General features: G+C 42.6%; 2 protein-coding genes across 3 annotated transcripts; one reads left to right on the top strand and one right to left on the bottom strand.

Annotated features, from left to right (window-relative positions):
* Positions 1–31,643: 31,643 nt before the first annotated feature.
* On the bottom strand, positions 31,644–44,960 carry MGST1 (microsomal glutathione S-transferase 1). 2 transcript variants are annotated; one of them, XM_026678639.2, is made up of 4 exons: positions 44,833–44,960; positions 37,346–37,482; positions 35,247–35,341; positions 31,644–34,036 (listed from the first exon to the last, which is right to left on the bottom strand). In XM_026678639.2, the coding sequence occupies exons 2-4, from the start codon at positions 37,457–37,459 to the stop codon at positions 33,787–33,789; spliced, it is 459 nt and encodes a 152-aa protein (XP_026534424.1). In that variant the 5' UTR covers positions 37,460–37,482; positions 44,833–44,960; the 3' UTR covers positions 31,644–33,786. The 2 variants fall into 2 exon arrangements, with proteins under 2 accessions (XP_026534424.1, XP_026534425.1); XM_026678640.2 differs by having other exon boundaries at positions 44,837–44,960.
* A 34,750-nt stretch (positions 44,961–79,710) lies between these two features.
* On the top strand, positions 79,711–143,804 carry SLC15A5 (solute carrier family 15 member 5). The gene is made up of 9 exons (XM_026678695.2): positions 79,711–80,071; positions 81,793–82,015; positions 104,470–104,639; positions 110,082–110,302; positions 110,499–110,685; positions 120,936–121,124; positions 124,665–124,796; positions 137,373–137,481; positions 143,205–143,804. Exons 1-9 carry the CDS (start codon positions 79,711–79,713, stop codon positions 143,350–143,352), a joined length of 1,740 nt encoding a protein of 579 aa, XP_026534480.2. The 3' UTR covers positions 143,353–143,804.
* The last annotated feature ends 375 nt before the right edge of the window (positions 143,805–144,179 follow it).

Here is a 144,179-nt window from a genome sequence, read left to right as displayed (position 1 = left end):
ATGGTCACATGACAAATTCAGGTGCTTGGAACAACTGACTCATACTTACGACGGTTGCAGTGTCCAGGGGTCATGTGATCAACTTTTGCGACCTACTGGTAAGCAAAGTCATTGGGGAAACCAGTTTCCCTTAACAACCGTGTTACTAATTTACCAACTTCAGTGATTCACTTAACAAGGGTGGCAAGAAAAGTCGTAAAATGGGGGCACTTAACAAAGGTTTCACTTAGCAATAGAAATTTTGGGCTCAATTTAAGTTGAGTAAGTTGAGGGCTACCTGTACAATGATTTATCTGTGTCCATAAGCCTTCTGGGAAAGCCAAGGAAAAATATCAAAACCATAAAAAAGTGAAAATTAGAATATTTCGGACATGGTAATTGAATTGATTGAATTGAATTCTTTATTGTCATTGTACTTATATACTCAGAATATATACAACAATATTCACATAACACCCAGAGACCAGACTCAACATGCACACACACACGACAATCCCCAAACACCTCCCCACCCGCCAAAATTCCCCACCTCCTAAAAACACACAAGCATCCACACAACAGACCAAGTAATACTGTCCAACAGCTGACTGATGATGGTCCTTAAGTTCATTGTTAAGTGAAATTATAGCTCTGGGATAAAAACTATTCAGAAAAACGTGTGGTCCGAGTTTCAATTGTTCTGTATCTTCTGCCAGAAGGCAACAGTTCATAAAGATTGTAAGCAGGATGGGAAGAGTCTCTGAGAATGTTGTGCAACTTCCTCAAACAGTCAGGGCTGGTAGCTGGAGCCCAGTGATATTCTGGGCAGTTTTAATGATTCTCTGTAGAGCTTTTTTGTCTGCTACAGAGCTGCTCCCGTACCATACAAGAATGTGATATGACACCCAGAAAAATATGGCCTACTTCACTTAATCCTCCAGGGAAAGGTTGAAGGCAAACGAGGTCCAGGCAGAAGAAGAACATCATGGCTTCAAAATCTAAGAGACTGGTTTGGACAAAACTCAACAGTGCTTTTACATGCGGCTGTTGATAAAAATAGGATCATCAACATGATCACCAACGTCCAATGACAGATATGGCACAACAAGAAGATATGTTGCATCCAAAAGGTTCCATGTTCACATCTTGATATGTTCACTTAAAAGAACCAACTAGCAAATTTCAAGAGTTTGGCTGATCCCCCAAAGCCAAAATGAGCTTTTGGCTGATCCCCAAAAGCAAACAGGCCTCACAGTTACGGGCAAAATAGGGAAATTGGAAGGAGAAAAGGTTTTGAAAGAAATTGTAGGCAAACCACTTGTGTACTGTTGCCAGTAAGTAAGAAGTAGAAGTAAGATTCCATGAGGCACAAAAAGACAAGTTCATCTGGAGGAAGGCTGTACTGTACATAACTTAGCAGGAGGTAGGCAAGATCTCAGCTTGGGAACCTGGAGGTCGCAGCTGCTGGTCAGTGGAACCAATAGGAGGATACATTAATCCCAAAAAAAAAAAGATGTTGAGACGCTAGACCAGTGGTTCCCAAACTTTTTCAGTCCACTGCCCCTTTGGTGCTACAAACTCATCCTCAGTGCCCCCCACCCAGGGTTGGGATTCAAATTTCTGTGGGCGTGGCCTAATTTAAGGGTGTGGCTTGCTGGTCACGTGACTGGGTAGGTGTGGTCTGGTGGTCATGTGACTGGGTGGGCGTGGCCAGGTGACTGGCAAACCAAATACAAGTGGTCCTCACTTAATGGCCAGTTGTTTAGCAAGTGTTCTAATTTATGACTGGCCTCCCTAGACCTACTTGATTTGTTTTTGGAGTTTTGACAGCCATGCACACACACACACACACACACATTCCCTTCCAACCCTGCTGGATCAGGTCATTGGACTAGAATCGGCAAAGCATCTCTGATTAGATTCTAGAAGTGAATAGAATCTAATCAGAGACGCTTTGCCAATTCTTGTTGATTTTTATTTGTATTTCTTTATTTTATGTTGCTGAATTGCATTGACATGTGTGTCCCTTCTTGTGCACAACCCAGAAGCTTTTGTGATTCTTTGCAGCAAAAATTACCGACCTCTGGCTTTGCTCAACTTTTCAAATGTGCTGCCACTGCCATGTTCTAGGTGCCAGCCCCGCAGGTCCACCCCATTGAGCCTGCTGCATCGGAGGGACCTCCCCAAGCAAGTCCGAGCGGAGCAGTGCACCAAGTCAATGGGGTGAAGTCTGAGAGAGGGAAAGAGAGAGAGAGAGAAAAGAAAGTGAGAGAGAAAGAGAGAAGGAAGAAAAGAAAGAGAAAAGGGAAAGAAAAACGGGACAGACAAAGAAAGGGGGAGATGGAAGGAAGGGACAGAAAGAAAAAGAAATAAAGAAGGAGGGAGGGAGGGAGAGGAAAGATAATGAGATATCTATTCTAGTCCAATCACCTGCTACAGCAGGGTTAGAAGGGCTGTGTGTGTGTGTTCTTGTAATTTACCAGTACATTTTGGTTTTGCCTTCTTCAGAATTGGCACTGTAATACATTGGGGAAAAGTAATTTTTTATGGTGGAGGTCTGGTCCAATGGATCCTGTTTAAAGCCTCAAGAAAATGTGAGAGCTTCCTGATAGTTTTGACCATGTTTCATCCACAAAACCTTTAATAGAAGCGAAAGATGTTTCTATGTGGAAAAGGGCCTCAGTCTAAACTAGGCCTCATTTCAATCTGATACATCAGTGCTCTCGCTCTCTCTCTCTCTCTCCCTCTCTCTCTCTCCCCCTCCCTCCCTCCCTCCCTCCCACCCAGACTGGCTTTGCTCTACTTTCCCGATGTGCCTGCGGGGCCGGTACTTCGAACATGGATGGATGGATGGATGGATGGATGGATGGATGGACGGACGGACGGACGGACGGACGGACAGACAGACAGACAGACAGACAGATAGATAGATAGATAGATAAATAGGTAGGTAGGCAGGCAGGCAGGCAGGCAAGCAGGCAGGAAGACAGACCGACAGACCTTTTCGACGGATGTATGGATAGGTAGGTAGGTAGGTAGGTAGGTAGATAGACAGATCTATATTGGTAGATAGGTAGGTAGGTAGGTAGACAGAAAGACAGGCAGGGAGGGAGGTAGGCAGGCAGGCAGACAGACCTTTTGGATGGATGGATGGATAGACGAACGGACAGACAGAATGTGACAGTGGCGGCACTTTGGGAAAGCAGTGGTGGCAGCTTTTCCCAACGTGCTGCCACATTCGAGGCGCCGGCTTCGGTGTGGTACAACAGTCAATGGGACTGCAGGGCCGGTGCCTCAAACGCCCCCCTGCCGCCTCTTAGCGCCCCTCTACTGGCCCCCTTGGGGATGCTAAGAGGCGGCAGGGGGCCGTGTTGAATGTGGACGCGGCGGCACGTAATGTGCCACCACTGCTGCATTCGAGGTGCTGGCTCCGGAGCGGTGCAATAGCCAGCACCTAGAACACCCCCTGCTGCCTCTTAGTGCCCCCCCCCCGCTGGCCCTCTTGCCTCTTAGTGCCCCCCAAAGGCATCCCACCACCCCCCAGGGGGCGGTACTGCCCACTTTGGGAACCACTGCTCTAGAAAAAGTACAGAGAAGAGCAACCAGGATGATTAGGGGACTGGAGACTAAAACGTATGAAGAACATTTGCAGGAACTGGGCTTGGCTAGTCTAGTAAAGAGAAGGACCAGGGGAGACATGATAGCAGTGTTCCAATATTTTAGGGGCTGCCACAGAGAGGAAGGGGTCAAGCTATTTTCTAAAGCGCCCAAAGGCCAGACAAGCAACAATAGATGGAAACAAGGAGAGATTTAACCTGGAAATAAGGAGAAACTTTTTGACAGTGAGAACAATCAACCAATGGAACAGCTTGCTCTCGAAAGTTGTGGGAGCATCATCACTTGAGACTTTCAAGAAGAGATTGGACTGCCATTTGTCAGAAATGGTGTAGGGTCTGCCGCTTGGGCAGGGCATTGGACTAGATGACCTACAAGGTCCCTTCCAATTCTGTTTATCTGTTATCTGATTATCTGTTACCTATTAACTGTCTTATATAAAACTTCCATGTGGCTGGAATAGTAAATTGTAGCTCTGGAGCAGAATATATATTTTTGTGTACAAACTTTCTGTTAGCATCCAGCTTGAGTATCCAAATAAAAGTCTTCATTTCAACTTGTCACTTTCCACATTAGTACATCACCAAATAAATCAACAAACTTGATAGCTTAATGTTGGTGTCATTAAAATATTAATATTACTAGGTCATATTTGTTGGCAAAGTGGAAATAACCAAAAGATCTAAAATCTGCCAGTTTCAAATGGCAAAATGTCTTGCATGTTTGGTGCCTTCTAGGTGTGTTGCGCTGTAACAGGCTGTGCGAGGACCCTTGGGGGACAGGAAGAAGATATGCAGCTAGGACAATGGTCAGATAAGGGATAACTCAGTCAGTGGTGGGATTCAAAAACTTTTACTACTGGTTCTGTGGGTGTGGCATGGCTTGGTGGGTGTGGCATGGCTTGGTGGGTGTGGCATGGCTTGGTGGGTGTGGCAGGGGAAGGATACTGCAAAATCCCCATTTCCTCCCCACCCCACTAACCTGCTTTCCAGCTCCGTTCTCCTGTGCAGGGCAACAAAAGAAGACTCAGCCAATCAGCTGGGACTCAGGAGGCAGAGAATAGATGGGGGCGGAGCCAGTCAGAGGTTCTCCAAACTACTCAAAATTTCTGCTATCGGTTCTCCAGAATTGGTCAGAACCTGCTGATCTCAGCCCACATTAAATTTAGGGGTGGTGAAACAGTGGTGGAATTCAATTTTTTTACTACCAGTCCTGGTGGCGTGGCTTGGTGGGCATGGCAGGGGAAGGATATGTAAAATCTCCAGCCAGAGGGGGTATTTGTCAGTTCTCTGAACTACTCAAAATTTCCACTATCAGTTCTCCAGAATTGGTCAGAACCTGCTGAATACCACCTCTGATCTCAGCCCACATTAAATTTAGGGGTGGTGAAACAGTGGTGGAATTCAAATTTTTTTACTGCCAGTTCTGTGGGCGTGGCTTGGTGGGCATGGCAGGGGAAGGATATGTAAAATCTCCAGTCAGAGGTGGTATTTGCCGGTTCTCTGAACTACTCAAAATTTCCGCTATCAGTTCTGCAGAACTGGTCAGAACCTGCTGAATACCCACCTCTGTGGTCAAAACCTCTCGGAAAGGACCCTCCCAAATTATCCAGAAAGTAAAGGCAAGCAATGAGAGAGGTACAAGATTCTGTGGCTGTAGCTTTACAATAAAGATAGTATTGCTACTCATGGGGTTGCTGTCCTGTCTGAACTAGCTAAAGCAGGGGTCCCCAACCACCGGTCCGCGGACTGGTACCGGTCCGTGGAACAAGTCCTACCGGGCCGCTGGTTTGCTGGGTGCCGCCATCTTTTTTTGATGAAAAAGTGCTTCCGGTGAGCTTTTCCGGGTAGAAAGCTCACCGGAAGCACTTTTTCATCAAAAAAAGATGGCGGCGCCAGCGCTTCCGGTGAGCTTTTCCGAATAGAAAGCTCACTGGAAGCACTTTTTCATCAAAAAAAGATGGCGGCGCCCAGCTAATGCCGGTACCGGGCCGCGCCATAAAAAAGGTTGGGGATACCGGGCCGCGGCATAAGAAAGGTTGGGGATCACTGAGCTAAAGGATGAACATGAACTAGCTAAGGTCAAAATGCATGCCCAACATAGCTTGGGAACACAGATATGAAAGTCATGCACAGATTGGATTGGAGCAGAGGTGGCAAAATCAAGGCCCATGGACCGGATCCAGCCTGTGGAGTGCTTAGATTTGGCTCCCAGGACTGCCCTGGAAACAGCGAAGGACCGGCCCGTAGTGCCTCTGCCAGCAAAAATGGAGCTCGGGAGGCTCCATTTTTGCTGGCAGAGGGTTACAGGAGGCCGTTGCAGCCAAAAACGGAATTTGGGAGCCCATTTTTGTTGGCAGAGCACTTGGGCCACCACAGGTGCCCCCCTCCAACATGAGTGATGTCAAGCTGGCCATGTCCACCTTGGCCCCCTGAGGTCAAACACAACCCTGATGCAGCCCTCAATGAAATTGAGTTTGATATCCTTGGATTTGAGGATATATGCAGCTCATGAAGGACTAATGATATAAAGCAGTGGTCGCCAACCAGTGAGCCAGGGACCATTGGTGGTCCACAGAGAAATGTCACCCCCAAAGCACCCCCCAAAGCAATTAATCCAGACTGCACGGGAACACAAGGCTTGTGTTGCTTGCATTGTGAACAATACAAGGTAGTGAGGGGAGGAGGAAAGGGCGGGAGGGAACTTGACCTACTCACCCCATGCACCTCCCCTGGCCACCGGGCTGCTTTTTTCCGCTTCTTTCTTCTTCTGCTTTTGGCTACACGCAAGGAAAGCAGCCAAAGTCTTTCTTTCTCTCCCCCAAACTCCACCACAAATGAGTCTTTTCGACCCTGCAAGGCATCCTGCTCCAAGAGGCTGCGCCGGCGTGACAAGTCCCACAAAGACTCATTTCTGGCGGAATTTGGGTGAGAAAAAGAAAGACTTCTGCTGCTTCTGCTGCTTTCCTTGCATGAAGCCAAAAGTCTCTCTCTCTCTCCTCCCCCTCCCTGAGAACGAAGCTGGAAATTGTATCCTGCGATCCCAAATAAAGAATGATCGATCGGTAGGAAAACGGGGTGAGGAATTTTCCTGCAGACTTTTTTTGGGATTTTCCCAGGGTCTCTGGTCCGCGGGATTTAAAATTATGAGTTTGGTGGTCCCTGAGGTCCAAAAGGTTGACGACCCCTGATATAAAGTGACATTCAACAGATCGCTCTGTTTGCCACAGAAGGAAGCTTAGACTTGCTGCTGTAGATAGGTAGACGTACAGGCAGGTCTGTCCAAGTGCTGGACTGTCACTAACTTCAGCTGCACAGGTGGATATTGTTGGATATTCATGGAATCTGTAAATGCAAAATATCTTGAATAAACAAGTACTGTTCTCTAGTATTGAAATTCAGCTGGGATGCATGATCTAGAAGTTTGTTAGGGGAAGTGTCAGGTTGCACAATTTCATGCATCCAATTGGAGAACAATCAGAACTCCTCTTCCAGTTCCCCACTTCCCGTCAGATAATGACCCCGGAAGCCTCAAGACAGCATCTTCATTGAAACCATGGATGAACGTACTAAGCGACCATCTGCAAAATGATATACGAGCAACCAGTTTAGTATTGACTTGCTGAAAAATCACATAAATTGCAGCCTTGGTGCAATCAATGGTCCTGCAGAGGGGAAGGGCAAATGATCCTGAATCATTTCCAAGGTGATATGAGATGCAAACCCCAGTTCCAAGCACTAGGTCCCCCTTTTTTTTTCTTTCAAATCTCACCCTCCCAGAAATGGATCTTGAGCTACCCACCTAGATTTGTAGATCATAATTAGCGAGGAGGAGGAGGAGGAGATGGAGGAGGAGGATGCCTATTTATTAGGCAAACATAAGCAATCCTTTTGCCCTCCACAATGGAGATTCATTGACGAAACAATGAAGTGCACGCAACACCCTTCCTAAATAAAGTTTCACCAATAGTGCTGTATGTTAATGGAGCTATTTCATTGTTAACGTGACTGACTGCTTATCGATTCTTCCAGTAATCCAGCGACGGCTTCAGAGTACAATTTCATTTGGAAGAGCCACAGGCCCAACCTCTCTGCTCAATTACAACTTTCAGAAGGTTGGATCGATAAAATTTAAATTGCTTATGGTAATCACAACTTCAAATCATTGCGATCAGCATAAGCAATCCGCTGACCCCAGCTAAGCTCCTAAATTGAAACGGGTAATGAGTGGTCATTTAGTTTGGATCCATTCATATTATTTGGAAGGCAGGTGATGAACAATTAAAGATTAGCCACTCTTTTGCCAATCCAGCATTTGAGTTTCCAAAGTACTAATACGCATTTACCCAGAGGTATGAGCTTTTGCATTTCCTTAATGTGTATTCTGTATGAATAAGCAATTATATTTTCTATTAAACTATTTCAGTGTAATTGAATTAGCAACTATAATATTGCTAGGGCATGCGGAAACCTTTCCTAGGGAAAAATTAAACAAGATTGGGTAATTCAAATTAAAGGTGAGGGGGGGGAAATGTGACTATTAAGGAGAAATTGCACCCTCACCAAATGACAATTAAGCAGTATATTGCTTTACAATATACATACCCTAATACTTCAGGGAGCTTGGGTGGTTCATAAAGACATTTCCTATTTCATTATCAAATTCTACTCGTACTAATGAAAATTTAATCATTTGTTTTCTTTGACAAAGTAGGTTGCACATTTAAACCGAGATAGCCCGCAGATTTCATTTTATGATACATACTAACCTGGAGATTACATTTTAATAAATCATTGACAATAAATCTTCGTTGATGTTGCACAAGGCTTTACACGAGAAGGGAGAAGGGAGAAAAGACGAGGGAATATATTAAGGCAAATGATCAATGAAAATCTCTTTATGCCAATAAAAGAACAGACTGTCTATCCCAAATGCAAACTTTGTTGCTAAGAAAAAGGGGCACAAAACCTTAATTTAAAGTAGATGGAGGCAAGACAAATATCAATAAAATCGTTAGGCAGAAATGGGATTGAATCACAGTTATTCATATTACCACAAGACCTTTAGCAAACAAGACCTTCTGCAATTTAAAACTCTTGGCTAAATTCAAAAGTCCTCTTTATTCAAGATTAGACCTGGTGGTGAATTGTTAAAAAAACTGATTTTCTGAATATTTTCATTAATAAAAGTGCCAAGTTAGTTTTCTCCTTAGTTTCTATATTGGCTATTCGTGCATATTTGGATTCCTTATGGATGATACATTAAAAGATTCACAAATCCAATTTGAATTATAATCTAAATGCAACCTTTTCTTGTTCAAAAGTCTCAGTATATTTAATGCAATTTCCTCCTGTTTAAAATGTTTCCAGCAAGTAGCAATCAAATATATTTCCACCTGGATATGAACCTTTTTTTTTTTATTCTGCAGCTGTGTTGAATACCATTCTCCTGGCAATATACATTGAATGCCACCTGGATAACATCAAAACAAAATTATCATCCTAATGTCCCAGAATATTAACTTGGTTTGCTTGTTGCTATCATTTGATGAGTCACAGTCCCCAGAGAAACAATCACAGCAAACTAAACTAAATGATTGCTTTTACTGGCAATGTGCAACAGGATGATCAATAGATTCAAGGCAACCTTTGTAGATATACAATAATTTCAAGAGCAATAGCAAATCAAGAATTACTTTTACTACAGTGAAATAGATTCATTAATGGCAAAGTTTTATATTCTAGAAATGGGCACCCACTCAACCATTGACTATTTGATGAACCATGACATTGGTTGTCTTCTTCTTCTTCTTCTTCTTCTTCTTCTTCTTCTTCTTCTTCTTCTTCTTCTTCTTCTTCTTCTTCTTCTTCTTCTTCTTCTTCTTCTTCTTCTTCTTCTTCTTCTTCTTCTTCTTCTTCTTCTTCTTCTTCTTCTTCTTCTTCTTCTCTTCTTCCCCTCCTCCTCCTCCTCCTCCTCCTCCTCCTCCTCCGCATCCTCCTCCTCCTCCTCCTCCTCCTCCGCATCCTTCTTCCCCTTCCCCTCCTCTTCCTCTTTTACCACTTCAGGTGTCAAAGGTGTCATGTTGGTAAACTTTTATAATTAGTAAAAACAAAGGCTTTGGTCCTAAAGCTACCTTCCCTACTATGGGTAGCTCCAGATGTTATTTGCAGTGAATTATCTCACACAATTGGCTGCAGCTATTAAAACTGGAAGGGTCAGCTTTATGATTATCCTCATAAAGTGAATCTAGCTGGCATTAGGTCTCTTTGGAGCTGAAACTTTATCTGGGCAAGACAGTCTTTAGGGTTCCAACTTTTGACTCATTTGATGTGCTAAATTTAAAGAACCAGTAACTTTAAATTTGACTTGGTTGGTTACTGGCTACCACTTCTTAATTCTGGCTTCGGGTTCTCTACAGGGCTCTGACAATTGGCATGTATGGTGTTATTATACTATATTCCTTTGGGGACTGATGGTTCCTGTTTGCTAAGACCAGCAAGGCCTTTAATTTCCTAAGACAAAGATTGCATGCACTCTATACCCCAAGCACCCATAAGAACATAAGAAGTGCCCTGCTGGATCGGACCCCTTGCCTAGGTAGGCAGCAGTCTGTTCTCAGTGACCAACCAACTGCACAAGGTTACCCACTGGTCTTCCAGCAGATGGCCTTCAAAGGCAGCCACGTGGTCTAATACCAGGGGTGTCAAACAGGATCTCTTTGAGGGTTGGATCAGCATTGTAGTTCTCCTCCGTAGGCCAGTGGGAAGGGAGAGGGGACAGACGCCTCATACAGCACCCTGCTGGCCAAAACAGGCCATGGGGGGGACGCATGTGCCCCCCACAGCCCATTTTCAGCCGGTAGAGTGCTGTAGGAGGCTGTGGATCCGGCCCGCGGGCCTTGAGTTTGACACCCCTGGACTAATACATGGAAATGTTTTATTTAATTATTCAGCAGTTTGTTGCCAAAGATATAGTTTGGACCAGAAACTCCATAGCAATGTTCAGAAGAGTATGTTCACCAGGGATGGGATTCAAAAACCCCAGCAACTGGTACACTGCCCAGTTGCTGGGTGGGCGTAGCCATGGTGGGCATGGCCTACTGAAACTTCCGAGAGGGTCATTTTTCATCTTCCCAAGGGTCTGGAGGCTTCCCCCAGGCCTCTAGGAGGGCGAAAACATCCTTCTCCGGGCTCTGGAGGCCCACCGGAAGCCAGAAACAGGCCCGTTTCCAGACTTCAGGAAAGCCTGTTTTCCCCCCTCCCAGAGCCTCCACCCAGACCCTGCACTTACCTGCATTGAAAATGGCCCGTGTGGAGACACCTGGGAGGGGTGGGGTGGGTGGGGCCAGCCGGTCAGCAAACCAGATGAAAACTTAATATCTGGTTTGCCTGAACCTGTGATGACCCGTAGTCTCTCAAAATAACCCAAAACATATATTAAAATCCGGTAATGCCTTCCACTTAACTTTACTGTTTTATTACGCACAGTTTAAAGTCACAAAAGTAAATAATGAGGCAAAAAGAAAACCAAAACAAACCGCATTGACGAGAGTTCTGAAGCAAGCCGAGATAATTAATCATACATTCCAGGAAGATAACCGAGGAGAGTCCATGGGAAGAACGCCAGCAAAGATCAACCTCTTTCAAAGAAAACACTAAACTTTGACTCCAGCAATTCTGACTACGCAGTTACAAACTTATATACATAGCTCCCAGCTGCAAGCCACGAGGAGGATCGTGGTAATCTCCTCCTGAGTAGACCTCGCTTTTTCCTGATCCTCTCCTCCCTGCGTGACCTAGGATGGATAGGGGACGGGCTTGGATCCTCCTCTGATTGCTCAGATGGCCTCTTCCCTTCCCCAGCCTCCTCCACCACCTCTGGAGCCACACTCCCACTCCCTGTTGGCTGTTCCTCCTCTTCCTCAGAGTCGGTCTCCACCAGGGGCATGACAGAACCGGTCCAAACCAGCAGAATCCCACCCCTGATGTTCATCCATCCGTCCATCCATTTAGTTGCCCTCCTTCCCAAACTACATCTTTGTCCATTTATTTTTGCAGATTGAAGTACCGTCCTGCCCAGGCAGCAAGACCTTTTGTCTCAATGGAAAGTATAGTCCACAATATCTGGAAAGAATAAAGTTAAGGATAACTTAGTAAAAGAAGGCAAGTTGGTACACAAAGACAGACCAAAAAACAACAACAACCCTATTACAGGTAGTCCTTGTCTTACAACCACAACTGACACCAAAATTTTTGTTGTAAGTCATTGTGGTCATGAGTCCAGTCATCATGAGGCTGAATTCAAGTTTACAACCATTTTTACAATGGTCATTAATCCCAGTCATTGCAGTCATTAAGCAAATCACATGATCCTTAAGCAAATCATGTGGTCATAAGTTTGAATCCAGCTTGTCCAATGGGTATTTTTTTGCCTGTATTGGTGGCATTTTGTGACCGCTGCAACTGATTGTAAATGCAGGCTGGTTGCCTTAACACCCGAATTGCAGTCATAGTGGTGCCATAGTTGTAACTTTGTGGACAGGTTCTAAGTCACTTTTTTCAAGTCCATCATAACTTCAAGTGATCATTAAGTGACCAGTCCTAAAGCAAGGACTACCTATATACATGAATAACAATGTATAGTTATTTCATCTGCACTTTTTCACAATTAGTCCATCATTAATTATCATTGCCTGTCACATCTACCTGACCCCTTTGGAGCAGAGAGGCAGGGAATGTTGCAGGTCCCATCCCTGAGGGAGATACACTTACCTGGTGGGACCCAGAAGAAGGGCCTTCTCTGTGGTGGTTCCCTCTTTCTGGAATATCATTCCCCCAGAGATTAGAATGGCCCCCACTCTATCACTCTTTTGGAAGGCACTGAAGTTTTGGTTTTGCCAGCAGGCCTGGGGAACCCAGAGTGGGATGGAGCCCATCAAATGGCTTGAGTGATCTGCTGTTGTCAGGGCAAGGGTGGGAGTTGGGGGTTAGGGTTAGGGTTTATTTATTTTTTCCAGATTTTGTTCTATTGTATTTTATTAATTTATTTGATTCTTTTTGTTAGTTTATATTGTTTTTTATTTTTATTTTTTGTTTTAAATATGGTTTTACATTGTGTAAGCCACCTCAAGTCGCCATGGGCAAATAGGCGGCAATATAAATTAAATTAATTAATTAACGAAAACAGGCTAGTTCCTCCCCATTTTAGTTTGGATTATGGATCGGTTTCTTTCTTCTCCAAAGCTTGATCTGCTTGTCCCAGCTTCAGGTGGGCCTCTTTGCATCTGTCATGGCTTGACAAACAATACCTCAGAACCAATAACCTTGCATAAACATGCCTCAGGATAGCTGGCTGGCTTTCAGTTTTACGGAAATTCTCATTTTGTCAACTGCAACTTCTCTATGAGCATAGCAGAAAAAGTTCACACAAATATTTTTATGCCCTAACCTGCACATATCTCTTAGGTATGTCACCTTCCTCTTTATGTCTATTCTTGCATATACTGTTTAGTAATTCATTATTCTATTTATATCCCACATGTTCTCTGAAATGTCAAAGAGGTAATTTACTTACTTACAGGATTTACAGGCTGCTCCAATCTACCAACTCTCAGCAAAGTACAGCTCCCTGAATTCGTAGTTTGGGATTAGCAGCAGATAAATAATCCAAATTAAAATCTATAAAATAAAATAACCATATAAATAACCATATAAAACCAGGAAACAACATTTAATCCACCCCCCAAGTTCTGCTATGCTGACTCTTTATGGTGTGGTGAATAAGTGGAAAACACTAGAAGCGTTAATCAAGATCACTTAATAGCAATAGCACTAGTAATAGCACTTAGACTTATATACCGCTTCACAGTGCTTTACAGCCCTCTCTAAGCGGTTTACAGAGTCAGCAAATTGCCCCCAACAATTTTGGGTCCTCATTTTACCCACCCCAGAAGGATGGAAGGCTAAGTCAACCTTGAGCCTGGTGGGATTTGGACTGCCAAATTGCAGGCAGCCGGCAGTCAGCAGAAGTAGCCTGCAGTACTGCACTCTAACCACTGTGCCACCAGAGGTCATAAAGGTTAATAAAGATAAAGGTTTCCTCTATCCAGTCATGTCTGACTGTAGGGGGCAGTACTCATCTTGGTTACTAAGCCAAGCAAGTCAGCATTGTCCGAAGATGTTTCTGTGGTCATGTGGCCAGAGTGTGTGGTGAAACACGGAACGTTGTTATCTTCCTGTTAGTACCTCTTTATAATGCCTTGGTAAGATCACATTTGGAATAATGCATCCAGTTTTGGTTGCCAGAATATAGAAAAAAGATGTTGAGACTCTAAAAAGAGTGCAGAGAAGAGCAACAAAGATGATTAAGGGACTGAAACATATAAAGAATGGTAGCAGGAATTGGGTATGTCTAGCTTAATGCAAAGAAGAACAGGGGTGACATGATAACAGTGTTCCAATGTTTGAGGGGCTGCCACAAAGAAGAGAGGGTCAACTTAATCTCCATAGCAACTGAAGGCAGAACAAGGAGCAATGGATGGAAACTAATTAAGGAGAGAAGCAAGAACTAAGTAGAAATTTCCTGAGAATTAGAACAATTAGAAGTTGTGGGTGTTGCAACACTGGAGGTTTTTAAGAAGACATTGGATAACCCTTTGTCTGACATGATATAGGGACTCCTGCTTAAGCAATAGTTGGACTAAAAGACCTCAGACAGATTCCAGGCAGATTAACAGAGTTGGAAGGGACCTTGTCGGTCATCTCGTCCAACCCACCGCCCAAGTGGGAGACCCTACACCATTTCTGACAAATGGCAGTCCAATCTCTTCTTAAAAGCTTCCAGTGATGAATCTCCCACAACTTCTGAAGGCAAAGCTGTTCCATTGGTTGATTGTTCTCACTGTCAGAAAATGTTTCCTTATTTCCAGGTTGAATCTCTCCTTGTTCAGTTTCCATCCATTATTCCTTGTCTGGCCTACAGGAAATAGCTTTGGAAAATAGCTTTGGAAAATAGCTTTGGAAAATAGCTTTGGAAAATAGCTTTGGAAAATAGCTTTGGAAAATAGCTTTGGAAAATAGCTTTGGAAATAGCTTGGCCCACTCTAACTTTTGTAATCTGTTAAGAATATATAATCCCAGCAAGTTCAACCAAAATACGAAGAGCATTCCAGCTTCCCTTCTAAAGCAGGTAGGAATCTGTATCAGGCAGCAGTAATGAAGGAAGATGCAGGAGGTTTTGCTAGAGGCTTCATATTATATCTGCAAGAGAAGGAAATGGTGAACCATCTCTTGTATTTTGCCAAGAAAATCACATGGATAATGAAGATGCAAAGATTGATGGTGTAGAACTGGATGATGGATCCCTCAGGTCAGATGGCAATAAACATGTTTTCTAAGGAATAGCTGAAGGTCTTCAGTAATGGTGTTTATGACATGACTAGATTAAAGCTAGATTCTGGCTATTCAGTTGCTGGTATTGTATAGGAAAACAAAATTTGAACCTACAAAGATAGAATTACAACAGGGGGATGAAGAAGTCTGAACAGGGGACAGCTCAACCCAGCAAAAGATGAGATGAATTTTAAGCATTTGTGAATTGAAAGGGATTGAAGTGTGACACTTTTAATCAGACAATCCAAGTTTACTACTCTGAGACAAAAAAAAGTAAAGAAGGAATGGCATTGCTTTCAGAGTCAGAAAAGATGCAGCAAAAATAGTACACTGCAATCATTGACCAAATAACATTAATTAGACATCACGGATAACCCTTAACGTGATGGTTATCTGAGTTTATGCTCCAATCACTGATGCAGAAGAAGAAGAGGTTGACAAGTTTTATGATGAAGACTAATTTGAAACCAACAGAGCATGCAGGCAAGATGTGTTGTTTATGATTGGAGACTGGCGTGTCAGAGTTGGAAATAGTTATGAGAAAAATGTGAGTTGGACTGTACGGTGTAGGATCTGTGAACTCAGAAGGAGAGAGCAACCTGGAACTGATATGCTAAAAAAAAATGGGACAACAATCACTCATTCAAGAACAGTAGAAGCATCAACATCTAAGATACTTTAGAAGATATTCCTATTTATACGTAGTAATAGAAGATGGAATTAAATTTAATCCAATTTTATTAGTTTTACAAATCACTCAAAGTGCTGAGAGCGTATTTAACACACCTTCTTCCTCCTATTTTCTCCCCAAACAATAATCCTATGAGGTGAGTTGGGCTGAGAGAGAATGATTGGTCCAAAGTCACCCAGATGGCTTTCATGTCTAAGGCGGGACTAGAACTCATTGTCTCCTGGTGATTGGCTCAAAGTCACCCAGATGGCTTTCATATCTAAGGTGGGACTAGAACTCATTGTCACCTGGTATTGGCTCAAAGTCACCCAGCTGGCTTTCATATCTAAGGTGGGACTAGAACTCATTGTCACCAGGTAATTTATTTATTTTTTATTTTTGTATTTGGTTTGTCAATTGCTTACAAGATAATAGGTATAAGTAAAAACATAGTTTTGAATACATGGATACATATAAGAAAAATAAAAAAACAATAAAAGAATGGTAGGACGTTGGGCGCTTATGCACGCCCCCTACAGACCTCTTAGGAAAGGGGTGAGGTCAATAGTAGAAAGTTTAAGGTTAAAGTTTTTGGGGTTTGGGGAAGAATTGGTCAAAAGTTACCCAGCTAGCTTTCGTGCTTAAGGTGGGACTAGAATTCATTGTCTCCTGGTGATTGGCTCAAAGTCACACAACTGGCTTTCATGCTTAAGGCAGGACTAGAACGCATTTCTCCTGGTGATTGGCTCAAAGTCACCCAGCTGGCTTTCTTGGTTAAGGTGGAAGTTGAACTCACGGTCTCTTCCTTTCTAGCCCACTGCCTTAACCACTAAACCAAACCGGCTCTTAAAATTGTTAAAAAGCAAGGGACACATTCACATCTGCATAGAATGGTATCCCAGTCAAAGCTTTGCCCCTTCTATGTATACACCCTTGCACAAAAGGCTACCTGGGTGGTTTTTCCCTCCCCAGCCTGTCTTTCATGTGTAATGGAAGGCTGGTGAAGCCTATCAATCTTTCATGCACCCTTCTCCCCTATTCTCCCCCCTCCCATTTACACTGATGCTTTATAGCCATTCTTGCTTTGCAATACAAATGACATAATTACTTGGTTTTGTCTGGAGGCGGTCCAGTTCCTGAGTTCATTTTTTAAATGCAAATATTTTAAGTATTTTATCCTAAAATGGCAAATGCAAAAAGGGTAGCTCGAGACTAAGATGGACAACCTATCGCCCCAAAAATAAATATGGTGCAAGTAATGGAACTTGCAATCCAATAGCATATGGCAAGTTAAATTGATTACTTATTGAAATATGTTAACATAGCATAATGGGGAAGTGCCAGAGTCAGATGGGCAATAATCTTGCATGAATCACTGGAAAGAACCTGACCAGTTTTATTAATAACAAATAATGAAGCAATAAAGTATCTTGTTTCTCGGGAGTTATACAGGAACTAATCTATAGCCACCTAGAAATTTACACACCGTACTTTTAAATGCTCCTGGCCAGATAATTCTTAGAGCCCACACATGCTCTCAACTGGCAAATCTGACTAGATTAGTGAGAGCATCTGGAGAAAAAGAGTGTATTTCCAGTCTTTCTAGTTTAAAGATGGGGCTTTAAACTTCCTAGCATTGGGAAACTTAGAAAAAAGCCACCTGAAATCAGATCTGTGCTACCGCTAACAGACTTTTTTTAAAAAAAAAAATATGATCAATGTTTGAAAAGTTCTTCTGACCACATCTCAACTCCTTTCCTGAGATGTTTTACTGGGGGAGGATGGGAGGTAAGCAAATGAATGGAAACCAGACTTTATCTGTAACTAGAGTGAATTACTTTGGAGAGAAAATTCTAGATCTGTTTTCAGAAGATTCTACAGCGAGCTTCTTGTAGATCCCTATCTACAGACTCAAATCCACCTGGCCACAAAACTTGAATCCACTGAGAGAAAGAAGAGTAGGGTCCAAGGTCGGTCCTTTTAAGCCATCTCCACTCAATCCCTTTAAAAAAATTATTTCTATCTTGCCCAAGATAGCAATAGCACTTAGACTTACATACCGCTCCATAGCATTTTATAGCACTCTCTGAGCAATTTACAAATGTCAGCATATTTCCCCCAACAATCTGGATTGTCATTTTACTGACCTCAGAATGAAGACTTGACCAAGGCAGGATCAAACTCCTGGCTGTGGGCAGACTTAGCCTGAAATACTACATTCTAACCACTGTGCCAGCCTGGCTAGATTTGTTTCTTAACCAAGCATCACAATTCCTGTCCAGTCTCAAATTTGGTGCTCTCTGAGGTTGTTTATTTGCTTGCAGATGTTTCATTACCCAATTAGGCAACATCAACAGTGATCAGTGATAGAACAATGCTTGAAGTTCTTTTCCTTGCCTATTGATCTCTGTGGATTTATAATCTAGGTCCAAAAATCATGACGTTCAGCTGTCATAGTTAACCCAACTTTCTCCCTTTCCATGACCCGCTGAATCCTAAACTTACTATGTGAGCTGGGTTTGTACAACAGACTAGGCTAACACATAGTTGCCCAATGGAGCTTAGGATCAAGTAAACCCAAAGAATAAATAAGGTAGCAGAATACTTATCAGATTCCTTTCATTTCCTCTACACTCATTTAAACAATTCCTCAAAATAGGAATGTTTACTTCAGGGGTGGGGAATCTGTGACCACGCAAATATTACTCAACCATTACTTTCAGTATTCTTCTTCATTACTCATACTGGCCAGGATTTGTGAAACTTTCATATCAGCATCATCTGCAAGTCCACAAATTCCCCAACCCACCTTTAATTTCTTCCAAAAATATTCCTCTAAATTAAATTTAGGCAGAAACGTAAACCTAGTTCACCATCTGGATGCCCCTTACAAGACCTTCAATCACCGAAAGATAAAAACGCCATAGTTATAGCAACCAAAACTAGCGGCCCAGTATTGTGGTTATGATCTTCCTTATTTGCTCTCCTACGGTTAGTCCCTATTTGAATAACAAATGTCTTTGAATATTTCAAATGCTTAAACGATTAGGTGAAGCTACAAATAACTTGTCTCCTCTCACCAAGATAAATATTTATGGCATTTTTGAGTTGAAAAGCAACCTGACAATTTATGGATTTGTGATGTTCTCAAATGAAATCTGCAAAATTGGCCTGACAAATCCCTAATCCATTTATCCATAAAATTCAAACTTTACTTGACTGCTCTTAAAGAACTGTGCATAAGTTATCAGTTGCTTCAGGTGTGATTGAAACGCTGATAGCAGAAGGCAGCCTGAAGAGGGGGGGAAAAAAATCTCAATATTGTTAGGGAACGATCGCAAGACTCACAATGTAACCACGTCTGATTTAACTTAATGCTGCGTTTTGGATCAGAAATTAGGTTTCAATACGGGCATTCATGCAGGTAACTTGGCGATTATAAACCTTGCTAACCTTCAACTGCCCAGTAAGGTAGGGTTGCTAATCGATATGAAGTGGGATGGGGTTGGAACAGCCCGGTCAATGTTTTGGCCTCAGGGCCGCCGGCCTGAATCCTTTGTGAAAAAGCCAGCATTTTTTACTTAGTTCTCAGAATGTGTTAAATTAGAAATAGCAGCATTTTGCTTGAGTCAGGTAACTTACCGACAGGTTACAACTGGGACTTGTTACAAAAACAATACACTGCTTCAGAACATTTCATCAGTATTCAGGCGCTAGCTTGCTGGCCATGCTCAAAGATGCCACTCCATTCTTCTCCACATATTTTCCGCACATCATCCTTCCACAAAAGGCAGCTAACATTACAAAGCTACACAAGGATTCCTCCTTGAAAAATAGAGTGTGCCAGGAGTGTGTAAGATGCTCTTCCAGAGCAGAGGAATTGCAATTAATGGGGAGTGTTAAATCTTCAAAGAGGTAAGCGGTGCCACAAGGTGACTCTTTCCTTATAAGATCTTTTTGAACCAAGAATCACACTAACCAATCAGTTGTACCTTGCCTCTATGAGGTGGAGAAATTCAACAAGGAGAAGTGCAATAACTCCACGGGACAGATCTGTAGCAATGGGTAGAGGACTAATTGTCAAGACCTACATAGTTGGCCAAACAAGATAGGGAAAACCATGTGGATTTCAGAAAGACATCATGAATGCTGGTTAGGAGTGAAAATGTCTTGAAAAAGACAAGAGTAAATTTCCAGGCAGACTTATAAGATAGCAACAAAGTTGAAATCTCTTTGAACATCACATTTCCATCTGAGTTGGGCTTGCCTCTCCCCACCTACTGTAAATAAACTCTTCTTTCCCCATCTTCTTCTTACAGTCTCTCACCCAAGAATGACTCCTTTCCAAAATAGTATTCCATTAACTACTATTTGCGTTGATGACACTGTACAGGTAGTTCTTATCTTATGACCAGTCACTTAGCAATCGTTTGAAGTTACAATGGATCTAGTGGAGGGATATTTATGACCCCAATTCAAAATTCCAACAATAGGGAACACCCCCTTCCCCATAACTATAATTTGGGTGCTCAGCAACTGAGTTGCATTTACAACCGTTTGCAGCCTTCTGCAGTCATATGATCAAGTTTTACAATAGTTTTGCACCCAAATGGCATTTCCTTCTGGTTTTCATCAAAAACCTGCCCATAAATGAATCGTGGGTTTTCTTAACAACTGTGGTGTTCACTTAATGACTGCTGTAAAAAAAAGGTCATAAAATTGGGTCAGTCACATGATCCACCCATTTTACAATCAGTGTGACTTATGACCATAATGGGAAGACTCCATTATGGTCATAACTCAAGGATTAATGGAATGAAAGTCCATGAAAGTAATGAGATAAGAGTGGGGAGGTGACAATGGAGAAAAAGAGGTACTAACCTGGGAGGGAGGAGGAAGGAGGAGGAAGAGATGAGGAGGAGGAAGAAGGAGAAGGAGGAGAAGTTCTATTAGTCCAACAAGTTCTTGACAATGCAAGCTGGGATCACAGGGTAGCACGCTGGTGACGTGGAAGTGGTTTGTGAAAGCTCCTCATATGCTGGAAATGAACTGTCGACTTCCTTTTCACTCCAGATACCTAAGCCTTACTGTCAGCCTGCATCTTGGCTTGTTTGCCAGCTTGCTGACAGCTGCCATGGAAAGGGGGAGGAGTTTGCAGGTGGAGACAGTGGAAATTTTTCGTGAAGCTTTCGCAAATGCCAGCTTGGACTTTGTTTATTGTCTTCAAGGCCAATTCTTCTAGCTTCGGTATGCAGAAGGGAGCGACAATGCAGCTGAATCAGAGACTTTCCCAAAACATCTTCTGGACTATGGTTGAACTCCGGTTGCCTAGCTACAAAGGGGGGGGGGGGGGAGGTTTCTAGGGATTATTTCAATTTGCTTCTTCATGTGTTTTTTGCTTCAGGTCTTGTCTGACTTCTGCTGTGTTCAGTTCTTTCCTAGTAAAGGTACCTTTTCTCTAAATCTATGGAGCCACGGGCTTGTCTTTCCTAGGGGTTAAAGAGAGGCAGCCCTGACACTTACTATGAGCTAGAACAGTCTTTTCCAACCCAAAGACATTCACATGGATTGACTAGAACATTAGGCATTTCATCTGCTTCTGCTAGAGTCCAGCTATAGGGTTGGCTCCCTATTACATATATCAACTTGCTGTCCATTTCTTAAGATTGGCCAGGGACTATTTATGGCCAGTCCATGTGTTTAGACCAATCTTAGGCTTCAAAACCATGAGACAGTACTATTGATAACAGAACCAAAGATGATTCCAAAGCTATGTTCTTCTACACTTGCCTTCTAAGAATATTCCTTAACAGACTCTTGCAAGTCTGAAAATACAATTCTCCACTATCTCTCCTTTATAGCCTGAGAATCTAGGAAGTTTCTTCTGAGACTTTGACCCCACTCACAGTCTCTTCTTTGCCCATTCCCTAAGCAGCGCCTCTTGGCCTGTCTCCAAAGGTTTTTCCCAACGGGTAGCTTAATACGCACACAAAAAAAGACAACATAATGCATTGGTCTGAGTTTGATTTAGCAAACTGAGAATTTATCTGCTGAAAAAAACCTCCGCATTTGCAACAGGAAGGGCATCTGGTCAGTAAAGACTCAGCTCCATTCAGTTGCCTAGACTCCACCCCATAAGGGATTGTGGGGTCACTAAAAGAGGATGATATTAGTTAATTAGGGTTTACTCAACAAACTATGGCTTCCTCAAGGAGGAAGAAGCTCTGCCTATAACTTCTCTTTTACCATGTCTTCCGTTGAGTTAGAATCATGTGCTAAGCACAGCATACAACTTTTTTTTGGGGGGGGAAGGTTCTAGCATTTTGCAACATCATCACACCTGAAAGGGCCCCATTTCAAGAATTTACACAAAGTACAGATTTATGTTCCGGACACAAATTCTCCCTGTCTTTTCTAATAAAATTATATGTTGTCCCAGAGAGTTGTCTGCTCATAATTTTTCATAATGCAGTTCCTGTCCGCCCCCTGTAAGCCCGTGTGAGCCTCTCGATTCATTTCTAACCCTCCTCCCCTGTTTCTTTTTCTTAGCACCAGAAGTGCTTCTTTCGAAGCGATAACCCCTTTTTTGGTGAGATCGCTCTGAAAGCTAATTCTTCCTTTTGATTGTGAATAATGAAAAGCGGGGGAAGGAGGAGGGGGACATAAAGAGGAGCACTTGTGTGTCATTTTCTTTTTTTGTACAAAATGTTCCTTCCAATTGCCATTCTCATTAAGAAAATTACTACAAGGGTAGGCTTGTAAAGGAGCGTATGTGTCACCAATACTCAAAGTGAGTAATAAAGAGAGAAGCTGAAGCGCTCCAGTAGCTGTTCATCAAAGCATTTAAAGCACATGCTTAATTTCCAGCAACAGCAGTGATTGCCAAGATGGCAGACAGAAATGGGAACCTCATGGAAAACCCAGGACTTTCCACCACTGGAACTATGCTAAGTTTCGGGCCAGAAACAACCATCCCAACAGAATGGCTGGAAGGAAGGAGAGTTTATTCAAGGTTCCCCATTCTCATCTTCTACTTCTTCAAGAGATTTGCTTTTGAAATTCCTTTCAAAGGAGAAGAAATATTTGTCAAATGCTCACAGGTGGAGCGTGACATCCATTGCACAACCCTGAAGACATCTGCAGTTTCCGGAATTCTTCCGTTTCATCCCAACTTCTTGCATGTAATGCCATCCCTTCATCAAAGTGTGTTTTTAGAGAAAGAGCAATGAGAAATGTTTCATTGAGTCCCACCAATGGAAGTCTGCTCCACTATTTGAAATGGTCTAGTGAAGGGTGTCTAATCTAAGACTTGTGGGTCTCAACTCCCAGAATTTCCTTGCCAGCCAAGCCTCTGAATTTTGATCAGGGAACCATGGGGATGGTGCAAGAGTCATAATGTGAAAAATGGTCATCAATCACTTTATTCAGTGCAGCTGTAACTTCAAACAGTCACTAAGCAAATAGTTGTAATTCAACCTGTACACAGTGGCCAAGGAAGACATTGATAGTTGCTAGCACAGTTTCTAGCAGGACTACCTGATTCTGTGACAGCTTTGTTCCCTGGGCCATCCATCTGGTAAACTCACAAGATTTGTTTTTCTCGCCATGTACATGTATACATCCGAACTAGATTGTGTTGTTTCTGTGTCATATAGTATAAGTGGGTATACATATAATTTTGTATTTATTGATTTATTTTGTCATGTTCATGTAGTGTATATTGGAGGTGGTGACCCTTTGAGAGCTGTATGCAACGAAATTTCATTTTAATGTATGCCAATTAGTGTACAATTCAACATGACAATAAAGTTACTATTCTATTCTATTCTATTCTATTCTATTCTATTCTATTCTATTCTATTCTACTCTACTCTACTCTACTCTATTATTTCTACTCTTCGTTATACCCTACTCTATATGCTACCCTATCCTACTCTACTCTACTTTATTCTACTCTACCCTACTCTACCCTATTCTACCCTACCCTACCCTACCCTACTCTATTCTATACCCTACTCTATATGCTACCCTACCCTACTCTACTCTACTTTATTCTACCTCATTTCCTCTACTCTATACTCTACTCTACCCTACCCTACTATTCTACTTTACTCTAATTCTATTCTATTCTGCAGTCCAGAGATGGAACCCTTCATAAACCTGGAGCCTAAGACCCAGATTTTAATACTCGGCATACATTGCCCTCCCCCAAACTGTCTTGAGTCCATAGAAGTACAGTTGGGTTCTCTGCAAGAGAAATTGGGGGGCGGGGCGAGGGGAGACCCCCTCATGTTCCCCACTTTAGGCAGCAAGAAGTTTTTCTGGGAGGGTCAGTGATGGAAACAAAGTTTTTCAAAACCCCAAACAAATTAGAGACACAGTTTGGAAGACTCTCGTTCTCCTCTGCTGTGAAAACAGAGGAGATTTTGAAATGCTTTATTTCCAGGCAGATGGGAATAAAATGCCTTTTAAGTAATTGAGCCTCACCGTGAGAATTAAAAATAACTTTTCCATATGTCCCTGCCTCAAAGCAAAGTAATGCTAAATACATGTGAAAAAGTTCTGATAGGAACCGCCAATGATTAAAAACGTTGTCCCTTGGGTTGCTACTTGGGAAGGGAGGACAGAGATAAAGTAGTAGGCAAAGGAGATGAAATACAAATAGGGATGTGCTGCAGTGTGCAAATGAGAAACAGGACTTTAAAAGGAGTGGCATCATTAGCGAGTTCAACACCGGGTTGTGCAAAATGGACTCTCTATTGCTTAGTCCACTTGTCCGTACAGGTAGTCCTCGACCTACAACAGGTCATATGGTGACCGTTCAAAGTTGCAACAGGATTGGAAAACGTGGCTTATGATCATTTTTTACAGTTACAACCTTTGCAGCTTCCCCATAATCATGTGACTAAAATTCAGATGCTTGGCAACGGGTTCATATTTATGACGGATGATGCTGTGTCCCAAGGTCATGTGATCACCTTTTGCAACCTTCTGAAAGCAAAGCCAATGGGGAAGCCAGATTTGCTCAACAACTGGGTTATTACAGAGACGTGGTGGTGCAGTGATTAGAATGCAGTACTTCAGGCTAACTTGCTGCTCACTATTGCAAACTACTTCTGCCAACTGCCAGGAGTTCGATTCTGACTGGTTGAGGTTGACTCAACCTTCCATCCTTCCGGGGTCAGTAAAATGAGGACCCAGATTGCTGGCTAACTCTGTAAACCACTTACAGAGGGTCGCAAAGCATTATGAAGCAGTATATAAGTCTAAGAGCTATTGCTATTACTATTGTTAACTTTAAAAGTTGAGAAAATACAGAGCTGTGATGACCTGGGGCCTGGCACAAAGGCAACCCAACCAGATAATAAGTAGATTTCCCTTTTATTAGCTCCAACTTTGCCCCCAATGTCCCCGTTACCTTCCAGTCTGGAGAAAAACTCTCCCAGGAACCTGCAACAGCCTTTGGCTGCAGATATTCCAGTCCAAAACATTGTAAACAGAAAACTTTAAACTATGAATTCAGCAAGACAAGATAAGGTAATAAATCTGGCAAGGCAAGATAAGGAGTTCCAGAAGTGAAGTAAATAGGCAGTAAATCAAACCAGTTGGAAGGATGCCAGGAACTCACATAACAGCAGCCAACATAAGATAAACTCATTGTTCCCACCACCACCCCACAACTGGTTCTCCTTTAAACCCCCTTCCCAGGTGTGCCTTGTAAAGGGAATCAGGGCCCTTTCTTCCTTCATTCTTCTCGGCGTGCCCTAGGATGAAGAGGGGGTGGGCCTTGGTCTTCCTCTGAGCCCCACCTCTCTTGTTCTATCTCTTCCCTGCTCTATCCAGCCTGAATTTGCCCTTCCCGTTTCCTCCACAGACAACGGAGCCACTCCCCCACTCCCTGACAGGTGTTCATCTTCCTCCTAGGATTCAGACTCCGACGGGGGCATGACATAGAGCTATTGCTGATTGAGTCAACTTCAACCAGTCAGAATCAAACTCCTGGCAGTTGGCAGAATTAGTTTGCAATAGTGAGCAGCGAGTTAGCCTGAAGTACTGCATTCTAATCACTGCACCACCACGTCTCTGTAGTAACCCAGTTGTTGAGCAAATCTGGCTTCCCCATTGACTTTGCTTTCAGAAGGTCGCAAAAGGTGATCACATGACCTTGGGACACAGCATCATCCGTCATAAAATATGAACCCGTTGCCAAGCATCTGAGCCAATTTTCTCCATTTTGGCACATGAAGCTGTCACCAAAGTTGAGCCAGAGGACATTTTAGGAGCTCCAAGTCCCACTACTGCAGCGATTCACTTAACAACTGTGGCCAGAAAGATCGCAAAATGGGGCAAAATTCATTTAACAAGTATCTCGCTTAACAACATAAATTGCGGTTATAAATCTAGGTGCTTGTCATCTGGGATCCAGGAGCTATCAGTAATCACCCTTCCTCTCAGATGATCCCACAAAAGACAACAAAAATCATGGGAGACAGTGTTTGAGGCCCAGATGTTTTGCTCATAATACCCGCTGTTCAAAATTGCACCGGTTGTATGACTGTTTGGAGTATTACTGAAGTCATGAAGTGTTCCTAGGTTCTTTGGAGAATATTTGGCTGGTGGTGTTCTTTGTGCTCTCTGAGCTTGGTGGTTTCCTTGCAGATCAGGGGTGTCCAACTCACGGCCAGCAGTCCGGATGCATCATGCGCTAGCCACGCTCAACCCCAGTTTAGCGAAGGGGTGTGTGGAAAAGTTGCAATACGTCACGTGATGACAATGTGTCCTTGTGAGTTTGACACCCCTGTTGCAGATGTTTCATTACTCATTTAGGTAACATCAGTTTGGTAATGAAACATCAGTATGAAAACCACTAACCTCAAAGAGCACCAAGGACCCCACAGTTCAACCAAGAGCTACAAATATTCTCCTTTATAAGATTCAGAAATTCATGAATTGCTAAAAAAAAAAAGGAGGGGGAAGAAACATCTGCTTCTTTAAACAATGGAGGTGTTGGGGCCAGTGGTGGGGTTCAAATTTTTTTACTACCGGTTCTGTGGACGTGGCTTGGTGGGTGTGGCAGGGGAAGGATACTGCAAAATCCCCATTCCCTCCCCACCCCACTAACCTGCTTTCCAGTTCCATTTTCCTGTGCAGGGCAACAAAAGAAGACCCAGCCAATCAGCAGGGACTTGGGAGGCAGAGAATAGGTGGGGGCAGGGCCAGTCAGAGGTGGTATTTGCCGGTCCTCCAAACTACTCAAAATTTCCGCTACCATTTCTCCAGAACTGGTCAGAACCTGCTGAATACCATCTCTGGTTGGGACCAGAATTTCCATGGCTAAGGGGTTGCTTACTAGGTTGTGCTTGATTTTATGGATCTTTGTTTGACATGGTTGTTAACCGGATCACTGCAGTCATTAAGCGAAACCCTTGATCCTTAAAGGATTGACTTCCTCCATTGACTTCGCTTGTGGGAAGGCTGGCTGGGAAGGCCTCCAAATGGCAGTTACATGGGATGCTGCAACCATCATAAATGCATACAGGTTGCCAAGTGCTCAAATTTAAACAATGTGACCATGTGGATGTGGTAGCCATAAGTGCAAAGACTAGTCATAAATCACTTTTAAGGTAGCATTGTAACTTCAAAAGGGCACTAAACGAATGGTTGTAAGTTGACCACTTGTATAGCCTTCTCCATCGTGATGTCTTCTAGTGGTAGGGGGACTTGGAACTCCTAAAATGTCCTCTGGCTTGACTTTTGTGATAGTTTCACGTGCCAAAATAGAGAAAATCAGCTGTGTCACTACCACAACCAGCAATAGCTTCTATATTCTCTCAAAATATTTCTAGTCTCCTTCGTTCTTCTTTTACGAATTGCAATTTCTGGAACAACTTGAGCCACGTTTATTCCATTGTCCAAAACCTCAATTTTCTGGATGCCGAACTGGAAACCAAAATCTATTTTACTCAGGCAATCTGGATATAGGCGGCTTCTGTGTCTGCAAAACACAAAAAGCCAAAGAGAGACATCTAGTGGCAGCTCTCAATCATTTAACCAAAAAAAAAAGTAGCATCGGAGTTTCTAAAACCGAAGGAGAATCGGCAGCCGTTCTGCCGTGTTTAGGAACAATGGAAAACAACACAATTTTTGAGCAGCCCAATAAAATTTGGCAATTAAAAGAAAACAATTTAGTTTGAAAAACAGCTTTGCATTAGACACGCTTTGTGTTTTGCATGGAGGTATGTCCTCTGCGTGCTTTTTTTAATGTGCTTGTTACCCAAAAAATGTTCAGAGGCTTACAAATATAAAGGGCCAGACAGTCCCTACTCATAGGCTGGCCTTCTAATATGCATGTCACTTAAGGAAGGGGGGAGGGGGAAGAGGAGCAGGGGGCACTGTGCTGCAGTGACTTGCATCCATCTCAATGTTTAGTGCTAATCATTGGTGAAAGGAGACATCATGCTGCAGCCCCTCACATGAGCAACAAGAGTTGTAAGGGGTCTTGGAGGTTTTCTAGTCTAAACTAGCAAGAGATCCTATACCAGGGGTCTGCAACCCCTGGTATAGGATCTCTCAAAGAGCCATTTGGACCCATTTCTCACAGAAAACACCGGGAGCCAATAATTTAACCATCGGTGTGACTGGGTGGGCGTGGCCAACTCACTGTCACTAAACTCCCACCCAGTCACCTCCTGCTCTGGAATATGGAGCGCTGTGTTTAGCCGTCAGCAGGTGTGGACGGCTGAGGAGAGCGAGGACTCAGATGAGGAGCCAGGACCATGAGGGAGTGGACTGCTGCCTTCAGAGATTGTGGGGGCTGGCGGCAGCGATGAGGAGGTTTCTGAAGAACTTGTGCCAAGTGCGCGTGCAAGCAGGATTGCTCGCAGGAAAGAGCCGCTGCAACAACACAGGCGACTCGGGAGTAAGGCTGCAAGGTAACGGCCACCCTTTCAAGAAGATAAAAGCCAGCTGTGAAGCAAATGTTCTTTGTAGGAAGCAAAGATGTTCTGAAACTCAGCCTCGTGGACATTACAGTTGGTATTTGAAGACTCTTGTGTTGTAAACTATTTCTTATATGGTTCTCCTTGGCAGCCTCGCAAAAACTTGGCAAGGCTCTTTCTTGTCGGAGCTAATTAGTTGGAAGCAGCCTTTTATCTGTGAAGAAACAGGATTCATAGATGAAACATTAAAAGGTTATGCTGCTGCCTTTGTCTTGTGTTTGCTCTCTTGGAACCAGGTTTGGGTCAGAACATGGAGCGAGTCTACATCCCCCGCCATCACCCTTACCTTCTCAGGCCAGGCGAGGAGTGACGGAGAGGGGAGGGGAGGGGCCAGCCAGTGGTGATATCAGCGGACAGGGAGCTGCAGCAGAGGACTGAAAAGAGCCGCATGTAGCTCCAGAGCCGCAGGTTGCAGACCCATCCTATACCCTTCTAGACAAATGGCTGTCTAGTCTCTTCTTAAAAGCCTCCAGTGATGGAGCACCCACAACTCCTGGAGGCCAGGTGTTCCACTGGCTCATTGCTCTCCCTGTCAGGAAATTCCTCCTTGGTTCTAGGTTGGATCTCTCCTTGACTTGTGGGGTTGACTCTCTCTTCCCCCTCCTGTTTAATGTCTACAGAGTACTGAGTGTCACCATCCATTGTCTTGAGTATGGGCATAGCACCCAATTTTATATCTCAATAATGCAGGTGAAGTTGTCAAAGTGCTATCCCAGAATCTGGAGCCCGTTTGAGCCTGGATGGGGAAGGAGAGCCTCCGGACCCCTGGATCAAGAAGGTTTTCACGTTGGTCTTGCAGGGATCGGGGCAGCGCTATGGCTCAGGGGCTAAGAGGAAAAGCCAGCAACCCAGATTTGAGACTCAAGCTTCCAATCTTGGGGTGAGCTCCTGTCCTTGCCCCAACTCCTGTCATCCTAGTTTTAAAAGCATACAAATCATCATCATCATCTCCTTTTTATGACCCCATAATCCCTTATGTGGAGTCTGGGCAACTGAACGGAGCAGTGTTTACTGGCCAGATGCCCTTCCTGTCGCCAATGCGGAATTTTATTCAGTAGATAAATTCTCATTGTGCCCAGAGAGAAATATCTGCCTTTACCTAGGATCATACTCACAGGCTCCTGATTGTGAGGGGAGAGCTCCACTTTTAGGCCACCACACCACTCTTTAAAAGTGGAGCAAATGCAAGTAGATAAATACCGTGTTTCCCCAAAAATAAGACCCAACTGGAAAATAAGCTCTATGATTTTTTAGGATACTCGTAATATAAGTCCTACCCCACCCCCCTGCAAAAATAAAACCCAGTTAAGATTGTCATCCAGACAGGCACATCTAGCCATATGGACACATTTCCCCCAAAATAAGCCCTAATGCATCTTTTGGTCTTATTTTCGGGGAAACACGGTAGGTACTTCAGTGGGAAGGAAACAGCACTCCATGATGTCATGCTGGAAAAGTGCCTGATCCAGGAATGGATGTCACCAGAGAACCACATGAAGTTGCAAAGGTCCTCTTGGCTGAACAGGAGCTGCAAGTCGAAGTTGACCCCGATTATAATCAGTCTCAAAGAAGGAAGGCCAATTCCTTCCAAGACTAAAGACAGAAATCACAGAGATCCAAGAGGTCCCAAATCTACAGCCACATGGTCCCAACGGGATTAAACCCATTTGTTCCTCCCAATTCCCACAAATTCCAGACACTGGTAGAGGATACAGAAACTAAACTCTATGGACATGCAGGTCATGGTTGTCCCAAAGGTGAAGGTGGAAGTATATGAATTCAAATGTTAACTTTAAAACTGTATATATTCAAAAATGTTGGAATTAGTCTATTTATTTAACGTATACGCTATCCTTCCATTTATGAAGAATTGGGATCTACCAAGTCTGGATTAATGTAAAAAAAGAATTGTGTGATCTTGGAAGGAGGCTTACATGGCAGATACCAAAGGTTCTGCCTTCTCAGCCTTTGAACTATCTTTTAATGCCAGAATAGTAAGATAAGGCAATATGCCATATGGTCAAAGTGCATTAATATGTTGCTTTAGTAAGAGTTGCAGTAAAAGTATATTTTATTCAGTTCTAACTCATTTGTAGCCTGCCCAGGACTTCTCTTAATCTCAAGGTTCCCAACCTCATGCTCCTTACCTGGGACACTGTTCACTTCTGCTTAACAACCCATGCATCTGGAGTTACGATGGTGCTAAGGACTGCAGGGATTGCGGTCACTAAGCAATGCAGTGATGCGATGTCACACTTTATAGTGGTGTCATTTAGCAATGGACATTCTGGTCCCCATTTTGGTCAGAAGTCAAGGACTAATTATACTATACTTGACTTGTAAGCATTTGGCCACATCGTCACGCTCTATTCTTGAACATAATGTAGTCCATGGGTTGTGTTATGTTGCTCATTGTGTTTTATTGCTTACTCTTAGAATTCCTGTTTTGGGACCTGATGAAGAGTTTGTATTTTCTAAAAAGTCAGAGAACATGACTCCTTATCAATCTTGCTATGCCAAAAAAAGTCCCCCCCACCCCCTCAGGTTTTATCCTTGATTTTCATGGTGTCAGAACAGCTAAATTTGGTTACCCATTCCTAGTACACATATAAACTTCTGGCCATGTATTATTCTTTTAAGATTTAGATTTGAAGGATCCAATTGCCTTTTCTGTTTTATAAGAAAATAAAAACTACAACTGCTAAGACACAGTAAAGGGCCACTTAAAAATATTCTCCTTTGTATAGGTTACATTAGACTAAGAGAAATTTCATTCCCGGTTTTACTCCATTTACTCCAGCACTTGGTTAAAACACCTATTTGTATCAAAGTCTCTTTTACAACAAGGACTGGCATTGCTTGAAGTATCTTATTATGAAGGTAAATATTCTTCAAAGAACTTGATGCTCTGAGTCCCTGATTCTTTGTGACATCTTATTTGCTGACTGTAGTTGAGGAGGAAAAAAGAAACAGCCACAAAAATTCCAACACTTTTTTCCCCCTGCTGTTGTCTTTATTATTTATGCTTCAAAAAGATACATCCCAAAATAGCATATGTAGAAAATTACTATTCACATATGCTCTCAAAAGAGAGTGCACATTAAAAACCGTAAAGCTCACGTGAGCTAAGACAATACGTGAAGGAGAAAAGGAGGAATAAAGGAAGATGCTCACAAGGTTCAAACCTTAACAAACATAAACAGGAACAGAAACCAGCTTCAATTTAACCAAAGTATTTGGAATGCTGACAGAACATGAGGAACGTCAAACGTGGTGAAACATTCAAAGCACATCCTCTCTGTGCAAATTCTGTGAATTGGTCTAGAACTTTTAGCCTCTGGCCTTGTGCACCTAAAACATAGAACGGGGTGGAAAATCCATGGCTCTTCAGATGTTGTGGAACTATTATTCAGAACCATAGGCTCAAATTTACTATTCAGGAACCAAACAAGAACTCAACTCAGGATGAAGATGAGAAGTTAACAGGGCTAAAGAGCTGTTAACTAAGATGTTTTGTGAGTTTCAAATGCACTGTTAACTTCCCAGACCTACAAAAATGCATGGATATTGCTGAACTTCCAATATTCATCAGTTAGCACAGTTAAACACCAGGGATGAAAGGAGTTGTATTCCAAGGCCATCTGGAAGACTGTACCTCGGCCACTCAAGATGTACCATTGAGTAAGCCATATTTGCTTCTCATATGTTCTGCATTTATTACAGAGATAATGCAGTGTCTCAAAAATGACAAGCTAAAGAATTAATATCCTAGAAAAATTAATACTCCAGAAAAGGGATTCTACCATCTCTTATAGTAGGCCAGATTCCAGATCTTGGAAAGTGGAGAACGTTTTCCCTTCCCTCATAACTCTGAAACAAACAAGGAAGCAAATCCAAGAAAGACTTAGTGGATCAAATCAGAAATCCAACTGGTCCTTGGTTTTTTTTGTCAACAGACATCAAACTGATGTAACTGGAAGGGCAAAGAGGGTGGCCAATTCTTTGTAATAATCTTCTCCAGCTTGCAGCTCTCTAAATGTCATCTACAACTTTTGTTACTATCAAGCCAGAACCATTGATAATGATCCCAAGTTATCACGATGGGCCTAAGTTAGAGAATGCTGTTTTATTGTCAGTCTTCCATATTCGGCACTTTCTAAGAAAATTATCCCCATGTATGTCATGGCTGGCAAGCTTATTTGGAAAATAGAAAACATGAGCATTAGACAAGACAACAACAAGAGGATAAAGAGGCAACCAGCTTCAGTGATGTTGAAAAAAGGCAAGACTGTGGAGAGAAATCACCTCAGCCAATGTTTTGTGTATATAATGGCCTCACATGTAATCACTCACACTGAATTTCTCACATATTGAGAGTGAGAGGAAGCAAGGAGAGACAAAGAATATAACCGTTGTCTTATATGTGACTTTGTAGGCTAACAGAGGTTGTGGCTAGGACACAAAAGTATTTGCGCTATCATTGAGTGATGCTTCCTTAAGAGGAAGTATCAGGGACACATTTCCTTGGGAAAAGATTCTCCATGTACCAGTTTTAGCATATATTGGCAAAAAGAGTTCAGAAATGTCAGGTCCAGAAGGCAGCTGAGAGATCCAACATCCCAGAAGGCACAAATATACATTGGAAAGTTGGGAGGCAGATAGGAAGGAGTTTTTCTGAGGAAGAATTAATGGTGGAGTCCTTGGTGCTTGTTGAGCTTGGTCGCTTGCAGGCGTTTCATTACCCGATTAGGTAACATTATCGATGCTAGCTAGTGTGGGGTATTCATATGCAGTAACTTGTCCTGCCAGTTTTAGTGGGGCTGTGGTTTTTCCCTTTGATAATTCCTTGATTCAGGCGGATTTATTTATTTGTCATGTTCATATGGCCTTGATAGTTCCTCGAATCAAGGAACCACCCAAGGAGAAAACCACACTCCCACCAGAAGCAGCACACTCCACACTCACTAGCACTGATAGTGTTACCTATTTAGGTAATGTGACATTTGCAAACAAACAAGTTCAGAAAGTACCAGGACTCCACAGTTCAACCCAGAGCTAAATATATTCTCTTCTATTGGCTGGATAAGGCACCCTGCAAAGTACAACAGGCTGAAAATAGTATTAGCTTTCTTTTCTAAGACGTAGTGAAAGCAATCATTATAATCCTGTACAACATTGAAAAGGTGACTAAGTAACCAGCCATCCAAGCCAAACCTCTACTGGGCTGGGGAAGAGGTATCAGGTAAGCAATGGTGTGGAAGATTCTAGAACCAAGAAAAATTCGGAAGTGCAGCAAAGCAGTAGAGAGGTTCACACCACTCATAGAGTAGAAAAACCCAGCAAAAAGAAATGGAACAATGTTCTCCAGGTCGTTGAGATGGATTCTAGGGAAAGAAGCAAAGGAGATTCAGTGTTAGAGGCTTCTTCATATTTGGCACCAACAAAATGTCTTTATGAATGAAAGCCAATATATGTGTCCCAGGATAATGTTGCAGGATCCAATTTAGGTCGGTGACTGGGACCAGAGATTTAGTCTTCTGAGCTTTCAGATTTCTGCTGGAGCCCAAGTCTACATCGTGCTACAACTGAGAATCTGCCTTTCAACTGAGAAACGTGACAATCGCGCCAAACTCAATTTGAGATTGCAAGGCCTGCCCCGTTGGAAACACTTGAAAGCATCCCTCAGCATTTAATTTGGAGACATCTTGAAGAACCCTTGCTCAAAATATGGTAGTTCACAACTCTACGTATCTATTGTGCAAACACTTGGGAAAATTGTGGAGAGAACTTTGCCATACTGGCAAAGGGGCAGAAAGAATCACTGCATCTGAGCTGTAACATTCCAAATGACCATTAGGGGGGGGTCACAAAAAGCTGTTGCTACCACCTAGTGGCGGCATTGGTTTTTGCAACCCAGATTTGCTAGTCCCGGCATAAAGACAGTTCCAATCATAGGATTTCCCTACTTGGTCACATTAACAGCTATTCTTGAACTCACATTAATCTTCAAAAGAAAAATGGCTGATTTATCTTCTAGATTAAGGGCCATCTATTCATGAGGTCATAAATATATCCAAATAAAAACTTGAGCTTTATTTTTTTCTATTTGAGCGAAACAAGATGATCCTAGGATCAGCCTTGGGATAATTTCTCCTTCCCTCCAATTCATTTTTTTTTTTTGTTTGCTACAAAAAGGGGAAGCAGCAAATTGCATTCAAGAGATCAGCAGCGGAAGAATAGCATAGCCAATACATGCTGCTGCCCATTTCTGCTGTGAATTCGATGGCATATTGACAGTGGGAATTAAATATGCAAACTCGAGAGAGTTGCAATAGCGCAGGCCATCATAAACACGGCCAAGAGAGTGGAGAGTCAGGAGTGTGGAAGCAAACAGTCACGGAACATTTTGCTCACCCCTACAGGGATCATCAAAGAAACAAGAGAGTTATTAATGGACCGAGGGACGGAGCTATCAGTATTTTTTCTAAGCCAGTGACTGAAATAAAGTGTGGACACATGCCTCTTACACTCTACCATCTCATGTATATATTTTTTTCTTTGTGTGTGTCCTGGATAAAGAAGCTCCAGAATTACCTGCGTACACGTTCCACATCAGGATCGGTCCTTAGATATTTTTTCGCATTCTCTCCTTTTCCAAACGATGTTGTATCTTCAGGATTAGCAAATGCCTATTCGGGAGAATGAGCAGAATACATGACAAGGTACCATGCCAGAGTCGGCTGGGGTGGCAGTGGTTAGAATCAGCACTGCAGTATCGAATAAAATGATATGCCACTCTGGCTTACTACTATGCCTATATATATATATATATATTTATTATTATTATTATTATTATTATTATTATTATTATTATTATTATTATTATTATTATACACAAAAATGACAGTATACACAGCAAACAAGACATCACAAATCACTAGTCGAACACTTCCCAAATGTTTAGGACTGCGTGAAGTATCGGCGGATTATGTGAGCAGATCTCAGTAGGGTGGCCTTCTGCAGTTGACCAATGGTGATCTTGTCAGCACCAATTGCTTTTAAGTGCTTGCCTAGGTCTTTAGGCACAGCACCCAGTGTGCCGATTACCACTGGAACCACCTGCACTGGTTTATGCCAGAGTCTCTGCAGTTCGATTCTCAAGTCCTGATATCTGGTGACTTTTTCAAGTTGTTTCTCGTTGATTCTGCTGTAATTATTATGTGATTATTATTGTTGTTGTTGTTGTTGGGCTTAGTGATGGAAATAGGCCATCTGCCTAAGACCGCCCGAGGCCTCCCCGACACACTGAAATACTTCAAGGTCCCCACAATTGCTCTCCCCTCCCCAATCTGCCACACTGGGTCACTTACCTTGTGAAGATCTAGCAAGCTTCCAGCCATATGCGCCACTCTGCAGTTCCACTTGGGCCTCTGCGGGCCTCGCCCGGCAGGTTGCCAGCGGAAATTGAGCTTCTGAGGGGTGAATCCAGCCCCGAGGCTCCATTCCGCCCTCTATGGGCCTCACCCAGCAGGTTGCCAGCTGAAATGGAGCTTCTGAGGGGCGAATCCAGCCCTCTGAAGCTCCATTCCGCCCTTCATGGGCCTCGCCCAGCAGGTTGCCAGCCGAAATGGAGCTTCGAGGGGCAAATCCGGCCCTCTGAGGCTCCATTCGACCCTCTGTTGGCCTCCCCCAGCGAGGCCCACGGAGGGCCGAATGGAACTGCAGAGGGGCGCACGCAGCTGGAAAGGAGACTGTTTGCTAGATCTTCACAAGTGACCCAGCACATCAGGCTGGGGAGGGGAGAGCAATTATGTGGACCATGCAGTATTTCAGTGGGTTGGGGAGGCCTTGGGTGGTCTTAGGGAGGTGGCCTGTTCCATCACTAGCCCCTCCCCATGGCCTTCCCCATCCTGAAATACCTCATGTGCACTTAACAAGCCTCGCATTCTATTAGCAAATGCATAGATGAAAGGAGGGAGTGATCACGATCAAGGTACAAGATTCACTCCCACAAATCCTCGGGTCATTACATTCATACCTGGAGGACTACCTGTATTGTAAACATATGCACTATCCTTAGTATTGCTATTTTTTTGTAACTGACAAACTGAAATTCTACCCATTCCTATTGCGTCCTAATCCTTTTTAAGATCTTTGGTTACTATTACCATAATTAACATCACTAAGAAGGATGCCAATAGAAATGAATCTACCATGGATGCTTGATTTGTCTTATTTTAGTTATTTTAAAAATTATTACATTTATATTACACTCCCCAAGAGTCATGATTCTATTGTGGTGGTAAATAGGATAAAGAAATCTGTTATTTTGAAATATGCTTTTTTTTAAAAAAAAAAAAACCCACAAGAGGCCTGGTTTGTACATAGTGTTAGTCCGTAATAAATTACAAACCCAAAGATATGATAGTTTAGCCCAGGGGACTTCAAAGCAGCTTTAAGACTTGTGGATTTCAACTTCCATAATTCTTCCTCCAGTGATGTTAGCTCAGGAATTCTGGGAGTTGAAGTCCACAAGTCTTAAACTTGCCAAGTTTGAAGGCCCTTGGTTTAGCCTGTATAGATACATAAAAGCACAACTCCTATCAATCCTGGCTTATTATGCAAAGTGTCATGCTTACAAGTCTCACTCTATACACTTTTGTTTTTTCGTAACTCCAACCTTCGTCTCTCACCTTTTTCCTCATTCGGAAGAAAGCCGTGATGAAGCTCATGAGCATCATTTTCACTATAAGAATGGTTCCATATCTCAAAAATGCCATAGTGACTTCATGATCCAATAAATGCATCTTGGCCAGTTTCCACCAAAGACCTGACATACAAAGTGAAAGGAAGAAAAGCATCAAGTACAACACTCAAGATATGATACAGGTAGTCCTTGAATTATGACCTAATGTGAGCCTACATCTAAGGACATAAACTGTGTTAGTCTGGAGGTGGTTAGTCTGGAAGAGATTGGACAACCACTGGGTCAGAAATGATACAGGCTGTCCTCGACTTACAACCATAACTTGAGCCCAAAATTTCTGTGGCTAAGTGATACATTTGTGGCGTGGGTTTTGCCCCAGTTTACGGCTCTTTTTTGCCACGGCTGTTAAGTGAATCACTGCAGTTGTTAAGTTGTAAATTGAATTTAGCTTCATAAATTGACTGTCAACTCAAAAATATTTCTCTTTTTGTCTTTTAGCATTGTCAGCAGAAAGGGAGTGGGGGGAGTAATGCATACCTTAGATAATTGCTAGGTGACCGAAGTTTCTGGCATACAAGATTATTACTGGAGAGCATGATTGATGACTCTTGGCTATGGATGTGTCCCATTGGAGAATATACATCCAGGGGGTGGGGGAAGACCAGGGTCAAGCGTCAGATGAATGATGTGTCTTAGTGTCAGCTGGCTGGCTCCGACATGTTCACTCATAATAAATGATTTTTTAAAAAAACTCTGAGAGATGCAAGTAGACTCTTGATTCGAATGGGGGTGGATTGTCAGAGCCCTGGCATTGACTTTGTTTGCCAGAAGGTTGTATAAGGGATCACATTGCCCTGGGACATTGCAACCGTTGTAAATAGGAGCCAGTGGCCAAACATGTGGATTTTGATATGACCGCTGCAACGGTTGTGTGAAAAAATGGACATGTCACTTTTTTCCGTGATATTGTAACTTTGAACAGTCACTAAAAGAACTGCTATAAGTTGAGGACTTCCTGTATAAGGTTTCCTGCTTGGGGGTTGGACTAGAACAGTGGTCCGCAGAGAAATTTGTCCATTTTGGTGGTCCGCAGAGAAATTTGTCTCCCCCCACCCCCCAAAGCACAAGAGGCTGCGCCGGCACAAGTCTCATTTCTGACGGAGTTTGGGAGAGAGAAAGACTTCTGTGGCTTCTGCTGCTTTCCTTGCATACTGTCACAAGTCTCTCTCTCTCTCTCTCCCTCTCTCTCTCTCTCTCTCTCTTGTCTCTCTCTGTTACCATATAACCAGGCCTGATTTTAACTTTTATGATCATTAAGCGAACATGGTGGTTAAGCACTGTTCACTATTAGGGTGATTTTGCTGGAAAAAGGAAGTAAACCCCAGTTTCTGGCAAAAACATCCAAAATTGTGGTTGTGTGACTGCAGAATGCCGCAAATATAGCTATCAAAGCAAGTGATTGTAAGATTGAGGATTATCTGCATCGCTACTTCTGCCACCTGGTAGATATAAGGGAACTTATCTTGGATTACTAGCCAGAACCGGAAAAGGTACCTACAAACAGGTTTTTTTTATGCGTACGGGGGAAAAAAAAACAGAAAATAATTGAACATTCATATACCAATCCTATGAGTTTTGCTTATTTAAAATTAAATGACATCTAATTTAGCTTTGTCCTGGCCCAATAACTTTTTGATCCTCATCTCACTTAAGCCAAACCCAAGTTAAACATAACGATTGAGCAAGAGAGGTGAACCAGATACCATGCAGCAAGAACCACCGTCCCAAAACCCAAGTACATTTGTGATGGAATGTGGTGGACTCCGAGGAGGGAGGGGGTGCATGCCAGAGGAGTAAGAGGCAGCTCAGCCCAGATATGATCTGCGAGAGAAAGAGAGTGAAGGCAGCCCCTCCCTAATAGTACACAGATTATATGTTGTAAAAAGGGAGTTCGTGCAGATGCAAACAGAACAGCGAGCAACAAAAGATGATTAAAGGGCTGGAGGCTAAAACATATGAAGAACGGTTGCAGGAATAGGGCATGTCTAGCTTAATGAAAAAGAACTGTTGGAAGAAATATTCTTCTGGGTTCAGTTCCAAGTGGGGAAAAAAGACACTGGAAACATGGAGGCTGTTAGGAAAGATGATTTATTAATGGACAGGATCACATGCCTTGGAGCTCCTGAGCGAAAAAGGGCAGAGATGCTTAGAGTGTCTGGGTTTTATGCCCTCTGTTGGGGTTTGAATTTGAGCTTGTATTCTGATTGGTTGTCAGACTCCCATGAGGCCATGCAGGGGCAACTATGTAGGCTGTCCCGAGTCCCAGGCTTGGTTGAGCCTTGCTGGATGTTAATGTAATGAAAAGGCGTTGGGCAATTCCTATTATGGCTCTACCTGGAGTAGATCTTTGTTATGTAGAATAGACTTAATGGCCCATTGAACAAAGGTTGGTGGGGGGCTGAGTTTCTGCCTTTCTGAGTTTCTACTTCTCTTAGGGGAAATAGTCTGCCTTTTTAGTATATCTTAAAATAATTTCGTTTTTCTAGGAGAGGGTGTGTTTTAACTTCCAACAGAAGGACTAAAAGTGACACGATGACAGCGTTCCAATGTTTGAGGCCTGCCACAAAGAAGGTGGGGAGGGGTCAACCTATTCTCCAGTCCAAAGCACATGAGGGCAGGACAAGAAACAAGGGATGGAAACTAATCAAGAAGAGAAGCAACCTTGAAGAAAAAGAAACTTCCAAACAGTGGAACAGCTTGCCTTCAGAAGTTGTAGGCACTCCATCACTGGAGGTTTTTAAGAAGAGACTGGACAACCACTTGTCTGGAATGGTATACACTCTCCTGCCTGAGCAGGAGGTTGGGCTAGAAGACCTCCAAGGTCCCTTCCAATTTGGTTATTCAGTGCTTATTCTGGCAAAATTCTGTCTACAGACACAAAACTTTAAAAAGAACTCAGCTTGGAAGAATCACCACACATCACTCTCGGTTTGGGGTCTTTCTCCCGAGAGGTCAAAATATGATCAGGATGCGTTTATAGGCAGAGGGAAAGATTGCCCCCTAAGTCATCCCAACAGTTTGCATGACTGAGGCCTGATTCAAACATCGGCACTCTGTCACTCAGCCCCTGAATCCCAACACCGTACAAAATGCAGATTTTGCACATGCTGATCAACATTAAGCGGCATGACTAAATGAATGGAGAGACCGCTCAACCCTGAACATATAGATGCAAACAAACAAAACATTTGCAGCAATTATTTGTGCTGAATCAAATGGATGTACAACCTCTTTGCATGCTATTATTTAACAAATCGATTTCCATAGCAAAATATTTTTCCTTTCTTTTCTTTTTTCTTTCTTACGCCTCTCATCTCCCCCTACAAGGTGACTCTGGTAACTTTTTGCGTTGATTCTAGTCAGTAAGAAACATCCTTCATTTTGGTCAGGCAAGCTGAAAAGCATCCATTTTCATTTTTTTCCCAAAGGAGGAAGCATCTCCCATTCATCCCCCATTCAATTTCTGGAGCTCACAGAGGGAAGCAAATTCACCTCTAAACGCAACAGTCAAGATTGCATCCCGGAGTTCTTGCTCAATGGATTAGATCCATGGACTTGTATCCTATGCTGGCCAAGTTTTAACTGCAATTGCATCTACACGCAGACAAGACACTGTAGAAGAACAATGCTGTGAAATATTGCTTGCTCTACAGACTGACCCATTCTCATTATGTATTTTCCTGTTTGCTAAAGGTTGAACCATTATGAATGCTGCAACTGAGCAAAACTTACTTTTTCCTCTCCTCTGGCATGTCCTTGTGGAGGTAGGGGGAAAGAGAGACTAAATACAGTTACTCCTCGATTTACTTGCAACCACTTTTGTTTAACAACTGTTCAAAGTTAAAACAGCATTGAAAAAATTAACTTCTGTACCACTTTATAAAGCCTTGGCTTAAGACCACACCTGCATCCAATTTTTGTCACCACATTAAAAAAAAGATGTTGAGACTTTGGGAAAAGCACAAAGAAGAGCAACTAAGACTATTATAGGCCTGGAGGCTAAAACATATGAATGGTTGCAGGATTTGACCAGTCTAGAAAAAAAGAAGGACTAGGGATGATGCGATAGCAGTTTTCCAGCATTTGAGAGGCTGCCACAAAGAAGGGGCCAACCTATTCGCCAAAGCACCAGAGCACAGGACAAGAAACAATGGATGGAAACTAACCAAGGAGAGAAGCATGGAATTGAGATGAAACTTCCTAACAGTGAGGACAATTAACCAGCTTGGCCTTCAGAGGTTGTGGGTGCTTCATCACTGGAGGTTTTTAAGGAGACTGGGAAGTCTCTTATCTGAAATGATATAGGATCTCCTGCTTGAACAGGGGGATGGACCAGAAGACCTCCAAAGTCCCTTCCAGCTCTATTCTGATTTTTTACAACCCTTGCAACGTCCCTATGGTCACATGATCAAATTTTGAATGGTTCCCAACTGGCACATAATTATGACAGCTGCAGATCATTTGATCACCACTTGTGGCTTTCCCAGCTGGCTTCCCCAAAGCCAACTCAGTAATTTTCTTCTTCTCTGTGGTCCTGGATAAGCTAGGCCTAACTTTACACCTTTTCTCAATTGCTGCCGCAACCATGTGAAGAGGTTTGGTTGAAAAAGGAAAGGTGTGCCACGGGGATCCATCACGGCATTAAGAAGCCAAAGATTCCACTGGCCACGAAATCTGAGTCAGCAATTCCTGGAAAGAATCACAGTTAGAATCACACTCAAGGTAATGACAGCTTTAAGACTTGTGGACTTCAACTCCCAGAATTCCTCCTCCAGTCATGTTAGCTCAGGAATTCTGGGAGTTGAAGTCCACAAGTCTTAAACTTGCCAAGTTTGGGGACCCTTGGCCTAAGCTGCTAAAACTATGGTGAGTTCTAGTCCTACTTTAGGCGTGAAAGCCACCTGGGTAACTTTGGGCCAGTCTCTCTCAGTCCAACTTGCGTCAGAGTTGTGAGGAAAATAGGTGTGGAAGAATGTTCACCACCTTGACTTACAGGTAGTCCTCGACTTATGACAATTGAGCCCCAAATTTCTCTTGCTAAGCGAGATATTTGTGAAGTGAATTTGGGCCATTTTACGAATATTCTGGCCATGGTTATTAAGTGAATCGCTGAATTAAGTTAGTAACATGGTTGTTAAGCAAACTCAGTTGACTTTGCTTGTCAGAAGGTCGCAAAAGGTCATGATCCCAGGGACACTGCAACTGCTCTAACTATGAACTAGTTGCCAGGTGTTCAAATTTTGATCAGGTGACCATGGAGATGCTGCAAGGGTCATCAGTGTAAAAAATGGTCACTTTTTCCAGCGCCATTGCCACTTCAAATGGTCAATAAACAAATGTTTATTGATTGAGGACTACTTGTATTTATAAAAATACAGGTGGAAAGAAATCAAATAAAAAAATAAGTACTGTATTTATTTTCTGGATTTATACTCCTCTGGTATTTAAAACCAATCTCTTCCACTGATCTCAGTCTGTCCTGAAACTTTAGAGCAAGGGTCTTCAAACTTGGTGAGTTTAAGACTTGTGGACTTCAACTCACAGAATTCCTGAGCTAACATGACTGGAGGAGGAATTCTGGGAGTTGAAGTCCACAAGTCTTAAAGCTGTCAAATTTGAAGACCCCTGCTTTAGATTATGACCTGAATTTAAAGACTTAACACTGAACTAACCCCAACTTTTCCAAACAGAAAGCTACTCCTCCTCTTTTTGGCTGGAAAATTATCTTGCACAAAAGCCACTTTGTGATTTCTTCAGCTTCCTCCTGCAATGTGAAGCCAAGTACTGTGGCCTGTAATCATTTTCTCCTCTTCAAACAACTTAAATTCTTTTTACTTCATCCTCACACTATTCCTGGCTGCAACTGAATTCCCACAAGTGACACAATCTGTATCTCAGGTTGCATCTTGCAGTGGATCTAGCTTTGTGCCAAAAGTTAACCTCTTGTGCAAATATGAACTCCCACTGCCTTGACCGCCCCACCCCCAACCTGTATCTACGCTCAAGGACAGAGAAATTGTGAACCACCAGTTAAGGCTGAACCAGTTTTACAAGTGGGTGAGAACTCAACCTCTTTCCACCAGCACTAAGTGAAATCTTACCTTTGGCTTTAAATCAAAGTATGTTGATTGCTTAATCTCTATATAAATGCCATCTGCATTTTGCAATCACACCAGATTTACTGTCATGTAATTAAATTTGAGTTGCACTCTGAACCAAGAACCAAGTTGTGCATTCCTCCAATGAGATGAATTTTAGGATGCAAACCCTTAGGGCTTTCTGCACAGCCCTTCTGTTCCCCAAATGGAAGAGAGGCGGCAAATCAAGGGATTCAGGGTGTGAAATAGAGTCCTGGAGTCTTCAGTGCTCTCTCAGCTTGGCTGCTTGCGTGCAGATGCTTCATTCTCCTACTAGATAACCCTCGACTTACGGTTCATTTAGTGACCGTTCAAAGTTACAATGGCACCGAAATATGTGACTTACGGCCGTTTTTCAGTTATGACCTTTGCAGCCTCCCCACGATCCTGTGATTGAAATCCAGATGCTTGGCAACTGGTTCATATATATGACGGTTTGCCATGTCCCAAGGTGACGTGATTCCCTTTTTACGACCTTCCGACAAGCAAAATCAAAGGGGAAGCCAGATTTACTTAACTGGGTTGCTCACTTATCAACTGTGCTGATTCGCTTGACAATGGTGGCAAGAACGGTCGTGAAACGGGGCAAAAAAAACCTCCCTTAACCAATGTCTCACTTAGCAACAGAAAAGTTGGGCTCCGTTGTGGTCGTAAGCCAAGGATTACTACTTGTAGAGCACACCATCAGGGTGAGGGCTTGCTCCCCAACACCCAGGATTGCGACCTAATCGGAGAATTTAAACGTCTGCGAGCAAAGTCCCTGGAGATTCTCAGCCAACCAGGTCAGAGTTGCGTCAAGGCCGCTCGCAGGCCTTCCCAGTTCAGCCCTGGCCTACCGACACCCCTCAGCCTCCCGACCACACCAGAGCTGCTGCTTTCGGATTTGCAAAGAGCCCCGCAGATCGGCGCGCGTCGCTAAGCGTGCAAGCGAGCGGGTTCCCCCCGCAGTCCCAGATGGGAGGCGTTGGGGAGAAAGATTTCCACTCCCCGCTGATCTCTTAAAGGAAACACCGCCCAACTTTCACTCAACTCACTTTCCCTCTCGCACGCACGCACACACACACACGCCACCCTCCCGTGTAGGAATTCGCACCAAGTGCGTTAAACAATCGGGGCGCAACTTTTGCAAAATGTTTCTTGGCCTTCGGGGCGCAGCGGGCGAAAGGAACCGCGCGCCTTGCAAAACAAACGGGCCTATTTTCCACGCGCGCGCCCTGCAGCCACCCAACCCAGGGATCCACTCGAGTCCGCGGCCAAAGAGAAAGACCCTGCTTACCGACCCAAGCTGGACTGCTTGCTTCTGCTCCTTGCACCTCTCCTCGCTCGCTTCTGCCGACCCGTCGGTTGCTGGGAAGACGTCCCGCCCGCCCAAACCGCACTTTTTGCTCAGCCCGGGCAGCGGGAAAAGGCTCGCTCCTCCCTCTCGGCTTGTGTGTTGCAACGTGCAAAGTGCAAATCGTTGCTTGCGCTTTCTCAGCCGCTGTCAAGGCAGGGCGGTTTGCAACACGCGTGTTACCCCTAGGGCTTTTGCGTCTTCGACGCCCGCCCACAAGGCCCTGCAGCTTAACCCGCTTCCTTAATCAGAAATAGAGCTGGACGGGACCTTGGGAGGTGTTCTAGTCTGACCCCCTCTGGCTCAAGCAGGAGACCCTATACAATTTGAGACAAGTGACTGCCCAGTCTCTTCTTTAAAAAAACCTTCCAGTGATGAAGCACCCACAACTTCTGAAGGCTCCGTCCTGGGGAAGCTTTTGGGTCGTGGCTCGGTTTATTATCATTTATGCTGGCTTAAAATATTGTTGTGCAGAGAGCCGCTGTAAGCCTAACAGGAGTGTCTACGGAGATTCTCAGTCCTCCAGGCCATGGTTGTCCCAGAGGTGCTTTTTCAAGAGGCAACTGCACTTTCCTATTTTTCTTTGAAGACGTTTCTCTTCCCAACTCTGAAGAAGCTTCTTGGATGTCTGTAGAGATTCACCCTTTGAATAGTGTGGGAGTAGGAATGGATTTCCAGAGGGGGGGAAATTGCAGATTACAGGAACCAGGAGCACCACTCAGGTGACCCTGAGGACACAGGTAAACCTCCAAATGGCCTCAATGACCATCAAAAAAGGATGCAAATGACCAGCTGTCTACAAAATTCTCCCATTCCCCACTATCCTGTCAGAGCTGAAGAAGCTTCTTGGATGAGAAACGAAACGTCCTCAAAAGAAAAAAACCAGGAAAGTCCAGTTGTCTCCAGAAAAAGCACCTTTGGGACCTAACGGAGTGTGAGAGCTCTGATTGAGCTTGAAGTCAAGTGAGGTACTAATACCACTCTATAAAACCTTAGTAAGAACACACCTAGAGTACTGCATCCAGTTTTGTTCACAGCATTATAAAAAAGATGTTGAGGCTCTAGAAAAAGTACAGAGGAGCAACCAGGATGATTAGGGGATTGGAGACTAAAACACGTGAAGAACGGTTACAGGAACTGGCATGGCTAGTCTAGTGAAGAGATGAACCAGGGGAGACATGATAGCAGTCTTCCAATATTTGAGGGGCTGCCACAGGGAGGAGGGAGTCAATCTGTTTTGTAAAACACTTATAGGCCAGACAAGGAATAATGGATGGAAACTGAACAAGGAGAGATTTAACGTGGAAATAAGGAGAAACTTTCTGACACAACAAACAACCGATGGAACAGAAGTTGCCCTTGGAAGTCGTGGAAGCGCCATTACTTGAGACTTTCAAGAAGAGATTGGACTGACATTTGTCAGAAATGGTGTAGGGTCTCCCGCTTGGGCTGGACTAGATGACCTATAAGGCCCCTTCCAACTCTGATTATATGTTATCTGGTTATCTGGCAAACTTGCTGGTTGCAAAAAAGTCTTTTTCAACGTTGCAACAGCCATCTGGTACGGTTGTTTATGTTCCTGTGGAGATTCTCAATCATCCTGGTCGTAATTGTCCCAAAGGTGCTTTTATTTTCTTTCCCAAAAGACACCTGGACTTTCTTCTTGTTTTCATTTCAGAAATGTTTTCAAAGAAAAAAAATGCCATGAAAAATCCAGTCGTCTCTTTAAAAAAAGCACCTTGGAGTTGTTTATGCAAGTTAGTGCGTAAGTGCATTAGCCTGCCTATGGTTCCTGTAGCATTTTAGTTTCATTAGTTAGAATTTGAAATTGTTTGACAAATAATCAATGATATGTATCTACCCCAGGTGAGTAGTTCATTAGAAAACAGTGGAACTATAATGATAATTCCCACACACACTTTTTTTTAAAGACCCTGTTTGTCGGGGGAAGAGCTGAGTTGTCAGAGGAGGGAGATCCATATGGTGTAATAGGCCAGATTGATTTCAGCAAGGGGCAAAGATTGGTTTGCTTACATATTACTTATCTGACAAGTTGTGTAATAATATTCTTGCTTCACCCACTTTTAAAATTCTTTGATCTCTTGGCTCAGTTTCTTAGGGCAGGCCGTGACATGCAGTGCTTTGAGAAGATATAAAGCATTGTAGTAATCTAACTTTCAAATAATAAAATTAATAAAATGTTACGTTCTTCTTTTACTCCCTTTTCAGTATTTCTACTTGAACCACGTTGATGGGTAAAGGTTTATAGGAAGGAAAAATGTCAAGGAAAACTTCTTAAATCAGCTGCTCAAAAGAACCAGTGCCAAATAAATATAAAAGCAAATTTAGGGATTGCTTATCTGGGAGGCTGTGTAGTAATCTGGCTAGATCACGGATGGATCACTTCTATCCCCATTGCTTGTTCTTTGGGGATCCCTTGGCTTCATAACTTCAGGAAAAGATCCATTTGGTTTTAAGATGTTCCTGGCAGGTGTAACAACTACTCTCACCCGTGCTTCAAATTACATTTTGCGCTTTGGACCTGTGCTCAACTCTATTCACTGTGTGGTTACAAGGGAAATGCATAAATTCTTGCTAACTTTTTCTTCCCTTACTTGTATGTTTCAATTGTAGGCTTCAATTGTAGTATCTGTGTACTAGTGTATTAGTCATTCATTTAGTGACCAACCATGTTATTAGTTTAATAAGTGCAGTGATTCGCTTAACAACAAGAAAAGGGGCAAAGTTCCCTTAGCAAATGTTTCGCTTAACAACAGAAATTTTGGGCCCCATGTGGTCATAAATTGAAGATTACCTATAGTCAGAACTTTTTATGCCATAAATTCAAGGCACAAGGCAATTCAAGGAATAGTTACGGGTAGTCCTCAAATTACGACCATCATCGCCATGATTTTTGTTGCTAAGCTAGGCGGATCGTTTCGTCATGCCTGATTTTACGGCCTTTTTTTTTTTTTTTTGGGTCAGTTTTTGCGAATCCCTGCTGTTGTTTAAGTAAATCGCACGGTTGTTAAGCCAGCCCAGCTTATCCCATTGACTTTGCTTGTCAGAAGCTGTGCTGGAAAAGTTGCAAATGGCGATCATGTGACCTTGGGATGCTACGATGATCATAAATGCCAGTTGTCATTTTGATCACATGGTCACGGGGGATGCTGCGATGGCTTTAATTGCAAGGGCGGGTCGTAAATAACATTTTTCAGTGCCTCAATTTCGAATCGTTCCTAAATGAATGGTTGTAAGTCAAGGACCATTTATATTCTCAGGAACTTTGAAGGCTGAACAAGAATAAAAAGGCTTCTTGGTTTATATCTATATCTATATCTATATATCTATATCTATATCTATCTATCTATCCTGTTTCTCCAACAATACGGCCTCCCCCAAGAGGAAGTCCCAGCATGTTTTATAGGCATGAAATGAAATTAAGCCCCTCCCCCCAAATTAAGGCCTATATTAAAACATGCAAAATGGGGGGGAATGGTGGGGGGGGCTTGCCATTAGGAAGTACTTTTGTTGCACACTTGGATATGGTGCTGCCTGCGTTGACCCCGATACGAAGTGCCCCACCAATGCCGAGGTCAACATCCAAGCCATCGCTGCCCGCCCACCCAAAGATACAAAGGGGGGGAATTAAGTCACCCCCGAAAAGACGGCCTAGCCATTTTTTCAGGGTTCAAAAAAAAAAAAAAAGACCTGGCCTTATTATATGAGAAACACGGTATATATATACACAAAAGCTAATCTAGGAGGTCAACCTTATAATATATATGTCTCTCTCTCTCTCTATGTATGTATGTATGTATATGTATATATTATAAGGTTGATCTCCTAGATTAGTTTTCTCATCTTTGGCAACTTGAAAATGGGTGGACTTCAACTCCCAGAATTCCCCAGCCTAGTTTGTGTGCTTGTCCTTCAACACCCTACTTGGACATTTCCCCAAATTAAAATAATGTGAAATGTACCAAAAGACACCAGGGCATCACGGATGGCTCCAGAGAAGAGCACGGGAGGCCTGTAGAGTGAAACTGACTTAACAGCTAGACAAACAAGTATTCTATTGGGGAAGGTGTGTGTGAAACTGACCAGTAAAAGGAAACTGGCAAATAAGGAACAAAAGCCACTTCAACTTCCTGCAGTGTCCTGTAGTGTCCTGGGGGACACTACAACGAGGTTAGGCAGGGCTACTGCATCTGTTGTGGCCCGCCAGTGGCCAGCAGAGCTGGCGGCAGATTCAGATGGTGAGAAGGTTGGGGAGGTACGTGGGCCAGTCCTGGAGTCTGGGGAAGGCTCTGACCAGTGCTCCGTGTCGGAGGCAGAGATGGGGCCAGGGCCGTCTTGACAGTTATCAGCTGCCTTCGAAGTCAGACCTCAGTGAGGCAGAAGAACAGCTGGAGCCTGTTCCCAGTGTGCACATGTGCAGAGCTGCCAGGAGAAGGGAACAGCTAAGGAACAAGGGTCGACTTGGGAGTAAAGCCACAAGTGGAAAGTGAATGGCCCCTCCCATAGGGAATAAAGAGGAGCACAAGGGGAGTGGGGTTTGCAGGAGACAATTAGTTCAATTCATTAGGATGAAGATCTGTTCCTGATTTCTTGCCAAATATTACCTGCTACAGAGTGACTTTGGAAGATATCTGCCTGGCAGCTCCCCAAGCCTGATAAAAGTCTGTAGTTGTGAAATCTCTTTAAACACTGTTGGTCGGAACTTTGCTGGAGAGGAATTCACTTTAAACTAAATAAAAGAGGTTTTATCAGGACGAGGAGTCGACTGTATGCCTTTGGGAAGCCTAGGTCAGAACAGCATCTACAGGTAAAGCTATCTTTAGACTAGTGTTAAATAGTGAAAAGGACCAGCTCTTCTTAGTTGTTGGCTTTCTCCAGGACATCTCTGCTCACACCTAAAAAGGATAAATTGATCTTTCCTGCAAATTCGTGACTTCCAAAAAAGAAAACAGAAGCTGGTGTGGCTTTGCAACGGGAGAAAAAAATTGCATCTATTAGCTTTCATCTCTTTGATTTTAGAAACTCTCATTTAATTTATAAATTCAATTTAAATAGAAATTCAGTGCGGCTTATAGTGGATGAAACTTCTGGGAGTTTAAAGGCACCAGATTGGAAAGATTTGTTATATTCCAATAGCCCCATGTGAGTTACACGCCTAGCCACAATTCCCTGGATTTAAGCCATGTTCCACCCTGCAAAACATCATTCAGTCATAATCTATTGCTACAGCTGCCTCTCTGCAGATCTTGCTGAAAGATAAAAATGGAGGGACCCTCGGCTCTTTCGCCACCGTTTTCCACCCACCCACCGCTAGCTAAACCCATTAATTAAGCAATCAGCATGACTAATCAAAACCATTTATCAAAGATTATGACTGGGTCTTTCTAATTGGATTTTAATGGGCATTGCTCCTTGCAAAAAAGAAAAAAAAAACTGGTCTCTGCTGATAGCATTATCTAGATCACCACACATCTGCTTGTGGGAACAAAGAATTTCAGACAATTTGCCTGCGATCAAGCAGTTCCTGTGTTATCTCTCACCCTGTCAACCTGCAATCTTAATTAAACATCATTTTCATCATATTTCTAGTTGCGACACAGTTACAGCATTAGTAGCCTCAGTCTTCTGTCCCTGGGGTTTCTTACAGAAATTTAGCTACATCGTTGTTCTGCTGTATGGCCTTTGACAGCCTGAATGTTCTCCAGCTATGCAAACTTCAATTTCCAGAATTCCATTACCAATTTGGCCATCCCGGAGAATTCTGGGAATCAATGTTCTCATAGCAGAAATAGAGAATATTGGCATGGCTCGTGGGCTATGTACCTTCATATTCATAAATAAATACAGCTCAAATAATGACCAGTCGCTTGGTGACTGTTTAAAGTTACGACAGATCTCTCTTTGGTATTATGACTCAGTTCTGAAGTTTGGACAGCCAGCCCCTCCAGGTAGACACATGATCACAAGTCAGGTGCTAAACAACTGGCCACCTTTATGGCCATTTGCAGCATTTGAGCCACAATGGCACAGTGGTTAGAGTGCAGTACTGCAGGCTACTTCTGATGACTGCCGGCTGCCTGCAATTTGGCAGATCGAATCCCACCAGGCTCAAGGTTGACTCATCCTTCCATCCTTCCGAGGTGGGTAAAATGAGGACCCAGATTGTTGGGAGCCATAGGCTGACTTTGTAAACCGCTTAGAGAGGGCTGTAAAGCACTGTGAAGCAGTATATAAGTCTAAGTGCTATTGCTATTGTTATCCCGCCATCACGTGACTTGATTTTCAATGGTTTTGCCAAAAACTGGTATTCACATTCAGGGTTTTTTGGAGGCAAAACTGGTCCATATCAAACCGTTGGTTAGTTTGATGGCTGTGATGTTCACTTAACAACCATTGCAAAAAAGGTCACAAAAACAAGTCGGTTCCCTGGGTGACCCAGTTTATAAGCGTCACAACTTACAACCTTGATGGGCAGCTCCACTATGGCTGTAAGCCGAGGGCTACCTGTATCACTCTGCCATTTCCTATAGGTGGAGTTCTCTATGTAAAGTTTCTCTAATATCCCATTTCTTTGAACAGTGAAACTACAATTTTACTTTTTAAAAAAGAGAGAGAGCAAATGCATTATTTTTACTAAACAGATTGATTTCCTAGCCACTATAAAATCAAATAGATGTTGATGCCAGAGCTGATGCTTTCTGCCCTGAGATTCTAAAATTTAACATATTTGTGGTCTCGAGGGTTTTAACGTTCGTATGTCTGCCATTCCTCGAATGGCCTTAAGTTTTGCAACTGTTTGGCTCAGTTGGAAACATTTATGCAGCCAGCTCTTAAGTTTCTCTCTTGCAAGCCCAGCTCGCCAGCCTCTCCTCCGTAGTGGTTCACTGATCTCATAGATTCTCATTACACACTTGCATGCTCAACCACATCTGCGTGTACAGCTCTACTTATAGACGGCTGGACGCTCGGAGACACCATAAAACAGCCCCTCCACAAACAGGGTGGTAAAGAGCAGGAGACACAGAACAGGGAGAAAGGTTGGAAGATTTATCTCAGACAGTTATTAACGGCCGAATATATTAATCCATTGTACTCTCCTCGCCGCCGCCTCCTTCTCCTTCCAGGGCCCAGCAACCTCTGTAGCCAATTGAGAGTCATGATAATAATCAGAATCTGCTTAGCCAGCAAAGGCAGAGATAGCTTAAAAGTGTGAGTATCTGTCTTCCCATCCTCACCCTCCCATAAAGATCCTTTTCACCCTGAACTTTTCTGCTAGCTTGCAGGAATGTGTCGTCCTTTCTCAAACAGTTTCCAGGTTGACTCTTTCGGCAAAGATTTTCTGCTGCTATGTAGCATTGCTCCTAATGATTTTATGGGCCTGTGCTAGATATTAGTAGCCACGGGGGATATTAACTCTGTTTCCCCTTCATTCCCCCCACCCATGTAAAAAAAGCACAGCGCGCTGCAAAACTGGATTCTTTGGAACGACCGTACAAACACTGAGCCAGAAGCACAGATTCAGAAGAACAGATTTAGTCTTATACAGGTAGTCCTCGACTTACAATTCATTTAGTGACCATTCGAAGTTACAACAGCATTGAAAAAAAGGTGACTTAGGCCCGGTTTTCGCCCTTACGACCATTTCGGCATCCCCGTGGTCACGTGGACAAAGTTCAGTTGCTTGGCAACTGACTCATATTTATGATGGTTACAGAGGTCATGTAACCCTCTTTTGCAACCTTCTGACAAGCATGTTACTCACTTAACGCCTGCAGTGATTCACTTAACAATAGTGGCAAGAAAAATGGAGCAAAACTCCCTTGACAATTGTCTCACTTAGCAACAGAAATTTCAGGCTCAATTGTGGTTGTAAGTTGAGGACTCCCTGCGTACTGCCCCATGCAGTGGTGGGATTCAAAAATTTTTACTACCGTTTCCGTGAGCGTGGCATGGCTTGGTGGATGTTGCTTGGTGGGCGTGGCAGGGGAAGGAGCAGAGGTGGTATTCAGCAGGTTCTGAGCAGTTCTGGAGAACCAGTAGTGGAAATTTTGAGTAGTTCGGAGAACTTGTAAATACCACCTCTGACTGGCCCTGCCCCCATCTATTCTCTGCTTCCAGAGTCCCAGCTGATTGGCTGAGTCTTCTTTTGTTGCCCTGCACGGAAGAACGGAGCTGGAAAGCAGGTTAGTGGGGTGGGGAGGGGAGGGTTTTTTTTTTACAGTATCCTTCTCCCAGGAGTGGGGAGGGAATGGGGATTTTGCAATATCCTTTCCCTGCCATGCCCACCAAGCCATGCCCACCAAGCCACACCATGCCCACCAAGCCACACTCAGAGAACTGGTAGTAAAAAAAATTTGAATCCCACTACTGGGAAGGATACTGTAAAATCTCCATTCCATCCCCACTCCTGGGGGAAGGTTACTGCAAAAACCTCCACTAACCTGCTTTCCAGCTCCGTTCTCCTGTGTAGGGCAACAAAAGAAGACTCAACCAATCAGCTGGGACTTGGGAGGGAGGCAGAGAATAGAAGGGGGTGGGGCCAGTCGGAGCTGGTATTTGCCGATTCTCCAAACTACTCAAACTTTCCGCTATTGGCTCTCCAGAACTGCTCAGAACCTGCTGAATACCCACCTCTGGCCCCATAGTGCTTTATAGCATTCTTGATTCCAACCCTCTATTAAAGCAACCTAGGATTGTATTGGCTTTTAGGGCAACTGCAGTACACTGTTAGCTCATATTTGTCCACCGGAACTCCAAGATCTCTCTTGTAGTTACTGCTATTGAGCCAAGTTTGTCACTCTTCCTGCTTTTTTCAGTCCTGGTATTCTCTTGTTGCAAATGGGAAGCTGTGTGCAAACAGAGAAAGCCAAAAGTAAGCTCATAATGATGCCATCACTTGGTCACTTCATTCTCTAAGCAGATCTGATGCAGCCCCTGTGAAGCTTAGAGAAAAAAAATCACAACTATGAAGGTCGTCTTTCCTAGCTGTTTATTCTTTATTTGTTTATTTATCAGAGGTGAGCATCCCCAGACACAATTGGGCAGGGGGAAAACTTTATTTTTTTTGGTGCCCCCTTTATTATTTTTATAAATAATCCAAAGTGGTAAACATAATACTACTACTTCTATTTTCCTCATAACAACCCTGTTGGGTCAGATGGGCTGAGAGTGGTTGGCCCAAAGTCACCCAGTTATCTTTCAAGCTAAGAGTGCACTAGAATTCACTGTCTCCTAGTGATTGGCCCAAAGACATCCAGCTGCTTTCATGTCTAAGGCAGGACTAGAACTCACCGTCTTCTGGTAGTCTCTATCTTGAGTAGGTGCGCACTGTTTCCAGTGACTTGGGTATGTGCTCATTTATTTACGTAAATATATTCATCAGCATGAGGGACGTGGTGGCTCAGTGGCTAAGACACTGAGCTTGTCAATCAGAAAGGTCGGCAGTTTGGCGGTTCGAATCCCTAGCGGCGCCTAACGGAGTGAGCTCCTGTTACTTGTCCCAAATTCTGCCAACTTAGCAGTTCAAAAGCATGTAAAATGCAAGTAGGGACTCCTTTGGTGGGAAGGCAACAGCGTTCCGTGCACCTTTGGGTTTAGTCATGCCAGCCACATGACCACAGAGACGTCTTCGGACAGCGCTGGCTCTTCAGCTTTGTACAGAGATGAGTACCGCCCCCTAGAGCCAGGAATGACTAGCACGTATGTGTGAGGGGAACCTTTACCTTTATCTTTATTCAACGGCATGCCATCCACAGACCAACAACAACCTTCTTCCTGAAAAACATCAAACAAGAACAGCAAGAAGATAGCCATGGGTTGTCTGTTCAAATTATTCAACTTTAGACCAAGCCCCCTCCTATGAGTCAGCGAAGGACACAAAAATGCTCCCACAGCATAAGTGTGTTGCAAGAGTTCTTGTACTCTCAATGCAGGATTAACTAATCAGGATAACCTTGCAAGAAAATTATCTTTTTTGTATCTGGAGCTGTGGAGGATTATCTAAATAAAAACCAACAGATCAAGGTTTCCAGTTGAGAAACTCAGATAAGTATTTCAGCCTCTGGAGGATCTGTTCTCCAGTGAGAACACATCCTCCAGTGTAGTAGGACTTTGGGGTGAAAAAGATCTTGTAATCTTACATTGTATCAATGAGCTCAAATTTCAGGTGCTGAAATATGTGTTAAGAAAACAACATAGTAGTGAAGACATTCCAACAGGTTATGAATGACATTACAGAGACATGCAGAGAATGTTAACTCTAACTCCATAGACTCTTAGCAGCTTCATTCACCTAGTTTTAAACCCTACTTGCTCTTCTGTTCTAGGGTTTTGCAAAGCCATTTTCTTCCTGTATTACCTACACAGAACTCCAATGTATTGGCTGGATATCCCCTGTGCTTTAAGTCATGCTTTGTTTTAACCTTGGTTTCTGGCATAAATCACCATGGTTGGCTTCCCATATTAAATAAAGCCAATAAATATGGTTTACAACTTTATGGCTGCGTTCCCACACAGTGCAAAACCAACATGGACAAGGGCTGCTCTTAATAATTGTACAAAAACTACCCCCCCCTCCAAAAAAAAAAGTGCTTTAGAAAGGGAAAAGGTACAACATAAAAAAGAATAGAAACAAAGTATAATGTATTATTGTAGCAACTAACAGTTGTAATTCTACATAGACTAATGTAGATATTAGTTTATTAGTCAATATATTTACATAGTGTAATGTAAATATACAGGGAACATATAAATTTCTAATTGATTTATATAACTGTCTTTTTTTACTAACCTACCGTATTTGGAATAATTGAGTTTCATATTTCTTTATACTTCTCCATCCAAAATCTATGTTTATAAGTCAGCTGGTCATAGGTGGCAATCAATCATAGGTCATCAGTCCATTGAGTGAATGGGACAGCCGTACATTTACCTTTCTAAAGTTGCAATATCAGCGATTTTTAGCCTTAGCGAATGCAGGGAGAATCCATTTACATTGTCCAGTTTTTAAATTTCATGTAGTTCATGGAAATTCCAGATTCCATGTAGTTCATATATAGTTCAAGGGAATATCATCCTCTGAAAAATTTAATTTTTATCAAGACTTTCTCCCGAAACCTGTTACGTATAGGATGTTGTAAAAACACATTATAAAGAATCGTTATCTTTATTACATCTCCAATAAAATTCTCTCTTAGTCAATCATTTTTATACAAATGTATTGGAATGCAATAAAGAACCAATTGCATAACTTTAATCCTCAGATTATTATTTTTTAATCTAAACCAAAACATAATTTTAATGGTTTAATTATTTCTTGGCAGCAAAACATAAGCCAGAATGAGCTAGTATGCTCTTGGCTGGTTATTGGCAATTACTGGCAGAAAACAAGCCACTGAGCATGCTATCCATGCTTAGCAACCAAGAACAAGGCATGTGCAAAGGAGGGCTTGGCAGAGATGTCACTGAGGAGCAGAGTTTTCCATAACTTGTCCTACTTTTCTGTGGCAGCCCCTGTGTGCAGCCAAAATCCATGTGGAATAGACTTTGGAAGTAATTTTAGCATCTTTCTTTCTTTCTTTCTTTCTTTCTTTCTTTCTTTCTTTCTTTCTTTCTTTCTTTCTTTCTTTCTTTCTTTCTTTCTTTCTTTCTTTCTTTCCTCCTCCTCCTCCTCCTCCTTATCCTTCTTCCTTTCTCATCTCCTCCTCCTTCCCTCTCCTCATCTCCTCCTCCTCCTCCTCCTCCTCCTCCTCCTCCTCCTCCTCCTCCTCCCTCCTCCTCCTCCTCCTCCTCCTCCTCCTCCTTTCCTTTCTCTCTCACCACTTCCTATTTGCTTCCCTCCAATCCTCAGCATTTTTGCTTGAAGGGGGAGTTTTTCGCTTTTAGCATGATTACAGGAATCACAATGATCTCAATTCCAAACACTGAGCCAATTTGCTGAAAAAAGGAGATAGGGGTTGTTGTTGTTGTTGTTTTGCCTTGGGAATGTAACATTTCACTATATGGATAGGATTTCCCATATTTAAGGTTTCCCCATGGGATATTTTAAGGAAAAATAGAAAAAGGGTATGCACAAGCAAATATAACAGAGCATTATTGGCTTTGAGTTTTCCTTCCATTGAGGGATTTCCATAAATAGATGCTGGATGCATTTTGTTTGCAAAAATAATTCTGATCCTGTAATAGAGCAGAAGGGGTACTTGGAATGAGGTCAGAGAAATTGTTTTAAGATTTACAGTTTTGGTGCTGTCAGAAGCTTTATTCCCATCTCCATGAGTAGTAGAAACCAGGCTAAACAATCTGAATTAAGCGAACTAGAGGAACAGTAGACTATAGGTAGTCCTCAACCTACAGCCACAATTGAGCCCAAAGTTTATGTTGCTAAGTGAGATATTCGTTAAGTGAGTTTTGTCCCATTTTGTGACTTTTCTTGTCATAGTTAAGTGAATCCCTGCAGTTGTTAAGTTAGCAACATGGTTGTTAATTGAATTCGGCTTCCCTTTTGACTTTGCTTCTGAGAAGGTCATAAAGGGGGAATCCATGACTCCAGGACACTGCAACGGTCATAAATATGAGTCAGTTGTCAAGTGTCTGAATTTTGATCATATAACCAGACTCCTCTATTGGAGTCTGACTCTGAGGGAGAGGAGGAAGAACTGATAGGGAGTGGAAGTGTGGCTCCGGAGATTGTGGAGGAAGCTGGGGAAGGGCACAGGCCAGCTGGGCAGCCAGAGGAAGACCCAGGCCCATCCCCTCTTCATCCTAGGGCATGCAGGAAAGAGAGGATAAGGGAGAAATGGGAATGGCATGGTCTACGGGGGAGGAAGGGGCCTTGATCCCCTTCATGGGCTGCAGCTCTGAGGACTGTTTATAAGGACAAACTGTGCATGGCCCAGTGCTGGAAGCAAAGCGTGTTTGATTCTTGTCGGAGTTTAATTGTGTTTTGGCTTTCTTCCAACTGGGGTGGCTGTGTTATCTGGAAGAAGTCAGCAATTAATCATCCTTGCCTGCCGTAGTAATTCCTTCAGTGTGGTTTGTGTTTGGTTTTTTTATTTCGAATTAACTTTACTTTGGGTTTAACTTTACTTTGCATTTACTCCCTTCATAAACTGTTTTCTTTAAGAGTTTGATTTCCAGCCGAGGATAATTGGACATTGGGGCCAAGTTGGAGGCATTAAAGGAATTTTATTCTATTTTTGTGACTTGGTTATTTTTGTGTCATGCCCCGGGTCATCACACCATGGGGATGCTGCAACAGTTATAGGTGTGAAAAAAATGTTCCTAAATCACTTTATTTTTCAGTGGTGGTGTAATTTTGGTCACTAAATAAACTTGTTTTAAGTTGAGGACTACCTGAACTTGATGTGAACAGCGTGCAGCTTCCTAAAAGCTGAATTTGGACAACCCCAAGTAGTGAATTTGGGTGAATTAACCTAGTCATGTTTTTCTTCTTCCTTTTGAGCCACTGCCAGTTTCATTCCCATCTTTTCCAGGAGCCAACCTTGGTGGAGGCAGTTTAGGTATTATTTATAATTAACACAGAGCTGCTTTATCTCAAATGCATTTGGTCCAAGGTCAGTATAAAAATTTGGTGCGGTGGAGAGAAATGATGGATTGCTAATTACTTTGAATGAGGTCTTCTACTATGCTCACTGCCTTGCCGGGTCACTTATTATTATTACTACTTCCTACTTATCACTTATTATATTTATATGGGAGGGGAAGGGGAAGGAAGCCGAGGTGGAGGCATTCAATTAATTCCTCCAAAGTGATTTGTATTTCTAACAGGCTACTTGACTGACAGCTGTAAAGACTGCATCTTTCACCATTATGTAACACATTTACAGGTAATGTTGTCCTTGAAGACTGTCCGGAAACTTCAGTCAGTCAAAAGCGTTGCAGCTGTCTGGAACTGGAGACCCAATTCTGGGAAGATTGCAATAGATTCCTTTTAAAAAAAAAAATTATCCATAATAAATTATTGCCCATGAGAGATACCCATAGTGTTTCACTATGATGAAAACTTAGTGAATGCTGCCTAGAATCATCTTTGTTGAGATGGGCAGCACGCAAGTTTGATGAATGAATAAATAAAAGAATGGTATTTTCAATGATCTTCTACATCAGGGGTCCTCAAACTTGACAGCTTTAAGACTTGTGGACTTCAACTCCCAGAATTTCTCCTCCAGTCTTGGTTAGCTCGGGAATTCTGGGAGTTGAAGTCCACAATTCTTTAACTTGCCAAGTGTGAAGACCCTGGTTCTACATATTACAAAGGAGGAGATTATATGAACCTCTGGAATAAGAGGGTTGGAGGAGTTTCAAAGAAAAGGCATTTCATGTCATCCATGTCTCCCTAAGTTCAGACAGAGGAAGAAACAGTTTCTTGAGATGTTCTCACTGATACAATTCACATAAGGTTAATAGACCCGGAAGCCTATTGGTAGTGTTGTGTCCCTGACTAGCTAAGTCTTCAACCTGGTCCGCATTTTGAGCGGGACCACTGACTGTTCCCATTGGTTGGTGCCGTTTGACAGCAGACTATATAAGGAGCTGTCAAACGGCATCAACTGGGGGGCTTTTGGGGCTCCGGCTCCAGCCAGCCGGCTGCCAGCCCAGCTGGGCAGCCACGTTAATCTGTTACTACATCAAATAAAGAAACGTTATTCTTCAGCTCCTGTGTCTGTCTGGTGTGTCCGTCCGACGCAATACAACACTGGCGACGAGGATGGGATGTCAGAAGAGACACCCAGGCAAGAAGCTAAGTCACTGAAGAAAGAGCTGAAGCCACAGAATGTCTGGAGCCACAGACAGTCTCTGCGCGCGCCAAATTTAAAGAGCCTCCTCAGCTGAGGAAAAAAAAGTCTCCCTGAGCTGAGGAGAAAGTCTCCCTGAGCTGAGGAGAAAGTCACTGCCTGACAGGCCCTGTTGCGTGCGCCCTTTTGAAGGCGCGAAGCTGAAAGTCTCCCTGACTGAAGAGAAAGGCACTCTAGCCTCCCGTGCGAAAGGCACCCCCGTTGGCGCTACGAAGAGCGCAGAAGTCTGAAAGCCTCCCCAGCCGAGGAACAGACGTCGCCATCAAGGCCCGTGAAGGCCGGCGAAACCCCCCGTAGAGCAGGCATAGAGCCGCCTCCTGTGCCAAGGGCACCCCCGTTGGCGCTACAAGAGCGCAAAAGCCTACAACTCCTAGCCGAGGGACAGACGTCGCCTCAAGGCCCGGGAAGACCGGCGCGGCCTCCGCTGCCGCCCCCGACTTGGCCGCCATTACCGTCCTGCCGCCGCCGTGGCTTCCCGAGCTGCCGCCTCTGCCGCCTCGCTCCGCCGCCGCGGCCTCCGCTGCAGCCGCTCCCGCCGAGCGCCTCCGCTGCAGCCGCTCCTGCCAAGGATGCCGAGCGCCTCTTCTGCCGCCGCCGCGGCCTTCGCTGCCGCCGCCGCGGCCTCCGCTTCTTCTGCCGCCGCCGCGCGGCCTCCGCAGCAGCCACCTCGCTCCACGCCGCCGCCGCGCGGCCTCCGTTCTTCTGCCACCGCCGCGGCCTCCGCTGCCGCCGCCTCGGCCTCCGCTTCTTCTGCCGCCGCCGCAGCCTTCGCTGCCGCCGCCGCGGCCTCTGCTTCTTCCGCCCGCCGCCGCCGCGCCTCTTCCGCTCCGCCGCGGCCTCCGCTGCAGCTGTTTCCTGTTCCGGCCACCACCGCCGTTCCCGCCGCTGCCGCCTCGCTCTGCCGCCGCGGCCTCCACTGCAGCTACCTCTTCAGCCGCCGCGGCCTCCTCCTCCTCCGCCGCACGGCCTCTTCGGCCTCCGCCTCCGCCGCGCGCCTCTTCGGTCTTCTCCGTCGCCGTCGCCGCGGCCCCGCTGGCAGCCGCCCCCTCTGGGACGCCGCTGCCTCTTCAGCCGCCGCGGCCTCCTCCTCCGCCGCCGCACGGCCTCTTCGGCCTCCGCCCCGCCGCGCGGCCTCTTCGGTCTTCTCCGTCGCCGCCGCCGCAGCCCCGCTGGCAGGCGCCCCATCTGGGACGCCGCTGCTTCTTCAGCCGCCGCGCCTCTCGCTGCCGCGCCGCCGCGGCCTCTTCGGCCCCTGCCGCCGCCGCGCGGCCTCTTCGGTCTTCTCCGCCGCCGCGCCCCCGCTGGCAGCCACCCCGTCTGGGACGCCGCTGCGTCTTCTGCTGCTGAGGCCTTCCGCCGCCGCCGCCACGCGACCTCCGCTGCAGTCGCCTCCCCGTCCCGGCCGTCGCCGCCGCGGCCGCCGACAGCCCGAGCGCCTCCTCGACTTCCACCGGCTGCCGAGCGATGGGCCACTGCCGGTGCAGCTCTTCACCATTGTGGACTGGGTGCAGCCATTGGCTCAGCAGGTCTGCAGCCCCTCCGGGGTTGAGCATGGCTGGTGTTCGTTTCCATGATTCACTGAGTTGTTTGAGACTTTTCTTCATTCTCTCACTTTTGTTAATTAAAATTCTCTCTGCACCCCCTCCTTCCCATTGACTCTGGGGGATGGATCCGGTATTTAGGGGGGGTGTCAGGCGTTGAACAAGGAGGTGCGCACCCACCATTAGAGTCCTTCCATGCACCCACCTCCAGGGTCTTTCCCCACCTGAGCTTGTCTCCCTTGACAGTAGCACTACACTCCCCGGGGGGGGAAGCTAGGTAGGTGGGAGGTTGGATGTTCTTGTCCCAAGGGGGGCCAGGAGAGCACAACGAGCCTCCAGCCTTAGGGTTCAGGCACCTCTGCCCTACCCCATGCAGGCAGTCACCAGACATGTTTATTCACCATCTTATCTGGTTCCCCTTCTCAGGCTCCTGCCTTGTGACAGGTGGGGTGCCATTTTTTGGAAGCCTAGTGGATAGGTGTGCAAAGCAGCTACTAGTTCAATTTCCTTGTTATACCGTTGTATTCCCAAAAGGCTGGGCAGCGCATGCCCTTAGCTAGGGGAAAGGGGTGTTGTGTCCCTGACTAGCTAAGTCTTCAACCTGGTCCGCATTTTGAGCGGGACCACCGACTGTTCCCATTGGTTGGTGCCGTTTGACAGCAGACTATATAAGGAGCTGTCAAACGGCATCAACTGGGGGGCTTTTGGGGCTCCGGCTCCAGCCAGCCGGCTGCCAGCCCAGCTGGGCAGCCACGTTAATCTGTTACTACATCAAATAAAGAAACGTTATTCTTCAGCTCCTGTGTCTGCCTGGTGTGTCCGTCCGACCCAATACAACAGGTAGCCTCATGGTTTTGGTTATAATATAACATGCCAGTCATCTCACTACTATATTCTGGACCAATGAAAGCCTTTAACTCATCTCTAAAGGCTGCTCCACATGCAGATGTTTGATTGCCCTTCCAACTGATACCTAAAGTATGGATTTCAGAAGCCAGAGTTTTCTGGTCTTGGTGGGGTTGTCACAAACCAGTTGGGAACATGGCAGACAGTGCTCATGTGAGGCCTGGGTGCTTCAACTCTCCTAAATATACGTATATCGGTTGCCGAGCAACTAGGTTTTGCTCATGTGACCATGAGAATACTGCACCAGTGGTCAGTATGGGGATCAATTACAATGGCACTGAAAATAAAATGGCTGTCAACTCATAAAATATTTCTCTGGTCTTTTTAGAGTTGCCGACGGAAAGGAAGGGGAGAGCAGTGTAGCAGTTTGCAAAATCAAAACTGCATTCCATAAATGTTTTCAAAGATAGTAACTAGGTGACCGAAGTTTCTGCCAGCAAAATTCTAACTGGAGAGCATGATTGATGACTCTTGGCTATAGATGTGTCCTACTGAATAATATGAATCAAGATACACCCAGGCAGTGCCAGCATGTTAACTCCCAATAAATCCTTTTTAAGTTTTGGAAGTTTGGCTCAAGACTCATGATTTAAATGGGGATAACTGCCGGAATCCTGACAGTGACTTATAACTTCAAAAGATTGATAAATGAATGGCTGTATTTCAAGGACTATCTGTGGTATTGTATTCAACTCTTTCCCTCACTCGGCGCATGTATATTTGTCTCATTTCTAGCTATCAACCCCACCCCAAAATAATTACTTTATTGGAAAATCCAATTTTATTTATCTACCTCTGCCTCCTTGGGAAGTATTCAGTCCAGAATAAGTAATCCAAGAAATACTTTAAAAATAGTTTCGTTAATTAAAGGCACACACCTCTCCAAACTCTTCCAGACATGGAATTTTAATACCTTCTAGTGTTTTTTTTAAAAAACATGAAGCTGTCCTTGGGAAGCATTTGTGGCACTTTGAGAAGAAGAGGCATTAAAATGGCTATCGCAAAAATGATTATCATCACAATTACTATAATTACATATCACTTCATTGACAAAGCGATGCCTGAAACGTTCTCCTTCATTTGTTGTGCTCAAGGCTGTCGGAACAGGACGAGCATGGAAGGAAGTGGCAGCCAGCACAATCTACTCTTGAACAAGGAACATACCTAATTGTACATTTGTGAACAAGAATACATGATGGGGAATATACTTAGTCTCCAAGTTTTGTTGAGCAGTGTGCCATTTAAAAAGTAATGTTCTTTTTAAAGTAAAGTAAGTAGATTAGACAAATATCTACAAAATACCCATATTCGCAACAATGATTCCTTCATGTAATGCAGAATATTACAAAAAAAATGTTGGGAAAAACCAAGTTAGACTGGGCAAATTGCAAATTAAAATGTGTGTGTGTGTGTGTGTGTGTAAAAATCAAAGGACCCAGGAATATTAGCTCAAATTTGAGCTCAAATTTAGTAAACTAAGATTTGTGGGATATGGAGAATTCTCTGCAGTAACACACCTGAATATTTTCCTTATGTCTTTTGTTGCTTACAATCATGTGGCCCAATGAAGTCTAATAAAGCGTTCTTAAGTAAAGCAATTGATTTGGACTCGTGACTTCTGCACAATCAGCATCTGGAAACTTCGGCTGAGGAGAGCCTTTTCTTAAATTTTGGCACTATTCGTGCACCATTCCTATCCTGTGGCAACTAACCCCAAACAGAAAACTAGGTAATTTTACACCTGAATGGCTTTACTGCCATGAACTTTCTGAGAGTAGTTAGGAGTCATGTGAGCAATTAGCTGGAGAGCATTTAAGTCTTAGAAAGTTCAAAAAGTCCATAACTTGCCTTGTAACTAGAGTGGTAGCCATATGCTAGCAGGAATAAAACAGAGCCATGAGATTTATCTGTAAGACCAACAGAACATTCCATAGCATCACAAAATGTCAAACCTAGGATCTGAATGCAAGATAAGGAACTAGAATGAGGGCAAAACAACATCAAATTCCAGAATCATAGAATCTTCAAAGAATCCAAAAACCTTGAAGGTGCTTTTATATAATCTCAGGTGCTAGTGTGGTTTGATTAAGGACACGGCTGCCCTGTCTTGTCAAAGAGATATGTTCATTGCCTTGGCTCAAGCTTTCATAGTTGCATTCTTAGGTTTCACACCCTGCCAATATCTGGCACCTCATTATCTTAACTGGGACTCACTCGTTCAGACTCATTGTGACCTGAAGCTGCTGCAGATAGCAATAGCAACAGCACTTAGACTTATATACCGCTTCACAATGCTTTACAGCCCTCCCTAAGTGGTTTACAGAGTCAGCCTATTGCCTATTCCCAACAATCTGGGTCCTCATTTTATCAACCTTGGAAGGATGGAAGGCTGAGTCAACCTTGAGCCGGTCAGGATTGAACTCCTAACAGTGGAATGCAGAGTTAGCCTGCAATACTGCATTCTAACCACTATGCCACCATGGTTCTTATATTATTATTTGTACAGTGTGTGTGTGTGTGTGTGTGTGTGTGTGTGTATGTGTGTGTGTGTGTGTAATAGCTACCTGTATTATCATTTCTCTGCTTCGAGGAACCAGTATTCAGAATATGATTTTCAGAATGAAGGACAGTCAATAAATTCAAGGAGGCTTGATGTAAATAGTTACTGAAAACTCCATCTTTGTGCTTCCATCTATCAAATATAGGTTAACATCATTTAGTGACTGTTCGAAGTTACAACAGCATTGCAAAACGTGATTTATGACCACTTTTCACACTTACAATTGTTGCAGCAGCCCCATGATCATGTGATCAAAATTCAGATGCTTGGCAACTGGCATGTATTTGAGACAGTTGCCGTGCCCCGATCATCTTTTGCAACCTTCTGACAAGCAAAGTCAATGGGGAACCAAGATTCACTTAACAATCATGTTGCTATCTTAACAACCGCAGTGATTCACATCAACTGTGGTGAGAAAGGTCATAAAATGGGGCAAAGCTCACTTAACAACTGTCTTGGTTAGCAACAGAAATTTTGGGCTCAATTGTGGTTGTAAGTTGAGGACAAGCTGTATGATGTTCCATTTTATAACTGCATTGCTTAGCGACAGTAGTCATCAATCTCAATTGCCTTGTAACCCAAGGACTATCTAAAATTTAGGTTGGGATCTTCCACCCAACCATTAATTCATGAATTCCTTATGCCAGTGCTTTGGGTTTTGTTTTTTTTTTAATGAGAAATGCTTCCATTAGCATCAATTCAGGGGAAAGAAAATCCCACCTCTGTAAATGACAACAAACTAGACCTTGGTATTTTTCAATGGTGTCCAGGTAGCTTTCCCCAAATTGTTTCCCTCTAAAGGTGCTGTCCTACACTTCCCAGACTCCCCAGTTAACACTATAAATATTATAGTCCAAACCGTTCTGGAAGGCAAAAGTTAAAATGAAGGCTAAATGAATCCTATCCAGGTTATTTTGCAGTTCAATCAAATTATGCAATGATGAGGTAGCTGCCCTTGAAACCAATATTCGGTTTTAAGCTGAAGAACTTACCTGCTATCTATGTTAACTGGCAAAGTTGGGCCCGTATTAAAATGTGTTGCTTCTTTATGTTCAGAGGTGTCATTAATAAAACCATCTACATTAGCAGCCTCTGATGGAGCCCAATTATACTGTCAGGCTTCCCCTGAGAAAAACCAGTCAAAAACAATCAGCATGTTTCAGAAGTGTTAAACACTTTGCAGAACTGCATATAATCAGCCTGGTCTGCAAAGAGGAGGAAAAATGGGGGAGGGGGAGGAGAAAGTAACCCTTGTAAATGTACAGTTTCTTCAGCAACGAGGACACATTGGAAGCTGCTATACTCCCAAACCCCAAACTACATGAAACCTTTTTATTTCTACAATGTAGATCCCCTCTACATGTGCTGCTTACACATGTTGTCATGCAGCTAGGAGTTAAGGATCTCAAGCTGCATCTGGAGACAAGGCAACATCTACCTTCTAGCTGATATCAGTTTAATTACTGATGCATCATGTTTCCCTGATGAAGCATATTTCTCAATCATAAACCACATCACAGAGAGCCTGAATGGCTTGAAACCAACTCAGTTTCACCCCATTTCTCTTTGGGAAAGATAATGGCTAGATGGAGAACGGTTAATCTCATTTGGGAACATAGAAGCATACATTACTCTAAAATTGACTTAAAATTGAGCAGTAATTTCTATTTAAACTACCTCTTTATAAAATGCATATCTGAAATCCACTGTGGGGAAGAACACAGTTTATTATGTGAAGTAACTTAAAAATAGCAGAATTGGAGTCAGGAGAATTCAGGAAGAAACTGTGACAGCTATTTTTTTTCCTGAAAGAAGTGATACCATGTTTCCCTGAAAATACGACCTACCCTGAAAGTAAGCCCTAGCTTGATTTTTTAGACGTGCGTCCAATATAAGCCCTACCCCCAAAATAAGTCCTAATTAAGATCCCACCCACTCCAGGGTGGACAGGTAAAAATTAAGCTAGGGTGGGGATGGGGAGTGGAGATGGCCTACTACTTACCTTTGGACAGTTATAGCCAGGCCTCACACACCCCGACACCTGCCTTGCCAGCCCATTTCTTCTGCAGCTGGCAAGGCTGGCAATGCTTTCCGGAAGGCCTCTGTAGCTAATAACAAAGCTCAGGATCAATCCGGAGCTCTGTTATCGATTGCAGAGGCCTTCAGGAAAGCCTTGCCAGTCACAGAAGAAGATGTTTTTGAAGGTCTCTGACAGTGAAAAGGAGTCAAGGGGCGACACGTGCAAGTGAGTTTAGTCAGTGAATGACATCCCCCGAAAATAAGACCTGGTGCCTTTTTTGGTGGCAAAAAAAAAAGAGACAAGGGCTTATTTTCTGGAAAACACGGGTAGTATTGCTTTGTAGTGCACTAGTGAGGCTACTCTTTGAATTTTGAGAACGGTTCTGGTCACTACAATACAAACAAGATGTTGAGATCTTAGAAAGTGTGCAGAGCTAGAATTATATTTGCTTAAAATTGGAAAAATGATAAAATTCCAATAAAGAAAGAGGTGATGAAGAAAATAATGGAATGTGCAGAAATGAGTAGATTAACACTAGCAATTAGAGAGCAAGAAGAAAAATAATATTTTAAGATATGGGATTTATTTTACCAATGGTTAGATAGAAAAGTGGAAAATCGAAGTATAACTTAATAGTAATGAGATGTTATAATTGATTATTATAGAATGAATTTTAATATGTATTAAAATTGGTAAGAATTGAGATTTGCTCTAAAGGATAATGTGGACTTGAAACTTAAATTTAATGATGGTGTAATAAGAATATAATATGATATGGAAAGTTGATTAATATAATATGAATGTAAATTTAAATTCAAGAGGAAAAGATCATATATATTGTGCACAAGAATTATGTACCAACCGACACACTGTACAATTGAAAGATGGTTTTATTTTGTTGTTTTACTTTTTTTTGTCTCTGTTGTTAAAAATAAAAAACACTTTTTATAAAAAAGAAAAAGAAAGTGTGCAGAGAAGAGCAACAAAGATGATTAAGGGTCTGGAGGTTAAATCATCTAAATGAACTGTTGAGGGAGCTAAGTATGTCTGGACTATCGAAGACAAGGATTGGGGAGGGGGCATGCTAATTGCCTTCCAGACTTGATAGGCTGTTCCAGAGAAGAGAAGATTGTCCAAGGCACTAGAAAGCAGGACAAGAAGTAATGGGTGGAAGCTTGTCAAAGAGAGATCCAAGTAGGGAGAAATTTTCTGAGTGAGAACAAATATGGAATAGCTTCCCTCTGGAATTTGTGGGTGTTCCATCACTGGAAAGTTTCAGAAGGAGACTGGACAATCATTTAACCAAGATAGTATAAGGTCTTCTGCCTGTTGAATTGGACTAGAAGACATCCAAGGTCCTTTCCAGCCCTATATAATTCTATGTTCTAAACACTGGTAATATTCCTAATCTGGCTATTTATCCCCCACTGAACTCACCCCAAGCACTTTAGGAACATTTCTCCCAAACAGACAGAATTGGTTTGTGTTTTGTTCAAACACTTTTCACACACAAACACACATAAACATATATACACCTAAATACACACATATACATATAAGTCAGGCTATCACTCATCCACATACCAATAGCTACTTCTAAAAAGGCACTCAATCCAACAACAATAATTATAACTGAATTGAGATTAATTTGGGTTTGGTTCTGCAACCCAACAAGACAGACACAGACTTCAGAGGATAATTAGGACTGGGAAAAAAAAAAAACAATTACTACCAGCCTGCCTTCCATTGAGGACCTGTATACTGCACGAGTCAAAAAGAGAGCTGTGAAAATATTTACAGACCCCTCATATCCTGGACATAAACTGTTTCAACTCCTTCCCTCAAAATGACTCTATAGAGCCCTGTACACCAGAACAACTAGGCACAAGGACAGTTTTTCCCCCAACGCCATCACTCTGCTAAACAAATAATTCCCTCAACACTGTCCAACTATTTACAAAGTCTGCATTACTATTACTATTAATCTTCTCATCATTCCTATCATCCATCTCCTCCCACTTGTGACTGTATGACTGTAACTTTGTCGTTTGTATCCTTACAATTTATATTGACTGTTTCCTAGTATGATTTAATTGCTTATTTGTACCCTATGACTATCATTACCTTATGTCTCTTGACGAATGTATCTTTTTTTTTAATGTACAGTGAGAGCATATGCACCAAGACAAATTCCTTGTGTGTCTAATCACACCTGGCCAATAAAGAATTCATTCATTCATTCATTCATTCATTCATTCATTCATTCGAGTTTGCAATCCTAGCATATCTCAGTGACAGCTGGAGAACCTCTTGTGAAATCAAGTGTCTTTGGACAGAGATATACCTCTTTTGACAAAACACCAAAGAATATACACCAAGATGCAATTTGGTATCGTTGTACAGAGGTCATTGTTTAATCACCTAGTCAAGATAGTAGAGATAATTCTGCGAACAACTTTTAACAATAACCCTTAGCCCAGGAAGAACAGATATTTTTCAGACAAAACTCTGATCAGCATATCTGGGACGTGAAATAGGGAGAATAGGGAGAAACAGCTCTGTAGCATACAAATTTTCAGTCTATCATATTCTTGGCCCATGAGAGTTCAGTATATTTAATATTCACTAAACTCTGCCTTTGCTTTTCCACCAAGATGCTCGTGACTTTCCTGACCTTATGTTAAGCTTCCCAACCATCCTGAAAAAAAGATTAAGTTGAAAGATACTTTAAGTCTGGCTGAAAATCAATCAGTGAGTTCTGCAGATGATCTGAGACTAGAAGCTGGCTCCCTAGATGTTCTTTTGCAGAAATTGATGTTCTTTCTACTATCTCATAAAGGCCTCTTGCAAGTAGTTGAATTACAAAAAAGAAAACTTGGATAGACAACTGCACAATTGTTTCTAAAATTCTAGCTTACTCGATGATTTCCTCCTAGGGAGAATCACATTTGAAAGCATTCTCTGCCTGGCCAGTTTGCACATAGACTGCTTCAACCTCCCCATCCTCCCAAAAGCATTCGGATAAAAGTCCATTTTCAGTGGTGAAGAAAGTTCCACTTTTGTCGGAGATTAATTGCTCTTCCTGCACTGTGCAATGGTGTTTTGCCTAAGGTGGAACTAGAAATCACGGTATCCTGGTTTCTAGCCAGGTGCCTTAAACCTCGACACCAAAGTGATTCTCAAACAGTGGTGGTATGCTACTGCTTTGGCCCAGTTCAGCCAAACTGGTAGTAAAAAAAAAAAAGCCTCCCACTGATCATCTGAGAGGAGGAAAAAAAGCCAACAATCAACTGAGAGAAGAAAAAAGAGAAAAGTGCAGGATCGTCCCTCCCACTGACCCTTGCACTTTTCTCTGCTTTATCCTCTCAGCTGATTGGCGCTACAGGCCTCAGAAAGCTGTGCATGTGCATTAGGTGCGCACATGCATGCGATCACCAAACCGGTAGTGGAACAGATAGGATCCCATTGTTGGTCTCAAATGTTCTGACCAAGGCTTCCTAGACCGTAATTACATACACGCTTATTTTAAAAACAAGTCTTATTTTAGTGCAACACTGGGAATTGTTTTCATTCCCAACCGATAATGAATCTCAGTCTCTCGAGATAAGCACCCACCTTTCTTTTCTGTGAAGTGCTGCCAATAACAGAAGTGTCCTCTGAACTAGGAAAAAAAACCAACCGAAGTACAAAGAGCTTCAAGAATGAATCTGGACCGAACGAACGACTTTGCTTCCTGCAAAGGTTTTGTCATCTTTGCCTGACCTTTATACTTTATGGGAGGGGCAATCACCTCCCAACCTTACTCCTGAGTTGCCCCTTTTGTTTCAGCTGCTCTCGCCTTCTAGCAGTTCTGCATACATGCACACTGGGAACAGGCTCGTCTGGGTCCTCTGCCTTGCTGCTGCCTGACTCCAAAGGCTCCGGAGGCAGCACCCCACTCCCAGATAGTCCTGGCCCCATCTCTGCATGGGATGCAGGACCCTCGTCCGAGTCCTCTCCAGACTCCCGGACTGATCCCCATTCTTCCCCACTGTCCGATTCTCCTGCCGTCTGCAGAGGCTGCCGATGAACCACAACATCAAAGGGGTGTTACTCCTTGGTTCCTACTCAATGGTACAACAGCTGTGTTCAGGCATGTAGGTTCAAGAAATGGAACAAGAATATAATTCATTCCTGTATCTACCCATGAACTGACATCATGTCAAAAATGTTAGATTTATAGTACTATATTGGATAGTATCTCTATCAAGAAATGGACACCCTAACTTGCTGAGTTATAGCTCTCTGCATCTCTCACTGACCACATTAAATGAAACTTCTGTTTGGCAACATGTGGAAGGCTCAGATTCCTCATCCTGATGTTATCTACACAATTGCAATCCAGGAGTTTATCCATGCAATCTGCTCTCTGAGCTAACAATTCCTAGGCACCACAGGTTAAGGTTTACTTTCATGCTAGAGATTGCTACGGGGTGAAGCACAGCAATTAAGTTAGTGAATACTTGAAGAAGACTTAATTAAAGCTTAGAATATCTTCATTGTCTGCCAGCATCTCCCTAAAGTTTTAGATTGGGTCTTTCTCAGCTTCAGCTGAAGATCCCATGGATCTGGATCTTCTTAGCAGAGTATGTTTACCATGGAAGCATAGTTAAAAGAGATTTTTCCTCCACTCTAATCATGATTACTGTCCATTATTATCAATGAGTGGCTAGAACAGGGGTGTCAAACTCAAGGCTTGTGGGCCAGATCCGGCCTGTGGGGTTCTTAAATCTGGCCCTCGGGGCCGGCCTGGAAATAGCAAAGGACAAGCCCACGATGTTGTATATAGATATTTGCATACTTGTAATACTACATTCTGATTGGACCGCTATTGCCGCCTATTGATTGGTTACTTAAATACTGTTGCAATTGGTCCTCCTGATGGCGGGAAGTTTAAGAAGCTGTCATTGGCTGCGAGCCGTGAGCAGCCGCTATAAAAGAGGCTGCCGCAGCTCCGGTTTTGTTGAAGTTACTGATAGCTAATAAAGAGCTGAATTCACGCTGGTCTCGAGTCAGATCTTTCCCGCGACAGAACACACGGTGCCTCTGGCAGCCAAAAAATGGGGCAAGAGGGAGCTACGCACGGATGCCGGACAGCCAGTTTTTGCCCTGGATGGCCTCCTGCAACACTCTGCCAGCCAAACAGTGATGGAGTCCATCCAGGCTGAAAACGGGGCACATGGGAGCCGAGCACGCACACACACCCGTGCCCAATTTTGGCTGACAAAGTGCTGCAGGAGACCATCCAGGTTGAAAATGGGACACATGGGGGCCAAGTGCGGCCCTCTGCCCCCCCCTCCCTCCCCGCAATTTTGGCCAGCCAGGTGCTGCAGGAAGCATCCATCTCTCTCCCCCCCCCCCAAGCCAGCCCACAAAGGAGAACTATAATGTTGATCCGGCGCTTGAAGTAATCTAGTTTGACACCCCTGAGCTAGAAGCAAATCCAAGGAGATTAATGTAAGGAGTTTGTGATCATCTAATTGTAATATGTGTGTGTGTGAGAGAGAGAGAGAGAGAAAACACACACACACTGTACTTTTTTAATAGATAAGAGGATGGAGAAGAAACCTGAGTACTTTCTCCCATTTACAATTTGTCATACGATTTTTAAAAAGTAAATCTTTCCAGATGATAAACCTGGGTCTAATTTACCCATTAGTGAAAACAATGTCGTAAAGAATATCTGCTGACTGCCCAATATAAAACTCCACCATGCATCATGGAAAATAATCGCAATGCAATTACCTCTGAATTATAAAAATGTCAAATAGGTGCAAGTAAAGGCAAGAACTTACGAATATATGAAAAACTGCCTGGCACAGATATAATGTATATGTTTGCTTTGAAGCTAAAGAAGAAGGAGATAGAGAAGGAGAAAGAAAAGTGGAACAATCATCCAGATGCCAATAAAGAACATAATGGGGCCTTTCATTGCAAGGTAATAAAATAATTGTGTGTATGTATGCAGGTATGTATGGTATGCTAGTAAAGTGTTGGCATGAACATGGATATGTGGCAACACTTTACTAGCATACCACACCTGCATAAGGGCATAAAGGGCGTGCTCAGCATGCTTGCCATCTTTTATCTTTTTTACCTTTTGTTGATTTTTTTTTTTGTAATTTCTGTAATGATTGTGACCTTTCCAGAATCATTGATAGCTGGGTCAGACACTTAATAAATTATTATAGATGGTTGTCATTTGATGATTACTCATTCAATGACCATTGAGAAGTGCAAGAGGAGTTGAGCCATTGCTGCATCCCCGTGGTCACTTGATCACCATTTGCAACCTTCACAGTCAGCTTCCAACAAGCAAAATCATTGAGGAAGCCTCTAGTGCAAGGGTCTTCAAACTTGGTGAGTTTAAGACTTGTGGACTTCAACTCCCAGAATTCCTGAGCTAACATGACTGGAGGAGGAATTCTGGGAGTTGAAGTCCACAAGTCTTAAAGCTGTCAAGTTTGAAGACCCCTGCTGTAGTAGGTCATAAATGACGATCAAGTGATCTGATGACCTAAGGACCACAATTAACAATAGCAACCAGAACTGCTGCCACTGCTGTTGTAAGGCATCATGGGCATGTGACATCACACTTTATATCTTCATTGTTTTTGTGTTATTTTTTAGCAACAAACACAAAACAACAAATAAAACCTTCTTTTCAATTGTACAGTGTGTCGGTTGGTACATATCTCTTGTGCATAATATCAACAGTCTTTCCCTCTTAAGTTTAGATTAAAATTCATATTATATAAATCTGCTATCCATATCATATTATGTTATTATTAAATCATTATTAGACTTTAACTACAAGTTCACTTCATCCTTTTCGAGCAAATTATAATTCCTTCCATAATAATTATAATATATCATTTCATTGTATCATCTTTACTATTGTACTATATTTATATTGTAATGTGTTTCATTTCTCTATTTTCCTGTCTAGCCATTGCTAAAATAAATCCCATATTTTATCATATTCTTTTTCTTCTTGTTCTCTAATTGCCAGTGTAAATCTACTCATCTCTGCACATTCCATTATTTTCTTTATCACCTCCTCTTCTATTGGAATTTTTTCACTTTTCCAGTTTTGAGCAAATACAATTCTAGCTGCTGTTAAAATGTTAATAATCAAATATATCAATTCTCTACTGTATCTTTCAGGCAAGATACCTAATAAAAATATCTCTGGTTTCATGACTTCATTGTTTTAATGACCATTGCCAGTCCCAATCACAATCATTAAGCGAGAACTATCTGATTATTATTGTTGGTCACACAATCAGCCAAATCTTTAAACTGGATTTGGCATTTCTGATCCTCTATCTCCGTGATGGCAAACCTATGGCACGCATGCCGGAAGTGGCATGCAGAGCCACTTCTGCCAGCATGTGAGAGGTCACCTGGAAGAGCCCCACTGCGCATGTGCGCATGCCTCCTGCCTGCCCGCTGATTGTCGGGTATCTGATGCACATGCGTGGAGTGTGGGGGTGCATGGGAGATGTGCGCGCATGTGCAGAGACATGCAGGGGGATCGTGTGCGCATGTGCAGAGACACATGGCACACAGGATCATGTGTGCATGCACAGGGGGCATGGGGAGCCCCCACGCACATTGCCTTCTGGGTGCTAGCATGCGAGTGTGCATGTGCGTGCAATTTTCAGCACGGGAGCCCAAAAAGGTTCGACACCACTGCTCTATCTATAAAGTCTTTCCTGACGTGCTTGGTGCTCTCTGAGCTTGCTTGTTTTCTTGCAGATATTTCATTAACCTAACTAGGTAACATCATCAGTGCTCGTAAGGAGTTCAGTTTGCTGTCCATTTATATTCTGGTGTCTTGCCTGTCTGTGTGGGTGGGAGCAGACTTAGGGATTCTTTGGTTGGGCTGTTTACTATTGGCTCTTTGGCAGTTTCTTGAGGTATTGCTTACTTGATTGTTGGCCTGAAGTTGACCTTGGAGTTAATCTATGCAGGGGTCTCCAAACTTGGCAACTTTAGGATTTGTGGACTTCAACTTCCAGAATTCCTCAGCCAGCCATACTATCTGGGGAATTCTGGGAGTTGAAGTCCACAAGTCCTAAAGTTGCCAAGTTTGGAGACCCCTGATCTATGCTGATCTGAATGCTGATTACTGGTGGATTACTGGTAGATTAGTGTTGCTTGATGGTGTTATAAGCTGTTTCAGGTAAAGCTGCCTTTTGCAATTGACTGATGGAAATATTGTCAATGTCGGCAGTGTTCAGATGGTGCTCCAATTGTTTCGCGATTGCACCCAGGGCACCTATCACTATTGGTACTATTTTTGCTTTCTTTTGCCATTGTTGTTCTACTTCTATTTGCAGGTCTTTGCACTTTGTGATTTTCTATTATGGTTCATCGCACAATCAGCCATATATTTAGGGTGGATTTGGCATTTTTATCCAAGTCCTTCCAAAAGATAGGGAGGTGTTCCTTGAGAGCATTAAAGGTATTGTAATTATATGTAATACAGCTGTGGTCATACAATATGCTAAGTCATAGAACATAGAATAATAGAGTTGGAAGGAACTTCATACCCTTCAATGTTGAAAAAGCACTACGCAACCTAAAACCATCTCTATCTATTGGACCGGATGGAATATGTGCCTACTTCTTAAGAAAGCTATCCACTGCCATAGCCAAACCTCTAAGCATAATCTTTGAAAAATCTTTCAGAACCAGCTCCTTGCCTAACCTATGGTCACAAGCCACAGTCATCCCCATCTTCAAAAAGGGAGACCCAAGCCTAGTTGAAAATTACAGGCCAATCTCCTTATGCTGCGTCACCTGTAAAGTCATGGAATCAATTATTAACCAATCCATCATCCTTCACTTAGAGACAAATAACCTACTCTCCAATAAACAATTTGGTTTCAGAAAAAAACTATCCTGTAATCTGCAACTCTTACACTGCAAAAACATATGGACGACACAACTCGACCAGGGCAAAGCAATAGATGCAATCTACATAGACTTCTGTAAAGCCTTTGATTCAGTGGTACACGACAAACTACTCCTAAAAATAAAATCCTATGGTATCTCTGGACAACTGAATAACTGGATAGAAGCATTCCTGTCAAACAGACAACAAATGGTCAAAATCGGGAGCGTACTATCAAATCCAGTACCTGTCAATAGTGGTGTTCCCCAAGGCAGTGTTCTAGGACCAACTCTCTTCATACTCTACATAAACGACCTCTGTGATCATATTAAGAGCAATTACGTTCTCTTCGCTGATGATGTAAAGCTGTTCAATACCACAGACAATACTGCTACCCTACAAAAAGATCTTGACTATGTATCAGAGTGGTCAAACAAATGGCAACTTCAAATCTCAACAAATAAATGCTCTGTCTTACATATTGGCAAAAAAAATCAGAAAATAAAATACAAGCTGAATAGTCAAGATCTTGTTGATGACTCAAGCTCTGTAAAGGACCTTGGAATACTCACCTCTAATGATCTAAGTGCTAGAGCCCACTGCAACTACATAGCCAAAAAGGCATTAAGAGTTGTTAACCTAATCCTACGTAGCTTTTTCTCTGGTAATATCACACTACTAACCAGAGCATACAAAACATTTGCTAGACCAATACTCGAATACAGTTCATCAGTCTGGAACCCACACTACGTATCTGATATTAGCACAATTGAGAAAGTCCAGAAATATTTCACAAGAAGAGTTCTCCACTCCTCTACTCGTTGTAGAATACCTTATGCCACCAGACTTGAAATTCTAGAACTTGAAAACCTTGAATTACGCCGTCTTCGGTCTGACTTAAGCATGGTATATAAAATCATACATTGCAATGTCCTACCTGTCAATGAATACTTCAGCTTCAACCATAACAACACAAGAGCACACAATAGATACAAACTCAAAGTAAACTGCACCAAACTTGATTGCAGGAAATACGACTTCAGCAATAGAGTGGTCAATGTCTGGAATACTCTACCCGACTCTGTAGTTTCTTCCCCAAACCCCAAAAACTTTAACCTTAGACTGTCTACTATTGACCTCACCCCTTTCCTAAGAGGTCTGTAGGGGGCGTGCATAAGCGCACCAACGTGCCTACCGTCCCTGTCCTATTGTTTCTCTTATTCTTTTATTTTTCTTATATGTACCCATTTCATGTATTCACAACTATGTATACATTTATACTTATTATCTTGTAAACAATTGGCAAATCAAATAAATAAATAAATAAATAAACTTTGGAGGCCCAAGTCCAATGGCTAAACTCACAAGATAACAAGGCAACCCGAATCAACCCTATTGTGTCCTCCAGTAATCAGAAAGGATGTTTATAGTGCATGCATTTTCATTGCCTTATTTCCACACCTTTTCCCCTTTTAGTTTACACTGATCTTCCAAGAATATTACACAATACCTGAAACCCTTGTTCCTGGAAACGCAATAAATCATGCAAATAGATTCTGAGTGTCTTAAATTATTGTTTCAAATTATTTAAAAACATACATGCTCTAAATCTGAAAATTTCCTCTTTGGTTGAATGGTTTTGCTTTCTAATATTCCAACTGTCTACTGCAGTCTTTCACAATACTTTGTAGTAGTGTCATCTGTTGAACATTTCCTTCTGTTGGCCTATATAGGCTAAATGTTTAAAATGTAAATTCTTGGGGAACTAAGCAGCTCTTCATCTTTGATGACTGTGCTGTGACCTTTGCATATTTATCTAGAAGAATGTCGTGTTGTGAGCAACGGGATCTACTTGCATGTAAATGTGCATAAGAGTTCTCCCATGGAGCTAAGTGGCTTCAGGGTTGGGCCTCAAAACATACTACAGAACTGAAGGCTCAGCATCTGGCCAGGGACAAAAACAGGCAGGTAAGTCAACACTAACTCTTCTAAATTGAATTGGATTGTCATTTCTGCCACCCCAGAATAGATTTGCTGGCTGGAAGTAATGGGAACTATTATCTATCCCATGAGGAAGAGACCAGGCTGGAGTAGACTGCTTGCAATATTAAGAGTAGAAGTATCCAGGCACATTTGTGTGATTGATAAACTGGGTTATCAATCAAACACAGAAATCAGTCAAATTGGTGGGATTCACAGAGTTCTCTAAACAAAAACTGAACAAACTACCTTATGTTGTAGCCATAATCAGATAAATAAGTGAGCAGCTTATGTTTATTATTCAAAAAGTGTTAACTTTATGAAAAACCATCACTGGGAGTGTACAAATATTCTTTGACTGCATAAAATACAGGAGTTTAAATGTCTAGCATTCAGTTTAAAGTTATAGTTCACATTAATTCCTGCTGAAGACACAAATTAAAGATGAAAAAAAATGATGAGATGTGTGTTTTTCTCACAGGAAGAAGTCTCATAAGAGGGAATGCAGATTAAGAGGTGAGTTTGCAGATTATTCAATCTATTTCAACATAAAATAAATTCACCAGGTTTGAATAAAGAAGTTGAAGAAGAAATGGGTTAAAAATATAATATGTTGGGGTTTTTTTTTTTAAATAGAATAACTGTTTAATGTAGCCAGCCATTTTGATTTGTAAATCATGGTTTGTCTTTTTACCTGCATATGAGTAAACATACGCTTTACATTACTGGCTGGGTTATGATTTAGCCTGTTGCACAAATGTCCTGGCCTATGCAGTGGACTAATTTATGGCTTAATATGTTCTGTGAACTCACCAATTATGGTTTATTAAAAAAAAACATGGCTCCCTAAGCAACAGCTTAAAAAACATGAATTCAGCCACAGTGTTTCCAGTATGATGGCTATGGTATGAACTGAGTTGAAGTCCATACATACATCCTAAAGAGGCCTAGGCAGAGGAATACTGCTCTAAATATTAATGCATAGGAAAAAAAAACCCAATCTTTGGGCGTCATGGACCAGTTTCATGGAGGCTGGTTTTTCCACAAACTTGGGGGAGTGGGGAGGTCATGGTTTCATGCACTGCCTAGATCCTGCACATTTTCAAATGGGGCTTTGTTCAGTTGTGCGGCCTGGTTCCTGGTGGGCCAGTCCACACACACCCCAGGGGTGAGGAACACTTGTGATAGTCTATTTAAACTGCAGACTGACACCATAGATTTTAGCTATAAGAAACTTTTCTGGAAACCTTGCAAACAAGGTTGTGATTAGAACAAAGTTTCAAGAAAGAAATATGTATATATTTTGGTTTGGAGATACCCCAGGTGATTTTCTTCAAGACTCCCAAACTTTTCATTAGCACTTTGCAATTATTTGGAAGAAGGTTTGTTGATGGAGATCCTACTTACTACACTTAAATCTAGTGGAATATAGTTTTTTTTTCCTAATTAACTTTCTTATCTGAATTTAACTAAGAAAATAGCAAAATGTAATAACGATAAGCTGTTGTTCATCCTGTAATGTGTATCCATCACATCTTTATCTGTTTACTTCCAGTTTCATTCATGGCTGCTTAATTAAAGCATCGGAATATTAGCCTCGTGTTATTTTCTCAATCCTAATACTTGAATTTTGCCGAGGTATTTTATCTGTAACAGACAGATAAAGTTTGCTGCACATTGTATTGGATTCACATAATTTTAATCGGCAATTGTGGTCTGGAGGTAGGTGGAAGAGAGGGCACAGATCATGTTTGCTACCTAACAGGCTAATTAAAGAGGGATGGTTTTGTTTTTTTGGTGGGTTATTTTTTTAAACAAAAGTTGTACGGTCGTATAAAATTAATTCCAACGTTTGAATCTGTTTTTTAAACAGAAAGAAAATAGGACTCGCTCTGAAAGTTGTGGCCGAGGATAGAATCTAACACAAATCTCTCACTTAGGTGTTAATTATAGAAGAGGGTAAACTCTTCTAGCACACACATTTACACATAGATACACTCACACACACACATTCCATTACTCACAGCAACCTTCAAGTCATGCCTCTCTTAGACTTAAGACTTAGGCAGGACAAACAACTTCTGAATCACGTTTCCAAGACAGAAAGAAGACGACCCAATCCCTTTGGCCTGGCTAGTTCAAAGTTTGAGAAAGAATTCCAGGCGATGGTTTGCTTGCTGCTGGTGGAACTGTGTGAAAAATTCACTTTCTACGGCATCGTCTGCAACATGATTCTTTTCTACACTATCAAGCTTGGTTATCACAATCACGAAGCCGCCATGCTCAATGTTTGCTTTGCTGGGGCGTGTACGGTGGCCCCAGTTCTGATGGGCTGGCTTGCTGAGCACCCAGTGGGACGGATCAGACTGGTGTACATGTGCGCCTTGCTGCATTTTATCGGTAGGTATCACTTTCTTGGGCCACCTTATGGTAGCTGGCAGTTATTTCCAAATGTAGATGGTGTGCAAATGATGGCTTTCGAAACCCTGAGTGTTTCTGTACCACATTTGAGAAATCACTGTGCGGCATATTTTGAAATAGTATATATGGCCTCTCTTTAATTGTTTTACTTTTTTTTTGAACATATGTTGCTTTTCCTGCCATTCATGCTATGACAGTCATGTAGACCATAATGGATGAAACTTATTGGCCTTGAGACAACAAGCAGAGATTTATCAAGTCTGAGGAAATTCAGACCGATGTCAGGTTAAGGAAAGAATAAGCAATATTGTCCCAAGTCTCTCTGACTTTACAGTAGATTTATTATTTTTGATGAGTGTTTAATGAAAAGCAGGACTAGAGATAACATGATAGCAGTGTTCCAATATCTAAGGGGTTGCCACAAAGAAGAGGGAGTCAAGCTATTCTGAGGGCAAGACAAGAAGCAATAGGTGGAAACTAATCAAGGAGAAAAGCAACCTAGAACTAAAGAGAAACTTTTCGACAGAACAATTAACCAGTTGAACGGTTTGCCTCCAGAAGTTTTGGATCTCCAGCACTGGAGTTGTTTAAGAAGAAATTAGGCAACCGTTTGTCTAAAATGGTATCGTCAACTCGTAAAGCATTCCTGGACTCCTTTCGGGGTATAGGATTTCCTGCTTTGGCAGTTGGGTGGATTACAAAACCTCCAAAGTTCCTCCCAACTCTCTTATTTTGTTATTTATTTATTATGCCTCCAGCAACAGCTCCCAGGGTCATTCTTTAAAAAAAATCAGAACAGCAGGTTGCTTCAGCTGGGTGGCTTTGTTAGCAGTGGTGGGATTCAAATTTTTTTACTACTGGTTCTGTGGGTGTGGCTTGGTGGGCATGGCAGGGGAAGAATACTGTAAAATCTCCATTCTCACCCCACTCCTGGGGAAAGGTTACCACTAGTTATCCAAACTACTCAAAATTTCCACTACCAGTTCTTCAGAACTGGTCAGAACCTGCTGAATACCACCTCTGTTTGTTAGGAAGTGTGGTACCTATTGACATTAAAAGGGACAAAGCTTCAACTGAGACAATCGAGTGACAGGATAGTAAACTTCTGATTGGCAAAGTCCACTGTGGCAGCCATTTTGTTAATGCCTAACCTCATTTGAAACACAGTCCTCGACTTATAACCACAATTGGGATCAGAATTTTCATTGCTAAGCAAGGCAGTTGTTTGGTGGGTTGTGCCTGATTTTATGGCTTTTTTTTTTTTTTTTTGCCATAGCTGTTAAACAAATCACTGCATTTATCAAGTGGCTCACACGTTTATTAAGCAAATCTGGCTTCCCGCATTGACTTTCCTTGTCAAAAATTGACTGGGAAGGTTACACAACCTGGGGGTGTAAATTGTAAATTTGTAAATACATGCTGGTTACCAAATGCCCACGTGACCATGGAGATGGTGCAATGGTCATAAGTACGAGGACCAGTTGCAAATAACTTTTTTCAGTGTCGTAACTTTGAATAAATAAATCTCTAAATAAATGGTTGTAATCGAGGGCTGCAATTAGTTCTTCTATAAGAGCTACCATGACCTACTCCCAAAATTTATAAGGCGCTGACCACTTCAAAAAGTCTATGTTCCTTCAGAACTTCCCAAAATGACATTTCTATTTTATACTTTTAGATGTTCCTCTTTCTTTCTGCAGGTACATCCCTATTACCTGTGGTGGCCTTCCCTTTTGAGGATTTTTTCATAGATAAGCACTACGTCCTTCACACTTTGGCTAAAAAGAAGCAGGAAACCCTCTTCTACATTGCACTGTTGGCCACGTGCCTTGGCTCTGGAGGAATAAGAGCCTTTGTGTGTCCTTTGAGTGTTTATAACCTCGATGAACATAGACCAAAGGAGCTTCTGTCCTTCTTCAACTGGTCAGTGGTCATGTGCAGCTGATACAAGTGGTCAGTTGTGGGAGGGATATCATTTTGGAAAACCTGGAAATGGTTTGTTTGTTGCAAGCTATGTAATTTAATGCCAAGGTTTCACTTGTATGGTTAATTATCAAAGAGGGAAAATAGTAAGGTCCAATGATTGCTGACGAACCAATTTATCACAAAATCCTAGATTTAGAAAGGTCATCTAGTTCAAACTCCTCTTGGTCCAGGATCCTTTAAAGTGTTTTAGACAGGTCTGTTGAAGATCTCCAATAATGAGTGCCATGGTGGCCTAGCCTAGGTAAAGACACTCCCCTCCCACTCAGAAGGTTGAGAATTCAATCTTAGATAGCGGCAGAGTTTTCTCTATCAGGGCGCAAAGAGACAATATCTGCTGTGAACTCAGCATGGTGTCAGGAAGGGCATCTGGCCAGTAAACACTCAGCTCCATTCTAGTTGCCCCAAACTCTACCCTGAATTAAGGAATTACAGGGTCATAAAAAGGGAGGGGTTTTTTTTGTTTGAAGTTCTCCAATGAAGGATATGTCACTTCATAGGACAAGATTTTCCACTGTTGACAGGTCTTACTATGAGAAAATTCCTCCTGATAACCTAACCTGAAATTTCTCCAGGCAAAAGAGAAGAGATCCACTCCCTATCTATATAATGGCCTTTTGATTTCTGAAAACTCCTGTATATTTCCCCTTGGTCTTCTCTGCTGCAAAGTAAACATGTCCACTTCCCTCTCTTCTCCTTTTCAACATCTCCATGAAATCACAAGGTCAACTGCCAGTCTGAGGTTCGGTATCATGAGTACATCGAACATACCCAGTTATATCTTTTGACTCAGGGTTCATCAAGAGAAGCTCTCAAGCTTCCACCCCAGTACTTGGAGACTGTATGGATTTCGATGGAGAGTAACCATCTCCAAGTTGAACCTATCAAACTGAGTGGTCATGAGTGTTTGGACCACCTGAATCTGGGGATATCCCACCTCTGATCTTGGATGGGGTGGCACTTCCCCATTCAAGGATGGTGTGCAATTTGGGGGTATTCCTGAACTTACTGCTCCTGGTAATGAGCACTTAACAAGTATGGCCTTTGTATAGCTTCATAGGTGTTCTGCAGAACATCGTGTTAGTTTTACCATTGCTTAGTTTGGGGGTCCCATGCCCACAGCTTGACTGCTGCAATGTGCTCTACATGGAGCTGCCTTTTCAAGACTACCTGGAAGTTTCAAATGGTCCAGAAGGTTGCTGTGGAGACAGTGATGGGCATGCCTTGAACTGCCCATGTAACAGCTCTGCTTCATGAGCTTCACTGGGTGCCAGTTTGCTTCTGGGCGCAGGGTTAGTCATAACCTATAAAGCTTCTGATGGCATAGGGCCGTGATGGCGAACCTATGGCACACGTGCCAGAGGTGACATGCAGAGCCCTGTCTGTGGCCACGTGAGCCGTCGCTGCAGCTCAGCTCTGCTGTGCATGTCCATGCGCACCTCCCATCGGCCATCTGGTCTTTGGATCTCTGCTGCACATACCTGGGGGGGCGGGGTTCATGCGTGGGGGGACATGGGCGTATTGCATTTTGGGGGTACGTGCATGCACGCTTTGGGCACTCAGTGCCAAAAGGATTAGCCATCACTGGCATAGGACCTGGTTACCTGATGACTTGAAGACCTGTTAGTCTCCTGTGGTCTCTGCCCAGTTGATCTGATCTGATCGGTTTGGTGCACTCCGGGTTCCTTGAATTAAACAAAGCCACCTATCAGAACTCTAGAACCTCAGCTCCTCTGCCTTCTGGAATAAGATTGCCCCCAAGATTTGAACAGTCCCCACTACTTGTGTTTCAAAGGGATTTGAAGACCTTATTCTTCTGCCAGGACTTTGCCAAGGTTGACTGAAGACCCCTTTCTATTGTGTGAATGTTCTGATCTGGCTTTATCATCCTTGCCACCTTTACTCTTCGTTTTGACTCATGATAGTTTTCTTGTTTTCACCCTTTTAACACATTTTGCAAATGGCCTATTTATTGCTGGGAGCTGGCAGCGTATGAGTGTCGTTATTATTGTTATCAGTTTCCTTTCATCAATCCTCCTCTGAAGAAACTCATTTTTTTAGTTGGTTGTTAGGCTGTGGTGTCCAGAACTAGACACCGAATACCAAGTGGGTCCTGTGTTCTGGATATTAACTACTGTTAATAGATCCCAAAATAGCATCCGTTTTGTTTTGTTTTTGTTTTTTGCAATTGCATCACCCTCTTGGCTCACGTTGATCTTTTGATCTTCTAGAATACTCAGATTCTTTTCACATGTACTACTGGTTGGATAAGTCTTCCCTATAATCTTAGCACAATTTTAATTGCAAAGTTAAGGCTCGGATACCACTGATGACTGTCTTCATACTTTATTTTACACTGAAACAAAAACCCCACAAGTATGTTAGAAGAAATATCCATCTGGTTCAACTCCAATCCGGGAGAAAGGCACTGGAGATAAAATGGAGGCTGGAGGCTGATTAGAACGAGGGTCCATTTAATGATGACCACATGGAGTTGAGAGTGAGGGGTGGTGGTTATATCTTCTCTTGCACTTTGCACTTGAACTTCCTGCTCTTGCAACAACATGTATTTTATTGGCTGTTGTAGGGGTTAAGTAGAGATCATAGCTGGCTCTGTAGGTTGTCTAAGTTAAGTTTGGTTGAAGTTTGGATTGCTGGTGCAATGAAGGTGTCAGCGTGTGCTCCCTTCAAGATCCAAGAAACAAAGGAATGGAATTGTTCCCACCCCCCAAAGTCCAAATGATTCTTCCAATTAAAAGTTCCGAATATGATCATGTGGGCATCTTCAGGTGGTGGTGATGCCTCTGTCCGTTGACCTTGACATATTTTGATAAAACTTCGCAGCTACGCAAAGGGGATAGAAGCTAGCCAAGAAATGGAAAGTTAAAGACAAGAATTCATACACCCCCTCCCCTTGCTACCCACAGCAAAGGAATGCAAAACACCTCCAGCTCTCTTCCCCTCCAAGTTCCCCCCTCCCCCATTGCTAATGACAGCCGAAAGAAATAGCATAGCATAGCAGCAGAGAAGATGCAATAGATAGGATGCAGAAGATATAAGATGTGGGAGATATCTTGAGGCTGACATTCGGACCCCCTAGAAAAAGGACATTAGTCCCTGTAAGAGAGAATAACATAAAAATATGTTAACAATTGCATGCAAATCTATGGTTTATCAGGGTATTTTGCATAAAAGTTCTTGAGCAGTTCAGGAGTCCTAATGTCTTTCTCATTTACCCACTCAGCATAGGATGGAGGAAAATGTTTCAAGCTACAAGATATTGGAGATGACCCCTCCATTTCCGAGAGTCTAAAATCTCTTTAATCTCGAAATGTTGTTCACCCAAAATCAACAATGGTACGGGGGGATCAGTCTGGGTCAGTCTCAATGTACAGGTATGTTCGGGTTTCAACAAGCTAACGTGGAAAACCGGATGAATACGACGAAGAGTTTTTGGTAGAGTCAACTGAACAGTCACAGGATTCACAATCCGCTCAATAGGAAAAGGGCCCACATACTTAGGACCCAACTTCTTCAATTTCTGGGTGGTCTGTAAATATTTAGTTGAGAGGAACACTTTGTCGCCCACTTGCTAAGACTTCTGTGGGGCTCTCTTCCTGTCAGCAAATTTCTTATGAGACTGGTGCGCCTCGTCCAAAGCTTTACGAGCGACCGGCCAATTGAGTTGAAGTTGAGATATCCAGTCGTCCAACGACTGGACATTGGGTCTTTCACGAGGAAGTTCAGGTATGGGCACAAAATCTTGCCCCATTGCCACTTTGAAGGGGGTAAACCCTGTACTGCTGTGGACAGAGTTGTTATATGCCACCTCCGCAAAAGGCAGTAGATCCACCCAGTTGTCCTGCTGATAGTTTATGTAACACCTGAGATATTGCTCCAGCACCCGTTGGTCCTCTCACAGGCCACATTAGTTTGGGAATGGTGGGCGGAGCTTAAGCCCTGGGTGGAGCCTATTAAATTCAAAAATTCCTCCAGAAGTTCGAGGTAAATTGGACCCCTCGGTCAGAAACTACACGCTCAGGGACACCATGCAGTCTATAGACATGTATAATGAACAATCTGGCCAGCGACTTCACCGAGGGAATCTTGGAGCAAGGTATGAAGTGTGCTTGTTTGGAGAACAAATCGGTCACCACCCAGATGACTGTGTGCCCGGTGCTCTCGGGTAAGTCTACTATAAAGTCCATGGAGATTTCCCTCCAAGGAGCAGTTGGCTTAGCCACATCTTGCAACAGACCTGGTGGTTTACCAGGAGGTCTTTTGGCTGAGGCGCAAACTGGACAGCTCGCTACATAAGTCTCAATGTCCTTTTTCAACGAAGGCCACCAGAACTGCCGCTTTCACCAGGTGTAAGGTCTTCACAAACCCAAAATGACCAGCCGCCTTGGAATCATGAGTTTGTTGTAACACTTGGCTTCTCAGGGTTTGTGGTACGTGCAATTTCGCACCTACCCAGGCTAAACCATCTCGAACGGTGCAGTTATTCGCCAGGAACCACTCATCCGTTTTCAAGGCCTCCTTAAATCGTTCCATCAGGTCACTGGACAGATCCCTCTCTTGCTTCCTCTTTTGCGCTCTGGTAACCACTGGGGCAGCCAGCTGTGTGGTTGACACGATTGGCCTTATCACTTCTTTATGAACACTGTTGTATTGAGGCATTCTAGATAGGGCATCTGCCATAAAAATTTTCCCTCCTGGGATGTACTTCAAAGAGAAATTGAATCGCTTGAAATACTGAGCCCACCTAATTTGCTTAAGGGATAACTTCCAAGGTGTTTTTAAGGCCTCCAGATTCTTATGGTCAGTCCATACCTCAAATGGGTGCTTCGCTCCTTCCCAAAAATGCCTCCAAGTTAGTAAGGCCCAATGGACTGCAAAAGCTTCCTTCTCCCAAACAGCCCATCTCCTTTCAGTGTCAGTCAACTTACGGGAGGTGTAGGCGCAAGGTTGTAGTGTCCCCTTCTCGTTTAATTGAAGTAAGACTGCCCCCACAGCCACATCGCTCGCATCAGCTTGGATCACGAAAGGGGCGTCCATGTCTGGGTGTTTCAGCACTGGTTCTGCAGCAAATAGTCTTTTTAGCTTTTCAAAAGCGGCTTGGCACTCCATGGACCAATTCAACGGTTGGCTGGGCTTTGGTTTCGTTTCCCCCTTTGTCTTTAGGAGGTTGGTGATGGGCATGGCTATTTTAGCAAAAGACGGGATGAATTGCCGGTAAAAGTTAGCAAATCCAAGGAAACTTTGAAGCTGTTTTTGGGTTCTCAGTGGGGCCCAGTCCAATACGGCTCGCACCTTCTCTGGGTCCATCTCAATGCCCTTGGGTGAGATACGATATCCCAGGTAGTCGATTTTTTCTTGATGGAACTCACATTTGGACAATTTGGCGTACAATTTGGCAGCCTGCAGTTTGTGCAGCACGGAGCGTACCAGTTTCACATGTTCGTCTCTAGTCTCCGTGTAGATAAGGATATCATCAAGGTAGACCAGAACCCCTTGTATAAATGTTCGTGGAGCACTTGATTGATCATTTGCATGAAAACGGCTGGTGCCCCCTGTAGGCCGAAAGGGAGAACATTGAACTGGAAACAACCCATCGGGCAGTTGAACGCAGTTTTCCACTCATCTCCCTCTTTAATTCGGATTCGGTAGTACGCCTCCCTCAAGTCCAATCTTCCCTTTGGCCAGGTGGGCTAACATGTCCTTCATCAGAGGGAGGGGGTACACGTTCTCCACGGACACCGCGTTCAGGTTTCGGTAGTCGACCACCAAGCGTTTGGAGCCATCTTTCTTCTTGCGGAACAACACAGGGACTGCCACTCAAGATCTAGCGGGTTGGATGAAACCACGTTTCAAGTTCTTGTCGATAAACGATCTCAATTCCCCCAGCTCCCGTGGTTTCATCGAATACAGCTTCGGTTTCGGGAGCGTCACCCCCGGTAGAAATTCAATACTACAATCTGTTGAACGATGAGGAGGGAGCTCATCAGAGGCCTCTTCGCTAAACACCTCTCTTAAGTCCCAGTACTCCTTCGGGATTTTCTCCTCCCCCTCCATGCGCTCGGCACCTGCGGAAGCTGTCTCAGCCGGGCTTTGAAGCTTCGGATGGGCTTTCTCCTCTCCTTCCGGTTGCCAATCGGTGCGGACCCATATCCACCCCTCTCTCCAGTTCACATGGGGATTCCACTTCCGAAGCCAGGGCAATCCCAATATTAGAGGCTGTTCCATCCCAGGGGCCACAATAAAACACAGGGTCTCGCTGTGGGTTCCCATAGTCATCTCTAGGGGTTCCGTTATTAAACGTGCAGGGCAACCTCCCGCCTCAGATCCATCCAGTTGGCAAAAGGATATGGGCGTTCTTAAAGTTCTCAGTCCGATGCCCATGCCCTTGACTACTTTCATGCTAATCACGCACCTCGTGCACCCCGAGTCCAATAAGGCCAACATCTCCCCTTCGGTCCCTGAGGTGGGCACCCTTAACTTTATTGGGATGGTCATGGGCCCTTGGTTAGGACTTACCGGGACATCAGCTTCCGAGTCGGTCTCGCTCTCGTCGAGGGGAGTCGGAGGTCCCAGCTCCTCTCCCGCCGGAGGGGCAATCTCTACAACCTCCCCTATCTTTAGCCTGGTTTCGCGAGGCTTGGTTGGGGGTGTTTCGGGCTTCCTCCCTGGGCCCCTCACTCCCTTTGGATCCAGCTTGACCCGGCAATCCGCAATCCAGTGGCCCTCCTTCCCACAACGAAAACAGGCAGTGGATTTGGCTCTTGCCATCACCCCTCCCTTTCGAGGGTTAGGGGTCTCTCGGAGACGCGGGGGGAGCGGTTTGCTCCATACGGGGCCTCCTCTGCATCTGCTTCGGGTTAGATCTATTTCCACTTCTTCCGCTAGCAAGTACCACAACTGCAAATCATATGGATCCCTTCTGGAGATGCACATGTGGTATATATCTTCATTTAAGCCATCTTTGTAGGCTTCTATCAGGGCCCCCTGGGACCAGCCTCGGATGTGGTATGCCAGCTGTCTGAACTCTTGGGTGTAGTCAGCAACCGATCTCCCCCCTTGAGTTATGGTTTTCATTCTGATCCTGGCCCTTCTCTCCGCTAGAGGGTCCTCAAACCTCCTCCTCAATGCAGTCATGAAAACATTGAGTCTCCGCAGTTGGGGGGAGTTATCATTATACAAAGTCACCATCCAGTCTGCTGCCATCCCCTCCAGGGTTCTGGTAACACATCTCACTTTGGCTGCTTCAGAGGTGAACTCCCTTTCATATTCTGCCATATAGCTCCCGACTTGTACCAGGAAAAAACCCAAATCCTTGGGATTTCCTCCAAACTTCACATCTAACGGGGGCAGGTTGCGTCTCCCAGGAATCACACCTATTGCTGGGGCTCCCCGGGTGGCAGCTGGCTGCTGCGCTGGCGTAGGCTAGGCTAGGGGGGTGGGGGCAGCCCGACTTCCCCCTCATACCTTGGAGCCATGCCGGGCTCCTCAGAAGCGTCCATAAGGAATTTCCCGGCATTCCATCTCCTCCCTCTCTTGCCACAGCCGTTCCCTCGCACCTCTTCGACTTACAGTGATCCCAGGAGGGGGGGGTCTTCGGGATCTCTCCATCCAACCCCTAACGACCATCTGGGCATCTCAGCTGGGGTTTCTTCCAGAGTAAGGTCGGCCAGCAGGTCGGCAGCTGGCATCTCTGGTAGCTGGCATCTCTGCCCCCCCGCAGCTCCCTGGTCATCTTCATCGCTGGCTGGAGATGACATGATGTGAAACCCCCTCGGAAGAAAAGTTGATATTTTCTCCAGGTGGGCTGATGGGGAGATTCGGAATAATGTCAGTGTGTGCTCCCTTCAAGATCCAAGAAAGAAATACTCAGACTCCGTGGGTTAGAGCAAAGTTTTCCTTTTACTGGAAATCAAAGTGGAAGCTACAGATTTAATTCAGAATCTGAAAATTTGGCACGCAGATCACATATACAAAGGAATGGAATTGTTCCCACCCCCCAAAGTCCAAATGATTCTTCCAATTAAAAGTTCCGAATATGATCATGTGGGCATCTTCAGGTGGCGATGATGCCTCTGTCCGTTGACCTTGACATATTTTGATAAAACTTCGCAGCTGCGCAAAGGGGATAGAAGCTAGCCAAGAAATGGAAAGTTAAAGACAAGAATTCATACACCCCCTCCCTTGCTACCCACAGCAAAGGAATGCAAAACACCTCCAGCTCTCTTCCCCTCCAAGTTCCCCCTCCCCCTGTTGCTAATGACAGCCGAAAGAAATAGCATAGCATAGCAGCAGAGAAGATGCAATAGAGAGGATGCAGAAGATATAAGATGTGGGAGATATCTTGAGGCTGACAGAAGGGTCATTGGGCAATTTTTATTGTGGCTGAGGGTTAATCCTACCTTTGTTGGATCTTTGGTGAGGGTATTTGCTTTTGAATAGAGCTATCAATTTCTTTATCTCTTAAGTGCTGTCATCTGTTGGGTGCTATTAAGAAAGGCTTCCTTCCAAGTGCAAGTTTCTCCATTTCTCCCTTTAGGAAAATACAATATTCTGCCTTTTTAATATTTCCTAAAATATTTCATTCTTCTAGGAGAGGGATGGGTGCTAACTTTCTACAAGTGCAATAAACAGTAAAGGTGTACAGAAGACAATGGTTATCAAAGCTCAATCGTATATTTAATGCAGAATGGTTGGTTGGTTGGATATGTTTAGCTGTGACTGCAACCTTAACAGAGCAATTCCAGTTAATTGAAGAACATTTAATGTTAAAGTTACGAAATGTTTTATTGCAAGTGAGAGCATTTGAAGGACGTTCATCTGGGGAGGGTCTATGGTTCTTCTCTGCAGAAAGACTTGCGAAAATAATGTTTGTAAGAGAGAGCTGAGCTATAAAATCGCATCTATGATTTTCCTAGCAAAGGTGTATATCTATTTTTGGAAGTGGAGGAGTTATTGAAAAAGAGAATAGCCAAGGCAAGGCTTGTTTGAGAAAAGGTGGGGAAAAGGGAGGTTAACGTTATGTATTAGCATACTTACCTGCAATTGGTCGGTCCGTGGCGGCGGGAATTTTGAAGAGCCGTCACTGGCCACAGCCGCGAGCAGCACAACTATAACAAGGGCTGCCGCAGTTTCTTTGGAGCTCAGTCCTATGCGGAAGTAAAACAGATTGGAATCTTGCTGGTGTCCTGCCTCTCATTCCCACAACTTAACAGTTAAGAATGGCCTAAGAGCAGAACTGAGAACAACTTGCAAGGGAGAAGAAAAGAAATATTGGATGCACCCTTCAGTAAAGTTTGCAGTTATTGAGTTCATGAATGTTAATTAACTTCTGGACCAAGGAGTAGAAATAGGAGTTTGTATAACTGTATACCCATCCTTGTTTTTCAGGCTTGGATATGTTGGAAGCAGCCCAGGTTTTTCTAAAAAAAAGAGATTTAATCAATTGAACAGGCCTGAAGATCCTTCCTAACTGGGAAGAAGTACCTTTCTTCCCTTCAAAGGTCTGGAGCTAATGAGGATCTTTATTTATTTTTATCTCCCGTCATTAGGAGTCTTGTTAACAAAGCCAAGTTCTCACTTCAGAATAGCCTCTCAGGATATTGTTGAGGTGTAAAATCAAAAACTGCTTTTCTTTTTCTTTCATGGGCAAGCATAAGGGTATGTTTTTTTTTAAGCACACGAATCGGATGCAACTTAATAAATTTTCATCAGCGGGAAATAGCAATTGAGGTGACCAGATGTAGTGCCAACAGCAGAACTGAAATAGCAACTTCAACATCAGGGAAAAAATACACAATAAAAGAATAACAGAAGAGTTGAAAGGGACCTTGGAGGTTGTCCAGTCCAACTCCCTGCTCAGGCAAGAAAACCCTATATCATTCCAGATAGATAGATAGATAGATGGATAGATGGATAGATGGATGGATGGATGGATGGATGGATGGATGGATGGATGGATGGATGGATGGACGGACGGATGGTTACATGGACAGATGGATACATGGACAGATGGATGAATAACTTTATTGTCACTTTGAAAGTACACTAATCGGCATATATTAAAATGAAATTTTGTTGCATGCAGCTCTCAAAGAGTAACCACCTCCAATATACACTACATAAACACGACAAAATAAATAAATACATAAATAAATTATGCATATATCCACATATATTATTATATTATTACAAATTGTTGTCCAATCTCCTCTTAAAAACTTTCATTGTTGGAGCAACCACAACTTCTGGAAGGAAATTGTTCCACTGGTTAATTGTTTCAACTGTCAGGAAATTCTTTCTTAATTCTAGGTTGCTTCTCTCCTTGATTAGTTTCCATCCATTGCTTTTTGTCCTCCCCTCAGGCGCTTTGGAGAATAGGTTGACTTTCTCTTCTTTGTGGCAGCCCTTTAGATATTGGAACAGTGCTATTATGTCACCCCTAGTCCTTCTTTTGATTAAACTGGACATACTCAGTTCCTGCAGCCATAACACAGGGTTGAATTGTGGGGATCCTTGGTACTTCCTGAGCTTTGTTGTTTTGTTGCAGACATTTCATTACCCAACTAAGTAACATCACTGATCACCAACGATGCTACCTATCTGGTAATGAAACATTTGCAAGAAAACATCCATGCTCAGAAAACACCCTGGACCCCACAAGTTATACATTGTAAAACTGATAGTCTGTCTTTCTTTTTGGATTAAACAGGAAGGTAAAAGTCACCATTGATATTATTTGGTAGCAATGTCTTAAGCAACATCTGCAAATCCACACATGTAAACATGGAGGAGAGAAAGTATTCACATAAGACAATTGAATAACAGAGTTGGAAGGGACCTTGGAGGTCTTCTAGTCCAACCCCCTGCTCAAGCAGGAAACCCTATACCATTTCAGAGAAATGGTTGTCCAATCTCTTCTTAAATACCTCCAGTGTTGGAGTACACATAACTTCTGAAGACAAGTAGTTCCACTGATTAATTGTTCTCACTGTCAGGAAATTTCTCCTTAGTTCTAGGTTGCTTCTCTCCTTGATTAGTCTCCATCCATTGCTTCTTCCTGCCTTCAGGTGCTATGGGTAATTCTTTCTGGCAGCCTCTTAGATGTTGAGCCCTCTGTACACATTTGTAAAGGCCCATGGCTGACTGTTTTGTTTGAGACAGGGGTGGGATTCTACCAGTTCGCATCTATTCGCTAGAACCGGTTGTTAACATTCTAAGCAGTTCGAAGAACCGATTGTTAGAAGAAATTACTGGCCTAATCCTGTAAGGAAGGCAGGAAGGAAACATTCTGGTGTTGCTTATAGAAACTGCCTCTCTGTTAACCCTTATTACATTCTTGGCAGGACTAGACTTCCTGTCTCTGGAACATCTCTGGAGTTTTTTCCCCCCTCCTTTGCTGGTACTTTGCTTGTGTGGAGCGACCATTCAAAATTACAATGGCACTGAAAAAAGTGACTTATGACCGTTTTTTACACTTACGACTGTTGCAGCATCCCCACAGTCATGAGAGGCCAGGTGAGGAGATGTGTGCCTCGATGTGAGTGATATTGAGTTGGCCACACCCAGCCAATAACATGACCACCAAGCCACGTCCACCCAGTCACACGACCATCAAGCCATGCCCATCACCTAAGCCACGCCCACAGAACCGGTTGTTAAAAAATTTGAATCCCACCCCTGGTTTGAGATGTATGTTTTGCACGAGTTTCAGAAATGGAGGGACCTCACAAAGGAAAATTGTCCCCTCAGGTATAGATTATCCTTTAACAAAATTTAGGAGATCATCTCAATAACATCACATCATTCCTACAGCAGTTTCAAATGTGACCCAATCTCATCACTGAACTCTTTACCATTGTGAATTTGGGAGAGGAGCACAGAAACTTAGAAAATGTGATTTAATGATGCTGAATACATTTTATTATTGAGAATCAAAGCTCCAATGAGAATGTGCTACTTTTTGTTTCCTTGGAGAACGGTTTTATTGAGTTTAGCTTCTTTATTCTCCTTCACCAGCCCTCCCAATTACTTCTCCTTTTGGAAGAAGTCCGTTGCTAAATATTGCAGCTTTACCGAAGGGAAAAATATTGTTTGGTTCTTCCCAGCAAATTCTTCCTCCTTGACCTACGCAAAAGAGAGAGAATGAAAGAGAGAAAAGCCTTCCTTTTTAAAAATTCGATTCTGGGTTTTAATCCTTAATTAGCAACATCATTTTGATTAAATAAGACTCCAGAGAATTAAGGCTGAAGATCCATCTAAATGGTTGCTCGGGAGAATTTATTGTACTGCAGTCCTAGTAGTTCAGGAGAAGGTGGGTTATTTAATCAAAGTGACATTTCCTAGCGTTGATTACAAAAGAAAAGATTAATTTTTATAAAATAGATCCTTGAGGTAATCTGAGCAGGGTGTTTTAGGGGTTTAGGCTAGTTGAAGAAAGTCAGGTGAGAAAATGAATTTCTGTAAGGATGGATGGATGGATGGATGGGAGGGCAGAAAGAAGGAAGGAAAGGAAGGAAGGAAGGAAGGAAGGAAGGAAGGAAGGAAGGAAGGAAGGAAGGAAGGAAGGAAGGAAGGAAGGAAGGAAGGAAGGAAGGAAGGAAGGAAGGAAGGAAGGAAGGAAGGAAAGAAAGAAAGAAAGAAAGAAAGAGGGTGAGAGTTTAGGAAGGAGGGAGAGGGGAAGGGAGGGTGGGAGGAAGGAAGGAAAATACTGTTGTAATTCAGGTAGTCTTTCACTTATAATCACAATTAGGACCAGAACCTCTGTTGCTACGAGGTGTGATCATTAAGTGAGTTCTGCCCAATTCTGCCTTTTCGCTCTGGTCATTAAGCAAATTTCACAAAGCAAATCCAGTTTCCCCCACTGACTTTGCTTGTTGAAAGCATCTTGGGAAGGTTACAAATGATGATCATGCAACCCCAGGATGCTGCAATTATTGTAAATACACACCAGTTGCCAAGGCCCCAAATTATGGTCACATGGCTGCAGGGACACTCTTAAGAATAGTAAGTGCCAGTTGTAAGTCACTGTTTTCAGCACCTTCATAACTTTGAACAGTTGTGAAATGAATGGTCATAAGTTGAGGACTACCTGTGGTTCCCCCCCGCCCCCCATTTTGTTGCTTTGAGTCAGTGTTGGCTCCCAGTGACTGCTGATTTGCTATGGCTGCTTCTTCCTAGATTTGAGAGAAAGAGTAAGTGGCCCAAGGTCACTCAGCTGGTTTTGTGCCTAACTTGGGACTAGAACTCATGGTTTCTGGATAGCTAACCTGGTATCTTAATCACTACACCAAACTGTTAAGTTTGGAGAATAATGGAGACCAGACATCTGACCAGTGACTTCAACTCTTTAATAACAGTAAATAGAACAGAACAGAGCAAGGCTATGGGCAGCAGTAACCCTTTTATAGGGTTGGCTGCTACCCTATTAACCAATAACATATGCAACAAGTTCAACTAAAACCCAATAAGAAGTGTCCAAATTTTGGCCAATCAGGGGCCTGTTATGGACCAATCCTTGTTCATTGTTTAAGGACCAATCAGGTGTGCAGGCTTTCAAAACCTGCTTTGCATTTGGGCCAAGTTACTTTTATTGATTCACAACACAAACTCTCTCTTCATAGTGATAGAACTAGTCAAATACAGAGAGGTGGTATACAGCAGGTTCTGACCGGTTTTGGAGAACCAGTGGTGGAAATTTTGAGTAGTTTGGAGAACTGACAAATACCACCTCAGACTGGTCCCACCCCCATCTATTCTCTGCCTCCCGAGTCCCAGCTGATCGGCTGAGTCTTCTTTTGTTGCCCTGTACAGGAGAATAGAGCTGGAAAGCAGGTTAGTGGGGTGGGAAGGGAATGGGATTTTGCAGTAACCTTCCCCTGCTACTTCCACCAAGCCACGCCCACCAAGCCATGTCACGCCTACCAAGCCACACCCACAGGACCGGTAGTAAAAAAAAATTGAATCCCACCACTGCAAATACAGTTACATCTTTGACCCCCAATCCATGCAAAGCTTGTCATCTTAAGTAATCTCTCCCTGACTCCGTTGTTGCTGATTTGCATCTCTTACATTGGGGTTCAAACAGGACAGTCCACCAACATCTTCTCTGTGGCTCCCGGAACCCCTTTCTGTTTTGGGTGGCCCTGTCAATTGTGGTCTCTCTTGCATTTTGGAAGATATTGCAGATGCTTGCATAGAATAGAATAGAATAGAATAGAATAGAATAGAATAGAATAGAATAGAATAGAACAGAACAGAACAGAACAGAACAGAACAGAACAGAATAGAATAGAATAGAATAGAATAGAATAGAACATAATAGAATATAGGAATAGAATAGAATAGAATAGAACAGAACAGAACAGAACAGAACAGAACAGAATAGAATATAGAATAGAATAGAATAGAATAGAATAGAATAGAATAGAATAGAATAGAATAGAATAGAATTCTTTATTGGCCAAGTGTGATTGGACTTACAAGGAATTTGTCTTGGTGTAAACACTCTCAGTATACATAAAGAAAAGGTACATATATTAAGAATCAAGAATCATAACTTACAACACTTAATGATAGTTATAGGGTACAATCAACAATCAAATCATACTAGGAAACAGTCAAGTGGGAGGGGATGGGTGACAAGGAGTGGTGAGAAGATTAACAGTAAGAGTAGTGTACACTTTGTAAATAGTTGAACAGTTTTGAGGGAAATATTTGTTTAGCAGAGTGGTGGCTTTCGGGAAAAAACTGTTCTTGTGTCTAGTTGTTCTGATGTGCAGTGCTGTCGTTTTGAGGGAAGGAGTTGAAACAGTTTATGGGATGTGAGGGGTCTGTAAATATTTTCACAGCCCTCTTTTTGACTCATGCAGTATACAGGTCCTCGATTGAAGGCAGGTGGGTAGTAATTGTTTTTTTTGCAGTCCTAATTATCCTCTGAAGTCTGTGTCTGTCCTGTTGGCTTGCAGAACCAAACCAGATAGTTATAGTTATAGATGATAGACTCAATAATTCCTCTGTAGAACTGTATCAGCAGCTCCTTGGGCAATTTGAGCTTTCTGAGTTGGCGCAGAAAGAACATTCTTTGTTATGCTTTTTTGATAATGTTTTTGATGTTAGGCATCCATTTTAGGTCATGTGATATAGTAGAACCTAGAAATTTGAGGGTCTCTACTGTTGATACTGTGTTATCTAGTATTGTAAGAGGTGGTAGTATAGGAGGGTTTCTTCTAAAGTCTACCACCATTTCTACGGTTTTGAGTGTGTTCAGTTCCAGATTGTTCCGATTACACCACAAGGCAAGTTGTATAACCTCCTGTCTGGATGCAGATTCATCGTTGTCTCAAATGAGACCAATCACTGTTGTGTCATCAGCAAACTTCAGTATTTTAACAGATGGATTGTTTGAGATGCAGTCATTGGTATATAGGGAGAAGAGAAGTGGAGGTAGCACACAGCTTTGGGGGGCCCCTGTGCTGATTATACAGGTATCGGATGTGATTCTGCCTAGCTTCACCTGCTGCTTCCTGTCTGTTAGGAAGCTTATGATCCACTTACAAGTGTGTTCAGGTACCGCTAGTTGGTTTAATTTACTTAGAAGAGTGTCTGGAATGATAGTATCGAATGCTGAACTGAAGTCTACAAAGAGGACCCTTGCGTTGGTATTTGGAGATTCAAGGTGTTGCAGGATGTAATGCAGAGCCATGTTAACAGCATCATCTGTTGATCTATTTGCTCGGTATGCAAACTGCATGGGATCTAACAGCGGATTCGTGATGGTTTTCAGGTGGGACAGCACAAGCCTTTCAAAGATTTTCATAACTACAGATGTTAGAGCAACTGGTCTGTAGTCGTTCAGTTCCTTGATAGAGGGCTTCTTTGGCACTGGGATGATGGTAGAAGGTTTGAAGCAGGAAGGAACATAGCACATCTCTAGTGATTTATTGAAGATTCGAGTAAAGATGGGGGCCAATTGGTCAGCACAGACTTTTAAGCAAGAAGGAGTTATCTTTTCTGGCCCTGGTGCTTTTCCTGGCTTCTGTCTGTGTAATAGATCTCGCAATTCTTTTTCTGTGATCACCAGAGGTTGTAAGCCCAATGGATTGGGGCCAGTTGTAGGGAGCTTGGCTGTTGGTGTGGTTGAGATGTGGGTTGTGGAGATAGGTGGCTATAGTTTCCTTTCAAACCTGCAGTAAAACACATTCAGGTCATCTGCTAGTTGTTGATTTCCTTCTGCCCGGGAAGATGGTTTGCTGAAGCCAGTGATGTTTTTAAGAGTTTTCTGCATGTTTGCTGGTTCATTTGTTGAGAATTGATTCTTTAACTTTTCAGAGTAGCTTCTTTTTGCTGGTCTGATCTCTCTTGTTAATATGTTTCTGGCCTGGTTGTATCGCATTCTGTCACCTTTTCTGTAGGCTTCCTCTTTGGAACGACGTAGCTACTTAAGTTTAGCTGTGAACCAAGGTTTATTGTTATTATATTTGCAGGTTCCTTGTTGGTACACACAAGTCTTCGCAGAAGCTAACATACGATGTTACAGTATCTGTGAGCTCATCTAGGTCTGCAGAGGCATCTTCAAAAACATTCCAATCAGTGCAATCAAGGCAGGCCTGGAGTTTCAGCTTTGCCTCATCCGACCAAGTCTTCACTGATTTAATTGTTGGTTTAATGGTTTAATTGCATTACTGTTCATGAACCACCCTATCAAAATAATCCTTCACCCTGAACTTCTCCCTCTATCATTCCCCTGAAAATGGCATGAGGAGGCATACTGCCCCAAACATGGAGATAACATATGGTCTCCAAAACTGTTAGCTTGGGATAGACCTATCCTCCATGAACATATACAAACCCCTTTTAAAGCCATCCCCATTACTCAGCCATAAGTATATCTTGGGTAATGAATTCCACAGATTAATTATATCCGCTGCGTTGAGAAGTATTGCACCTAAATCTATTCCCAGTCTGCTTCATTGGCCATAAATTAGGTCGATTTATTTAGAGAAGGCCGTCTCTCCACAAACCATTTATAGAGGTTTGTAATCCTTCCTTGGAGCTGATTAAAGTTGAAAATGTAAGGAAAGGAGAGTAAAGGGAGGATGGGGGATAAAAACAGAAGCTGGGACATCTTTTCTTGAAGGGCTATTTCTTAAGATAACAAGAAAGACACCTGTCTCTCAAAAGGAGCCAACTTCACAATCCAATTGAAATCTGGGTTGTTTGTGTCCAACTCTGAAGGATTTTAAAAAGTGGTACCAGTAGTCCTTGCCACCACAACTGAGACCAACATTTCTCTTGCTAAGTAAGACAGGTATTAAATTAGTTTTGTCCCATGTTATGACCATTTTATGGCACGTCACACGAAGGCATGATTTGTTTAAACATGGTTCAGTGATCCGAACCTCAACCGGTCAGGTTCAGTGGTGGGATTCAAATTTTTTTACTACCAGTTCTGTGGGCATGGCTTGGTGGGCATGGCAGGGGAAGGATACTGTAAAATCTCCAGTCAGAGGTGGGATTTGCCGGTTCTCCGAACTACTCAAAATTTCTGCTTACCGTTTCTCCAGGACTGGTCAGAACCTGCTGAATACCACCTCTGATCAGGTTGGATGATAGACTTCTCAGTGTGTTTGGAACTTCTGAACAATTGTTTCTGGACTTTTAGATTGAACACCCTTTATTTGCATGGTTATTTTCTGTGAGCTAACCAGAGTTGTCAGCAATTGGAGGAAACTACAAATGTAGTAAAAAAAAATACATTTATAAATGGTGGCGCAGTGGCTGGCTTCATACAGCACATTAAATGAATATAAAATTAATTTAGTATGTTTGATGTTTTGTATGTTTGATGGAAACTAATCAAGGAGAGAAGCAACCTAGAACTAAGGATAAATATTCTGATAGAACAATTAATCAGTGGAACAACTTGCCTCCAGAAGCTGTGAATGCTCCAACACTGGAAGCTTTTAAGAAGAGATTGCACAGCCATTTGTCTGAAATAGTATAGGGTTTCCTGCCTAAGCAGGCGGTTGGGCTAGAAGACCTCCAAGGTCCCTTCCAACTCTGTTATTATGTTATATTCTGTTAAAACCCCATCACGCATGATAGCTTAGTGCAATCGGTGAATTGAACCATTGTGTATTTTTTTCTCCCCCTCCTTTAACCAGGCACTACCATTGGCACCTTCCCCCTCTTCCTTTATTTCTTGGAGGGGGGGTGTCTCTAAATGAGAGGAAGGAGGGAAGAAGATCCAGCCCATGTTGAATTTGACTTTTTAGAAAATGTGTAATTGCTTTGAGTTTTGGGGGCCCCTGCACTGCAAGGCACTATTAATCTAACTTGTTGTCTTCTGAGGTCCCTATTCTGGGTATACCTTAATTGCTCGCAGCTTCACTTGGAGACATCATTATTTCCTTCTAACCAAGCAACAAGCAGATAATAGCTGGGATGTGAATATATATGATATTAATTGGAACAAAAGAAGCCCCGTTAGGAAATAGGAGTGGATCAAATGTTTAGCTAGCGGGAAATCAACCGTTCTAAAAAAGTTGCATTTTGTGTGATTTGCTAGCTTGCTCCCTCAATCTGGTACCCAATAGAGGTTCCTTATGGCCTACCTTAGCAAATGGATGTGTGTGTGTGTGTGTGTTTAATCATGTAACGCTACAACTGTTAGATTGCAAATTGGTAGCAGATAAACTGAAAATCAGTACAGCTCAGTAGTGGTTGAATACATAAGTGGAGAACAGTCTTGTTAAAAGAAACTAGATACTCAGTTGTTCCATTTGGGGGGGTTTGTTTCTGACTATAAGTAGTCCTTGGTTTATGACCATAATTGAGCCCATCATTTCTGTTGCTAAGTGAGATAGTTTTAAGTGAGTTTTCCCCCCATTTACGGCCTTTCTTGCCACCGTTGTTAAGTGAATCACTGCAGTTCTTAAGTTAGTGACATGAGTGTTCAGTGAATTTGACTTCCCCATTGCTCATCAGAAGATGGCAAAAGCTGATCACACGACCCTGGGATACTGCAACCAACATAATTACGAAGCAGTTGCCAAGCATCTGAATTTTGATCATGGGACCATGGGAAAGCTGCAAGGGTCATACGTGTGAAAAACGTCGTGTTGGAGGAAATGTCCATCTGGGTTCAGTTCCAAGTGGGAAGAAAGACACTGGAAACATGGAGACTGCTTGGAAGGATGGCTTGGCAGGACCACATGGTTTAAGGTCCTGGGCATAATGGAGCACATGGGTGAGAGAGGGAGAGAGATTTATACCCTCCGTTGGGCTTTTGAACTTGCTTCCTGTTCCTGTGGCAAGAAATGTATCCTGATTGGTTGTCAGACTCCCATGGGGCCATGAACAGGTAGCTAACTTTGTAGGTTGTCTTGAGTCTTGCTGGGTGATGTAATGAAGGGGCTTTGGGCAATTCCTATTATGACTTAATGGCTTTGTCCTTGTTTGGATCTGAGTTGTCTTAGAGATAAGCTGGTACCAACATATCTGCTGGGGCTGAGTTTCTGTGCCCCTTAAGATTTCGATTTCTCTTTTAGGAGAAATATTCTGCCTTTTTAATATTTCCTAGAATATTTCATTCTTCTAGGAGAGGGGTAGGCATTAACTTTCTACAGCCATAAGTCACCTTTTTCAGTTTGGTTGTTTCAAACGGTCACTAAATGAACCACTGTAAGTCGAAGACTACCTGTAATCCTTCTGGATTGTCTCCACTTGAAATCTGTTGACTTTATTCCAATTTGAATTCTAAACTAAAAAAGGGAAAATCTCTGTGAGAAAGTGTAGATCAATGTTTCTCAGTGTTGACCACTTTAAGATGGATGCTGTCTGGGGAATTCTGGGAGTTGAAGTCCACCCATCTAAAAGTGCCCAAGGCTGAAAAACACTGGTTTAGATCTTCCACTTTCTTCAGGATATATGACTGTAAACTGCTCTGGAGCAAAGATTATCCCTTTTGATTCTGGCCCACAACATTCTTTGTAGCCGTTTATATCATTTTTCCTTTGCCACCTTCTCTTTCATGATTAGTTCATTTTAATATCTGTTCCTGCTAAGGGTGGATATACTAATCAAGATAGTAAATGAAAGAGCACTTACCTGTGCTTCTCTGTGTCTAAAATACATGTGTAACAATTCTATATTTTAATGCTTATCTGAGCTCCTCATTCCCCATTATCTGTAAGTAGAAATGTTTGGTGAGTTAACAAATCCTTTGTGAGATTGAAAGTCTGAAAGGGAGAAGTTGTGATTCCTCATATAATAGTACATAAATCTGCCCCACATGAGTCTCACACCTCTGGGACAATCTGGAGTTGCATTTTCATGTAAACTGAGGAGGCCCCAAAGAGTGATAACTCAAGAGAAGGACAGACTCTCTATGCATGCAGATGGACTTAGATTCAATTTATGACTTCTCCAGGTAAAACTAGGAAAAGGACTCCTCTGAAACTTTGTGCTTTTTGCCAGGTACACAATTGCAGTTCTTCATAAAGTAGATTTCCAGTCGCCTAGCCACTCTGTAGATTTATACTGCACCATTATTTCTTCTGTGTGGGTTGCCCCGCTCCCCTCATACACACACACGCGTGCACACACACACAGAGACAGAGGAGAGAGAGAGAGAGAGAGAGATATTTCTACCAGGGTTTATTCAAACCCAAAAAACAAGTTCTCAGAAAGTACTCCCGTTGACCAGGTTTGGATTACAAGCTCAGCACAGCAAGAGTCACTGGGTAATCAAGTCCAATGGGCGCACACAAAGTCCAGGAAACAGCAGTCCCAACAGGTCAGGATTCACGGCACAAGCACACAAGGTGGCACGTCGGTTCATCAACCCTCAAGTCCTCAGGGTGGGATTAAGTAGACTATGCCAGTGCAGCCCTTCAGATTCTGGAGGCTCCGGAGTCAGCACATAACTCCCAGATGGCCCTGGCCCCGTCTCTGTATCAGACGCAGGACCCTTGTCCAAGTCCTCCCCAGACTCCCAGACTGGTCCATGTTCTTCCCCACTGTCCAACTCTGCTGCCCTCTCCTCAGATTGACAGCGGACCACAACAGCGGTGGGTGGTTAACATGGCCAATGATTTTTGTATTGCTCCAATTGAACTGGTACAGTTTGGGGTCAGAGTGGGTAGAGATTAGGGATTTGGGATCGTGACATTTGGCTTCCAGCCGGTGTTCGTGGATCCTGGTTTTTAACTGATGTGAAGTTTGTCCCGTGAAGAATTGGTTGCCGTGGTTAGAGTTGGTTTTATTTCTACTTCTCAATTCACTCCAGTCGGACCTATCATTATTCCCTTCTTCAACTGCTGTCTGTGTTCTCTTTGGCCCATTAGGCAGTTATATGGCTCTGACTCAGCCACTGCCATTCTGCTCTAACAAGATGAAAGATAGTTTAGTTCAGTGTTAATACCCACTGGGGGATTCCTCCAGTCTCTCGTCTTCTGGCATACAAAGATTCTGTCTTGACCTTTGGAGTCCCTGAAATGCTCTTCATCTAAAATTACCAGTTTTTTTTTTTAAAAAAACCACTTTTGAATTATGTCTGTCATTGTGATTTTTTTAAAAAAATAAAATAAAATCCAGCAGAGGTCCAATGAAGGCCACCTGGCAAAAATCCTTGGTAGAGAAATTATCATGCGAAAATCGTAGTGGGCTTGTTCCTACCAGGATAGAATAGGGAATACAGGTAGTTCGCAATTTACGACCACAATTGAGCTCCAGATCAGTGGTGGTATGCTACCCGTTTGGACCGGTTCAACTGAACCGGTAGTAAAAAAAAAGCTGAGATCAGCTTAAGAGGAGGAAAAAAAATCCTCCGCAATCAGCCGAGAGGAAAAAGAAGAGGAAAGCTCAGAATTGGCTCTCCCATCCACCTCTACGCTTTTCTCTTATTTATTCTCTTTATTCTCTGATTGGCGCTGCGGGCCTCAGCTGGTGTGGGGAAAGCTACGCACCAGAGTTAGGCAAAGCACCCCCACCAAGCCACGCCCACCAAGCCACCCCCACCTAACCAGCGGTAAAACAATTTGAATCCCACCACTGCCCCAAATGTATGTTGTTAAGTGAGAAATTTGTTAAGTGAATTGGCTCCATTTGACTTTTCTCGTCTCATTTGTTAAGCGAATCGCTGCAGCTCTTCAATCAATAACACAGTTGTTAAGCGAATCTGGCTTTCCCGTTGATTTTGCTTTGGGAATCACTTGACCCCCAGGATACTGCAGAGCATTGATCTGGATTTATCGTATTCGGAACTGCATTGTGACTTCCCTTTTAAAAGGAACCAGCTTCTTCTCACAAATAAAAGTTCTTTTTTTTTTTCATCTGTCTCTAAAAATAATGATCGTTGCCATTTCCCCTTACAGGTTTCATTGGTTGGTCAATCTCAGTTCAGCCATCGTCTTCATCAGCATTTCATACATCCAGCAGTCGGTGGCCCAGAACCTGGGTTTCCTTATTCCATTTGTTTCCATCCTTATGGGACTGATCACAATTCACATGGCACGTAGCGAAATGATTTACCAGCCCCCCAAAGGTAAGCAGTTACATTATATGCATAATTAAATCAAGTGGGAGAACCTCCTAGGTTTACAAAATTGGCCATTTAAGATTGTCCAGTTTGGATTCTCTAACACAGGGGTCCCCAAAGTTGGCAACTTTAAGACTTGTGGACTTCAACTCCCAGAATTCTCTAGCCAGCATAGCTGGGAGAATTCAGCCAGCATAGTTGGGAGAATTCTGGGAGTTGAAGTCCACAAATCTTAAAGTTGCCAACTTTGGGGACCTCTGCTCTAACACCTAAAGCTTCACATATGGGTCACAGTGACATTAACTAGGATATACAGGTAGTCTTCGACTTACAACAGTTCATTAGTGACCATTTGAAGTTACAAAGGGACTGAAAAAAGTGACCATTTTTCACACAACAATTTCAGCATCCCCATGGTCACATGATCAAAATCTGGTAACTGACCCATATTTGTGATGGTTCCCGTGCCCCGGATCATGTGACCAATCTTTTGTGACCTTCTTATAAGCAAAGTCAATGGGGAAGTCAGATTCATTTACAAACTGTGTTACTAGCAGTAGCAATAGTAATTAAACTTATATACCGCTTCGTAGTGCTTTACAGCCATCTCTTAAGTGGTTTACAGAGCCAACATACTTCCCCCAACAATCTGGGTCCTCATTCTACCCACCTCGCAAGGATGGAAAGTTGACTCAACCTTGAGCCATTGAGGATCGAACTGATGCCAGTGGGCAGAATTAGCCTGCAATACAGCATTCTAACCACTGCACCACCGCGGCTCTTGCTAGCTTAACAGCTGCAGTGGTTCACTTAACAACTTTGGGAAGAAAGATCGTAAGATAGGACAAAAATTAAATTAACTAATGTTTCGCTTAGCAACAGAAATTTTGGGCTCAACCGTGGTTGCAAGTCGAGGATTAGCTGCACCTTGCAATGTGATGAACTAAAAGTAAATAGGAAAAATAGGATGCCTTCATTGCAGTCTAGACTAAACTGGACTAGAGTAGACTAGAACAGAGCAGAACAGAACACCAACAGAATAGAATAACAAAGTTGAAAGGGACCTTGAAGGTCTTCTAGTCCAACTCCCTGCTTAGGCAGGAAACCCTACACCACTTCAGACAAATGGTTGTCCAACCTCTTCTTAAAAACTTCCATTGCTGGAGCATTCACAATTTCTGGAGATAAGTTTCCTAAAGTTGTCATATTCTTTATTGCAAAGATGGAAAACCTGTGATTCAGAATTTCTCACTAGCTGACTGAGAACACCTTCAATTCAAAATCAGCTGCTGATATCTACACAGGCACATCCATGAAGGTTTGGACAGCAGCCATATATAGTATAGGAAGTAATCTTGCCACTGTTTTCTTCAGCAGTATTTTTTTTTTTTCAGTATCTCATTCTAGTTACAGATTTGAAATATGATCTTCCATTCAGGTCTGACTTTGCTTGGGTGTTTTTGCACCTTCATATCAGTCCTGATTTTGGGGGTTGCCTAGATAAGTCCCTGCAGTTTTCTTGTCAAGAGTTTTGGAAGCGGTTTACCCTTGCTTGCTTCTGCCTGAAGTTGAGAAAGAGGGACTGGCCCAAAGTCACCGGGATGCAGAGGTGGGTATTCAGCAGGTTCTGACCAGTTCTGGAGAAACGGTAGCGGAAATTTTGAGTGGTTTGGAGAACTGGCAAATACCGTCTCTGATTGGCCCCGCCCCCATCTATTCTCTGCCTCCCGAGTCCCAGCTGATTGGCTGGGTCTTCTTTTGTTGACCTACACAGGAGAACGGAGCTGGAAAGCAGGTTAGTGGGGTGGGGAGGGAATGGGGATTTTGCAGTAACCTTCCCCTGCCATGCCCACCAAGCCACACCCACAGAACCGGTAGTTAAAAAATTTGAATCCCACCACTGTCGGGATGACATTGTGCCTAAGGCAGGACTAGAATTTGGGGTCTCTGATTTTTAACCAGGTGCCTTTTAGCACTATACAAACTCTAGGTCTGAAAGAGAGTGATTGCCACAGGGGATGTCGGGGTTAGGAGAGAAGTAGCGTTTTGGCTAAATTTTCCCAGTCTTTAATCCTAGTCAATCTTCTCTAGATTGCATTGATCTTCCCAATAGACTGACATTAATTTTGTTCCTTTGGGGCGGGGGGGGGTGCTTTTTCTCTCTCTTCACACCTTTTGACCAATCTGTCCAGCAGGGCTACTCCTGTTTCTAAATAGCTGAATTTAAAACCTTGCTTTAGCTTCTTCCAATCAGATGACTTGGCTAGAAATTCTCTCTCAAGCCAATAATTCAAGTCCATAAGTGACCTTAAAGAAATTGCCAGAGTTCTATTCTCTTTTTTTCTTTTTCATATGTGGGCCCAGCATATGTCAAGCAAGGATTTCATTTGCATGTCTTTGTTGGGCTATAATTTTGACAATTGGCAGTTGACCAAAGATTGAGGTAAGGTTGGAGAGAATCATCTAGAGAGCCATATAGCCTTTTAAACTGCTGTAATTAAGTAGCATAGATTAACTCAAGGTCAGAGGAGAACATGGGATCCAAGTTTTAAAGGAGAAAAAGTATCAAGGTAGGAAAGAATATTGCTTATAAAACATACTTTAGTCCAGGGGTATCAAACCCAAGGCCCACAGGCCAGATTTGGCGCCTGGAGTGTTTAGATCTGGCCCATGAGGCTGCCCTGGAAACAGTGAAGGACTGGCCTGCGATGCCTCTGACAGTGAAAACAGAGCTCGGGAGGGCCATACAAGTCGTCCCCCCGCCCCACCGAGCTCCATTTTCTCTGGCAGAGGGCTAGCAAAACAAACTAAAAACAAAAAAAAAGGAGAAATGTTTCACCTTTTGCATTTCAGGGACAGGAAAGGAGAAAGGGAAAGACAAAGAAAAAGAAGGGAAGAGAGCAAGGAAGGGAAAGGAAGGAAAGAGGGGAAGGAAGAAGAAAGGAGAATGAAGAGGGGAGGAGAAGGAAGGAACAGATAACAGATAATCAGAGTTGGAAGGGACCTTGTAGGTCATCTAGTCCAACCCCATGCCCAAGCGAGAGACCTTACACCATTTCTGACAAATGGCAGTCCAATCTCTCCTTGAAAGTCTCAACTGATGGCGCTCCCACAACTTCCAAAGGAAAGCTGTTCCATTGGTTGATTGTTCTCACTGTCAGAAAGTTTCTCCTTGTTTCCAGGTTAAATCTCTCCTTGTTCAGTTTCCATCCATTATTCCTTGTCTGGGAAGGAAGGAAGGAAGGAAGGAAGGAAGGAAGGAAGGAAGGAAGGAAGGAAGGAAGGAAGGAAGGAAGGAAGGAAGGAAGGAAGGAGGGAGGGAGGGAGGGAGGGAGGGAGGAGGGAGGGAGGAAAGGAAGGAAGGAAGGAAGGAAGGAAGGAAGGAAGGAAGGAAGGAAGGAAGGAGATTATAATGAGAGGAAGGGAGGGTCTGAGGGAAGTCCTGCCTCAGTATTTGGCCACCACAGGTACCCCTGACATGAGTGACATTGAGCTGGCCATGCCCCCCCCCCTCCCGAGGTCAAACACAATCCTGATGTGGCCCTCAATGAAATTGAGATTGACACCCCTGCTTTACTCAATTCCTATAGTTTTGTTCCAACATTCCAGTATATATTATGGATGTTCTCGTTTGGAGATACATATAGTCATGCTGTTATTATAGATAGTCCTTGACTTATGACCACTTGGGAGACTTTCCTCAAGCTATTTTTGAACAGAAAAGAGTTGGACCTTGTAGGTCATCTAGTCCAACCCTCCCCAAATGGGGTAGACCCTACCCCATTTCTGACAGATGGCAGTTCAGTCTCTTCTTGAAAGCTTCCAGTGATGAAGCTCCCACAATTTCTGAGGGTGAGCTGTTGCATTGATTGATTGATTGATGACTAGAATTCAAAGTTTCAATGGCTGCCCCCCAACCTGTGGTCATGTAATCACACTTCGGGCACTCAGCAGCCAACCCACTTTATGGCCTGCGATCACATGACTGTGATACACAATGATTTTTGTCAGAAACCAGCATTTACTTCTGGTTTCCATTTAAAAAAGGCCCATTGTGGGTTCACTTAATGGTCACCGTTATTTACTTAATGAGAGCTGCAAAAAAGGTCTAAAATCAGATGTACTATTCTCACATGATGACCTGCTTAATAAATCTTGGGAAGACATCAATTTTTGGCATTCTCAATCAGACTTACCCAAGAAGGTTGGAGAGGAATCCAAACATTCAACAATTTTCATTCCTTTTTTGAAAATTAATGTTGGATTCCTGGGCTGTTGGATTCCACTTCTGAAGGCCACATAGAGTTGGATTTAGCTACCATAATGCCCACAAGTGTTACAGTACTGACACTTCACTTAAGAGTGTGGTTCCCAGCTTTCAGTGATGATCCACCTGTCAATAGTAAGTAGAGTAGAGTAGAGTAGAGTAGAGTAGAGTAAAATAGAATAAATAGAACAGAACAGAACAGAACAGAACAGAACAGAACAGAACAGAACAGAACAGAATAGAATAGAATAGAATAGAATAGAATAGAATAGAATAGAATAGAATAGAATCTGGAAGGGACCTTGGAGGTCTTCTAGTCCAACCCCCTGCCTAGGCAGAAAACCCTACACCACTTCAGACAAATGGTTTTCCAACATCTTTTTAAAAACTTCCAGTGTTGGACCATTCACAACCTCTGGAGACAAGTTGTTCCACTGGTTAATTGTTCTCACTGTCAGGAAATGTATCCTTATATCAAGGTTGCTTCTCTCCTTGATTAGTTTCCACCCATTGCTTCTTGTCCTGCCTTCAGGTGCTTTGGAGAATAGCTTGGCTCCCTTACTTTTAGAAATGCAGATTTGGTAATCCATTCAAGACAGGATATTTTGAACAAAGGAAGAATTAGGATAAGCCCTCACTCAGGATCCAAACCAGGAAAGCCATTAAGACACAATAAGAATGGCCCAACACCCTTTCAAAACACAAGCCCCATCATTACATCATCTCAGAGAGTCCAGACTTCAATCAAACATAATTCAGACAACCTAAAAAGTTAGCTATGACCCCTGCAAAGCCCCCTGGAAGTATGACAACCAATAGAATACATTTCTTGCACAGGAACAGAAAGCTCAAGGGCAAGGCCCAAGAGGGGCAACTCCATGTGGTCAGCTGCCCAGGACTTCAAACCCATGTGGTCCTGTCCCTCGATAAACCGTCTTTCCAATCAGCCTCCATGTTTCCAGTGTCTTTCTCCCCACTTGGAACTGAACCAGATGGACATTTCTTCCAACAGTGGTGAAGAGGGATTTGTAGGCAAAGAGAGCCACCAACCCTAACCTAGTTTCTTCACCAGTTGAAATCTGCCAAAAATGTCACAGAGGAATGCCAGCTGCTACAAGCAGGCAGATTCGGTCTTGTAAAGTCTGTGTTGTAGATTATTAACTCCCCTGTCTTATTCTTAGGTAGTTGCCTGTTGAAAGTCTGTGGCATAATCATCAATGCACTGAAGGTGTGTTGCGTACAATGCCGCTATTTCAGTGGGAACGTGGCAAACTGGCTGGACCACGCCAAGGAAAACTATGGAGGCCACTACACCGAAACCCAAGTGGAAAACACAAAATTGCTCATCCGTCTCTTTCCCTTATTTGCCTTCCAGATCCTTTATAGATCGTGTGTTATGCAAGTGAGTTAATGGTGTTTTTGTTTTCAATTCGGTTTGGTTTGGTTCAGATGCACACCCTTGTCTCTTTAATTTTAGCATGCAACATATCCCTTCAAAAATGGAGGTTAAAAAAAAACACCTTTGTTTTATTTCTTTTCCATGAGTGGAAGGAAGTTGGGTCATCAACCAGACTAAAGCATTTCTCTTTACTATTCAGATCCCATCCGGATATAATATACAGGCAATGAATTCCAATCTGAATTTGAATGGAGTCCTTCTGCCGATCGCTGCCATGAATGTAATAAGCATCTTGCCATTTTTAATTCTGGCGCCCCTTCTGGAGTGTGTCAATGCTTGTTTGTTGAATGCCAAAACAAGTGGATGGTATCCTATGATCTGTATTGGTGAGTACTAAAAAAAAAAAAAAATAGGGCACATTATTACAGGTAGTCCTCGGAGTGGTGCGGTGGCCTAGATGTGAAACTCTCGCCTCCCAATCTGGAGGCTGTGAGTTCGATCCTAGGTAGAATCAGATATTTTTCTCTCTGGGCATGTTGAGAATATATCTGCTGAACATAACTCCGCATTGGTTACAGGAAGGGCATCTGGCCAGTAAACACTCAGCTCCATTCAGTTGCCTAGACTCCACCCTGCAAGAGATTATGGGGTCATTAAGAGAAGATGATGATTACAGTTAGTCCTCAACTTACGATCACAATCGAGCCAGAAATTACTGTTGCTAAGCAAGACAGTTGTTAAGTGAGTTTTGCCCCATTTTACGACCTTTCTTGCTGCATTCGTTAAGTGAATCACTCCAGTTGTTAACTTAGTGGCATGGTTGTTAAATGAATCTGGCTTCCTCATTGACTTTGCTTGTCAAAGGGTCACAAAAGGTGATCACATGACCCTAGGACAATGCAATTGTCATAAATACAGCAGGATAAGTGCCTGAATTTTGGTCATGTGACCATGGGAATGCTGCAACAATTATAAGTGGGAAAAACAGTCATAAATCACTTTTTTTCCCAGTGCCATTGTAACTTCAGTCACTAAACAAATGGCTATAAGTCAAGGACTACCTGCAATGTTATTTTTTTTTCTTTCCCTTGTGTATTTTATAATGCTTGGAAAGTTTGTCTTTATTACGATCTATTTCTGCATTATACATCTGTTTATTTTCCTGATTTTGTATACAGATAGTCCTCGACATACAATAGTTCATTGAACGACCGATCGAAGTTACAACATCACTGAAAAAAGTGACTTGTGACCATTTTTCACACATATGACCATTGCAGCAAGCATCCCCATGGTCACGTGAACTGTCTCACTTAGCAACAGAAATGTTGGGTTCCGTTGTAGTTGTAAGCCGTGGACTACTTGTATATCATAAATATATATTTTTTTTAGAAAGATGCAAATAATTTATATGGTATTTATATGGTATTTATAAAAGAAGCGCTATTGCTTTTGAGAATACTTGCATCCAAGTAGTAATAATATATATAATAATGAGATGATGGAGACTATCTCTTGAGTAACATTACAGGACAATATTAGTATTTGAGCATTCGTAGCTGTGCATCATTAGGGAGCTTCATTATTAAATGACTTCTAGTGATTAAACAATGTATATTTCACATTAAGGAAATATGGTGGCTATTTTATTTATTGTGCATGTATTTGGTCAATTTTTAAAAAAACACTCATGGCAATTTGTAAAATAGTTTAGGCAACGATGTGTAGAAACATCCCTCCACTTTATACTGTTGTTTGCAATTTCAAAGTAGAATAATCCAAGAAAGAAGATGCCCCTTTTTATGGCCCAAAGCCAGCAATAAAACATTCAGAAGTTAATTGCAATATCATAAATCAGATCAGGGTCTTAGGAGAAACCAATTGGCATATGAGGTCTCTCTCTAAACCCACAGACCTCTCTCCACATGTGCATAACATTACCATCAAAACTGGTAGCAGAAAACTTTTGACAGAGCAGGGATCTCAAACGGAATAGAGGTGGTAAAAGGTCAGAAATCAAATCTATAATGCTCTGGCAAACTTAAAACGAAGTACTTTCAGCATCTGTCCACGTAGGTGAGAGCACCTTAGAACGCTCAAGGAAATTGGCTGAGCAGGATCAGATCTGGCTTAAGGGTTTAAGAAGCAATTGTTGGAATCCCAAAGGTGCTTTTTCAAGAGACAACTGGACTTCAAGGAAAAACAAAGAAAGTCCAGTTGCAACTGAAAAGAAGCACTTTTGGGACAACCATGACCTGGATGGCTGAGAATCTCCATAGACAACTATTAGGAAATTCCAGTGCTGTGTTCTAGGTTGAAAAGTTCAAAAAACATCCCAGAAGAAGGTGTTGGTGAATCACTTCCATAGGAGCTTTGGTGGCACAGTAGTTAGAGTGCAGTAGTGCGGGCTACTTCTGCTGACGGTTGGCTGCCTGCAATTTGGCAGTTTGAATCTCACCAGGCTCAAAGTTGACTCAGCCTTCCATCCTTCCAAAGTGGGTAAAATGAGGATCCAAAATTGTTGGGGCCAATATGCTGACTCTGTAAACCACGTAGGAAGGGCTGTAAAGCACTATGAATAGAATTCTTTCTTGGCCAAGTGTGGTTGGACACACAAGGAATTTGTCTTGGTGCAAATGCTCTCAGTATACATAAAAGAAAAGATACATTCGTCAAGAATCATAAGGTACAACACTTAATGATAGTCATAGGGTACAATAAGCAATCAAATCATACTAGGAAGCAGTCAATCTAAGCAGTATGTAAGTCTAAGTACAGTTGCTATGGGTATATCACAGCCAAGAAAATTGATATGCTGGTGAATTTATCAGATAGCAATGCCTGGTCAATCTATACATATATCTGTCCGTACTTGGAAGCTAAGCAGGTCAAATTGACTGATCTGTAGCTTTATTTTTCGTTCCCATTCAGTAATATTTTATTGATTAGCCTGTGAACCATCTCATAATACAAAATACAAAACAGGACAGAAATAAGACCATATGTTAAGAGAAATAAAAAATATAAGTAAGAGAAAATGCAAATCATATTTCCATGTCATCCTACAATTTACTCCAATCAGATCCATGTGTGCAGTTCTCAACTGTATTGCTTTGGTTCAAATGACCATGTTATATGAGTTTTTTTCAGAGAACTAGGTCTTTATATTATGTGTCCAGATTAAGACTATTAGAACTTGGTCATCTGCCTTGAGTAATAATTCTGGGTTGATATGTTTGAAGAGCCATTGGTCTGACTTCTTGGTTGCCCCAGAATTCTCAGGAATCTTCTCCAACACCAAGAACCAACGAGAAGAGTACTACACTCCTCTGCTCACAACAAAATACCCTATGTCACCAGGCTTGAGATTCTGGGCTTGGACAACCTTGAACTACGCCGCCTACGGTTAGACTTAAGCGTAGCACACAAAATTATCTGCTACAATGTCCTACCGGTCAATGACTACTTCAGCTTCAACCACAACAATGCAAGAGCACACAACAGATACAAACTCAATGTAAACCGCTTCAAACTTGATTGCAGAAAGTACGACTTCAGCAACAGAGTGGTCAATGCCTGTAATGCACTACCTGACTCTGTAGTTACATCCCCAAACTCCCACTCCTTTAACCTCAAACTATCCACTATTGACCTCACCGCATTCCTAAGAGGTCTGTAAGGGACGTGCATAAGTGTACCATCGTTCCTACCGTCCATGTCCTATTGTCCCCATTTATTTGCATCTTATTTCCTGTATTCTTACTCATGTTTATACTTATACCTATTACCTTGTAAGCGATTGACAAATCAAATAAAAAAAATAAATAAATAAAATAAAATAAAATAAGATTCAAAGGCATCAATACTCTTCCCATGCTGCTTCTTTCTAATCCAACTACAACCCCAGTCCTTCAATCTTCTGGCACTTCCCTTGTCTTTCAGGAGTTCTCAAAGCTTAAAGTCAGTGATCCTGAAATCGTATCTTCCAGTTCTTTTAGCACTAGGAAATGGAATACATCTAGTTTTGGTGATCTGAATTCCTATAAAGCAGTTAGGTTTATGTTCTCTCATGACTTTCTTGCCCTGTATTTTTCTTTTGCTGTCTGTGGTGCAGCTTCTAACAAGTTAGGTCATCTCTTTCTTTTGTGAAAAGGTTTAGAGGCCGTCTACATTAAAACTGAACAGCTCTCTCTCAACAGAGAAGGAGGGACACTACGCTACCTACAGTATCCCCTGTTTACAACACAGTCCTTTCAGAAGTTCCACACCCATTTGCACTATTCATGTGACCCTGAGGGCACAGATAAACCTCCAAGTGGCCTCAACAGCCCTCAGAAAGAACGATAACGATCAAATGACTGCGAGGAATATAAATCCTTTCCATTCCCTACCATTCAATCAGAAGGGAAGAAGCTTCTTGGTTGAGAAGCAAAATGTCTTCAAGGAAAAACAAAGAAAGCCCACTTGCCTCTTGAAAAAGCACCTGGAAAAGATAAAGATGCCTCCGTGGGTTTTACCCCGCTAGTCTTGGCTAACTTGAGGGAGTAGTATTCATCTCCAAAGCCAAAGAGCTAGCATTGTCCAGAGATATTTCGACAGTCATGTGGCTGGCATGACATCACAGCGTAGCACAGAGCATACTGCAGAACACAGAAGGCTGTTACTTATTTCCTGCATGCTTATATGCAGTATCTATTCATCAGTGGTGGGATTCAAATTTTTTTACTACCAGTTCTGTGGGCGTGACTTGGTCAGCATGGCTTGGTGGGCGTGGCAGGGGAAGGATACTGCAACATTCCCCATTCCAGGGGAAGGACACTATAAAATCTCCATTCCCTCCCCCCTCCTGGGGGAACGTTACTGTCAAATCTCCATTCCCTCCCCACCCCACTAACCTGCTTTCCAGCTCCGTTCTCCTGTGCAGGGCAACCAAAGAAGACCCAGCCGATCAGCTGGGACTCGGGAGGCAGAGAAGAGATGGGGGCGGGGCCAGTCAGAGGTGGTATTTGCCGGTTCTCCAAACTACTCAAAATTTCCGCTACCGGTTCTCCAGAACTGGTCAGAACCTGCTGAATACCACCTCTGCTATTCACCTCCTTGCATTTGCATACTTTCGAATTGCTAGGTTGGCAGGAGCTGGGACAGGCGATGGTAGCTGTTGTATATAGACATTTGCATACTCGTAATACAACGTTCCGATTGGACAATCACTGCCGCCTAGCGATTGGTGTTTAACAACGAATTATGATTGGCTGCCTAAACGGCGGGAGGTTTAAAATGATGCCATTGGTTGCGAGCCGCAAGCAGCCGCTATAAAAGAGGCTGCCGTGGCTTGAGTTTAGTTGAAGTTACTGACAGTTAAATAAAGAGCTGAACTCAACTCCGGTCTCGAGTCTACTTTGTTCTGGCGATAGAACAGTAGCTCACTCCGTCCCATGTCAGTCAGGTCTTGAATTGCCAAGCTCATAGACCTTTTGTGATCTAAGACTCAGCGTCTTAACCACCGAGCCACTGCGTCTCTCTGAAAAGCCATGTGCAAAACAGGCATTAAACTGTTCTGCCTTTTCCTGTTGTCCATCAAACCACGTTGCTATCTTCTTCAACCATCAGCCCAGCCATTTACCCAGACCTGTTTTTTTGGTATCTGTTGCAAGCAACTCAGTCCTGATCCCCTCCATTCAGATTTGGGTTATTTTTAATTTCCTTTACTGTCAGAGTATAACATGTGTACGATGAGATTGGTTGAGTAAATAAATAAATAAAAAATAATAAATAAATAAATAAATAGAGTATAACATGTGTACGATGAGATTGGTTGAGCCTCACTTTGTGCACCACACATACACACACACACACACACACACACACAAACTCACAGGGAGGACAGAAGTCCCTAACCCAGTCCCAATCTTATTACACTACATGACCTTGTTGCATAACACGCTGGCCCGCAAGTCTATCGTACTATGTTGACATGAAGTTATTTTCTGACAGCCCACAGGTAGAAATTGTTCTTTAGCCTGTTGGTGCGGCTGGCTATGCTTCCCTGTCTCCTACCCGATGTTAGGAGAGTGAAGAAGTGCTGACTGGGGTGTGAGTCATCCCTGAGGATTTTCCTCACTCTTCTAAGGCAGTGAGCCCTAGGGAGGTCATCTAGTGGTATCAGGGGACAGCCCACGATGTTTTGGGCTGTGCATATTTCCTGAAATCCTGCTTTGGGGATATGCCCCTCTTTGCTCATTCCCAGCTGCAGTATTGCCTACTTGTAAAATAGAACGGCCGCTCTCAGTTTCTGCCTTGGAGATCCCATCCTGGACCTTTGAACTGGTCACCCAGCTTGAGCTACCTCCCATCCTGCAGTGCCTCTTAAAGCATGCCCGTAGTTAGAAAGCAACATTTCCCGTATCCCTCCATTAAACTTGGCAAGCACGTAGCAAGTGGCACACAGCTAGTGCCGAAAAGACAGGAAATATTAATCTGACTGGAATTAGCCTAATTAAGTTTGTTGTTAAGCTTTGTGCAAAGTAGAAGCACATGAAACAGCAGGTGGCAATTACTCAGGATTTAAAATAAAATAATGTCTCCGCTGAGCTGCAGAAAAGAAGATTTGGATAATGATGCTGACAATTCTTTCAGTTACATGTTGGCCTAGAGTCTAATGGCGCTGCAAACATTTGAAAGATTTAGTGTTTCACTTGCAATCACAGAAGAGATATTGGATGTCCAGATTCTTCTTCCTCTAGCTTCATTGGTAGATAGTGATGTATAAGCGTGCATGAATGTGATACTGCAGGCCGATGTTTCTCAAATAGCAACGCTGGCTGGGGAATTCTGGGAGTTGAAGTCCACAGAGATTGTCAAGTTTGACAAACACTGCTATACCTCGGTGTACAGCCAGAACTGGGTCCCAAATTACTGTTGCTAAGCGACACATTTATTCAGTGGCTTCTGTCCCACGTTACAACTTTTCTTGCTATGGTTGTTAAATGAATTGCTGCAGTCGTTAAGTCAGCCGCACGGTTGTTAAATGAGTCTGGCTCACTCATTGACTTTGCTTGTCAGAAGGTCGCAAAAGGGGATCACATGACCTCTGGGACATTGCACCTGTCACAAATATGAGTCCATTGCCAAGTGCCTGAATTTTGATCACGTGGCCATGGGGATGCCACAATGTCAGAGTATATTCATGAACTGGAATAGAGCATGGTAACAAGGTCAGCCAACGAATAGGCATAGCAACTAAGTCAGCCAATGAGGATAGTTTGGAAACTGAAACTGGAATTAGCCTAGGCTGCAAACTGAAACTAGAAGTAGCCTAGGCATGGCTCTATGTTAAGCTCTGCAGCTCTGAAGCTATGTTGAGCTCTGAGTCTGTCTATTGAAAATGAAACTGCTTCTCTCCTCTGCTTGCCTGCTGAACTAAAGTGAAACTGATGTCTGTTTCTGAGCTGAAGCTGAGTTGCTGTTCTGCTCTGCACTTGTAATATGTCTGCTGAAGTTACTTGCAACATGCTTCTGTTTGAGTTTGCTCCATGTTGGAGAAATCTACAAACTGGTTTGTAAAATCTACTTATTATGTTTATAAAGATGATAAATGAAGCATCGGCCATCTGTGTTTATTTTTCTGGCGCTGAATTTACGCTGCAAAACTCTGAATACACAACAGTTGTAAGTATGAAAAAATGGTCGTAAATCACCTTTGTGAGTGTTGTCTTAACTTTGAACGGTCTCTAAATGAACTTTTGTGAGTCGAGAAGTACCTGTACAAAATGACAGAAGGCACATCCCTTTCTAGAAGGATGAATGCATGGCTAAAAGCAGAGATTTTTCCTGGCATGGCTGCTTTCTGAATTAAATAGAAAAATCCATTGAAACATGTGCACATGGAAACCCAGGTGTGTGTAGCACAGGTGCAAAACACCTGTTCCTGTTAGTCTACCCTGGATGTGCTACTTGGAAAATAATTTCATAGTTCAAAATGTTTATTATAGGGGCCTAAAACAATGCATTGTGCTAGCCTAAAATGGTATTTTAATTAATAATCTTAACCTGTGGAGCTAAAAGGACTGGTGTGAGAGGTTGGGAAGTGATGGGAAAGGTTGGAAAAGGCAGGGACAATAGACCTCAGAAATTAAGAGACAAGATGAATCTGCAGGATCCAATCTGAGCCCATCACCGGGAACAGAAGTTAAGTCTTCCAAGCTTATGGACTTGTGCTGGAGCCCATCCTCAGGGAACTTCTCTCTCAACTTCTTTGCTAACTCTGAAGCTGGCCTGACTGAGGCCATCTTTGAGGCCTCAGGGTTGCCACAATGGAGGTGAGGGTTAGGGAGGGGGGAGTAGAGATAGCTGGAGAGGTTTGTAGCCAAAACAAAATAGGTCCCTCGGGGAACCAAGGACATTCCCAGAGGTGGCTGAGAAGTTACCAAGCAACCGGACAACACTTTGATTCGACCATATGATTGATTGTTTGGAAAGGGGGCGGACTTTTACTTTTAATCAGGGCAAAGCAATAGACGCAATCTACATAGACTTCTGTAAAGCCTTTGATTCAGTGGTACACGACAAACTACTCCTAAAAATAAAATCCTATGGTATCTCTGGACAACTGAATAACTGGATAGAAGCATTCCTGTCAAACAGACAACAAATGGTCAAAATCGGAGCGTCTATCAAATCCAGTACCTGTCAATAGTGGTGTTCCCCAAGGCAGTGTTCTAGGACCAACTCTCTTCATACTCTACATAAACGACCTCTGTGATCATATTAAGAGCAATTGCGTTCTCTTCGCTGATGATGTAAAGCTGTTCAATACCACAGACAATACTGCTACCCTACAAAAGATCTTGACTATGTATCAGAATGGTCAAACAAATGGCAACTTCAAATCTCAACAAATAAATGCTCTGTCTTACATATTGGCAAAAAAATCAGAAAATAAAATACAAGCTGAATAGTCAAGATCTTGTTGATGACCCATGCTCTGCAAAGGACCTTGGAATACTCACCTCTAATGATCTAAGTGCTAGAGCCCACTGCAACTACATAGCCAAAAGGCATTAAGAGTTGTTAACCTAATCCTACGTAGCTTTTTCTCTGGTAATATCACACTACTAACCAGAGCATACAAAACATTTGCTAGACCAATACTTGAATACAGTTCATCAGTCTGGAACCCACATTATGTATCTGATATTAGCACAATTGAGAAAGTCCAGAAATATTTCACAAGAAGAGTTCTCCACTCCTCTACTCGTTGTAGAATACCTTATGCCACCAGACTTGAAATTCTAGAACTAGAAAACCTTGAATTACGCCGTCTTCGGTCTGACTTAAGCATGGTATATAAAATCATACATTGCAATGTCCTACCTGTCAATGAGTACTTCAGCTTCAACCATAACAACACAAGAGCACACAATAGATACAAACTCAAAGTAAACCGCACCAAACTTGATTGCAGGAAATACGACTTCAGCAATAGAGTGGTCAATGTCTGGAATACTCTACCCGACTCTGTAGTTTCTTCCCAAACCCCAAAAACTTTAACCTTAGACTGTCTACTATTGACCTCACCCCTTTCCTAAGAGGCCTGTAGGGGGCGTGCATAAGCGCACCAACGTGCCTCCCGTCCCTGTCCTATTGTTTCTCTTATTCTTTTATTTTTCTTATATGTACCCATTTCATGCATTCACAACTATGTATACATTTATACTTATTATCTTGTAAACAATTGGCAAATCAAATAAATAAATAAAAAAACCACAGGAACCATTAGAGTCGGTTTTCATCAGTCCGTGCCAATATGATGTAGCCCTTAAAACTGTTTGTCAGGGCTCATGAGACACATCATTCATTGTCACTCTCGACCTTAGTTTCCCCCTACCCCCTGGGTGTATCATAATTCGTATTCTCCAATGGGACACATCCATAGCCAAGAGTCATCAATCATACTCTCCAGGTAGAATTTTGCGGGGCAGAAACTTCAGTCGCCTGGAAACTATCTATGAAAACATTTATGGAATGCAGTTTCGTTTTTGCAAGCTGCTACACTACTCCCCACTCCCTTTCTGTTGGCAACTCTAAAAGACCAGAGGAATATTTTATGAGTTGACACTGTTCTTTAAGGAATCTACCTGCCTTGGAGTTCCGTTTGCTATGGGTGTGTTACTTGGAACCCTGACATTCTCATTCTGATGAAAAAGAAATTCCTTGAGGATGGGCTCCAGCATGAGTTTGAAAGCTCAAAAGACAAAAACTCTAGTCCTGGTGACCGACCCAATTTGGATCCTGCAACATTATCCTGAGACATGTTTTATTTGCCTTCGCTTGTAACATGAGTTTATTGGTGGATAATCTCATAAATTGGCAACTGGGCCCTTTTACGACTTGTGGACTTCAACTCCCAGAATTCCTGAGCTCACCCCTGTTCTAGAAGAAAAGTTTTAGAAAAAGCAATGATGATTCTAGAAAAACACACCTCCATCTTTTCCCCCCGTAAAAAATTTTTGGGAGATGTTTGGAATTTTTTTAAAAAAGTCGGTTTTTATTGAGCATGGTACGCACAATTTTTATTACACTTTACAATGTATATATTTCAATACAAAATTAATTGTTCTTTGTGTTTGATGCTCAGTTGTAGGCAATACATCTGCAACTCTTTCCATGGTTGTTGCTGGTTGCTTGGAGCTACGTCGGAAGCATTTCCCACTGGTTGAACAGACACTTTCAGGCAAAGCACTCCTTGTTTCTTCCATGCCGTGTCTCCATCTGGCCCCACAATACCTCTTGCTTGGAGTAGCAGAAACTCTGGTGACACCCACCTGTAAGAACCCTCGTTTTCTGTTCCGTTTCCTCATCTTCAAATCAACTGACTTAAACCTAGAATAATGTTCATTTGACAGGGATGGTTGAGGGCCGGGGTGGGCTTCAAAAATTTTAGCAAAGGGTCCTCTGACTGGTTGCTGGGTGGGTGGGGCCATGGTGGGCACGGCCTAGTCCAGTGATGGTGAACCTTTTCGTTGTGGTGTGCCAAAAGCACACGTATGTGCAATAGCGCACATGCGTGCGTGTTCCAGCGCCCACAATGCAATGTGTCCGGCCCCCAGTACATGCATGTGCAACACACCCCTTTACTTGCACTGCGCATGCATGTGCCTCCCAGCTGATTTTTGGCTCATTTGAGGCTTTTTGTCGCCTTCCCAGAGGCTCGAGGGAAGCCTCTGCAGCCTCAGGAGGCCAAAAAAACGGGCCTTCTGGAAATACTGGAGGGCCTCTGGAGCCTGGGAGGGGTGTTTTTGCCCTCCCAGGGGCTCGAGGGAAGTCTTTGCAACCTTGGGAGGCTGAAAACGGGCCCATTGAGGCACTTCGGGAGGGCGAAAACAGCCTCCCCTGGGCTCCAGAGGCCCTACAAAGGCTGAAAATGAGCACTTCCGGTATTGCCGGAAGGCCCGTTTTTTGGCCTCCCGAGGCTGCAGAGGCTTCCCTCAAGCCCCAAATGGACCAAAAATCAGCGGGGAGGCGCATGCATGCACAGTGCAGGTAAGTTTGGCTGGGGCTCACATGCCCATACAAATAGCTCGTGCCATAGGTTCACCATTACGGGCCTAGTCGGCATCTTGTACTTACCTGCATCCAAAACAAGCCGCATGGGGACTCCTGGGAAAGGCAGGTAGGGTGGGTGGGGCCAGCTAGGAGTGGAACTTGGGGCTTCTCCGAACTGCACAGAATCTTAGCTAGGGGCCCTCCCGAAGCCCTGCGAACCCCCAGCAGCCCACCCCTGGTTGAGGGATTCTTTTATCATTCTCCTCACTCTGGTGTTTCTCAACTGCATTTCTGGGCTGCTTTATTGATCAATCGCTTTTGTTTGTCACCCTTGTGATGATTGCTCACTCAAGAATAATGTTCTCTGTGGTTAGGAGACGTGCCTGATTTACGGCTGGTGTTAGGACTTTCCATTTATTATATGTGATCAAAGGAGCTGAAGGGAGGGTTAACTTCCATTCTTTTAACCTCACAATATTAAAAAAGAAAAAAAAAGATGTTGAGACTCTAGAAAGAGTGCAGAGAAGAGCAACAAAGATGATTAGGGGCCTGGAGGCTAAAACATATGAGGAACGGTTGTAGGAATTGGGTATGTCTAGTCTAATGAAAAGAAGGACTAGGGGAGACATGGTAGCAGTGTTCCAATATTTGAGGGGCTGCCACAAAGAAGAGGAAGTCAAACTATTCTCCAAAGCACCTGAGGGCAGGACAAGAAGCAATGGGTGGAAACTAATCAAGGAGAGAAGCAACCTAGAACTAAGGAGGAATTTCCTGACAGTGAGAACAATTAATCAGTAGAAAAACTTGTCTCCAGAAGTTGTGGCTGCTCCATCACTGGAAGTTTTCAAGAAGAGATTGCGCAGTCATTTGTATGAAATGGAATAGGGTCTCATGCTTGAGCAGTGGAGTGGATTAGAAGACCTCCAAGGACCCTTCCTACTCTGTTATTCTTTCTTCAGTAAATGTAAGACCCAGGATGTTACTTTCCAAAATCAACCAAATAGCCTTTTCTATGTGGGCTCCATGGCAATTTTATGGATGGAGGACTTTTCACAGGGCTGTTTGCCCATGTCTAATCTATGGAGAAAGGAAAAAGAGCCAGGGAAATCTGGGTGGCCATTGAAGCAAACGTAGCATTCCCTTGATATATTCCTGCCTTTTTCCTCCCTTCCAAACATGGAATTGCATTGCTACAAATATGGTGCTACAGCAAAAAAACCTCACTGCCTATTTGTTTATTTGCTAGTTGCATTGAGTATCCTGTCTTTCTTGCAGGACTCTGAGGCAACATATTATGGGCATACTATAAAAAAGATTCCAAATAAGCGCTTCAGCCAAGTCCGTGTCATAACAGGATCACTTGCTGCTACTTGTTAAAGCCACTTTCCCTTTTTTCTTTTCTTTTTAAGTTCCTGCAGAGACTATGGGAGGTGTTCCTTAAAGGAGCAGCATCTTTTTTTTTCCAGGTTCATGCAGAAGCTTGGAGGGAGGGGAGTCAGTCCACTTTCATGAATAGCAGACAAGTGATGGAATGGGACAACTCACTGCAGGCGACTGGTCCCAGTCGTCTCACCCTGGCCAACTTGTCCCAGTCAACTCACCATCGCCAACTCATCAAAGGACAACTTGCCACAGGACAATTCAACATGGGAGAATTCAAGAGGGACAAGTAGAAGTGCAACCTCAAGGACTTCTAACTTGAAGAAGTTCAAACCTAAAGCAAGGCAAGGTCTGCAGCAATTCACTTGTCCGGTTTTCGCCCCACGAGATGTCCCACGGCAAGTTGTCCCACAACGAGTTGGCTGCAGTGAATTGTCCCACGGTGAATCAGACAGAGCAACTCGGCCACGGCGTGTTGTCCTAGACCCAAGAGGTGGTGCCTTTGCCCCCTCAAGATCTAAAGCACTTTTCTGGCAGCAGAGTCGGAGAGTGAGGAGGTTGGGGAGGAACAGGGCCAGTCCTGTAGGCTGAGGAAGACTCGGATGAGGGCTCTGCATCAGAGGAAGAGATGGGGCCAGGGCAGTCTGGCAGTAATCAGCTGCCATCGGAGTCAGACAGCAGTGAGGCAGAGGAGCAGCTGGAGCCGGTTCCTAGCCTGCGCATGCACAGAGCTGCCAAAAGAAAAGAACAATTATGAAGTAAGGGTCGGCGTGGGAGTAAAGCCACAGGTGGACAGTGAATGGCCCCTCCCATAGGGATTAAAAGAGGAGCAAAAGGGGAGAGGGCTTTTGCAGGAAACAATTTGTTCATTGCAGCAGTGTGAAGATCTGTCTGTGCATCTCAGAGACTCTGTGCCAAGTCCTTCCTTGTCAGCACTGCGGTTGAAAATATTTACTTGGCAGCTCTCCAGGCTAGATAAGGTCTGTGCTCCTAATTACACCCTTGAAAAGACTGTTTGCCAGGCCTTTGGCTGAATGTGAATGCAAGAAATTCATCTTCGTTTAATAAAATGGGTTTTGCCGGGACAAAGTGTCTGCTTAGTGCTTTTTGGGGAAGCCGAGGTCAGAACACAACCATTTTTTTTGTAAACAATTTTATTGGTTTTTAAAGACAAACACAACAAACAAAACATAAAAACATCCAGCTTTCTTCCATAAATATACAAGCAGTGTGTCGGTTGGTTTACCAATTTTTGTGCATCCATTTCGTAGTCTCAATTACAATTACATCACATAATAACTCATATTATCAATCAAAAATTAAATACCCTAGTATCACTATTAGAACACAACCATTTTTGAAGCGTATACAAGCCCTAATACATTGTATCCTTTTCTCCAAGTTTATCCTTCATTTTTATTTTTTATTTTCCATTGCAAAGGTGTCTTCATTACATTCCGATTTCTGCCAGGCCAAATTCGTGGGGTTGCCATGCAAATCTTGGCTTTCTTCAATGGAGCCGGTTGCATCATGGGTGCCTTCCTTATCCAAACAACTTACATTGGCTCACAAGGTAAAGTATCCTGTATATTTAGACTCTGTCTGGAACTCACAACTATTTTCTACTTGTTTCTATTATTTTCTTAAGGGGGAATCACTCTTTAGTGAATGCCAAGTGCTTTATTGTAAAGAAACATGTCAGTTCCCAAATGGCTTGAGTGTGGGCATATCATTGTGAGATATTTTGAGGACCTATCTGCGTATCCAACCTTCTTCAGTTTCTGTTCCTATCCCTTGCACATGGTAATGTTTATCAGTTTCCACACAAATATTTTGTGGCATTTATAGCAATAGCACTTGGAGACTTATATACTGCTTCACAGTACTTTACAGCCCTCTCTAAGCGGTTTACAGAGCCAGCCTATTGCCCGCAACAATCTGGGTCCTCATTTTACCAACTTCGGAAGGATGGAAGGCTGAGTCAACCTTGAGCCTGGTGAGAATTGAACTACTGACAGTCAGCAGAGTTAGCTTGCAATATTGCATTCTAACCACTGTGCCACATGGCTCCTGTATGATTTATGAATGCATGATTTAACTAGAACACAGAAATGTCAAAATATTTCATGTTCTGGTAGCCTTTTAGGATCGCCAACACTCGCTTGTTTGCGAGATGGGCGACTGTGAATGTCACAAATAAATAATAAACACAATTATCCTCTATGCTGTTTAATGACAAGGAAAAAACTCTTAGAGGAAAGACGGAACTTCAATCTAACAGATATATAAATATCTGTTAGATTGAAGTTCCGTCTTTCCTCTAAGAGTTCAATATCGGGTACCTTCCATTTCTTTCTTCTAGTTTTTTCTTTTCTCCACAACAGTAAATTTACGGGATAGATTGGGCTGAAAGAGAGAGATTGCAAGCAGTTCTTGACTTAACAACCATTCTCTTAGTGATTGTTCAAAGTTACAACAGCACTGTACAAGGGATTCCTGGCCATCTTTCACACTTACGACCATGTCATTGCAGCATCCTTGTGGTCACCTGATCAAAATTCAGACACTGGGCAACTGGCATGTATTTATGACAGTTGCAATATCCCAGGGTCACGTGATCCCCTTTTGAAACCTTCTGACAAATAAAGTCAACGGGGAAGCCAGATTCACTTAACAACCGTGTTACTAATTTAACAACCACAGTGGTTCACTTGAAAACTGGGGCAAGACAGGTTGTAAAATGCGGCAAAACTCACTTAAGAACTGTCTTGCTTAGTGACAGAAACGTTGGACTCAATTGTGGTCATGATTTTAAAGGCTTTTTTAAATTTTGGGTTTTTAATTTTTTTTTAATTTAATCTTATATTTATAATTTTAGCTTTTAAAATTGTTACCAGTTTGTGTTCTGCACCTCCTATACTGGCCTACGACTATACTAAAGATTCAGTTTCTTTGATGGCTGAGAGAGGGACTTGAACCTGGTTCTCCTTAGTGCTAGATAAGCACTTTAACCACTATACCACATTGCCTGTATTTGTAATCACCCCTTAATTAGCTCTCATCACCAAAGACCACCTCCATCTCTCAGATCAAAGTGGGAAAATGTCCAAAACCTTGAACGTTATTTTTCTGTCCTCTTTCTCATTTTCCATCTTCTTCTATTGCTGCCTAGCTGATTATCCCATTATGAAAGGAAGATAAATAATAAGATTGCTAATCAAAGGATGACCGTCAGATGTGAATGTTCAATAAAATTCCTATAATGATCTGTTGGTAATCCACCAAAAACATTTTCTGCAGCCAAAATGAAGATAGCTGATTTTTCCTTACTTCTTTTCTAAGCAGCTATTGTTATCCTCTTCCTATTGACCATTGGCATCCGTTAGAAATGTGTAGCAAAGTGTGAGAACCTGCAATGAATTGATTTTTTCATGATTAAGATGGGCCACTAAGCTATGGCTGTATTCCTCATGATATAATGAATCATTCCAATTTTGAAGGGTGGAATAATTAATAGGAGCTGTGACAGAACTCTCTCTTTTTATACTCCTCTGAAAATGAATTAAAAGCCCTTACTTACTTAAAAGCACTGCCAGAACATAGAGTGGGAAGATTTTTTTTTAATGTATTTCAGCTTTTTGTTTTTGAAATGCTCATGCCATATTTCAAAATATTTTCTCCAGGATGACTTGTATTAAGCACATAGGATGATCCATTTCTAAAATAGTTATAAATAAACATAATCTCTTTAAGAAGAGATTGGACAACCATTTCCCTGATATGGTATAGGGTTTCCTGCCTGAGAAGTGGGTTGGACTAGAAGACCTCCAAGGTCCCTTCCAACTCTGTTATTCTGTTAATAATTTTTAAAGAATAGCATAGAATGCAGTCAAAGCAAAAAATGAACACAAAATCGACCAAACCAAACATTTCAGTGGGAAAATATATTAAAAACAAAAGCAAGAATTTTGTTTAAAATAGTCTGATTTATTCTAGGAGAGCCTGAAATAAAATTTCAGAAAAACAGAATTTAGATAATTGCTTAATGCAAATAGGAATAGAAACAAATATTACTCTTAAAAACACTGAGCTTGTCTGCTGGAAAAATAAATATGTATTGGTTTATCATAATCAAAACCTGGCTTACCTCATTAGCAGTCATTGAAAACACACTGAAGTTTAAAAATCTACAAACATCAACTCCATCAACCAATCAAGAAATGACAACAGAGCCAACCTCCCCACCAGTATATATAGAGAGACGGCAGCTCCGATCACGGTTTGCTTGCACAAGCACGAAGCCAAAAGCACCAGCCTGAAGATGGCGAGTGGGACCTCGTCGAAACGTTGCCAAGATGCTCTCAATCTTACATGGGAAAAGACCCAAACACGCCAAGACCTGCATGTATTGCACATCCCCCAACATCCCACCCGTTCACCTCGATGTATGTTCGGCAGAATCTCACCTGCCATCATCAGGCTTCCTGTATTGTGTCTGCCTGACGTATTCTGACAGACGAACCCATTACAGAAAACCTGATGATGGCAGATTGGACTGCCGAAACGTTGCTACAACTTTAAAAGCACAACTACAATGATGTGGGAAAATACCTGAACAAAGCTGAATACCATACATGTAAGTACCAGAAAACTTAAGAAATACACACACACACACACACACACACACACACACACGCACATATATACACATATATACATCTCACATTTGGGAAATGAGCATAGATTAGGGGTGGGCAATTTTTCAAAGCAAGATTCAAGATGACAAGCATGGAATCTTTGCCTCTATATTTGTGGGAGCAAGCAAAACAAAATATAGGCAGTCCTCGGTGTACAACTACAAGTGAGCCAAAATTTCTATTGCTAAGTGAGACATTTGTTAAGTGAATTTTGCCTTTTTTAAATTACCTTTCCTGCAACAGTTGTTAAGTGAATCACTGCAGTTGTTAAGTTAGGAACACGGTTGTTAAGTGAACCTGGCTTCCCCATTGATTTTGCTTGTCAGAAGGTCGCAAACGGGATCACAAAACCCCAGGACATTGCTGCTGTCATAAACATGAGACACTTGCCAAGCATCTGAATTTTAATCATGTGACCATAGGGTTGTTGCAAGAGTCATAAGTGTGAAAAATGTTCATAAATCACTTTTTTCAATGACGTAACTTCAAACAGTCACTAAATAAACTGTTGTAAGTAGAAGACTATCTGTAGTAATTTGTTCTACCCAAAGCTACAATGGAGATCTTGATTTTCTTGGGCCTTGTGTAGCCTACAGATAGCCACTTCCAGAATATAGTTAGAATTGTCAATGTTTTGGCTTCTTCCTTTAAAAACAAAAGATGTTCTGTGTAGCAAACAATTGGTATAGTTACTCTCCCTCCCCGAAGACAATTTTATCTTCATTTTCACTTTGGATGCAGTGAGCTAGTCACGTTTAAGAAATCAAGGTTGCCATGGATTTGATTTATTTATTATTTAGATTTATGGGCTGACAAATCAAAAGACTGGAAGTGGTGTACAATGTTACAATAAAACAACGTAAATGAGACGATATCAACCTTTTCACCTCAGTATAGCAGTGAAAGTTGACCAAAGGTTTAACAATATTATGAAGCTTCTGTTTCTCCCTTTTTCACACATTTTTTGGATGTGAAAAATCCTGTCATCGCCTTAAAAGAATCATCAGCTCATTCCTTCAAGCGACTGTGGAAACCTTATAAAGCAAAAATTGCTCTGGTTAAAAGCAGTCAATAAATTATCGTAAAACTTGTTCTCCAAGGAGCCCCAAGTGAAATTGAGATTATCAGATTAGTTGTATTGTTGTCAAAGAAAACTTGATTAACCATCCCGTGTGGTCCCCAGGAGCAGAGTTCAATCTGAGGCAGTATTTTACCTTTACTTCCAGTTTAGTGACAAAGTGTGGATTATAGTTTTTAGGTGAAGCAGAGGGTGAAGTCTATAGCCTTGTTTTCATGAATGGAAGAACCTGTTCTTTTAAATTCCATTCTCTATTGCGGGGAATGTGAGTCTTCCATTAAGAGAGGGGTATGGGAATATCTTGGTATCTTTCAGGTAGGACTCATTTAGTGACTACCTCATTTAGCAACCATTTGCAATAATAACGGGGATGAAAAAGGAACTTTCTGACCAATCCTTGCATTTAAGGCCTTTGGGGAGGTATATAAATTTGCTTAATAAATAAAGCAAAGGAAAGGGACTGCTTCACTTAATGGTCTCAGTGGGTTTATTAAATGAGAACAATCTGTATTTGATCCCAAAATTTCTGTTCCTAAGTAAGATGTTGGTTAAGTGGGTTTTGCCCCATTTTGCAACTTTTCTTGCCACTGTTGTTAAGTGAATCACTGCAGGTGTTAAATTAGTAACCCGGTTGTTAAAGTGAATCTGGCTTCCCCATTGACTTTGCTTGTCAGAAGGTGGCATAATATGACCCCAGGACACTGCAACCATCGTAAATATGAGAAGCTGCCAAGCACCTGAATTTTGATCGTGGGGATGCTGCAATGGTCATAAGTGTGAAAAATGGTCATAAATCACTTTCTTCAGTCCTGTTGTAACTTCAAACTGTCATTAAACAAACAGTTGTAAGTCGAGGACTACCTGTATGCCACACAAATAGCCAGTTTGTATCCAGGATTGATTAACATTATCATGTTATATATTATTGCTGTTATTTGGAAACTATGCTGTTTGGCTTACTATATTAAATAAATTAAGAATTTTATTTTAATTTTTTGCTTTTATCTGAGTGAGTGGTTTGGGGTCCTAACCCATAAAAAGTTAGCCATGTTTTAGTCCTGGTGAAATTAACAACAACAAAAAAACCCTTAGATGGAACTATTTTGTATCCCATTATTTTTCAAATAAATTTGACTAGGATTAATTTTGTGTTGAGATTTTAGTACAGAAACAAATGTTACCAATACTATATTGTCCTTTTATGCATATGGAAGAACTACCCTTCAATCTGATTTCTAAGAAGTGATTCTAAATTATAACAGTCTGGACCATTGACTGGTCCTGAACAGAGGTGGGTATTCAGCAGGTTCTGATCAGTTCTGGAGAACCAGTAGTGGAAATTTTGAATAGTTTGGAATACCGCCTCTGACTGGCCCCGCCCCCATCTATTCTCTGCCTCCTGAGTCCCAACTGATCAGCTGGGTCTTCTTTGGTTGCCCTGCACAGGAGAACGGAGCTGGAAAGCAGGTTAGTGGGGTGGGGAGGGAATGGGGATTTTACAGTATCCTTCCCTCTGGAATGGGGAGGGAATGGGGATTTTGCAGTATCCTTCCCCTGCCATGCCCACCAAGCCATGCCACATCCACCAAGCCACACCCACAGAATCGGTAGTAAAAAAATTTGAATCCCACCACTGGTCCTGAATTAATTTTGAATCCAAATATCCCAGTCACCACAAGGGCACAGAAGTTAGAAGTTCCAATACTTCAACCTTGGCAACTTAAAGGTGTGTGGACTTTAATTCCCAGAATTCCCTAGCTAGCTTGGGATTCTGGGAATTGAAGTTCAGATATCTTCCAGTTGCTAAGATTGAGAAACACTGACTGAATCATTATTTTCCTCCAGTAGTAGCATCTTGTTCATCCAGAGTTGTGTTATACTAGCAAAGTGGATAAGATACTCACTTAGAGGCTTAAGTGATGCTAATCACTTTTTTTAAAAATCACATCTCTGAAAGATAGTGTGAATATGATAAAATAAGACTTTTTCAGAAGTTGGATGAGTGCAAACAGATGACAAGTGACAGTGATATTTTCAGTACACATTGAGGAAGCTGGTTTCTGAACACTCTTGTGCATCCCTTGACATTTTAATGAGATGTAGAATAAATCTTATTCCCACCATCCCTCCCCCTTGACATACATACACACACACACACTGTTATGGAAGTAACTTTTCCCAAAGTTCTGGTGTGAACTCATATACTGTGACTTGGGTTGGTTGCTAAGAGTGAAGGAATTTGGTCTGAGCCAATTCATTACTGTATACATAACAACCTGAAGCCACAGCTTCTAGTTCTTTAGCTGATGTTGACCTTTACACACACTGACTTCTTGTCATGTCCCTGTCGGAATCTGATTCCAAGGGGGAGGCCAAGGAGCTGACAGGGAGTGGGAGTGTGGCTCCGTTGGCTGTGGAAGAAACTGGGGAAGGGCACACAGTCTGGCTGGGCAGAGCAGGGGAGAGGTAGAGGTAGAGCAAGGCAGAGGGAATTCAGAGAAAGACCCAGGTCCAACCCCTCTTCATCCTAGGGCACGCAGGGAGGAACAGAGAAGGGAGCAACGTGAGTTGCGTGGCTTATGGGGGAGGAAAGGGCCCTGATTCCCTTCATTAGCTGCAGTTTGGAACACAATGTTTAAAAAGGGAGTTTGAGCACAGCAACTTGTTGGAAACAAATCGTGTATTATCTTGTTTTGTCGAGGCTTATCTGGGTTCCTGGCGTCTTCCCAACTACGTGTGTTTTGTTGGCCTTTGAAGTCTGAAATTCCTTATCCTGCCCTGTCCAGTTAATTGCTGCAGCGTGGTTTATGTGGATTTTTATTTACGGTTCATATGTACTTTGTTTTCGAACTGAATTTCCTCCACTTAAAGACTGTTCTTGAGAGAGTTTTTTCTCCAGCCGAAGGTAACAGGACATTGGGGGCAAAGTTGGAGGTATTAAAGGGACTTTTCTTACTTATTTGACTATGTTGCCTTTGTGCCACGCCCCGGGTCATCATAGTTATTCCCAAGAACTGAGATGTTGTAATATATTATTAATATTATTCCTTCTAATTCACATGATAGTGGAATCTTACTAGTTCACCATAAAATCCTGGCCCACAGCTTTCTTCCAGTATATCATGATAATGGCAATTGTTGAGATGTGGGATGTCTATTCTCAGTCATCCAGGTCATACTTGTCCCAAAGATGCTTTTTCAAAAGGCAACTGGATTACCTTGGTTTTTTTCCCCTTGAAGACGCTTTGCTTCTCATCCAAGAAGCTTATTCAATTCAGTTCATTCACTGCCTGTTTTGCAAAGCACATATGATAAGAAGAACCCAATTAGTTAAGAGTAAATGGGTTAATAATATTAAGTTAATATTAAATAATGAATATTAATATGATTAAACCTTTATGCTATTTATAACATTAAATTATTAAATGTAATATGAATAAATTTAATATTAGTTAATATTAAATTAACAATGAGAAGACAGATGCTTAAGCATCCAAAAAGGAATACAAAGGTTAGAGGCTTCGATAAGGAGAACAGCATTTTGGAGGTTTTTAGACTTATAGGAAAGAAGCAAGCAAGCAAGAGCCTCCTGCAGGCAGTCTTAAGCTAAAGGGGGAATTTAAGACTATAAATCTAACAATCTGTGGAAAATAGAGCCGAGGAATAAAAAGAGAGTGGCTTGCTTGAAAGCTGTGCTTATATAATGCCCCTAGGATTCAAGTGGATAAATGGTGAAAGAATTGATGCTGCTGGAGCGACATCTCCACCAGAAGCGTGACCCAAAACTGCTGTGAATGTACAGGTAGTCCTCAACTTACATCTGTTCATTTAGTGACCATTCAAATTTAAAACAGCAACACTGCGGGAAAAAATGACTAATGACCCCATTCTTCACATTTAGAATGAACTCTGGTGGCGCAGTGGTTAGAGTGCAGTACTGCAGGCTACTTCTGCTGACTGCCGGCTGCCTGCAATTTGGCAGATCGCATCCCACCAGGCTCAAGGTTGACTCAGCCTTCCATCCTTGCAAGGTGGATAAAATGAGGACCCAGATTGTTGGGGGCAAGATGCTGACTCTGTAAACTGCTTAGAGAGGGCTGTGAAGCACTGTAAAGTGGTATATAAGTCTATGTGCTATTGCTATGACCATTGTAACATCCCCATGGTCATGTGATCAAAATTTGGATGCTTGGCAGCTGGCTCATAGTTATGACAGTTGCAGGGTGCCACGATCCCCTTTTGTGACCTTCCGATAAACAAAGACAATGGGGAAACCAGACGGTTACTCACTTCACAACTGCAGTGATTAACTTAACAACGGTGGCAAGAATTGTCGTAAAATTGGGCAAAGCTCACTTAACAACTGTCTCGCTTCTCAACAAACCAAACTTTGAGCTCGGTTTATAAACCGAGGACTACTTGCATGTGAAATCCCTCCCCCCTCCCCCCAAAAGTGGTCTCTGATTTCATTTGGCTCTGATTCCACCCATCATCCTCATATACGGGTAGATAGCAATAGCACTTAGACTTATATACCACTTTATAGTACTTTACAGCCTTCTCTAAGCGGTTTGCAGAGTCAGCCTATTGCCCCCAACAATCTGGGTTCTCATTTTACCCACCTCAGAAGGATGGAAGGCTGAGTTAACCTTGAGCCTGGTGGGATTCGATCTGCCGAATTGCAGGTAGCCAGCAGCCAGCAGGAGTAGCCTGTAGTACTGCACTCTAACCACTGCGCCACCAAGGCTCTGTAGATGTTGACTTAGGACCACAAATGGAGCCAAAATTTCCATTGCTAAGCAAGGCAGTTTTTAAATGAGTTGTGCTTCCTTTTGTCACCTTTTTTTGCCATGGTTGTTAAGTGAATTATTGCAGAAGTTAAGTAAAACACGCAATTTTTTAAGCAAACCCGGCTACCCCCGTTGACTTTGCTTGTCAGAAACCAGATGGGAAGGTCACTGAAAGGGATCACATGACCCCAGGATGCTGCAAACTTTTGTAAATACCTGTTGGTTGCCGAGTGCCTGAATTTGGATCTGGGGATGCTGCAACAGTTGTTAGCGCTAGGACCAGTCATGTAAGCCAATTTTTCAATGGTGTTATCACTTCAGATGGTCACCAAATGAACGATTGCAAATTGAGGATTATCTGCAATGTGTTCTCTGCCGTTGTGGAGGAAAATCCAGGGAGAGAGAATCTGAATTGCACTGTCTTTAGCAAAAGAAAGTTGGAAGGAAGAAAGTAAGACAGCTGTCAGTCAAACCAATACGGGCGTGTTACCTAGAGACCTGCAAAAAGACTTTTGATGTAGCGGACTCTGAGACTGACCTTGAGAGACAGGAAGAACAGCTGAAGACCAGATAATGATTAGATAAGAGAACTCTGAGTCCAAAACATGAAGGAAGCATCTCAGAAAAGACCCTCTTTAGTTTTCTGGAACTTAAAGTGTGAGAGGCTTAAACCTTATGAGCCGCAGTGGTGCAGTGGTTAGAATGCAGTACTGCAGTCTACTTCTGCTGCCTGCCAGCTGCCTGCAATTTGGCAGTTCAAATCTCACCAAGTGTTGTGGCCCGTCAGCCTCCAGCAGAGCTGGCAGCAGACTCAGAGGATGAGGAGGTTGGGAGAAACTTGGGCCAGTTCTGGAGTCTTGAGAAGGCTCTGATGGATGCTCTGCGTCAGAAGCAGAGATAGGGCCAGGGCCGTCCAACATTTCCAAGCTGCCTTCAGAGTCGGAGATAAATGAGGAAGAAGAACAGCTGGGGCCTGTTCCAGATGCGCATATGCGCAGAGCTGTCAGGAGACAACAACTGAGGAATAGGGGCCGACTCGGGAAGAAAGACACACATGGACACTAAATGGGGAATAAATAGAAGCAAAAGTGGAGTGGTGGTTGCAGGAGACAATAGTTCGTATTTTTTTCGGATGATTTGCTTATTGTGGTTCGTGCCTTTTTACCCAGGAATTAATTTACAGCTTTGCGACCTGAAGCTCTGAATCTAGCAAGGACTGATAAGGTCTGATCTTGCAATTAACCCTTGGAAGGATTATTGCCTGGATTTTTCTGTGTGTGAATGCCATACATTCACAGTAACTAAATAAAGAGGGGTTTTCGGGACAAGGAATCTGTTTCTTGGTTCTGCTAAGGCTGGGTCAGAACACCAGGCTTAAGGTTGACTCAGCCTTCCGTCCTTCCGAGGTGGGTAAAATGAGGACCCAGATTGTTGAGGGCAATAGGTTGACTCTGTGAACCGCTTAGAGAGGGCTGTAAAAACACTATCAAGCGCTATATAAGTCTTAAGTGCTATTGCTATTGCTAAAGGCAGGAAGGGGAGAAGTGCTTTCAGGCCTACAAGATTCCATCACTGTAACTTTACGGTAAAAGTAGCATTAATAGCATTATAAGGAGAGGTGACCTTAGACAAGGAAATAGAAGTTTAGAGCCCATTTGCTCTCCTTCCCTCTTTTGCTTCTACTGGTCAATAAGTTTACACTGCAGAAACCTCACTTGTGCAAGCTGAATCTCAGCTGATTATTCTGCAGATCTTCTAACTAGAGGGTTAAGATGCCATGATTTGTCAAGGAGAATTATGTCTGGTTTGGTTCTGCAACCCAGCAAGACAGGCACAGACTTCAGAGAATAATTAGAACTGCAGAAAAAAACAATTGCTACCAACCTGCCTTCCACTGAGGACCTGTATGCTGCATGAGTCAAAAAGAGGGCTGTGAAAATATCTACAGACCCCTCACATCCCGGACATACACTGTTTCAACTTCTACCTCCAAAACGACGCTATAGAGCACTGCACACCAGAACAACTAGACACAAGGACAGATTTTTCCCCAAACACCATCACTCTGCTAAACAAATAGTTCCCTCAACACTGTCAAACTATTTACAAAGTCTGCATTACTATTACAACTATTAATCTTCTTATCACTCCTTATCACCCATCCCCTCCCACTTGTGACTGTATGACTGTAATTTTGTTGCTTATATCCTAATGATTTTTATTGACTGTTTCCTAGTATGATTTAATTGCTTATTGTACCCTATGACTATTATTAAGTGTTGTACTTTATGACTCTTGACAAATGTATCTTTTCTTTTATGTACACTGAGAGCATTTGCACCAAGACAAATTCCTTGTGTGTCCAATCGTACATGGCCAGTAAAGAATTCTGTTCTGTTCTATTCTATTCTATTCTATTCTATTCTACTCTACTCTATTCTATTCTATTCTATTCTATTCTATTCTATTCTATTCTATTCTATTCAGATGTTTAAGTGGAAAAGACGAAGGGTAGGAGGGACAAGGGCTGGGCTGGTGTTTAATCAATTCATGTAAGGATATTTTCTAAAGCAGTGGTCCCAAATACTTGGTCCATGGACCAGCACTGGGCTGCTGCATATCAGCAACTGGGCTGCACAAACAAGCAAAGCCTTGTCCACTGGTCGCAGGCAGCATGCAAAACCACCCCCCTTCCAGTCCACAGAAAAAACTTTCTCCACGGAACCAGTCCCTGGTGCCCAAAAAGATTGGGGGCCACTGTGCTAAAGCTAAAATAGACAACATGGCAACGGTGGGATTCAAATTATTTACTACTGGTTCTGTGGACATGGCTTGGTGGTTGTGGTGTGGTGTGGCTTGGTGGGCGTGGCTTGGTGGGCATGGCAGGGAAAAGATACTGTAAAATCCTCATTTCCTCCCCACTCCTGGGGGAAGGTTACTGCCAAATCCCATTCCCTCCCCACCCCACTAACCTGCTTTCCAGCTCTGTTCTCCTGTACAGAGCAACAAAAGAAGACCTAGCCAATCAGCTGGGACTCGAGAGGCAAACAATAGATGGGGACGGGGCCAATCAGAAGTGGAATTCCAAACTACTCAAAATTTCCACTAGCGGTCCTCTAGAACTGGTCAGAACCGGCTGAATATCACCTCTGCAACCTGGGGTGTCACCAGAGTTGGCAGAAGTCATTTCCCTTTTCTTGAATTGTGGCATGTTATAAGGTGCATTAAGGTTCCCAGAGGTTTAATACATCTGTTTTAAGTTTTTTTTTTTTAAGGGCGAAGGAGGGAAATGAACTATTGAAAATTGCCACATTGCTGCTGCATTTGACAGTGCTATCTTAAGGAGCTCTAAGAATGTCAAAAATGAATTGGGGGCCTCATGAAGGCTCTCAGCTGCCCATGACATCTTAGAATAAGAAGGTAATCATACTGAAACTGACCCATAATCCCATAACAGAACAATAATTCTGCAGTTATGGGACTGGGCCATAAAACCCCATTGCAAGCAGACTTTGGTAAATCCTTTTCTTCTTTGCTTGGATTGTCACTTAATACGTGTATATTTCTTTCCCCCATTCTTCTAGGGGAGTGGTTTCCAAACATTCTAAATGAGGGTAAATTTGAGAGGTTTTTCTTCTTCCTGGCCTCATTAATGATTGTGAACACTTTGGGCTTCTGGACCATTTCACACAAGTAAGTCCTTTTAACTTTTCAGCTCTTGTTATTTATTTATTTTATTTATTTTATTTATTTGATTTGTCAATTGTTTACAAGATAATAAGTACAAGTGTATACATAGTTGTGAATATATGAAATGGGTACATATAAGAAAAATAAAAGAATAAGAGAAACAATAGGACAGGGACGGTAGGCACGTTGGTGCGCTTATGCACGCCCCCTACAGACCTCTTAGGAAAGGGGTGAGGTCAATAGTAGACAGTCTAAGGTTAAAGTTTTTGGGGTTTGGGGAAGAGACTACAGAGTCAGGTAGAGTATTCCAGACATTGACCACTCTATTGCTGAAGTCGTATTTCCTGCAATCAAGTTTGGTGCGGTTTACTTTGAGTTTGTATCTGTTGTGTGCTCTTGTGTTGTTATGGTTAAAGCTGAAGTATTCATTGACAGGTAGGACATTGCAATGTATGATTTTATATACCATGCTTAAGTCGGACCGAAGACGGCGTAATTCGAGGTTTTCTAGTTTTAGAATTTCGAGTCTGGTGGCATAAGGTATTCTACAACGGTAGAAGAGTGGAGAACTCTTCTTGTGAAATACTTCTGGACTTTCTCAATTGTGTTAATATCACATACGTAATAAGGATTCCAGACTGATGAACTGTATTCGAGTATTGGTCTAGCAAATGTTTTGTATGCTCTGGTTAGTAGTGAGATATTACCAGAGAAAAAGCAACGTAGGATTAGGTTAACAACTCTTAATGCCTTTTTGGCTATGTAGTTGCAGTGGGCTCTAGCACTTAGATCATTAGAGGTGAGTATTCCCAGGTCCTTTACAGAGCTTGGGTCATCAACAAGATCTTGACTATTCAGCTTGTATTTTGTTTTCTGATTTTTTTTACCAATATGTAAGACAGAGCATTTATTTGTTGAGATTTGAAGTTGCCATATGTTTGACCATTCAGATACATAGTCTAGGTCTTTTTGTAGGGTAGTAGTATTGTCTGTGGTATTGAACAGCTTTACATCATCAGCGAAGAGAACGCAATTGCTCTTGATATGATCACAAAGGTCGTTTATGTAGATTATGAAGAGAGTTGGTCCTAGAACACTGCCTTGGGGAACACCACTATTGACAGGTACTGGATTAGATAGGGCGTTCCCAATTTTGACCATTTGTTGTCTTTTTGACAGGAATGCTTCTATCCAGTTATTCAGTTGTCCAGAGATACCATAAGATTTTATTTTTAGGAGTAGTTTGTCGTGTACCACTGAATCAAAGGCTTTGCAGAAGTCTATGTAGATTGCGTCTATTGCTTTGCCCTGGTCGAGTTGTGTAGTCCATATGTTTTTGCAGTGTAAGAGTTGCAGATTACAGGATAGTTTTTTTCTGAAACCAAATTGTTTATTGGAGAGTAGGTTGTTTGTCTCTAAATGGAGGATGATGGATTGGTTAATAATTGATTCCATGACTTTACAGGTGACGCAGCATAAGGAGATTGGTCTGTAATTTTCAACTAGGCTTGGGTCTCCTTTTTGAAGATAGGGATGACTGTGGCTTGTAACCATAGGTTAGGCAAGGAGCTGGTATCTTAAATCTTGTTATCTTAAATCTTTTTTAGAACAAGTCTGTCGGTAAATTGAAGAAATATCCTCCTAATGGCTACTTTCAAATGGTTCCTGTACAGAGAACAGCCAGTAAATCTGACCTTGATATTAGAGATAGCTCTCAATTTATGACCATAATTGATCCCAAAATTTCTCTTGATAAGTGAGACAGTTGTTAACGGAGCTTTGCCCCATTTTACGACCTTTCCTGCCACAGTTGTTTAAGTGAATCACTGCAGTTGTTAAGTTAGTAACTCAGTTGTTAAGTGAATCTGACTTCCCCCTTGATTTTGCTTGTCAGAAGATTACAAAAGATGATCACATGACCCCGGGACACTAAAACCATCAAAAAGAGGAACCAGTTGTCAAGCATCCAAATTTTGATCATATGACCCCTCTGGGGATGCTGCAATGGTTGTAAGTGTGAAAACTGGTCATGAGTCACTTTTTTTCAGTGCCATTGTAATTTTGAACATTCACTAAATGAATGGTTGTAAGGCAAGGACTGCCTATTTATGAAATGGAATGGAGTGGAGTTGAATAAGGAAGAGAAGAGAAGAGAAGAGAAGAGAAGAGAAGAGAAGAGAAGAGAAGAGAAGAGAAGAGAAGGAATAAGGAATAAGGAATAAGGAATAAGGAATAAGCATAGAGTGGAATAGAGTGAAATAGAATAGAATAAGAATAGAATAAGGAATGGACTTCTGGTTTGAGCCTCTTCGTGGACAGACCGAAATCGCGATCATGCGCGGTTTCGATCTGTGCTCGCCGCTGGAGCGCCCCGAGCCAGCTGGTTTCGGAGCTAAGCCACCCCGTAGAGGTGGTGAAGAGGGGGGAGACTGCCAGCAGGGTTGAGGAGAGCCGCATCTCTCCTCCTCAGCTGGCCATTACTCCCTTTCCCGAAGGCGGTTGCAGCGGTGGTCAGAAATGGCAACCTCAAAGAAGAACTCAACCGGAAAAGAATGTGCAGGAGGAAGATAAGAAGAGAAAGTTTTGGTTGACCGGGTTAAACTGCAAAAGCAACAACCAAGGTATCCTGGAATTTAAACTAAAAAAAACCCGTAACATTGTTCCCAAAGAAGACTTTGAAGCAGCAAAGGAGAGAGAAAAGGGAAAGGATTTGGGTTTTTTTTCTTCTCTCCCTTTCCCTATACTGACAGTTAAGAGATTTAAATAAGAAATTGGAAAAAAAATCCACTTTGACATCAATAGGCATTTAAGCTGAAAATAAAATGTCAAAGGGATAATAAAGATTTCTGGGTACTTAAAAGCTTTTAAAAGCAGGAAAGGAGAGAAAAAGAATAAAAGGGCAGGATCTGGAAAAAAGGGAGGAGACTGCCTGGAATTAAAAGGAATTTACAGTAAAACCTCAACAAGACTTCTAAAAGATACATTTTAACTGAAACTTGGCAACAAAATAGTAGAACCCCAGGAAAAGAAAGTGGAAAAAAGAAGCATGAAGAAACAGCTTGGGTGTATTAGGATTATTTGTTGATCTCTGGATTCTTGGTTAATGCATTTGAATGACTAAAATCAATCGGGTGGTTGTTTAAAAGTGTTTAAAATGGCACTACTTTTAGATGAACTGAAAATGGAACTTAAAAAGTACAAAGAAGATGCACAAGAAGGGAGAGGTTCTTTTGGCTTCATATTTCAATTCTTAGAAATGGAGATCTGGAACTATGAGAAACAAGAAATGCCTGCAGAACAAGAAGACTGGGACAAAAAAGAAGCCATCTTTAATGAACAAGTAATTTTATGTGGGGAAAAAAAAGGAAAGGGGGGAAAGAGAATGAAAAGTTTAAGATTTGAAAAAACAACCAAGAAAATGAAGAATAGTTTGAAAAATAAGTATAATATTAGAAAGCAACAGAAGAGGGGAATACAGAAGAGAGAATTAGAAGTGCAGAGACAAGGGGGTAAAAAGGGGAGGGAGAAGAAGAGAGGGAAGAAGGGAAGTAAAAGAAGTTATAAAGGACAGAAACAAGATATGGAGAAACAGGGCCTATTTAGAGATAATGGGTGAAAATTTAATTGAAAAAGGGATACTGCAAAGGTACATAAGATAGTATTATTATATTAGAAATAGAAATAATTTTAGAAAATATGAAACAATGTATGATTAAAATGATGGATAAAATAGTTATTGTAATCTAGTGAAATGTTTGTTAATAAATAAATGAAATAAAATAAATGAGAGAATTGAATTAGGAAAGGATGGGAACATTTTAATTGTTTAATGCTTTATAAAATATAAGGGAAGAGAAATAGGGGGGGAAATTAATTACGGAAAGCTTATAAGTATTCCCAAGGAAGTATGATATTTAATTGAAAAGAAATGTTAAAAATGTTAAGACTTTAATGAATATTAATGATAGAACTAAATTGGAATGGAATTGGAATGGTTTTAATTACATATATTTATAATCACTTTTTAAGAATATAGTGTGTATTTTAAGAATGTACCAAGCAGAATTCAATTGGAAGTTATGTATTATATTGAATGTTATAACCTCAAGGTATATATTGAAGCTTAAATAAGAGTTGAATGGATAAAATTAAAAGATATAAAGGTGTCATACTCCAATTAGTAACTACAGGAGAAATTTTGTTTAATGAGAAAAGAATATATGAAATTGAAACAGGACAGACAAAAGTATAAATATAATGATTTGAACTGAGATGAGATAATTAAAATAAAATTGAGAAAATTAAGAGAGGAGAAAAACTATGTAGAAAATGTAAAACAGTAATAAGATATGGAATATAACATAAAAGTGAGCATGCAATTGAGTTTGTGTCTGTATGAAGAAGTGTAACCCGGGACCATGCTATTTTCAAAAAAAGATGTTTTATTTGTATTATGTTTTTGGTTTTTTTGTGAAATCCCAAATATTTTTTTTTTTAAAAAAAAAGAATAGAATAAGGAATAAGAGTAGAGTGGAATAGAATAGAATAAGGAATAACAATAGAATAAGGAATAAGGAAATAGAATGGGATAGGGTAGGATAGGATAGGATAGGATAGGATAGAACACAATCAGTGTTGGAAGGGATCCTGGAGGTCACCTAGTTCAACCCCCTTCTTGAACAGGAGACCCTATACCTGCAATGGCGAACCTATGGCGCATCTGCACAGGTACACAGAGCCATTTGTGCAGGCATGGGAGCCCCAGACAAACTTCCCTCACTGTGCATGCGTGCACTGCACAGCGCTGATTTTTGGCCCATTTGAGGCCTTTTTCGGCCTCCCAGAGGCTTGAGGAAAGCCTCTGCAGCCTTTGCAAGCTGAAAAATAGGCCCATTTCATCGCTTCCTATATTTCCAGAAATACTGGAAGTGATGAAATTGGCCCATTTTTCGGCCAGCAAAGGCTGCAAAGGCTTCCCTCAAGCCTCTGGGAGGCCAAAAAAGGCCTCAAATGGGCCAAAAATCAGCTGGGAGGCACAGTGCAGGTAAGGGGGTGGGGGATTGCGTGCACATGCACAGGGGACGTTGCCTTCTGGTACTGGCATGCAAAAAAGGTTAGCCACCACTGCTGTATACCATTTCAGACAAATAACTGTCCAGTTTCTTCTTGAACGCTTGCAGTGTTGGGGCATCCACAAGGAAGCCATTCCATTGGTTGATTGTTCTCACTGTTAGGAAGTTTCTCCTTCATTCTAGCTTGCTTCTCTCCTTGATTAGTTCCCACCCATTTTCTTCAGCCATAGACAACCTCATCTCATTCTGGGTGACTAGTCTGTCTCTCTTGCCTGGGAGTGGTTTCTGTCTTATAAAATGTTCTTCCATGGTTTAGTAACTGCTGAATCCGACGATGTGGGCTCCATTGCTTAGCGTTTTGACGTGGAACTTTCTCAAACCAGCGTGGTTCTATCAGAAATGATGCTTACATTTGAGGAGCATGCAGTTGTCCACCTCCCAACTCTTCAACTTTCTTTTGACAAGACAACTTTATCCTTCCACACGAAGAATCTGGCCAGATGTTCCTGACAGCCAGGATGAACTCTTGTTTTGATTTAGCAACTCTCCCTTTCTCTCTGATTTTTTTTTCTTATATCAGACTTTGAAGACATTAAGCACATCCCTATGTTTTATAGCGCTGCAAAAGAGGTTTAATTTATTTTTGCTTTGCAGATATAATAATCTTCAGGAAGACTATGATGAAGGATTCAGAGGAAGCCTTCTTCAGGAGCAGCTTTTACAGCATGAGAAATCACTTAAATTTTATGATAGCATCCTGGTTTGCCCCTCTCCTTTATCCCGGATGGAAAGTCTCCTATGAACTTACGCTCTGAAAACAACCGGCTGAGAACTTGGTCTACTCTGTCTTCAGATTATTGCCTATCAGATTTTAATGATGTCTTCCTTTCTTTGTTTATGGATTGACTTAGCAATAGTGGGTCGTAGTTTGTCTTTTTCATGTCTGCTTCTCTCTCTGAAAATTAATTGTATAAGTTCAGGACTTAACACCTGAACGATTCTAAATCCATACGTCTCATTCCTTTTCCTATCACTGAGAGCTTCCTGGGTGACAAAGCCTTTTAATAAGGCACCTTGATGTTTTCTAATGTCATGCTCCATATGTAGTACGGCTACCAGATCTGGTCTGCAAAAGTCCTGATGTTGGCATCACAGCATTACAGATTTCTTGTTTCTCTTTGCTGCTGTGGTAGTAGTCATCCAGATTTTTGCAGACTTTACTAGATAGTCCTGCATGTGGAGCATGGGTGAGGAACTATGGCCCTTTTATGACTTGTGGACTTCAACTCCCAGAATTCCTGAGCCAGACTCAGGAATTCTGGGAGTTGAAGTCCACAAGTCATAAAGGGGCCATAATTCTTCACCTCTGAAGTAGAGATATACCCATCTTCAAAGGAACAGCTGTATAGAGGGAGTTATATGAAATGTTACTAGCTCCAAAGTCATTTTAGAATGATGAGTTCATTCTAAAATGACTTTGAAGCTAAAGTCAGAAAACTTATCTTTCACTGTACAACTTTCCCTTTGAAAGACTATTTTTTGAGGACAGATATAGCACTTAATGAAGGGAGAAAACAGCCACTTCTGAATTCCTTGAGCAGAAGGAGAGGATTCTTATTCCCTTTGAAT

Source organism: Notechis scutatus, chromosome 6 (genome assembly GCF_049901735.1).
Source record: "Notechis scutatus isolate UNSWTSFEM ecotype Mainland chromosome 6, rNotScu1.2, whole genome shotgun sequence".
In the NCBI taxonomy this organism is placed as follows: Eukaryota; Metazoa; Chordata; class Lepidosauria; order Squamata; family Elapidae; genus Notechis; species Notechis scutatus.
The sequence above is the reverse complement of the archived record's forward strand: the minus strand, read 5'-3'. Positions and strand labels throughout refer to the sequence as shown.

Excerpts from the sequence above, each read along its gene's own strand:
- MGST1 (XM_026678639.2), bottom strand. The coding sequence starts at position 37,459 with ATGCATTTATTGGATCATGAAGTCACTATGGCATTTTTGAGATATGGA. Across the intron at positions 35,342-37,345 it reads TCTTCCGAATGAGGAAAAAG|GCATTTGCTAATCCTGAAGA; the intron begins GTGAGAGACGAA and ends TCTCCCGAATAG. Across the intron at positions 34,037-35,246 it reads GATGTGGAACGTGTACGCAG|AATCCATCTCAACGACCTGG; the intron begins GTAATTCTGGAG and ends TTCTTTCCCTAG.
- SLC15A5 (XM_026678695.2), top strand. The coding sequence starts at position 79,711 with ATGCCTCTCTTAGACTTAAGACTTAGGCAGGACAAACAACTTCTGAAT. Across the intron at positions 82,016-104,469 it reads CTTCTGTCCTTCTTCAACTG|GTTTCATTGGTTGGTCAATC; the intron begins GTCAGTGGTCAT and ends TTCCCCTTACAG. Across the intron at positions 104,640-110,081 it reads GATTTACCAGCCCCCCAAAG|GTAGTTGCCTGTTGAAAGTC; the intron begins GTAAGCAGTTAC and ends TCTTATTCTTAG.